General features: G+C 39.4%; 1 protein-coding gene and 1 long non-coding RNA gene across 3 annotated transcripts; one reads left to right on the forward strand and one right to left on the reverse strand.

Annotated features, from left to right (window-relative positions):
• Positions 1-16039: 16039 nt before the first annotated feature.
• On the reverse strand, positions 16040-115205 carry LOC126101082 (phenoloxidase 2-like). The gene is made up of 13 exons (XM_049911760.1): positions 115146-115205; positions 94845-95057; positions 89982-90177; positions 87232-87455; positions 73529-73731; positions 54574-54724; positions 53322-53423; positions 42580-42744; positions 41296-41424; positions 34857-35054; positions 27178-27313; positions 17179-17405; positions 16040-16745 (listed from the first exon to the last, which is right to left on the reverse strand). Exons 1-13 carry the CDS (start codon positions 115203-115205, stop codon positions 16497-16499), a joined length of 2253 nt encoding a protein of 750 aa, XP_049767717.1. The 3' UTR covers positions 16040-16496.
• LOC126101083 (uncharacterized) lies at positions 72444-95028 on the forward strand. Of its 2 annotated transcripts, none has more exons than XR_007522255.1 (3): positions 72444-72531; positions 88812-88979; positions 94895-95028. It is a non-coding gene; the product is annotated as an uncharacterized LOC126101083 (long non-coding RNA). The 2 variants fall into 2 exon arrangements; XR_007522254.1 differs by lacking the exon at positions 72444-72531 and adding an exon at positions 84843-84971.
• Positions 115206-144179: the final 28974 nt, after the last annotated feature.

The raw sequence follows: 144179 nt of genomic DNA on the forward strand, positions 1-144179 counted from the left end.
GGTTGTTTTGCCTGCCTGGATGATGTCCTCATCTATGCCGGCAATCTCACGGAGCACCGCTGTTGCCTTGTGAGAACTTTTACCACCTCCAAGAGGCAGGAGTTATCAACCTGGAGAAGTGCATTTTCAGTGTTTCAGAGATCGACTCCCTTGTACACAGGATATCATCCATCATCTCCTGCCTACTGAATGAGAACATCTGGGCCATTACTGAATTTCCACACCCCACAACTTCCAAAGAACTCCACGGGCTTCTCAGTAGGCCAAATTTTCTCCAGTGACACCTCAAAAACACTGCAAGCATGAGAGTATCACTCACCGCCTCCTCCAGAGCAAATGCATGAAATGCAGTAGGTCTGTTCCCTGGATGGCGCAAATGAGGGAGAGTTTTGAACAAACAAAATGCAACCTCTCCCATGCTGCACTGCTGGTACATCACCCGACTGCCCCCTTGTGAACAAAACAGACACTAGTCAGTCCACCCTAGGTGCTGTCCTTCAGCAACACATTGAAGGTTTCTGGCAGCCACTGGCATTCTTTTCAATGAAGCTCTCTGTGCTGCAGTGGAGTTGGACAACATATGACCATGAGCCCCTCACCATATGAGGTGGCCAAGTACTTCCTAAGTGTAAGGATGCTCCTTCACAGTCTTCATCAATCATTGCCCCCTTATGACAGATTTTAATTGAAAGGAAAGCACACACATTTCCTCTAGACAGTTTCATCAGCAGGAGTACGTAACACAGTTCACGAATTGCACACATCATGTCGCAGGCATTGAGAATATCATCAACGACTACCTCAGCTGCTCCTGCACCCTCTCCACCCTCCTAGACTACACTGCCCTGGCTGATGCTCAGGCAGCTGATCCCAAACTGTTATGACTGCACAGTGACCCAAACACTGACCGTAATCTCACAATACACTCGTTTCCCAGTATGGATTTAGAGGTCTGGTGCGACTCTCGCTTGAGTTCCGACCACACAGGTGCCTTTTCCCACCTCCAAGAGGTAGGAGTTATCAACCCGGAGAAGTGCATTTTCAGTGTTTCAGAGATCGACTCCCTTGTACACAGGATATCATCCAGCCAGCAGACCCAGCACTGCCAATACTGTGTTGCCACCCTGGGAGCATCCACCGTGCTCCTCAACCTACTCTCTCCTTCTCACAGGGGGAAGTGTGTTGCGGTGCACTAATGTGTTTGTGCCCACCACCCATCTGTCCTAGTAGATGATCAAGCATTACGGCAGACAACATGTCACGTGACAAAAACTCTGTCACGTGCTCTAAGCATCTTAGGAGAAGAACTGTTCAAGTTATTAATTTATCAGAACACAATGGCTTGCTGTAATGCAAAGAGATAAGAGCATGACCTATGAAGATTCAAAGCTGAGGCAGTTTTGTGTGCCTATTAAGTGAACAGCATTACAGGCTTCCCTTAATGCCTATGGAGAACTATGAGGCTAATCCGGAAAGCAAGGTTACATGAAATTTTTGAAGTACAAAAAATTAATTTATTTTAATAAAATTTACATGCATTGTAGTATAGGTATTGCATTATTTTTCCATATAATCACCATTTACCTCAACACATTTTGTCATCTGTGGGATGAGTTTTTTGATTAATGTGTTATAGATGTCTCCTGCTGCCTTTTTGAGCCAGTTCTTCACTTCGATTTTCACCTCTTTGTCATTGAAAAAGTGTTTTCCATGAAGGTGTTCTTTCAATTTAGTGAACAGATGATAGTCACTAGGTGTGAGGTCGGGGCTATCAGAGTGGTGGCTTAAAATATCCCAACCAAACAAAGTCAACAACTCTTGTATTGCATGAGCGGTGTGCAAATGATGTTGTCATGAAGGAGGCAGACTCCCACTGTCAGCATTTTGCAACGTTTGTTTCGTACGGGTCTGCAAAGTTTGTTCATGGTCTCACAATATCTTGCAGCATTTATTGTTTCTCCTCTTTCCAAAAAATTAATGAGCAAAACCCCTTTTCTGACCCAAAACACTGACACCATGATTTTGCTCACCATCTGCTGAGTTTAGCATTTTTTGGCTGAAGGAGAATGAATATGGTGCCATTGCATTGAACGTTGTTTGCCCACTAGAGGATGGTGATAGGCCCAAGTTTCATCTCCTGTCTCTACAGAGTCAGAAAAGCCTCGCCTTCAGTCTCAAAACAATCAAGAAATTCATGAGCGGCACTGACTCTGTTTATTTTGTGTACTTCGGTAAGCATCTTGGGCACCCACTGCACACACAAATTGCGATAATTTAGTTGATCAGGAGTGGCTGTGCGGTTTGAGGTGCCATGTCACGGATTTCGCGGCCCCTCCCGCTGGAGGTTCGAGTCCTGCCTCGGGCATGGGTGTGTGTGTTGTTCATAGTATAAGTTAGTTTAAGTAGTGTGTAAGTCTAGGGACCAAAGATCTCAGCAGTTTGGTCCCTTAGGAATTCACACACATTTGAACACATTTAATTGATCAGTTATGATTTCATGAACAACAGTTTGTGAAATGTTTGGACAAACTGCATGCAAGTTGTCAATTGATCGGAGAAAAGATTTTCTTCAATTTTCTGCACCACATCATAAGTCACAACAGATGGTCTTCCACTTCAACGTTCATCGTGACTTTCTGTCCTTCCAAAATTGAAATTCTGTAGTCATTTCATCACATGCTGCCCTGAAATTAAGTCCTCTCCGTAAACTGAAACAATTTTGAGCTGAATCACAGCAGCATTAAGGTAGTGAACTACAGTGCACACTTTGCATTTGGCGGGAGCCGGAATGAGAATCATCATTTCTAACAGTCACCATAACACTAATCAATGAGCTACTGATTGTTGGGAATGCTCGTTGCTTCCACTGGCTTCCTACCACATGACAGTTATACCAACTTCCCCCATGGACATTCTATGCTAAAGCAACATGCCTTTTAACTTTAGTTTCTGGATAACTCTCATAGTTATAGGACTGACATGATATTTTGAGGCATTAATGATTCAGCACCATCTCACTGTGGCCTTTCTGATTCACTACATTCTCAATTCACAAATATATACAATTCACAAATTGTGTATATTTTTGCCTTGTTCATTTTTGTTAGCTTAGATATGCTCATGTTACTCATGGGAGTCCAGTTATTTGTGTAATGCATTGTTCTTCAATTCCTGTATTAAATTAATTTTAACTTCAAATGGAACCAATTATTCATCAGACTGGAAAACAGTTCCTCAAGGAGTCCCACAAGGTTCGATATTGGGTCCCTATTTGTTTCTTTTTTACGTAAATGACCTACCACTTGCTATTGATGTTCATTCAGTCTTATTTGCTGATGATACATCAGTTCTAATTGAAAATGAGGCATCTGAAAATATTCCAGAAAAAGCCAAAAATACTTTAGAAAAACTTGAATCTTGGTTCTGTCAAAATGGACTAAAACTAAATGTAACTAAAACCAAAATGATGCAATTTGAAGCTAAATCAGTAGAAAGGAGTGAAATAAAGATAACTTGCAATGATCAGGATATAACAGAAGCAAACCACGTGAAGTTCTTAGGCCTAAATCTTGACAAAAATTTAAATTGGAAGGTACACATAGATTACTTAGCAAATAAACTGAACAACTTAGCATTTGCAATGTGTATTTTGTCAGGTGCCACAAACATGGATACCAGAAAGATAGTTTATCACTGCTACTTTGAGTCAGTTATTCGTTATGGCATAATCTTCTGGGGAAATTCAGCAAATGTCACTAGATTCAAGATTCAAGATTCTTTATTAGCCATTGATCATGCAAGATGAAATAGGCTTCGTCAGTACATAAAATAATATTAATATTCCAGACACTATATAATTAGCATATGAGTAACTTACAAATAACATAAACCTTAAGCAGGTGACTACAATGCTTAATACATATTCTTGTTTCAGATACATACAAAGGTACCAAAAATGAGTTACATTGTAGTAGCAAACACAGTAGTTACGTAACACATCATAACACTGGCAAATAAAGTAGTTACCTAACACAGTTGAAATACAAAGGTATTAAATATGAAATATTTTGTAACAGTATATATAGTAGTTAATTAAGTTAATTATGCAATTACAGGGTTATCTCTGTGCTACTCAGATCATAATATTCTTGCATAGAATAAAATGGATTGTCAGATAACCAATTGTACAAATTTTGTTTAAGAATTTTTGTGGGCATGTCCCGAGCAGATTGCGGTAGTTTGTTGAATATTTTTAAGGTATTCACTTTGTGTGAGTTACTACTTTTTGTTAGTCTGTGTCTTGGTATATCAAGATTCAAGATTCAAGATTCTTTATTAGCCATTGATCATGCAAGATGAAATAGGCTTCGTCAGTACATAAAATAATATTAATATTCCAGACACTATATATAAGGCATAGATATAATTAGCATATGAGTAACTTACAAATAACATAAACCTTAAGCAGGTGACTACAATGCTTAATACATATTCTTGTTTCAGATACATACAAAGGTACCAAAAATGAGTTACATTGTAGTAGCAAACACAGTAGTTACGTAACACATCATAACACTGGCAAATAAAGTAGTTACCTAACACAGTTGAAATACAAAGGTATTAAATATGAAATATTTTGTAACAGTATATATAGTAGTTAATTAAGTTAATTATGCAATTACAGGTTTATCTCTGTGCTACTCAGATCATAATATTCTTGCATAGAATAAAATGGATTGTCAGATAACCAATTGTACAAATTTTGTTTAAGAATTTTTGTGGGCATGTCCCGAGCAGATTGCGGTAGTTTGTTGAATATTTTTAAGGTATTCACTTTGTGTGAGTTACTACTTTTTGTTAGTCTGTGTCTTGGTATATCATAATCTGCCTTCCTTCTAGTGTTGTAGTTATGAATTTCTTCCCTGACAACACCTTCCATACCATTGTTTTTAATGTGTAACACACAGATATAAATATACAAGTTTACAATGGTCAACAGTCTTAGCCTTATAAAGAGAGGACGACAGTGCTCCGTGGGACCGACTTTACACATTATGCGCAGCATTCTTTTCTGCATCAACAAAATTTTGTTACTGTGAGAGCTGTGCCCCCATATGAGAAGGCCATATGTAATATGTGACTGGAAGAGTCCACAGTACATTGTTCTCAGAAAGTTCATGCTAATCATGTCCCTAAGTTTCCAAAGGAGATAGGAGACTCTTGAAAGCTTTTTGCAAACCTGATTTACGTGTTCTTCCCAGTTAAGTTTGGAATCAATATGCATTCCTAATAGTTTTACAGTTTTGTTTTCTATGGTTTTGGGTAACCCTAAGAGAAGCTGTTGTGTTTTCTCTGAGTTACACAGTAATTTATTGGATGTGAACCAGTGGATGGCTGATTTGAGTGATTCCTGTGTGTTATTGTCCAAAGCTGAGATGTTCTGATGTGAGGTGAGGAGGGTTGTGTCATCTGCATAGCATATGGTAGTACTATTTATGTGATGAGGTAGGTCATTGATGGCTATGATGAAGAAGAAGGGTCCCAGAACCGAGCCCTGTGGTACACCAGTACTAACTGCTGCTACAGGGGAGTAATTATTTTTAACTGAGACAAACTGTCTTCTATTATGAAGATATGACTCTATTACTGCTAATGCTGGGTTACATACACCATAAAATTCTAGTTTTGCAACCAGGGTGCCAAAGGGAATGCAGTCAAAAGCTTTGCTCAGATCACACAAGACAAGTGACACCATATTCCGGTCTTCAAAGGCTGTTAATGTCTGGTCAACAATTTCCAGGATGGCCGCAGTGGTATTTCTGCCCTGTCGGAATCCGAACTGACTATTGCTCAAAAGGTTGTGTGTCTCAAAATAGCTACTTAATTGAGTGTACATAAGTGACTCAAATACTTTAGAAAATATTGGCACAATTGAGATTGGGCGATAACTTTTAGGAAGATGTTTGTCACCCTTTTTAAACACTGGAATAACTTTGGAAATTTTGAGGGAGTCGGGAAACACTCCTGACTGTAAACATTTATTAAATATGAATGCCAATGGTTTAGCGATCGAGTCTACAGTTTTTTTTACTATGTAATTGGAGAGCCAGTAGCAGTCCATACTTTTAGAATTTGAAAATTTTGTGACTGTTCTTTTAATCTGAGCAGGTGTGATACTATACCAGTTAAAGACATGATCTACTGGTGGAAGGGCATTAAGTAAATCGCTTGCAGATGTATCTGTTTTTTCTATCTTACTTTCAATTTCTTTAATTGAGCTAATGAAGTAGTCATTTAGTTCCCTTGGAGTGAGCTGAGTTTCATGTGTGTGACGTGTGGGATTTTCTTGTGCTACAATCTGCCATGCTGCCTTGCACTTGTTTGTTGCACCTTCTATGTACCCTTCATAAGCAGCCTTTTTTGTCTGTATCAGCTTAAGTTTGTAGAATTTTTTACATTTTTGGTATGCTGCATAAAAGGTGCCCTCCTGCTCTGATCTTTGTTTACATGCATTTTTATATGCTGTGTATAGTACGAGCATGTTTTTTCTTATCTGGACCAGTTCGTCTGTGTACCATTCCAGCTTTTTATTTTTATATGTTCCAGAAGAGTTGGTTTTAATTAGTGGTGAGCATGAATACCATAATTCTGTATAATTTTTAAGGAAGTTTTCAAAGGTAGTTTCAACATCAGACTTCTCAGATGAACACTTATAGACAAAGTCCCAACTTGCATCCTTTAGTATACGAATAAATGACATAATGTGTTCTTCTTTTTGTTTTCTTACCCATGTTATATTGTGCACACTAGTGGAATTTGGTTGCTTACTAAAGAGATTGAGAAGCAATGGGTCGTGGTCTGCAAAGCACCCATTTGCAAGGCTAACAGTGTAGCTGCCACGGGGAAAATTCACAATAATATTGTCTATGCATGAATTTTTACGTGTTGGACACTGGATGGTACAGTACAGATTAAGGGACCTTAATAAATTAAGAAAAGTTCTTGAGGGCTCATTACTTGTGTTTACCATTTCTATATTAAGATCACCACTAGGCTCCTAGTATTACAAAAGAAAGTAATTAGAAACATGTGTGTTGCAAAAAAAACGGGAATCCTGTCGACCACTGTTAAAAAATTTAAAAGTACTATCTATCCCCTCACTTTACATATATGAGATGGTGGTGTTCCTATATAGAAATCAACATACACTAGACAATTTCCGTTTTGACCACAACTACAGCACTCGCCACAGAGATAACTTCAAACTTCCAACACACCGTTTAAAACTTTATGCCCAAACACCAGAGTATATGGGGTTAAAAATTTTCAATAAAATAAAAGGCAGTAATATATTTAAAATGGAGATTGGTTCACTGAAAAGATTGCTCTTTACTCTACTGGTGGAAAAGTGTTATTATTCTGTCGATGAATTCATTGAGGACAGCTTCACAATCTGAACACAGGGATTGTAATACATTTATTATTTTATGTACATGTGTAGCTGAAACTTAGAAATGTAAAATATAATGTAAACTTTTGTATTTCTCTTAAAAAAGTGAAAAAAGTTTCTTTTGTAAACCTTGACATGTCTCCTGTACATCAAATCAAATGATTTGAAAATTGTATGTAATGAGATGAATAAACCACATAACATAACATAACATAACAGTATTATGAAAAGGAAAGTTGCTGCTCATCAAATAGTGGAGAACTTGAGTCACAGATAGGCACAACAAAAAGACTGTTACAAATAAAGCTTTCAGCCAGTAAGGTCCTCATCGAAAACACACACACACACACACACACACACACACACACACACACACACACATGCAAGCATAACTCACACACATGACTGCAGTCTCAAACAACTGAAACCACACTGTGAGCAGCAGCACCATTGCATGATGGGAGTTGTGGGTGGGTGGTGGTAAGGAGGAGGCTGGGGCAAGGAGGGGGAGAAATAGTAGGGTACGGGTGGCGGACAGTGAAGGGCTGCAGGTTAAACGGAGGGCAGGGGAGATGTGGGGAGGATGGGGGCGGGGGGGTTAACGGAAAAGGAGAGAAGTAAAAAGACTGGGTGTCATGGTGGAATAAGGCTGTGCAGTGCTGAACTGGGAACAGAGAAGGGGCTGGATGGGTGAGGAGCGAGTAAAAAAGGTTGAGGGCAGGAGGGATATAGGAACGTAGGATGCATTGCAGGGGAAGTTCCCACCAGTGCAATTCTAAAAAGCTGGTGTTGGTGAGAAGGATCCATATGGCACAGCCTATGAAGCAGTCACTGAATTGAGGGAAGTCATGGTTGGCAGCATGCTCAGCAACTGGATAGTCCACTTGTTTCTTGGCCAGTTAGTCAGTGGCCATTCATGTGAACAGACAGCTTGTTGGTTGTCATGCACACACAGAACGCAGCACAGTGGTTGCAGCTTAGCTTGTAGATCACATGACTGGTTTCACAGGTAGTTTGTGCAGCTGATTGTGCTTTGTTAATGTTCCATGAATTATCTTTATGTTTTACTCTGCTTTCCTTGTAGCTTTACTGTATCTGCATGTCATATTTGGTGAGGAACAAATTTCCAAAGTCCTTTCATTTCCTCACCACCCAACCCAAACTTCATTTCCTCACCACCCAATCCAAACAAGATCACAGCTCAGCCAAGTCAGACAACAGCATCAGAAAACAAAAGTGGTTGTATGTATGTGAGTTTTGTGCTTCATTTAACTCTGAAAGAAGACTTTGTCAAAAGCTAAGCAACTATTTATCTTTTCTGTATGAATCCTCTGCTCATCATCTCCTCTATTTTGCAATTATTGAACCAATGTCAAATGATCTAATATACTGCTTGTGGAAATAATTTCCTCAGTCAGAATTAATGTATCCTGTTACAAGAGTAATGTTAACTGACTTGCAATTGTGAAGGGTTACTGCCTAATGACACTCGACGCAGATTTAATCTTAAACTGTGTATCTTAAATCTACACTTTAATTTATAAGACACTATTATGTTCATGATATGAGTATGACCTGGACAGTTTCTAATCCATTTATTGATGGTGTAATGTTTTTACCAAATACTATTTTCTGATTGTCACTATTAGATCCGAACATATAATGTATGTGAAAGCAAAGTACAGTGTTGGTTTTTTGAAAGTAGCATCATTTTTCACAGCATCTATAAGCACTCATTTCTCAGAATGGAATCTGTCAAGTATTAGCAAGCATTTGCCTTTAATAGTGCATGTCTCACCCTATATCACTGCAAATGGTCATGCAAGATTTTTGGGTTATATGAATGATTTTAGTGATTTGTCACTTACAATGACTGAAATTTTATGAAGATCTGTTTATGTTTAGATTTGTATGTCCATTTGGATTTGATTACCATTTTCTTGAGGTAGAGTTTGTAGTTATACATACAATTCCATGGAACTGAAGCATATCCCTACATTTTCTTACCAATGAATGATGCTCAAAACAAAAGTAATTTAAATACAAAATCCTGCATACTGTGCATACATGACCATTATGGTGGCACAATGAAGTTGAAATTCATGTCAGTTGTGAGCAAGACTTCAGGCACAAAGGTCATATATGTGTTTGCTGGTTCACATGGCTGTATCATGTGTAATTCAGTATTAAAATGGAAGCTGAAACAGGTAAGTGCGTCAGGTCAGATTACACACAGTGACCAGTGTTCCTACATAGAAATCGAATCCCTACATGGAAAGAACCCAACAGAAATTTACAATGTTTTGAGAGAAGTGTGTGGGAATAGTGTAGTGGATCGTAGCACAGTATCACAGTGGTCTGCTCATTTCTGTGAAGGTTCAGTAAGCACTGAGAACAACACAAGAAATGGAAGACCATTAATTACAACAGACTAAATCTCTCCAGTTATTGTTAAAGAAATTTGGGGAGAGGATTGAAAAAAAAAAAAGAAAAAGAAAACATGTGAGGAAATTGCACATGAGATTGTCTGTCACTTAAGTTTACAGAACTGTAACTGAAAAGTTAAAGATAAGAAAAGTTGCTGCCAGATGGGTTCCAAGTGATGTGAGCAAAGAGCAGAAAGCAGGTCACAAAAGAATTGTAGAAGAATTGCTTCAATGTTATTGAACAGAAAAAGAACAGTTTCTGAAAAGGACTGAAACCTGGATACAAGATTTTGAGCCAGAACTGAAGTCTCATTTGTTGCAGTGGGAAAGTTCTGAGCCTCCACACCTGAAAAAATTCTGCCATTAAGTCGAAGGTGAAACTGAGGAAGAGCTTTGTGTAAGGTATGAATGGAGTTACAACTACAAATAGAGTGCCCCAGGGGATGTATATAACAAGTTCATATGACAAACTACTTCTGGAAGATATTTTGTTCCCAAAAACTTGTCAAAGAAGGCCCAACAAACTTGCAGCTGGTATTGCATGATAATGCAAGTCTGCATATTACCCTATCAGTGAGAGAAACACTTGACAAATATAGATAGAAAATACTTCTCCACCCACCACACAATCCCAAAATGAGCCCACCAGACTTTGATTTGCTTTGCAAATTGAAGAAACAACTCCATGGAAAACAAATAATGGAAAATCCAGGTCTATTTTTGGCGAAGGCCATACTTGCCGAAAGCTTTATTTCTGACACACTTTTTGTTGTGCCTACCTGTGACTGCATCTGTGCTACACAGTGAGTAGCAACTTTCCTTTTCATGATATTGTTACATTCCATGGAAAATATTTTGGTACAACTGATGAAACTTCCATAAGGTGGCCTGAGTAATCATACAGGTCAACACTAGAGATTACTTTAAAAGTCTATGAAGATATTTTGTTAAACAAATAATTTTCTTCAATTCTTTCTTACAGTATGCAGAACTTTTGAAAAGACCCTCTTATTAAGAAAATGAAACCATAAAATAATATGTCTAACATAAATGTGCATATATTGTGCACTGGTTTTATTTTTATTGTGCACATGGTGAACCATATATAAGAGTGATGCACATCTGCAGCATGGGACGGTGGTCGTGGCAACTTAATAAGAAGAAATACCTTCTCAGATGTGGCAGTAAGTATTCTGTGGATTGCTATCCTGCTCTGCACATGTGCAGTCTTCCCAAGAACTGGTATACTCACAATAGGTAAATGTGAAAATGGAAGTTGGATGAACTTTTTAGATTGATACTGATCTTGTTTAGAGAAGATTTAACATATGTGATTAATATGAGCTGTCATTATATCTAAAGTATAGGAAAATATATTGCCTGTTTCAATTGGAGTGGAAAATTTATTTCTAAAATGTGGTGTTGAAAAGACAACATTTTCTGGATTTAAAGTAGTTGTTACAGCAGTGATGATAAAGTCTGGAAGACAATGTGGTGAAATAGATGCTCAAATTACTGTTATACAGAAGTAATAACAACCCCAAATTTAAAACAACAGCAACATTGCAAATTCCATGTTTATTTTATTTTATTTTATTTTTTTATTTTTTTTATTTTTTTAAATCCAGTGTAGTCACATCTCATACGGTAAAATTAGATATTAATAGTAGATATGTGTTGTCTAGAGTGTCTGTACTTTAATTTGGACATAAAATTAACCATTGTTATGTAAAGCACTCTACAAAGATTTTTATATCATGATTTTCCACTTATTTTAATAACAAATTCATTTACAAAATTAAAACTGTAGACCTAATAATTTAAGGAGTAAGGTTCATCTTCAGATGGCTGTTAATGTTTATATTACATTTGTTGTTGTTTACATTAGTTGCTGGAAAAAACTGTCAGCAACTATGTAATTTAAACATGAACTGCCTTCTGAACTTGCCAGTTCAAAACCATTAACATTGCTATTTCTGAAAATAAATAGCACTATAACAGTAACTAGTTTACTGTTTTCTTCTTTGCAAGAATCAACTTGTAAAAACTATCATATAGGCACTTAGAAACAGTCAGTTTCTTGGTGTGCCATTTAGAACGTTGTTAATAAAGTACTTATTTTCTAATTTGTCTATTTTTTGATTATTTTATTGATGAGTACAGTTTCTTACAAAAGCTACTGTTTAGTATTTTTAAGACAGGCAATAAAGGATGACACAAATCATGCCTCTTTATGTTACAGATAATTCTGATGGCTTGTTTTTCAGTTTTGTACACAGTTTGATTACCTGGTGCAGTACTTCATATGACTGCAGACTGGTATAATGAACAATATGTCTGTAGTACTATTTCTCTGTTAAACTTTGTGTTCAATACTTATAACATCTAGTAGACAGTTGACAGAGTACCTTTAAGAACTTGTATACACCTGTAACAATATTAGAGAAGGAAAGTTGCTACTCACCATATAGCGGGGATGCTGAGATGCAATAGGCACAAAAAAAAGATTCACACAATTACAGCTTTCGGCCATTGTGGCCTTTGTCAATGACACACAGACACACACACTCTCACACAAATGCAACTCGCACACACGTCTGAAGTCTCAGGCAACTGAAACCACACTGCGAGCAGCAGCACCAGTGCATGATGGGAGTGGCAACTGGGTGAGGGTAAGAAGGAGGCTGGAGTGGGGAGGATAGTATGGTGGAGGTGTTGGACAGTGAAATGCTGTAGTTTAAATGAAGGGCAGGACAGAAGGTGGGGAACGGAGGGGGAGGGGGGGGGGGGTGAAATCTGTCATGTGATTTACAAGCTAAGCTGCAACCACTGTGCAGCATTCTCTGCGGGCATGACAACCGACAAGCTGTCTGTCCACATGAATGGCCACTGACAAACTGTGGCCAAGAATCAAGTGGACCACCCTGTGGCTGAACACACTGCCAAACATGATATCCCTCATTTCAATGACTGCTTCACAGCCTGTGCCATAAGGATCCTTCCCACCAACACCAGCTTTTCTGAATTGCACAGGTGGGATCTTTCCCTGCAATACATCCTACGTTCTGTAACTCTCCTGCCCTCAACCTTCGTTAGTCACTGTCCTCACCCATCCAGCCCACTCCCTGTTCCTATTCCAGCACTACACAGCTGTCATTTCACCGCCACACCCAGTCTTTTAATTTCTTTTTATTTCCCTCCTTTCTGTTACTTCCCCCCGCCCCCCCACCTCCGGCCCCCCTGCCCACCCCACCCCCCACCCCCACCCCAACTTCTCTCCAGCCCTCCGTCTAAACTGCAGCACTTCACTGTTCACCACCCTCACCATACTATTCCTCCCCCTCCCTGCCCCAGCCTCCTCCTTACACCCACCCAGTTGCCACTCCAACTGGTGCTGCTGTTCACAGTGTGTTTTCAGTTGCCTGAGACTGTAGACGTGTGTGCGAGTCGCATTTGCATGAATGTGTGTGTGCGTGTGTGTCTGTTGTTGGCAAAGGCATTAATGGATGAAAGCTATAATTGTGTGAATCTTTTTGTTGTGCCTACCATGACTCAGCATCTCCGCTATATGGTGAGTAGAAACTTTCTTTCTCTAATATTGTTACATTCCATACTGGATTTCCCTTGTATATACATGTTCAGTTTGCAATAACACTACAGATATATACTTGGCAAATTTACAAAATTTTAATGGTTGGTAATTTTATCACAATTGACGGGATATATGAATCATTATTGTTATAATTATTTTCAGTGTGTATGTTCCTGTGTGAGCCCTATCAGTAGTGGGACTCCTGGGGAATGAAGAGCTTTTCTGTGTAACACTGTAACCAAGATGTTGGGCCCATTAAAAAAAATATACGTTGACTGATTTTGTCATTAAGATCACATCAAATAATTTAGTGTAGTGGTTAGCACACTGGATTTGCATCGGGAAGCTGATGGTTCAATTCCCATCTGGCCACAAAGTTTTAGGTTTCCTGTGATTTTCTAAATCTCACCAGGCAAATATCAGGTTGGTTCCTTTGAAATGACACGTCTGATTTCCTTCCCCAAACTTCTTTAATCCGAGCTTGTGCTCCATCTCTAATGACCTCATTATTGAGAAGGTGTTTAAACACTAATATTCTATTCCTCTTTAAAGCACTGAACCTGGAAAATGGTCTGATTGTATACTGTATGGCATACAGTTTTGCTGATGAATGTGATATTTCTAGGGGCTGTCTTATTTAAGTATAATCCTTTGCTGCTGATGAGGGGTGAGAGGATCACCTTGAAGATTGCAGCAATCCAATGTTTCAGAATTTGTAGCAACTAAAACACTGTCATAATCGTGGCTAAAAATTTTCAGCTAAAATTGTTATTTGCTACTTTTACGAAACTTTAGGAGACAAGTATATTATTTGTCAGATGCTTCTTAGGTCATGTGAATCAATGCTAGTACTTATACTGCTGCAACTTATCATAATGCTGTTACTCATAAATATGCATGTCCTTTCTTTTTTAGATCAATCTGATGTTGGGTGTAGTGATCAAAACCAGTAAGTTAACAAAATAAAGAAATGAATTCCTTGCTGCTCATTTGCAAGACAAATTCTATAAGTGATTCATTAAATAATTATGTGGCAACATACCATGGTAGGCCAACTCAAAAAAAAAAAAAAAAAAAAAAAAAAAAAAAAAAAAAAAAAAAAAAAAAAAATTAGAAGCCCTATTTGATTTTCTTCTATAATGTTTAGGATGATAACTAGAGTTGTATGTATGGATTCCATAAAGCTATACTGATAATTTGGTGGTAATTAGCTCTTGTTTATGAACCTCTTAGTGGGCTATTACAAAAGGCCTTCTCAATTTTCTCTGAGAAACCACCAATCTGTGCTCCAGGACTATAACTGGTGACATTTTTTTGTGGCCACAATCTTGTACAGGGGTTTCATCATGGCAAAGCTTAGAAGTTTGTTGGAAAATGCCTGTAGTAGAGATTTATAATAAACATCACAGGCTCTGTAATACAGTGTCCTCTTTCTTTCATGAAGGACACCACAGTGCCACAGCATGTCGTCCACTGATAAAGTGGCAGCCCATTGAGTATCATGTGGCAGTTAATTTTCAGCAGCAGTAGAGAAATGTTGCAGCTGAGAGTGGTCCATCTAGATAATGTATTTAGCTGTCTGGTACGTCTGCAATATTTCCACTGCTCCCATAAACAAATTACCTCATGATGCTCAATTTCACTGAGCTGAATTTTATTTGATCCTGCAGGATTACATGGTGTACAGTGAATGTACATGTAGTACAGGACATGTCAAAAATAGAAAACATTCATTATAACATACATCCTAACCATTTTTCTTACATTCTAACATCGTTGATTACAAGTAACAACATATACTAATTTAATGTGATAAGTACTTTTCAACACTGTAAAATTCCTTTTTCACCAGACAGTCTTTGAGGTTCTTTGAAAATTTAGTGACATGTACATTGTCACAAAGTTTTTATGCAGACTTCTTAGTAATTTGATACCTGGATACTGGGGACATTTTTTAAGAACAGTCAGTCGATGGATTATGCTTCTTATGCTGTTCTTCCTCCATGTGTTGTCGGTGTGTAAACTAGCATTTTTAGCCCACTCTGCAACATCTTTTGTTATGCTTATTATAGTTTTATATATGTACAAGAATGTAAAAGTTAAGATGCCTGTCAAAGGGCTGCATCAGTTTGTGGGCTTATAGTCAGTAGAAGTGTAGCTTCTGTGGTTTGTTTTAATTAGATTGCTTTTAGATATGAATTATTCGCCCCTGCGTTACACAAAACGAATCTTCACCATATTAACTGATTTGTTAGACTTATATTAATGCAAACACGAGATCCAACTTTATCTCAGAATCACTTCAGCATATTTTTCTTTTTTAAACATAGTAAGCTAATCTGTAGGAAGGTTAAAAAAGGTTCCCACAAATTATGTAGTGGGTTCTTTCTTTCATTTCAGGAGCCCAAAAATATAAGATATATCTTTATAATGTTTTCTTGATATCTATTTTTAATAAATTATTTCTTTCATAACAGATACAAAAGGAAGTCAAACAAACAAAATTCACCAAAACCATACATAACAATGAGTAATGAAACACTGTAAATGCAATGTCATGATTGTGTTGAGTTTCACATAACTTACAATGGAAATATGCAGTTATAATATATATCCAAGGATAAATCACTATGAATCTAGTAAAAGAGGCACAGAGTAGTTGACAACACTATCCTTCTCACCATTCCCAAAGTGGTATTCCTCTGTCAGACCAAACCAAGCAATGCCCCATATCCACCCCTATTCAACTCCTGCTCCCAAATCCAGACTAATGGGTCATGGGGTAATGTCAGTGTGTATGTATTTGGGGGGGGAGGGGGGGGGTATTTTAGCATTACAAAAAGGTTTTCTCTGGAAGTTTTACTAGTTATCACCCCTCTCCTTGAGCCTACCTCATAGTGATCCATTGACATATGTGTCTTAAGAGTATTATAATTTTCTGTGAAAACTAACTGTAGTACAATTCTGCAAAAACACCATGTCTCTCTGCAAGTTTAATACAGTAGTATGAGAGTAATGTTCATTTTCATCATCCAAAATTTGGGGGGATCCCAGGACGATTTCCAGGTTGAGGAGCGACAACAGTCTCAATGTGCCGTATCCTCACGTCAATTGTGGCCATGTTTGGTGTCAGGAATTCACGCAGAGTGTTTACACCATCACGTGGCAACCGGTCAAATGGATATCCCATGTTACGTCTATCTGGGTACAAACGATTGTGCAGACCACAGTAACTATGAGCCGCACGACAACCAACATCTGGATCAGGCTGCTCCACCTGTTGACAGATTTTCCAGACAAAAATTAAATTATATTATTCAGTAATGATATAAAATGTTCTCATGATTACCAAACATAATTTCATTTTCTCATTATGGACCATAAACAAACAGAAATTTTTTTGTTTGGCTGCTGCGAAACAGTAAGATTTTATAGAATAATAGTATGTTCAGATTTTGTGACTTAAATCTTACGTTTAACAACATAATTTCCAGGTGCTGATTGCATTTCTGTTCCTGTTTCTTATTCATTTAGTTTCTGTTCTGTTTCTATATGATGTAAGACTGTTTTTATTTTAACATGACTTATTTATTCCCAGTAATCTAATGTAAAGCAAAGAAGTTATTGTGTATAATTTGGAGTTTGCCTTGTAGTTTAAAGCAATTTTTCACATATATTGCAAACTGGAGTAAGAACTCAAGTGGACTTACCCTGTCCTGACTGCCATCTGATACCATAACAAAGAACTCAACAGGGAATCCTTCTGGCTGACCCTTGGGTATCAGCATGTGTTGTGGCCATCCACAACCACAATAGGTGTATTGCTGCTCTACTGGTGATGATCCTACTCCAGTAAGATTGCGGAATGTCCGCTCAAATGGTATTGTCACTGATGACTCATCAGAACGGCGTTGTATGACATTACGGCCACTATTCACTGCAACAGGAAAAAACTGCTACTAGGAGACAAACATACATGAATACATACCATGAAATATTATTTTTGCAGAACTGTTCACTGTCAGTTCACACAAGAGGAAGTTCCACTGTGCAAATTGCGCAGTGATCCAAGAAAGTCTGCAAGAATTCATACACAAAATGGCTACTGTCTTTTTTGAGTTCACACACTTTCATGTTTCTGTTCAGCCAGTGTCATGCTTTATCTATCTGTATGTGATAGCATTTTTTTTTTTTTTTGGTTTGAGGTATCTTTCATTATGATTTTCATTTTTAAAAGATGGATGTTTATACCATCCTCTGGTCTGAGCCAAGATCATTGCTCTTCAAGACACTCAAAACTCCAATAATATGCCCAGTAGTAATCACTGAAGCAGGCTTAGAATTTACAGTATAAGAGAAGTGGTAGCAGTTACCAGCTCCCAGCTCAGGAATCCCACATTTGCAGGACCTGCAACCAATCAGGACTGTTCAGCCCCCTAGATGACATGCAGACCATTGGGGTGCATGACTGTTGAGGCAAAACAGATGTCAGGCAATCCTTGCACTATCCACCCCAACCCACACGTATGCTGTGTAGGCCTCTGCCTGGATTGACTATTTCCCTTGTGTCTTATGGAATCAAAATCAAACCCACTAAATTTCACAAACACTCCCAGTGGATTGGGTGCTTGATTGAGCAGTCAGATCCAGCATACTAAGAGGGTCCATGTGACTCAATCATTCATAGTTAATGGAACACATCTACGAGGTGAAAATGTTCTTCAGATAAAGTGACATCAGAAAATTGTACTATCTTTCATACACAGAAACGAATTGAGAAAATTTGTGAACCACTTAAAGGATGTTAAATGGCTACATAATGGTAGGAAATCTTCACCTACACCTTAGGATGAGACTGTATAGCCCCAATTCCATATGCTGTTTCAAATGTGTATCAGAATGTTGGTTTAGCAGCTTGTTGTCAAATACATTTCCCAAGGACCATTCTTCCAGCTAGGCATGCAGGAGAATATGTAAAATGTCTAAGAGTATGGACAATTCACAGTAAAATTGAAGCTTTAAGTTGGGTGGGGGCATCCTTGGACACTCAGTTGATAGGGTGACTTATTAGGCCAATACATTTTACACTCCAAGGTAATTTATAATGTAATTTGACCTTCAGCACTTTCAATATGCACAGCTATGAATTATAGAGACAAAGTGCAGTGCAATACATTATTTACTGAGAGGTCAACAATTAACTGAAGCCTATTTTTCTTATTATTACCGTATTTTTAGTACCAGTTCTTCTATTTTTGTCACCTAAAAATGATCTATTGTCTATTTTACTGTCATATGTTACTTTCAAATGTAACTGAAGACAACAATTGAAAGAAATGCCAAATTTAGTCAACATGTATTGTTTACCTTATCTTACAGACTATAAGACACACATTTTTCTTCGAAAAATTGCCTCCAAAATTCAGGTGCACCCTAAGCTCGAAATTAATATGAAAATTTCCAGAGTCTGATTTAAAATTCCTGCCAGTCTTCAAAATGGCCACATATTTGATGCTTCAGTAAACCTATTTCTATCTGGCAACATTGAATTCAACTGGCAGCAGCAGTGCAGATGTAATGAACATTAGTTGTGGGAGAATCATAAGCTTGCTAACACTGTCTCTCTCAGGCCCTGCCATCACAAACCCAGAACACTGTCATGCCTATAATGTGTCACTGCACTTGACAGTGCCAGTCAACTTGAATTGAAAGTGATTTGTATAATCAGTAACAGTATCATAGTTTTATTAGCAGTGAGTTTCATAATGGAAGAAAATAATAGATATTCATATAATGTGGGCTATAAACTGAAAGTAACTGCATACCCAGAAGAACATGGAAACAGAACACCTGATCGGCATGTCGGGCCTGCACTAAAAGAAAAAACCATTTATGATTGGTTGGCTAGTACAGAAGAACTGAAAAAATTGAATGCAAAATGGCCAAAACTAGAAAGTTGCTACTCACCACATAGTGGAAATGCTGAGTTGCAGATAGGCACAGCAAAATGACTGTCAGAAAATGAGCTTTTGGCCAACAAGGACTTTGTCAGTGCTAGATCACACACACACACACACACACACACACACACACACACACACACACACACACACACTCAAGCAAATGCAACTCACACACACGACTGCAGTCTCTGGCTGCTGAGGCCACACTGCGAGCAGCAGCACATGTTGGGAGATGCAACTGGGTAGTGGGGGTAGGAAGGAGGCTGGGGTGGGAGGGGAAGGGATGCAGGGTAGGTGCAGGGGATGGTAAATGTGAAATGTGTGAATTGTGTTTTATTCATCTCATGACATGCATTTGCAATCCATTTGGTTTGCGTACAGGAGAAATGTCAAAAATTTATAAAACAGTTACAGTGATTTTTACATGAATAAATAATAGCAGTATAATAAATCTTAACACTATAAGGATATTTCTTGGAATGTGTAACACATTATATCCAGCTCAAATTTCCAGTTTGTCCTGCATGAATTCATCCACTGAGTACTAACACTTCAGTGTGCATCAACTTGTTCCCTTTTAATTTATTACACATTTTCATTCGCATGTACGAGGTCCCTGGGCATACAGTCTGAGGCGGTGGGTGGGGAGCATAAAATTTTCTTTGTTTCTAGTATCATGTGAAAGGACAAAATGGTTTCCCTCCGATAATTCACGTCTGGTGTACAAAAATATAATAATCTCATATATGTATAAGGATGACAGAGTTTTCTAAATAATGGTCAACATGGTTCTTTGTGATTTGCAGTGCACATATTTTGAATGATTTTTTTCTGTATTTTTATTATCTGCACTATGTTTGTCAAGTTACTCAAAAAAGGAATACCATAACTAATAATGGATTCGAAATAGCATGTATATGCTACTTTTCGTGTGTCCATGTCAGTTGCAGTTGATAATATTTGCACTGCAAATGCAAAGCCACTCAGTTTGTTTGCCAGGTATTCAATGTGTGCCTGCCAGTTCAAATTTTTATCTACATTTAAAGTGCTGCTTGTGGGAGCATACAGGGACGAGGTGGTGAGTAGCAACTATCCTTTTCATAATACTGTTATTTTCGATCCTGGATTTTCCATTGTAAAAACTAGAAAGTGACATACTGAAATGGATTCAAGGACACTATCAAAATGACACTGGAACTGACTCAAAAATGATTCAAATACATGCCTGTAAGCTAGCACTACAGTGGAACTTAACAAACAGTAAGTGTTGTTTTGGTTGGTGTTACAGGTTTATGAATTAGTTAGTTAGTTGGTTGCATGTTCGATTGATCAGTCGCATGGTACGGTAGCCGTTATGATGTGGAATGTGTCAAGTGCACAAGGAATGCACATATGAAACAAGATATTTCTATTATTTACCCCATTCCCTTAAATTATAGATTTATTTATTCCTATTCAGGAATTCATCTATGGTATAGAAAGAGTTGTCAAGGAGATATGATTTCAATTTATTTTTGAAGCTATTACTGCAGTCTGTCAGACATTTTATTTCATCTGGTAATTTGTCGAAAATTTTTATAGCAGCATATTTTACCCGTTTATGAGCCACAGATAGGTTGAGTAAAGGATAGTGTAAGTCCTTCTTTTTTCTGGTATTATAATCATGAATGTCACTGTTGTTTTTAAATTGGTCCATGTTGTTGAGAACAAATTTCATTTGTGAGTAAATGTAATGTGAGGGTGCTGTAAGAATTCCCAATCTTTTAAAAAGATGCCTACAAGATGTGCGACTATGAACCCCACATTATTCTAACCACTTTCTTTTGAGCAGTGAATACTTTGTCTAAATGTTGAGTTACCCCAAAACATTATTCTGTATGACATCAGAGAGTGAAAGTATGCAAAGTATGTTAGCTTACTAATTTCTATATCCTCAAAATTGGCAATTGCTCTGAAGATTCTCATCTAGCTGTACACCCAAAAACTTAGTATGCTCCCACACTGCTTACTGATTCTGTGGTTGTGTTATATTTATTGAAGGAACTGTACCTTTTGCAGCAGAAAATTGTATGTACTGTGTTTTTTTTCAAAGTTTAGGGCAAGCCCATTTGCAGAAAACCAATTAATGACTTTTCCAAAGGCGCTATTTGTAGCATTTTCAATTGGAGTTTCTTTTACTGGATTAATATAGATCCTTGTATCATCAGCAAACAGTGTCACTTCAGCTTCCTGTTTCAGAGAGGGAGGGAGGTCATTCACATATACAAGAACAGAAGGGGACCCATGATTGAACCCTGTGGAACACCTAATGTAATTTCACCCCAGTTAGATGAAGTGGAAAACTCATTTAAATCATTTGACTCATATAAGGAAACTTTTTGCTTCCTGTTCTGTAGGTATGACTTAAACTACTCATATGCTATTTCATTTATACCATAGAATTGTAATTTCTGTAACATAATGTCATGGTTCACACAATCAAATGCTTTGGACAAGTCACAGAAAATTTCTATTGGTGACATTTTACTATTTAAAGTCTCTATTATGTAGACAGTGAAATTGTATATTGCTGTCTCAGTGGAACAGCATTTTTGAAATCCGAACTCTGATTTACTAAGTATCCCATTACTGTTGAGATGGCTAACCACTTTTGAGTACATTATTTTCTCAAAGATTCTTGAAAATGCTATAAGCAAGGATACTGGCCGATAATTATTGACATCTGTGGTGTCCCCCTTTTTGTAGAGATGCCTGACAATGGCATATTTTAACCTGTCTGGGAAAATACCTTGAGTCAGTGATGCATTACATATGTGACTCAGAACATCAGCTGTAATTGCTCCACATTGTTTTAATATCTTAAGAGACGTCATCTACTCCAACAGAACATTTACTTTTCATAGATTTAATAATTTTATTTATTTCACAAGAGGTTATAAGGTGAAACTTAATCTTACTAAAGTTTTTCAAAACAGACTCTTCCATGCACTGCCTGGCTTTTTCTTTTAAACTGTTCTCACCAATTTTTTCTCCTGCACTTAATAAATGGTTGTTAAATACATTAGCTACTTGTGTACTGTTGGTTAAGATGGTCTTGTTCTCTTTAATAGTTATACTACCTACCCTAGCGGTTACTTTTTCTGTCTCCCTTCTAACAACATTCCATACTGATTTTGTTTTATTGCCAGTGTTGTTAATTTCTTCTCTAACCTACATATTTCTTGATTACCTTACAACTTTTCTCAGTATGTTACAATAATTTTTATAGTGTAAAACTACTTCTGGATCTTTACTAGTTCTTGCTGTCTCATACAGTTTTCTTTTTCTTTCTGAAGGCACTTTAATACCTTTAGTAATCCAAGGTTTCTTGAAAAGTGTGTGGTGTTACATTTACTAATTCTCTTTGGGAACCAATGTTCAAAGAGGGATATAAATGTATCAAGAAATATGTTTCATTTATCATTAGCATTTGGCTCATTATATACATCTCCCCAATTTCTTAAGCTTTCTCTGAAGTGCTCTATCGATACTGGGTTGAGTGACCTCACACTTTTACTTAAAGGTTTCTGAACTGTACACCCTGTTAGGTTTTGTAAGTTAATCAGTTATGCATCATGGTCTGACAATCCATTTCCCACAGGGAAAGCATATGTTTGTTCTACATCCTATTTCTGTACAAATACATTATCTGTTAACGTGCTACTGTCTTGAGCTATATGTGTAGGGAAATCGATCACTGATTCTAAGTTATATATTGTTAATAACACTTCTAGTTCACTTTTCCTATCAGGATTACTTAGAAAGTTTACATTGAAATCACCACAGATTAATAACTTCTCCTTTTTGTCTGAAAGACAGCACAATAGGGAGTCAAACTTTTTTATGAACAGCTCCCAGTCTCCTAATGGGGACATGTACACTGTTACTAATATCAGTACTACAATACCTAGCAGAAGTTCACATGCACAAACCTCAATGTGCTGATCAACACAAAATTTGCTTACTTCTAGAGTTTTGCATTTATACCCTTGTTTTATGAAAATGGCAACTCCTCCTTTATCGATCCAAGATCTACAAGTGTAAGATGTTAAATTATACCCACCTATACTGACACTATCCATGCCCACAGTTACTTGGTGTTCAGACAGAGTATATCAATCTCATTCTCATCTTTGAGATCATATAAACACACTAATAGCTCATCTGCTTTATTTTTTATTCCCCTGATATTTTGATGAAGTAAGTTGATACTGTCCTTAGCTTTACCCCTATTTATTGTACATGAAGTTTCTTTTATTCTATTTATCTTGATTGTCATCTGTCTGGACTTTGGCTTTAACCTAAAAAACCTGTCTGCCTGGACCCATTAACCACAGGGATCACCCCTTGTGTGACTGTGGATCCCCTTACAGTTTCTGCTAATAAAGAAGCTAACTTATTTTTCCCCGTCCTATTCAGGTGCAGGCCATGTGTAGTGTATCCCCACCTACCAATAGCATATACTGGAACAACACTTATGCGAGATTTTGCCAGTGTCTGGAGCATCCTGTTCTGCTCAGTGTTAACATGCCTTACGGCAGTGTTTACCCAGGGCTGATCATGGCGCTGAAAGACCTCCACAAACCTCACATTTATGTGCTCAGTTTCTGCTCATATTTTATCCAGGTCACTCCTAATACTGTATCTTGGATTCATAGCCAGGCTGTTTCCTGCTCCCCCAACTATAATTACCTGATCTTCCTTCTCAAAGTCGCTGCATAGCTGACCTAAGTTTTCTGTTACCTGGCTAAGGCTAGCACTTGGTTTCACAAAACTTGTGTTCTGGTACCCTGCACCTAATTTCTCCTGAAACAGCTAGCCCACACCCCTCCCATGACTGCTGCCTATAAGCAGAATTCTTATTTTCCTATTCTGGTTTGTTCCCAACCTGTCTTTTTTTCTTCAAGCTAATATTCTGCTTCAACCTACTTTCAACTACATCTGGATGAGGCCCTTCCTCCACTTCAAATAGCAAGCCAAACTGATTTACTAATTGAATTTCTGGAGTTTTTTCAAGTGTTTCCCTTTTTCGCCCTTTGTTTGCTGCCTTTTCCCAGTTCCCAGAATCTTTTTCCTCCCTTAACCTACATAATTCCAAGTTCACGTTTTCTAATTCAGCCTTAAGGGCACAAATTTTTGCCTCCTGTTCAGCGATTTTTCTGTCCTGTCTACATAATCTACATTGCCAAGGAAGAGCCTCATTTTCTACCCTCATTTCCTCACCACTACATCCGCCCCAATGAAACCATAACTTACAGTCTACACAGAACACCCCATCTTTCAAATTTGTCACAAATGGTTTGATAGGCAAACTTAACACAAAAGCAGAGAATAAGTTGGCAGAAGACCACAGCAGTTTCGTAGCCTACTAATCCGTAAATAAACACTAATATAAACAAATTTTAAACTTACTTCCAAAAGTTTTAACTACCTAAACTCTGTATGACCAAAGTGAATTAATTTGACTTTGAAGCAATAACGCTAGGCAAAACGAAAATCTACACTTGCGTGAAATTTACGCCTAAAAAACATAAACATAACTAGCAACTACCGGCCTTTTATAAAATACTTCCTTTTCAATCTAAATTTGTTCAGAAGAGCGAAACCTTCAATAGATAGCCTAGAGAAGAAGTATATACGCCTAGAGAAGACACTAGTCTAAAATGTAATATTAACTAAATTAGCTCTTATTTCAATATTAATTACTTAACTTAGCAAGAGATTCATACACATGTGTCTGCCGAGCTCCAGAGATAATGAAGCATCATGGAATTAGCATGCAAACCAAAACCAAAATTCTTCAGAAAATGCCACAAAAGTATGAAGAGAAAATATTATCTTTCCAGTGCTTTATTGTTCAACATCGAAAGAAAACCAGTTTGGAACTAAGCCCAATGGCAAATATGAACAGATCTCCTCTGTTATTTGCAGTGCCAAGTAACAGAACTGTTGCCATGAAAGACACTAAAACTGTAATTATAAAAACAAGTGGGTATGAAAAAATACAGTACACTATTGTCTTTACATGTTGTGCTGATGGTACTAAACTTAATACAGTCATAATTTTCAAGCACAAAACAATCCCAAACCCTTCTGAAATACTGCCAGGTGTTGTTGCTCAAGTACATGATAAGGGTTGGATGGACAAGGCTGGTATAAAATTATGGATTAACAGTGTGAGAGGTAATGAAAGGTGCTTTATTGAAGAAAAGATCTCTTCTTGTGCTAGATCAGCTTAGTAGTCATTTCAAAAATTCTGTGAAAGAGAAATTGAGACAGGGAAATACAGAGCTTACTGTTATTCTGGAAGGACTTACTTCACATTTGCTACCTCTCAGTAAATAAACCATTTAAAGAGTGCAGACGACAGGAATGGAACAAATAGACAGCAGATTAAACCCAACAGGAATTCATGCTGAAGAGAGCTTTAAAATGACCTACAATCAAATAAACGTATCAGTGGATAAAACAGTCATGATAAAGAGTGAGAGAAGACATTATTGTTAGATCTTTCATGCAGTGCGCCATAAGTAACGTTTTCCATGGCAGTGAAGACCATTTTATACAAGAACAGGACAATGATAAAGACAAAGAGGAAGAAGAAGCAAAAGAAAGTTCAGATGATGATTTCCAGAGATTTTAAAGATCAGTTTGGTTTTATAAACTATGAATTTCTTTTTAGTCTGACTTTGAAGTCTAATAATAAAAATGGTAAAAATGTTATTAAAAATGGTTAAAAGTTAAATTGTGTCTTGTAGTCCATTGCGTATTATCATCTATAAATTATGGTATACCTTTGCATATAACTTGATCTAATAAAGAGCAGTAACACAAAAAATATATATCAATATGAGTTGTTTGAGTACCTATGGGTTAATTTTGATTTAACCTTTCTATGTTTAATGTACATAAATTACATATATTGCAATAGCTTACTGCGTGTATATTAAGTACCGGTACTGTTTTCCTGTTATATGAATCTGACTTTCATATCTTTTACGTTCTATACCTATAATTTGTTTTCTTTGAATTCTCGCATCTTTTTTTAATCAATCATGCACACTACCCCAATTTACAGGTACTGATTTTTATTCTTTATTTATTTATGGTACTTGTTATTATTATTTGTCTCATCTGTCTGTCGGTTTGTCACGTACAATACTTTTATGTAATGCAGGTTGTACTGCCTTCAGTCTCTGTTTACACTAGCCTCATCTTTTGGTGTATTATGACTGAGGGTAAAGTGTTAACACTATTTAGACTAGAACCAGTAATATACAATGTTGTTTGGAATCTGAACTTTTGATCTGCTGAATAAAGTTATGTAGCAGGAATACTGCTGAACATGATTAATGAACTGAACATGATTAATGAACTGAACATGATTAATGGACTCTATTTAATCAAAGTTCTCATGGAGTATCTAGAGAAACAATAATAGCAGACTATACTTCATACCACTGTTAATTACTGACTGTTGACAGTTTAATGAGTGAGACATGAATTACTTCAGATCAGTCAACAATGTTGTCTTATTATTACTCACTGCTGTCTCTGCCCCAGTATTAATTTCAAAGAAATTTAGGTAAGGGGAAGATTTTGTATAGAAAAGTATAACCACAAAAAATAAATAATAGTATCAATAATGTTCAACAAATATGAAGCATATTCCATGAAAATTTCCATAAAAGTAGTAGAGAGACTTACACTGGACAAAGAATTTATCAATTTCAATGAAGAGAGTTCTTTGATCACGTAGCAACATTGGAAGTCCCCTCTCATCAAACTTTGGTGCCATGAAAATTCTCACTGTGCCTATTCTTGGACCACCAGTGTTATCAACCTAGAAACATTAATAAAATAAACTGAAGAAGAGTCATATGCAAATAATGAATTGTAATATAATTAGACATAATTTCTTGTGGATACTTACCTTAGGAGGTAAGATGTGTAGTGCTACTGATACCTTTAGAAGTAAAAGTTACACATTTCCATGAATTTAGATCTAATAGTTCTTTCCACAGGAAAGAGAGAGGGTTAGGTTGTGGAAGGTTAAAAAAAAAAGAGATGAACAAGAAGGGAGAGGATTACAAAAGATCATGTGATATGCTGGTGGAGGCTAAAGTTTAGAGGTGGTATGGCCACAGGGGTTGCAGGAATAAACAATAAGTTACAGTGTCTCCACCCACAAAAGTTCTAGAATGCACTGATCTGGCAGGCAATGGAATATTCGTTTAGAAGGAGCTGGGTAGTGCAGAGGTTTCTTATTCCAGAGGATTACAAAAGGTAGTAAAAGTCCTGGAGGAGAATGAGATTCTGTTGTTCCAGTCCCAAGTGATATAGACTGAGGAAGGTACCACCCTCAGTGGCCAGTCAGCACAAAGTGCAGGGAGTATTGGATGTGTGTAGAGATAGAACACAAGAGAACTGTTACTGGTCTTAGATGAAATGGTAGTTTCAATTTGTGAAGGCCTTGGCAAAACCTTCAGCATACTGGGAGAAGGGTTTTTTGACTCTCTTGATACAGTGCTCACGGGTGGGCAGGCACAGTGGGAGGGTGTTCTTGAAGCAAAACGATTGGTAACTGTTGAAGAAGGGAAGTGACTGGTAATTATTAAGTATGATGTGAACAAAGATGCTTGTGGAGCTTCGAGTGAGTCGAGGTCATCATTCAGGAAGGTGGCTTGTTGACCTGAGGAGAAGGAAAACGAATGAGAGAGAAGATTTTGAGGTTCTGGGGGAATAATAATAGGGATTTTCTGCCATGGGCTCAGATCATCAGGGAGTCTGAAGCACATGAATGTGTTAAAACTGTGTGTGGTTGCCGAAGATCCTAAAGATGGCCCATGAACAGAATTTCATAGAATGGTTCCCTCTAAGTGTTCACGGTAGTGATGTAGATCTCCTTGTGATATCTTCAAAGTAGGAATGGTAAAGGATGTAGTTGGTTATGGTTATCAGGAAGGAGTTGTGGGTTTAGTGTTTAATTGGGCTTTGGGAGAGGGCTTTGGGAGAGATGACAAGACCGTGGGCACTGGTGATCAGTGTGGTAACATGGGTGATTGTGTTCTGGATCTTAGGAAGCATATAATAAGAGCATGTCTGGGGATTGGAGGAGTGAGAAAGCAGATAAATTCCAGAGAGAAATTTTCTTCTTCTATCTCCTTTCTCTCCAGCCCCCCCCCCCCCTGCCCCCCCTTTTTCCCTAACATTACTACTTGACACAGTCGAGCTGCAACACTGGCAGACAACAATGTTGTGTGTGTGTGTGTGTGTGTTTGAGAAGTGAGTGGAGGTCATGCAATTCTGAAATAAGATCACTGCAACATGGCCTGTAAGTGGATTTACCTCAGCGGAGTGCCCCATCACTTACAGCCCTTACTGACAATGGTGGAGCCTTGGCTGCAGAAAAAGTGAGCAGGCCATGTTCTGTTTAGAAGTAATGTACAACAATTCTTTCTACAATTGTGAGGGTGGCCTTATTGGGAATAGATCTTGGGAAGAAACTGGGTTTAGAAACTGGAAAGTTATCTGCAGATAACTTGGTGTGGGGCAGGGATACAGTTGAATGTAGACATTAATTATGTCAGATGAAGTTCATCACTGACTTTAAGTTGATTCTATGCCATATGGCAGCAGTCAAAGAAGTCTTTTCATTGCATGGATGCAGCAAATGACAGAGGGTCCTCAAAAAGTCCAGCATGGTTTAATGGACCTGATTGACTTGTGCTTACTGTAGTGCATTGGAGGGGAGGATGGGGGGGGGGGGGGGTGTACATGTCATAGGTCAGAAAGACAACCTTCAGCTCAAACCAGTAAATATTTTATGAAAAAAATATAATAAAAGTAACCTTAATTGGTCAGCAAATGCCAGAAGCAAGCCATATGAAATTTTTAAGTCTCAAATGGAAAAAATTTGAAATTGGAAGCCACATATAGACTATCACAGTTACTTAAATTCAGTTATTTGATAAAGGATAATTGTCTGGAAACATTCATCTAACACCACAAGGCTGCTAAAGATGACCACAAGCATGTCTTGTCTAGCAAAGAGATTTATTATGACCAGCATTTAAAAATATCAATAATTCCTCCTGTGTACATTTAGAAGTTTATATTTTCTTGCTTAACAACTATTGCACACTGGAAAATGTTATTTCAAGCATAATTATAGCATGTGACTTTGAGGAGATGTTAAACTTCTCACAGACTATTTATTACAGGTTGCTGCTTTATTTGACACAGGCCTGCCAGAGCAACCAGGGACAGTGGTCATGTGCATGTGAGATGTGCTTGCTCGTGTGAATGTGTGCGTGTTTCCATTATGAAGAAGGCTTTGGTCAAAAACTCAATGTATAACAGTCTTTCTATTGAACCACTCTGCAGCTCAATGTGTCATCTTTACAGTGAGTAGCAATCTATTCTTTTCATAATTGTTGATACTCCAACCTGGACTCTCTAATGTTTAATTTAGACTATTTAAAACTTCATTTGCAGATAGGACAGTATATGGGATTAGACATTTATAGCAAACTGAAAGGCTGGAATACATTTAACTTGTAGCTTGATTCACTTGAAAAGAATACTCTATAACTTAATTAGTGAAAAAAGTGTTACTCTTTCTTCCCAACATACTGGAAAGGCCATTTTACAATCTGAATAATACAATTGTATCATATAAGTGAATTACATTGCAATAATGGGTGTAAAACTAATGTGAAGCAATTTCTTTTTTAATGAGCTCTCTTTTATTCATTTGGCCTGTGCCCTGCATAACAAACCGTTTTAATTATAAATGATTTTGAATTAATGTGCACAAAATAATATAAGAACTGTCATCCTTTTTCTTAAAAAATAAAAATAAAAAATAAACTTAACTATGTTCCACTTTAAACTTGGCTTTTCTTAAGTATAACAAATCAAACACTTTGAAAACTGAACATTGGCAGGCAAATAAATCCCATTTCACACATCATTTTCATGGGTGAACAAGAACTTAATGAAATACCAGAGAGCAACAGAATCAGCAACATCCTATTCTTACTTTTTATTTAAGGTTCAACATCACCCTCAAAGCATATTTATTGTTGTTTAACACAGCTCTCCACGCTAGTCTACCATGTGAGTCTATTCTCCTCAATTAGTTAAACACCTCTTCATCAGTTTCTGCACTTCAGGAAATCTGTCACGCTCAACTTGAAACTGATAGCTGGCTGAATCCTTAAGTACAAAGCTCTGAAATATTCAACAAGGGATGTAAAATACACTGAAAAGACAGGTTAGGCATCATAGAAGGAGGGAATGTTCATTGCAGTTGACAAAACTATTACATCTATTGAGGTCAAAATTGAGTCTGACCACAAAGTTGCATGGATGCAAGTGACCAGTCTAGGTGAACTCCAGTTAATCATCCGATGTTTTTTTAAGGACTGCCGATTCCACTGTAACAGCTGTAGAATAATTCAAAGAAACTCTACAGTTAGCAGTGTGAAAATACCCTGATCGTGCAGTGTTAGTTGGGGATGACTTTAACCTACCTAGTAAAGACTGTGATGTCTGTGGATTTGTTGCAGGTGGTACAGACACACAGACCTGTGAAACAGTTCTGAACACATTCCCTGTCTTGAGCGGGTAGTTCAAAAAACCACATGCAATGGAAATATTTTAAATCTTGTAACTATAAACAGGGCTGACCTTATTGACAGTTCAGTATCGAGACAGGGATTATTGATGATGATTCATCATAACAACATTGGTTACTAAAGTTAATAAGTCCATCAAGAAGGCTAGGGGATTTTCTAGGTTAGAAAGAGCAAATAAGTTGTTACAAACCCACTTAGACAATGAACAGACACTGTCGAGTGGTCAAAAAAAAAAAAAAAAAAAAAAAAAAAAAAAAAAAAAAAAAAAAAAAAAAAAAAAAATCTTGCTACCTTTTGGAGTTATCCTTTAACGAACTATATTCAAACACACACACACACACACAGACAGACACATGTCTATGCCCCCTGCATGGTGCTGGCTGGTCTACTCTAGTCTAGCTAGCACCATGCAGGGACATGGACCTGTGTATGCATGTGTGTCAGTGTTTGTGTAGTTTACTCTAGCTTGTCAAATGATAACTCTGAAAGCTGACAAGTTTTCTTTCTTTTGCGTGCACCTATCGACAACTCAACAGTTCTACTTTTTGGTGAGTGGTCTCCTTTAATCCTAAAGTATTAATATTTTGCAAGAATATTTGCATTCTACAATAACTTTCCTACAACATTTATAAAAACTTGATGCATGAAGCATACAACTTCCACCATCAAATTAGCAAAAAGCATGGCTTAGGATATAAGAAAATTCTGATCGTATACAAAATTACTAAGCAAATTGAAGGCTTATATTCAGACACTCGTCAACCAGTCTAGTATTGCAGTAGAAGACAGCAAAAGGAAATCTGAATTTTTAAATTTCAGTTTAAAAAATCATTCACATAGAAGGATCGTACATACATACTATCACTTGACCATCACACGGACTCCTGTACAGAGAACATAGAAATAAGGTTCCCTGATGTTGAGAAGCAAATGAAAGAGTTGAAAACAAATAGGTCACCAGGACCAGATGGAATATCAATCTCGTGTTGAGTCAAACGGGAACCCTGGAGGGAAGATGACGTTCTTTTTGTGAAACATTATTGAGGAAGTTTAGAGAACCAGCATTTGAGACTGACTGCAGAATGGTTCTACTGCCACCAGCGAATATCTCACATAAGGGCTTTGAAGAAAAGAGAAGATATATTAGAGCAATATGACCTTCACCATTCTTCTGTAGCACCACATTTTAAAATCTTCTGTTCTCTTCTTGACTGTACTACTTATTGCCCACATTTTGTTACCATAAGAAGCTACACTCCCCACGAACTTTCACAAAGGACTTCCTAACACTTAAACTTGTATCTGATAATAACATAATCATCCATTTCAGAAGAGCTTTTCTTGCTATTATCAGTCTGCATTTGATATCATCTTTATTTTGCCACTGTCAGTTATTTTTCCAAATTCGTATACTACATCTGGTACCTCAGTTACAATCTAATTCCCCCAGCATTACCTAATTTAATGTGACCACACCCTAACACTCTTGTTTTAGTTTTATTGAAGTTAATCTTAGAACCACTTCCAAGTCACTATCAATTCTGTTCAACTTATCCTCCAAGTCCTTTGCTTTCACTGGCAGAATTACAAAGTGATTAGCAAACCTCAGTTTATTTCGTCTCCTCTTATTTTCCTTTATTGTTTGCTGTGCGTACAAATTGGATATCATTTCAGATAGGCTATAACCCTATCTCGCTCAGTCCTACCTCCATTTCCTATCCTTTAACTCATATAAAGCAGTCTGATTTGTGTACAACTTTTGGATAATCTTTAGCTACCTCACAGATTTGTAACAAGGGAGTTTATGCCTCATTTTATAGAACAAAATAATGCAGGACTCCACATAAGGCACCACAGTTGTTTGTGAGGAATGATTCAAGAGCACTATAGAATTTCACATTGTTGAAAGCCAAACAAATGCTTGACCTATGTTTCTAATAAAATCTTAATTGTATTTCTTGTTACTGGCACCAAACATTTGAAAATGGTTTTAGCCTAGGAGCTGTTGCAGTGACCTCATATCCCCCTGAATGCACTTTAAGAAATGTGTGGTAAATATGCTAATGAATGCTGCCTCATGGCATTGCCTAGTTTGCATTAACATCTACATCTATGTCTATACTCTACAAACTTCCATGATGTGCATGGCAGAGAGCAAGACCTATTGTACCAGTCATTTTGGTTTCTTCCCATTCCATTCATGTATGGAGAGTGGGAAGAATGATTGTTTAAATGCCTCGGTATGTGCAGTAATTATTCTACTCTTATCCTCATGAGCCCTATGTGAGCAATACATACGGGACTGTAGTATATTCCAAGAGTCACCATTTAAAGGTGGTTCTTGAAACTTTTTTAACACACTTTCTTGGGATAGTTTGTCTATTTTCAAGATTTTTCCAGTTCAGTTCCTTCAGTACCTCTGTGCCACTCTGCCATGAATCAAACAAATCTGTGACCATTCATGCTGCCTTTCTCTGTATACATTCAACATCTCCCATTAGTCGTATTTGATGTGGCTCCCACACACTTGAGCAATATTCTAGAACCAGTCACACAAGTGATCTGTGAGCAATCTTCTTTGTAGACAGATTGAACTTCCCCAATATTCTACCAATAAACCAAAGTCTACCATTTGCTTTACCCATGCCTAAGCCTATGTGGTCCTCCCATTTGATAGCCCTACAAACGTTACACCCCGGTATTTGTATGAGTTGGCTGATTCTAATAGTGATTCACTGATACTATAGTCATAGGATATTACATTTTTCCATTTTGTAAAATGCACAATTTTACATTTCTGAACATTTAAAGCAAGTTGCAAATCTTTGCACCACTTTGAAATCTTATCAAGATGTAACTGAATATTTATGAAGCTTCTTTCAGACAGTACTTCATCATAGATAAATGCATCATCTGCAAAAAGTCTGAGGTTACTACTAATATTGTCTGCAAGATCATTGATAAACAAAGTGAACAGCAAGGGTCCCAACGCACTTCCTGAGGCACATATGAAGTTACTTATACATCTGATGATGGCTCTCCAGCCATAATAATATGCTGTGTCCTCCCTATCAAAAAGTCCTCAGTCCAGCCACAAATTTCACTTCATACCCAATATGAGCATACTTTTGACAATAAGCACAGGTGTGTTACTGAGTCAAATGCCTATCAGAATTCAAGAAATACTGCATCGACTTGGGTGCCTTGATCCAAAGCTTTCAGTATATCCTGCAAAAAAAAAAAAAAAAAAAAAAATGTGAGTTGGGTTTCACATGATCAATGTTTTCGGAATCCTGGGTTTTCCTTTGTAAAGGAACATTTGAAAATGCAGTTCAGCATTTCAGCTTTTCCTTTGCTACCCTCAGTTTCAGTTCTTGTCTCATTCACTAGGGACTGGACACTAACTTTGGTGCCACTAACAGCTTTCATATATGATGAGAATTTCTTTGGGTTTTGTGAAAGATCATATGACAATATTCTGCTATGGTAGTCACTGAAGGCATCACACATTGTTCTCTTGAGAGCCAGGTGTGTTTCATTCAGATCTCTCTTTTTAAACTATTCTGAAATACAGCATATTTTGCTATGAATAAGAAATAGGAGTAAATAACTTTTTTATAAATGATCAACCCCTGGGTATGTACTGATTTGCAGAATTAATGAATGAAGAAATGTCAGAATCAATATAAAATTTAATATATACAGCTTACAATCAACAAAGCATATGAGTAATAAAATACTCACCGTAATTCTAGTTACAAATGGTGCATGTTGCAAATGTGTAAATCGAACAAACACTGGGCCTCTTGGTGCAAAATCCAATCCTCTTGACAAATCGATATCATTTTGTTGCCAATATGTGACAAATTCATTACTTGGTATATTCGGTAGATTTTGTGTTGCAACCTCCACTCCAGTAACCCGAATTCCATCAAAACTGAGCTGTATATCATAAAAATTTTTAACTGTTACAATAGCTAAACTGTGCTTAAATATTTGTTTACTTTAATTTAGTTATATATGTGTTGTTGATTAGACAGTAAATGCTGCATTATGCTATGAGTCAAGTTTACGTAATAAAAGCACACTAATCCAAGCAAAGAGACATAGGAGGTTAATGTGATTGCACAATTATGAATAATGACACCAAGAGACTGCAAAAAATAATATATATTATAAAATTAACTGTATGAAAGATTACAGCGTAACATGTCAGACAGATACAATGCCATTCCAAACAGATCATGAGTGTACTATGCTCATACACTATTCTGTCACATTATCAGAGAAGGAAAGTTGCAACTCACCATAAAGCGGAGGTGCTGATTTGCAACAGGCACAACAAAAAGATTCACACAATTATAGCTTTCGGCCATTAATGCCATTGTCAACAACAGACACAGACACAGACACAGACACAGACACACACACACACACACACACACACACACACACACACACACACACACTCATACACTCACACAAATGCAACTCGCTCACACGTCTGCAGTCTCAGGCAACTGAAACCACACCTGCAAGCAGCAGCACCAGTGCATGATGGGAGTGGCAACTGGGTGGGTGTATGGAGGAGGCTGGGGTGGGGAGGGGGAGGGATAGTATGGTGGATGTGGTGGACAGAGATGTGATGCAGTTTAGACGAGGGGGGGGGGGGGGGAGTAGCAGAAAGGAGAGGGATAAAAAGAAATAAAAAGACTGGGTGTGGTGGTGAAACGACAGCTGTGTAGTGCTGGAATGGGAACAGTGAGGGCCTGGATGGGGAGGACAATGACTAATGAAGGTTGAGGCCAGGAGAGTTATGGGAACATATGACATATTGCAGGAAAAGCTCCCACCTTTGCAATTCAGAAATGCTGGTGTTGGTGGGAAGGATCATATGGCACAGGCTGTGAAGCAGTCATTGAAATGAAGGATATCATGTTTGGCAGCATGTTCAGCAACAGGGTGGTCCAATTGTTTCTTGGTCATAGTTTGTTGGTGGCCATTCATGCAGACAGACAGCTTGTTGGTTGTCATGCCTACACATAATGCAGCACAGCAGTTGCAGCTTAGCTTGTAAATCACATGACGGTCTTCACAGGTAGCCCTGCCATTGATGGGATAAGAGATGTTACTGACTGGACTGGAGTAGGTGGTGGTAGGAGGATGTATGGGAGAGATCTGGCATCTAGGTCTATTACAAGGGTATGAACCATGAGGTAAGGCATTAGGAGCAGGGGTTGTGTAAGGATGGACAAGTATATTGCGTAGGTTCAGTGGAAGGTGGACTACCACAGTAGGACCACTGCAGATGGGGGAAGGATAGTGGGTAGGACATTTCTCATTTCAGGGCACGATGAGAGGTAATCGAAACCCTGGCAGAGAATGTAATTCAGTTGCTCCAGTACTGGGTGGTACTGAGTTACGAGGGGATTGCTCCTCTGTGACCGAACTGTGGGACTTTGGGAGGTCGTAGGAGACTGGAAAGATAAGGCATAGCCAATATGTTTTTGTACAAGGTTGAGAGGATAATTACAGTGAGTGAAGGCTTCAGTGAGACCCTCGGTATATTCTGAGAGGGACTGCTCATCACTGCAGATGTGATGACCACAGGTGGCTAGGCTGTACGGAAGGGATTTCTTGGTAAGGAATGGGTGACAGGTGTCGAAGTGGAGATATAGCTGGTGGTGAGTAGGTTTGATATTGATGGAAGTACTGATGTAGCCATCTCTGAGGTGGAGGTCGACATTTAGGAAGATGGCTTGTTGGATTGAGTAAGACCAGGTGAAGCAAATGGGGGAGAAGTTTTTGAGGTTCTGGTGTAATGTGGATAGGGTGTCCTGACCTTTGCTCCAGACAGCAAAGATGTCATCAATGAATCTGAACCAGGTGAGGGGTTTAGGATTGTGGGTTTTTAGGAAGGATTCCTCCAGATGGCCCAGGAATAGGTTGTCCTAGGATGGTGTGATGCAGTTGCCCGTAGCCGTACCCCGGATTTGTTCTGGGATGGGCCTAAGGATCTGAGTAGTGACTGGAGATCCTGGTGGATTACTGGAATGGGGTCACTGTAGCAAGGTTTGTAGGTGGAAGTATCTGACAGCTGACCGAGTCCTTCCACCAGGTAATCCTTGCAGTTCAAGACAACAGTGTTAGGTAGGATTATAAGGTAAGGATCAGTTTTTAAATGATGGACTGCAGTTCTTTCTGTGGATGTAAGTTTAGTTTGCATGTTGAGGGATTTGGAGAAGAATGGTGAGGAAAGGTTCAAGGTTAAAAAAATCTGGAAACTTAACGGGGGGTGGTTTGGGGGCAGTGGTGGTGGATCACGGTTGGATGGATGAGTGAACTAAGTTAGGCAAGGTTCTATATTGATCTTAGGTTGAGTCTGACTGGTTGGGTTGGTGTCAAAAAGTGTTCCCATCCCAGAAGCTCTCTCCGGAGTACATCTCCCAACTCACCCCTACCACTCCCCACACTTCTACCTTCTATATGCTTCCTAAAGTCTATAAACCAAACCACACAGGATGCCCCATTGTGGCCGGTTACTGTGCCCCCACGGAGAGAATCTCTGCTCTTGTAGACCAACACCTTCAACCTTTTACCCAGAACCTACCCTTCTATATAAAAGATACCAACCATTTTCTCCACTGAATCTCCACACTTCCTGTCCCTTTACCACATGGTGTCCTGCTCGTCACTACTGATGCCACCTCCCTGTACACTAACATTCCTAATGCCCATGGCCTTCATGCTATTGAACGCCACCTTTCCAAACGCCCTATGGATTCCAAACCAACAACCTCTTTCCTAGTCGCCATGACCAACTATATCCTCACCCACTTACTTCTCTTTTGAAGGCATTACCTACAAACAAATCCGGGGTATGGCTATGGGCAACTGCATCGCTCCATCCTACGACAACCTATTCCCGGGCCATCTAGAGGAATCTTCCCTAAAAACCCAGAACCCTAAACCCCTCACCTGGTTCAGATTCATTGATGACGTCTTTGCTATCTGGAGCAAAGGTCAGGACATCCTATCCACATTACTCCAGAACCTCAAAAACGTCTCTCCCATTTGCTTCACCTGCTCTTACTCAATCCAACAAGCCACCTTCCTAGATGTTGACATCCACCTCAGAGATGGCTACATCAGTACCTCCATCTATATCAAACCTACTAACCACCAGCAATACCTCCACTTCGACAGCTGCCACCCATTCCATACCAAGAAGTCCCTTCCATACAGTCTAGCCAACTGTGGTTATCACATCTGCAGTGATGAGCAGTCCCTCCTGAAATATACCGAGGGCCTCACTGAAGCCTTCACTCACTGTAATTATCCTCCCAACCTTGTACAAAAACAAATTGGCCATGCCTTATCTTTCCAGTCACCCATCACCTCCCAAAGTCCCACATTCCAGCCACAGAGGAGCATTCCCATCATAACTCAGTACGACACAGGACTGGAGCAACTGAATTAAATTCTCTGCCACGGTTTCAATTACCTCTTGTTGTGCCCTGAAATGAGAAATATCCCGCTCACTATCTTTCCCACTTCTCCTACAGTGGCATTCTGCCATCCACCGAAACTACAAAATATACTCGTCCATCATTACACAAACCCCACACCCAATACCTTACCTCATGGCTCATACCCCTGTAACAGACCTCGATGCAAGACCTGTCCCATACATCCTCCTACCACCTCCTACTCCAGTCCAATCACTAACATCACTTATCCCATCAAAGGCAGAGCTAACTGTGAAACCAGTCACGTGATTTACAAGCTAAGCTGCAACCCCTGTGCTGCATTCTATGTAGACATGACAACCAACAAGCTGTCTGTCTGCATGAATGGCCACCAACAAACTGTAGCCAAGAAACAATTGGACCACCCTGTTTCTGAACATGCTGCCAAACATGATATCCTTCATTTCAATGACTGCTTCACAGCCTGTGCCAAATGGATCCTTCCTACCAACACCATCCTATCTGAATTGTGCAGGTGGAAACTTTCCCTGCAATACATCTTATGTTCCCGTAACTCTCCTGGTCTTAAACTTAGTCACTGTCCTCACACATCCAGCCCCCTCCCTATTCCCATTCCAATGTCACACAGCTGTCATTTCAGCACCACACCCAGTCTTTTTATTTCATTTTATCTCTCTCCTTTCCGCACCCCCCTCCCCCTTCTCCACCTCTCCGTGGCCTTCTGTTTAAACTGCAGCACTTCACTGTCCGCCACCCCCACCGTACTATCCCTCTCCCTCCCCACTCCAGCCTCATCCTTTCTCTCACCCAGTCGCCACTCCTATCATGCAGTGGTGCTGCTGCTTGCAGTATAGTTTCAGTTGTCTGAGACTGCAGTTGTGTGTGAGAGTTGCATTTGCGTGAGTGTGTGTGTGTGTGTGTGTGTGTGTGTGTGTGTGTGTGTGTGTGTTATTGTATATGTGTGTAATTGTGTGTGTGTGTGTGTGTGTGTTATTGTATATGTCTGTCATTTTTGACAAAGGCATTAATGGCCGAAAGCTATAATTGTGTGAATCTTTTTGCTGTGCCTATTGTGACTCAGCATCTCTGCTATATTGTGAGTAGCAGCATTCCTTCTCTAATATTGTTACATTCCATCCTGGACATTCCGTTGTTTGATTCTGTCACATTAATGGGACCACCTGCCAGAAGCCTGAATAACCATCTTTTGCAGCATGTATCAATGCAAGACATGTTCGAAGAGAGTCAATGAGGTTCTGGAAAGTATAGACAGGGATGTGGAGTCATGTTGACTCCAGTGCCCTGGCCACCTGCTCTAGATTTGTTGGTTGCAGATCCATGGCACAAACAGCCTGATCAAGGTGGTCCCATAGACTTGGGACTACGTTTAAATCCAGGGAGTTTGGTGGCCAGTGGAGTATGGGAAACTCATCCTGGTGCTCTTGAAACCATGCACGTACACTGCAAGCTGTTACATGCTGCATTGTCCTGCTGGTAGGTGTCACTGTACCGAGGATAAATAAACTGCGAGGATAGATGGATACTTGTTTTGATTTTTTGTGCCCTAGAAAATGTCACAAACGCATTTCCCAGACCGTAATGCTCCCAACTCATCTCTTCCAACGATTATTGCAGGGTGTTTGCTTTCAGTCCAGTGGAGCATATAATGTAATTTGTCTGAAAACACCACCACTCAGTGGAAGTCCAGTTCTGGTATTGGCGTGCAAATTCTAGCCTTTATTGATAAACAGCAGTCAGCATGGGTGCATAATCGTGAACCTGCTGCAGAGGCCAATACGTGGAGACATTCACTGAACAATCACTGAGGAGACATGGCTGGTAGCCCACTGGTTCATTTGGGTGGTCAGTTGGTCAACACTGTACATCTATTTGCCCATACACATCTATGCAGCCATAGCTCACATGTCATCTATGGCCCATGGTGCATCGTAGTTACCGTGGGTTCTGTTGTGGATAATACCATTTTGCCATGTACAGTACACTTTAACCAAGGTAGCACATGAACAGTTTACAAACTTAGTTGTTTCGAAAATGCTTCCACCTTTGTCCTGAATGCCAATGATCTGCCCTTTGGACGTCAGATAAATCACTCTGTTTCCATAATACGACAAAGACTGCACTTTTTTTAGCATCCCATAACATGCTTTATATGGCCTCCACTGCTAGTGCTTCCACCTGCCTCCTGTGATTGGTTATTGCACACTGATGTAGAAAATAGCTGGTGGTCACATTAATGTGAGTGGATCATGCATTAAGTTAAATATATAGCAAGTGAATAAATGACATACAAGAAGGTTTTGTCATTTCCTTCTTAAACAATGGCATTACATTTATGAACATTTTGATGTCTTATGGGAGGGAGTTGAAAAAGTTCATTCTGATATGTTGTAAACCTTTTTGCACAAGTCTGATGATTTTCAGATGTCCACAGTATTTTGGGTATTTTGTTGTAAATGACATTTGTTTCATAGAATGAACATTTCTCTTTGTTGTACACACTTACCAAGTTTTGTAGTAAGGTACCTGTGTTTCAATAATGAGCCCATCAAGTTTGAGAGAATTCAACTGTCAGAACTAATACTAACTGAATGTTGAAAGCAGATGCTACTATAAATTACTAACATATGGAAAAAAACTTTGAATATATGAATATTAAAGATGTTCAACAGTACCTGCTGGACACTGTATCTTGGCAGAACACTCTTATGTGCCTGGAAGACTCCATCTACAAAAGCATGCCATCGGTAGAAAATAGGATCCCTCATACTTGTTGCTGGATCAGCAACAACACCAAATGTTTCCTGCAACAAAAGTAAAATGATTTCAGGAAATAGTAACTTCTTAATAAGAAAAATATAAATTAGAAAATGAAAATGGGAAGTTATATTCAAAACCTCTGAGTACAAAACAATGACTGACAGAATACATTTCAATATTACTATTAACAACAAAGTGTTGCTATGCTATTATCTGATATTTTACAACTATTGGGGTATAAGTATAGTCACAAAATATTCAAATTCTTATGTTAAATAGTGCCATGAAGCATACAAACATGTTAATGCTGGTGTTCATAGTATCAATCAGACTGAAGGAGTAATTTTTCTAAACATAGCACTTCTATTAATAGAAAATGCATTTGCCTCCATATTGGCAGATATTAAAATTTTATGTTGGCAGTTGCAAAAATAATGGCAACATTTCTGTGAGAAAAAGCTCTTGTGGTTGATAGAGATATTTTATTAAATTGGAAAGCTTGCTTGTTACTAATTCATGTAATTGTAATTCAATAAATAAAAATGCTTTATACATTTGAAGATCACTCTGAAAGTTCTGAGAAAGTAGTAAAATTCCTTTCCGTGCTAAAAAGATAGTTTCAAAGCATGATGTAGTATTTGCCCCCAAGTTATCTCTGTCACTACATGCCTCATATTTTGTTATTGTTAAGTAACGTTTCACACTTTCAATAACTCAAAAAGCTGTTCACAGGTACTATCTCTCACTTTTGAGGAAAGACAGATATCATACGGACTCATTTTCCTCATTTCCATACTTCAATTAGACAAATTTGGAGATGAACTAAGTTTATTGGATTACCTTTATGTCAGATTAGCATAGTTATGTTTAATCACAGCTGACAGGATGTGCACTTGTCTATATGTCAGTAATTATTACTCTTCCTTTTTTAACTTATCTCGATACTGCCATTACAGGTGTCATCACTGCTACAGAATGTGTTTTAACTCTTGTTTCACTTTTCCACCCTAATACAGAACCCTATTTCTGCCAACTGAGCTCTACATGCACTACATGAACACTGTATAAAAATGTGAAGATGAAAGGTTCTGAGAAATTATAAATTAATTTTATTTTACTTTTAGTGCATACTGATTGACATTTGTTGTATGTTCTATTTCCATGTGTCACATTCCTTCAGCTACATTCATTACACTTACCAGATGTCTTGCATCAGGATCATGGCAGAAACCCATCATAACATGACCAAGGTTATGCAGATCACCGTACAAGTTAGCGTTTATGGACAGTGAGCTTGCCTCCATCATGTTACCAAGAATGTCAATTCCTTCTGTTTCCGTAAGATCAACAATTTCTTTCCTTACCTAAAAAGACAACAAAAATTATTTTTAAGAAAAAAGTGACAACTACAGATTAGTATTCACAGTAACAGTAACTGAAAGCAATTATGCTATTTTTATTAGGATCCAGGATAAATTTACATCCACTTTTTCTTAGAATCTGCCACTACCTTTGGAATCATACATAATATGTGATGGGGGCTGAAGAACACATCTGTTCATTGTCTATGTTAATGACTTCTTGAATTACATACCGTGTAAGAACATACTATATGCTGACGATATGACTTTAATAAGTGCAGGAGAGGACTTACAGAGTGTACGGGACAAAAATAGAGAAATGATGCAAATGGCTAATTACTGGTGTCAGGCTAACCATCTGTGCATAAATCAAACAAAAACAGAAGAAATAATAATTAATCTCAAAGTAACTAAAAATGAAAACAAAACAGTGAAATTACTTGGACTAATCATAGACCAAAAGCTCTTATGGGAAGGACACACCAATTTTCTATGTAGTAAACTAGCATGAGTACTTTTCTTATTGCATAAATTAAGAAACAGTGTGAGCAAGCAATTGCTACTCCACTCGTACTATGCTTTTTTTCATTCCCAACTGCAATATGGAATATTGCTTTGGGGTAACTCCCCAGGGGCTGAATGTATTTTCAGATGGCAGAAGAAAGCAATCAGTTGCATGGAAGAGTTAGCACCCAGAGAGTCCTGCAGAAATTATTTTAAATCTCTTGGCGTAATGACTGTGCCAAGCATGTACATATATAACAGTTTAATATATGCCAGAGAAAATCTGAAAAAATTGATCATGAGATGTGATGTGCATGCACACAGTACAAGAAACAGTCACCTGCTGGACTTGCCTTCCACAAGACTTGCTGTAGTCCATAATAACTATAAGTATTTAAGCATAAAATTTTTCAATAAGTTACAATGCTCAGCTCGTACAGTACCACTAAATAAATATAAGAATACATTGCAAACCTGGCTAAAAAACAATGAACTCTATACAACTGAAGAATTCTTAGAAACTAATCATCAAAATATATGTTTTACCTAAGTTATGAAGAAAATGTTTTGATATTATATAAGCTAGTTATTTACTGTGATTCTTTTCTTATGTGTGTATTTAATTACTGTATAAAACATTGTTTTACATAATGCTGAAGAAAAGGTCTTTAGTTCCTTTTCTCCCCTTTCTGTAACTACTTGAATATCATTCTGAAACTAAAACCCTCTGTAAACTTTGACAAAGTCAACTGTATGAAAAACACTGAAAGGCTAATAAAAATATTCTATTCTATTCTATTCTATTCTTAATTTAAAGACTGCATAGTATAATAATTTTTTAAAAAAGTACAAGAATTTGCTGCTTCCAATCATAAGACTGTAACCTTCATAACAAAACATTTTTATCTTCCCCAGGTAGCATCTTTACTGTTATATCATATATTAATGAAGTTAAATCCACATTTGCTCCTAGTTTTGAAATAAATAGAAAATACAACATGTGTATTATACAGTACTGAGCACTTTCCTAGTTTTAGTATCAATGAAATATACTGTTTCTGCTTTATCTTAAGTAATTTGCTCAGTTTTGCACTTATAGTAAATTTAGGCACCAATTTTTAATTGTTTGGAACCATTTAGAACAAATTTATTTTGCATTTTATTTGAAATTGGCAATTACAAAGGTGCAGCATACAAGGGGGACCAATTTGTCTCTAAATGTCTTATTTATTTAGCATCCGTGTCATCATACAAACAATATTGGACTTGTCATACATAGAAATTAACAATATAGCATATAAAAAATGAAATTGTCTACAATTGGAATTGTCATACACAGAAATTAAAATATAGAATGTTCAAAATGAAATTGTCTATAATAAATAACAGTAAACTTACAGTTTCTTCCCACATAAATGGTTTATAGTAATTTGTATCTCAGTAACAGCATATAACTAGTGCTATAGGTGGTAAAGTATAATAAAAGCTGAAACAAACGAAGATAGAAAATTTTGGAGGTTAGTTTGTAAAGTCATTTTCTTGGTTTTCAAGATATTCATTCATTGAGTAGCAACATTTATCAATTAAAAATTTTCTAAGTTCCAATTTAAAATTTGTATTGTCCTTTAAATCTTTAATGTACTGAGGTAGTGCATTATACAGCTTAATGCCCATGTGGCTTACATGCTTCTGAGTTCGTGTTCTCCTTACTTGTTCTATGTGGAGATCATTCTTGTTCCTTGCGTTATAGTTGTGATAGTCTGCATTTGTGTGGAGATTGCTTAGATTAGCTTTGGTTAAGAGTGCACATTTACATATATAGACTGATGGCAGAGTAAGTATTCCTAATTTTTTGAAAAGAGGTCTGCAGTGAGCTTGTGTCAGACTGTGGGTAATTGTTTCATAGCTTCATCTATATGCATTCCTAACACTTTTGCAAAGTGCACTCTCTCTATTAATCTGTCACCCAGTTCTAGATTAATGTCTTCATCCTGAATCATTTTACCAAACTGTATGTAATTTGTTTTCTTTGCATTGAGTGTAAGTTTATTTGCACTGAACCAAGTCTCAATACTTTTTAGGATTTTGTCAGTAGGTGACTATAACGAGTTTTTAAAGTCGCTCACTATCAGACTTGTGTCATCTGCATATAGTACAATTTTGGCTGTATCATATTGTAACTGTAAACCATTGACATATATGAGAAAGAGTAGTGGCCCTAAGATGCTGCCCTGGGGTACTCTTAAAGGAACTTCTTTTGCTTCTGAAACAAACCTTATTTTTTGATTTGAATTTACAGTGGTGAGCTCTACAATCTGAGATGTGTTTTTGAGATATGACTCAAACCACATTTTAACTCTTCCTCTAATACCTACTGCTTCCAGCTTATCAAGGAGGATTTCATGGCAGACTGCATCGAAGGCTTTAGATAGATCTAAATTGCTTCCTACTACACTTTTGTTTTTCTCCAAATGTGTAATTATTTCTTGGGTGCAGTCTATGACTGCAGTTTCTGTGCTTCATTTTGCACGAAAACCACGTTGTTTACTATTCCAAAGTTAATTATTGTCTAGGTAACTAGTGACTCTCAATTTCATCAGTTTCTCTAATATTTTGGAGGAAGGAGGAAGAAGTGATATGGGATGGTAGTTTCCTATTTTATGTCTGTCTCGATTTTTAAATAGTGGCCTCACTTTTGAGATCTTCAGTCGCTGAGGAAACACACCTTCACTAAAGGATAAATTTGCAATATGTGCTAAAGGTTTTGCAATCTGCACTGCAGTCCTTATTATGATTGAAACTGGTATTTCATCAACACCTGCTGCCATTTTTGGTTTTAAGCTTCTAATTTTTCTGAATCTACAAGAGAAAATGCTCAGTCAGCTACATGCATTGACAATATTTTAACAAATTACGTATTTGAAGATGGATATACTCATAAATTTTGTCTAGATCTAGGAATTTCTGATCATTCAGCATTATTCATTGAGCTACCCAGAGCAGGTAGAGAAGTCCCTTAAAAAAACGCTTATGTAAAAAGGATCTTCAACCAAGAAACTTTGACTCTATTCCATGATAAGCTGAAGGAGACAGAATGGCACTTTAATAAAATTATTTCATGCACAGCAAATTTTGAAGCATTTCTAAGGGATTTTTTAAGTGTTTTCAATGAAATGTTTCCACAAAAAGCTTATTTTAATAAAATGAGAAAATTAAAATGGATCACTAAAGGTATAAAAATCTCCAGTGTTAAGAAAAGGCAGCTACATAAGGAACTAAGACATAATAAAAAAATTGAATTTATTGAATATGTTAAACGATACAAAAGTACATTTAAGAAAGTTGTCAAAGCAGCAAGCAAATGACAAATAATAAATTCATCTTAAAACATGAGAATAAATCAAAGGCAGTGTGGTCAGTTGTAAAATACAAATCAGGTATCAAAGCCTCTAGACATGGAATTAATACAATTAAACTTGAAGATGAGATCATTGTAAATCCGGCTCAAATTTCAGAATGCTGCAATGAGTTCTTCATCAATGTAGTGAAACCAGAGGTTAATGTTGCAGCTTATGAGAACAATGTATGTCCCTTTGGACTACATCATAATTCTGAAGACCTCGCAAAATTCAAAACAGTTTCAACAATAGATGTAGAAAAAATTATATTAAAACTAAAAAACAAAAATTCTGCAGGTTGGGATGGAATACCAGCAAAAGTCCTTAAATTTGTGTGTAAAATAATAGGATACCCACTATCTAAAATAATAAACCAATCCTTTGAACAAGGAAGCTTCCCAGAGGTGCTGAAGTATGCAGAAGTAAAACTGTTGCTCAAAAAAGGGTCATGAGAGGATATGGGGAATTATTGTCCCATCTCCCTCCTTCCAGTCCTACCAAAAATCTTTGAAAATGCCGCTGCTATGCAGATTCGAAATTTTATGGAGAAATGTGATATTATTACGGGAAACCAATTTGGTTTCCAGCGTGGCAAAAGTACTATTGATGCAATTAACAAGTTTATCGACAAGATCATCTATAAGCCTGACAAGTATGGGATCAAGGGTAATGTTCTAAATTGGCTTACTTCATACTTATCAAATAGGAAACAAAGAGTGATTGTCTCATCAAATACAGCAAATTACTATTCAAAATGGAAAACAGTAGCCCAAGGTGTCTCTTAAGGCTCGATTCTAGGACCTATTTTGTTTTTGTTCTATGTTAATGATTTACAGAACAATATAAATGCTCCATCGATTTTATTTGCAGATGACACATCATACAATTGAAAACCAGGAGCCAGAAAACATCCCTCTCTACATAATAAACACAATGAACAAACTAGAAACATGGTTCCAACTGAATGTATTAAGATTGCACATCCTCAAAACCCACATGGTCCAATTCAGAACAAAACAGTCAAAGCCCCAAGAAATTAAAATAACTCATAAAAATCAGGATATAGAAGAAGTGGATTCTGTGAAGTTTTTAGGGTTAAACCTAGATAAAAATTTAAATTGGAATAAACATGTTGACTACCTGTTAAGCAAAGTTTGTAGCTTTGCATTTGCTATTCAAATATTATCTGGTGCAAAAGACATGAATACAAGGAAAATTGCATATCACAGCTACTTTTAATCAGTTGTAAGGTATGGTATTATTTTTGGGGGAAATTCAAGCAATATATTGCGCATACTAAAGTTACAGAAAAGAATAATATGGAACATGTGTACTGCCCATCCAAAGACATCATGTTGCCCACTATTTGAAAAACAACAGTTATTAACAGCTCCCTCCTTATACATCTATGATATTATCATCTTTCTACACAGCAATTTAGAGTTATTCGAGAAAAACTGTTTGAATCACACGTATAACACCAGAAACAAAGACAATTTTATGCTTCCCACTCATCGCATAAACCTATATGTGCAGTCTCCTCAGTATATGGCAATGAAAGTTCTAACAAGCTAAAAGGAAAGAATGTTCTGAGTATGAATGTAGAGACACTGAAAACAAAGCTATATGATATACTTGTCAAACGCTGCTACTACACTGTTGAGGAGTTCATGAAGGGTGAACTGAACATTTGAGCAGGATAAATTTACATATAGTCAATGTAGCTGTCTTTCACAAAAGGGAGGAAATAAAAATAAAAGTTCATATTAATGTTAAAATTCTTTGTACCAATTACACCTAAGTTGTGTTATCCATTTTTTTGACGTGTCTCCTGTACACTAATCATATGATTAGAAATTGTATGTTATGAGATGAATAAAACACTATTCACTGTTCACTCTAATTACTTCCTGTTCATTTGTTGAAGGAATATTCATGCTGCAGGCAACCCTTGGAGCATGTATTACTTTTTGTTTTATGAAGTTTAAGTTTAATGAATGTGGTACATTTAAAAAATATTTATTAATATAGTTTGCCATTTCCTTCTTTTCTATATTGCAATTTTCACTGCTTTTGAGTATTATTTCTTCCTCTTCTCCTAAGGTAGTAGTTTCATTCCTTACAATGTCCCATACAGTTTGTGGTTTGTTGTCTGAGTTACTGATTAAATTGTCATTATATAGCAACTTTGCCTTTGCTATTGCCTTTCAGTATATTTTTCTGCATGTTTTTACATATTCTACAAACTGTGGATCTGAGCAAGTTTTAATTTCTTGGTTCAGTCTTTTCATGGTTACACTGGAAGTCCTAATGCCTGTAGTTATCCAAGGTTTGTGTGCTTTTTAATAAACCAAGGTCAGTGTTATTTACCTCCACTTCACTGGAATCTATGTTTGAGAATATATTATCGACGAGGGTCTGTGATGTGTGTGCAACTCTTGCACTCTTTACATTTGTGGCTGCTGAAAGGAAAAATTCAGAAGTTAGGTCTGCTCAGTTTCAATGTCTTCCTGTGAAAAGCATTCCTAAATATGTGTTCTTTGAGTTTAAACAATGGAAAGTCCAGGATAGAATAACAATAATATTATGAAAAGGACAGACTGTTATTCACCCTATAGAGAAGATGTTGGGTTGCAGAGAGGTCTGCTATATATGTAAGCTTCCAGCCAAAAGGCTTTCTTCTGAAGTAGAAAACACACACACACATTTTCACATAAGCACAACTCACACACACATGACCACTGTCTCTGGCCATTGTGACCAGACATTGTTCTTTGAATTTAATGCAGCTACAGATAATCCTCTGAACAAAACTCTCCTGGGGTACCTGATACTCCTATTCACAAATCTCACTGTGAACTTTTTGCACTCTCTACTGACAAAAATTAGAATTCGAAGCGAATTCATGGAGACACTAAAAACAAAATCAGCAATCTGTTATGTCAAGCATATTCCAAAGATACATCCAAGCTTGCACTGGCAGGCGGAATTAATTTAGGTCTTTGAAACTGCTGTTATTGTCATTCTCATCTGACCAGCATAATGTATTTGAAAGGTTAAAAGGCTGTGACCGAAAGGGAGAAACTCATAAAAAGTACTGAGAAGAATTTACATTGCAGTCTTCCTGTATGGTGTAGAATGAGACTGTTTAACACCATGACACCCTATACCAGTGAAAAATACGAAATATGGTGATATGCTGACCATTTACATGATTATACTGTTTTTTTTCATACAGTTATTTATACTTATTTTCAATCCACAGTTGGTCCTAGAATTTTTTCTATAACTTGCACTTCTTTTACTTCCGACAATGAGTTGTTAATGTGAAGGTGAAACAAGGTTCAGAGTCCACCTGAAGCAGTGGCTCATCCTACAACTGCTATAACTGGATACATAAGTGAGATTATCAAATGTCACAGGAAGGTAAGGGCACTGTCGTGCTCAAATCAACCTTCAGGCTGATAATAGCAGTTGTTCACATATTTCTGTAATACACAAAGACTGACTAATGGATAGTGTGAATCATTTATTCTTCTTCTTATACTAATGAATGTAGCTGTTGTTTTCAACCTATGACTGATTGTTGGCATTAACTTGATAAGTGAGTAAATGTGCTGTGAGGCATTTACCGGTCTGCCTAACTGTTTAAAAATATGACTACAAGAGGCTCTGGAGTGTGCAGCACATATTATCCTTATTAATGCTTCTGATAGAAGCATGACTGAATAAAGTAGCAAGGATGTGTGGCAAAAACTGGTTGTTATGGCAAAGTCCTAGCTGGCAGGAATGCAATGCTGAAATCCAAGTATGGAACTTTGCACAAAAATCATTGATTTCCCACAACAACAAAGTGATGGCCAATGGGAGAATGTTCCTTAGAGACCAGCAACATTTAACTTAGACCAAGTAATCTAGAAGCACTCACTTTTCACATATCTGGGTAAATCCAATCATGGCTGGAGTGTGTCAGTTAGGAATAGTATGCAGAGTATTTGAAACATTAAGGCTTATAAGTAAAATATTAGCTACTTACCATAAAGAAGACATGTCAGCCTTCGTCAGTGAAACACACACACACACACACACACACACACACACACACATACACACACAAGCAAGCACACCTCGTATTGACAGAGGCTGTGGCCAAAACCTATATGTGAGTGTCTTTCAATTGTACCTCTCTGCAACTTGATGTGTCTTCTTTACAGTAAGTAGCACTCTTGTCTTTTCCTACATTGTTGATATTCCTACCTGGAGTTTCCATTGTTTGGTAAAATATTAGCTGTTCAAAATAAAGTAGCACAATTGCAGGTACAATATTGATTGTTTATGAAGCCACAGAAGTCATTATTTTTATTCAGCAATTGTGACTGGAAGCAAACAACAATGGCTTCAAAAATTGCTCTCAGAATCTGTTAAGTGTGTACTGTAATTTGATTTTTGTGTGCAAAAGGATTTACAGCTGCTCAAATTCATGTGATTAAGACAATGGGTGAAGTAAAGGATACACAGCTGTGTTGAAACTTTAAAAGTACTGATACAAATGTCTATGATGAAGATTGTGCAACAAATGGACCAAATACTGTGACCTGAGTAATGACTGATGATTGGTGCCAGGGCTGTAGAGACCATTTTTGTCATGTTGTCATTTCCTGGCAGAGAATGTCAATGCATAGTGGCTGAACAAGCTAGTGCAATGTTACAAAAACTGCTCAGAAGTTAACTGCAATTAAGAGGAGGCGTGAAGGAAATTAAAACAACTACAGTGAAATACACCAAGTTGTTTACATCCACCTGGCATGATGCCATTAGCATCACAGACATCAGCAGGATGTCCAGTAGCATGACTTTATGATGATGTATTCTGGCTGATTACAAGCCTGTTATCTGCTATACGAGATCACCAAATGGGCAGTTACGTCCATCGACTGTTCCTAATGAAAACAATCGAGGTTATCATCGAAAGTTAATTTGACAAGGTGTGAAGACAGGGACATTGTTCCAAGAAACAATGGCCCCATATCAGTTGTATATAATTCCCATGTTAATCTGCTTTTTTATGCATGTAAGAGACTACTGATTCAAAAATAATATAGTTATAATAAATATTTTATTTCTTGTTAGAGGCATTTGGTACATGGAACTTCTGCCATAAAAAAGGGATAGTTGAACAGAGTGGCCATGGCAGGCAAGGTGGCCATAGGGGGTCCTCACATCTGTAAGGCACTGGCATTGCATGGAGAAATTAGTTTGTTACACATTCACCTTGGATGATAGATTGAAATGATGTGGAACAGTTCTTCCAACTTTATTTTTTTTTTATTTTTTTACAGAAAGAAAAGAAGATATACAAATGTGAGTTAGTAATTTTTACCCACCACATTTTACAAATTACAGGAACAGAAATTCTTCTACAGAATAGAAGCAGTTGGCTTATTCTCCCTGGAGGGCCCAGTGACCTCGTGAAGTCTAACTTGTTCACTACAACATTCCTGAGAGTTATAATACCCTGATGTAAGGTAAGTTTTCAATTTGTGTTTTTATTGTGGAGAGGGAATGTGAATAATGTCTTTTTAATGAAACTATGTTGAAAGCCTAATATTTTGACTCCACAGTTCTACTTTAGTTACTGAAATTTCTGTCACACTATATAGCTTTTGTGCAATGGCATCAATTTGGGCAAAGTGGCCATCTCAGCAGTGACTTCTGGTCACTTTGTGTAGGGGCAAAACATAATAGCTGTGCCAAAAAGAAGAGCTCTGTGGCGATACTCACAGCATGTAATTAGGAGAGTGACCTACCAATGGAAAATAAGAAAGAGAAGAAAAAGAATGGAAAGCAGTCGAAGAGAAGAAAGGCAATAAATGAGAAGAGTGTGAAGAGCAGGAAACCCAATCCTAGAAGAGCTCTTTTTGATGTCTATGATGAAGACAGAGAGTGCAAGTACTGCAAAGAAAAATTTTCAAATTCAAGGCCAGAAGAACAGTGTTTTTAGGACCAACTGTGCTCCCTCTGGGTTCTTTGTTAAATTATTTTTTATTCCTTATTTTTGAGTTTAAAACTAAATTGCCACTTTGTGCACTCATGTCTGGTCAAGTGGCCATTTTGCCACTTTGTGAAAACAGAATTGTTTAAAGTACTTAATTCGACCCTACGGTAATTAAACTATTCAATATTATACTTCAATATTTGCAGACTATAACAATTACTATGCTTCTCTTTCTATCGCTACTCAGTTTAAATTATGAGACTACATTGCTTGACCACTTTGCCCAGCTCTCCCCTACTTCTTACTGAAAAAACCAGGATGGAATGTAACAATACCAGAGCTCTCTGAGACTGCAGACGTGTGTGCAAGTTGCATTTGCGTTTGAGTGTGTGTGTGTGTGTGTGTGTGTGTGTGTGTGTGTGTGTGTGTGTGTGTGTGCGTACGTGTGCGTGCACGGCGTGTGTGTATGTGTCTACTGCTGACAAAGGCCTTAATGGTCGAAAGCTATAATTGTGTGCATCTTTTTGTTGTGCCTATCGCGACTCAGCATCTTTGCTACTTCTTACTGATCAATACTTGGTATTTATTTATTCATGCCCAGAAATAAAGTTCACTGAAAAGCATTGTCTGTAATAAATAATAGTTATAACATACAATAACAGTCAAAATACTATCTTACTTACATTTACAACAGAACCACCATGAATGGCTTCATAGAATCGATCACGCCAGCGTTCCAAGTCCAGGATATCAAACTTAATTTGATCAAGTTCTCGGTTGACATCCTTTAGAAAGAAAACATTTTATATTGCTGTTCTGTCTGTACAAATTTAAGATACAAATTTAAGACAATATATAATGCAAAATTCATTAATTAAATTTCCTCTTAACTTCTGTCTCCAGTGTTATTGAATTTTGTATAATATAAATTAACCAATATAATTCAGTAACATCATAGTATCCTACCCAAGAAATTTCTTCAACAACTATGTGCTTCATTTGACAGTAATTCATTGTGTATGATTTATATCAGTCCTAATATTATATCCCATTCTAAATCTGACCCATTTACATATTGCAATACTTACCAGATGCAACTTCTCCTTCCACAAAGATCTCTAGATACCACCGAGCTACCTCCTTACCCAACCTAGTCCTACAGAGACAAATCGGCATCGTTTAGTCCCAAAGTCATGTCTCATTCCTCACCTTAAATTTCTACATGATACATCACAGGCTGAACCCCTGTGCTCTTTAACAACCAGAACAACAATCAGAACATCAGACTAAGAATCTGTCCAACTTATTGAATCCTTTCTTGAGTTCTCCCTTTAACAGAGAGACACAGTTGATAGTGCCACATGCTCTTTGTCTGTGAGACTCCATGGTGCAAATTGCAATTTAAATGAAGATATTGATACACAGTCCACTGACCAGGATATTTAGGACAACAGCTAGATTCTCCTTGTTAAACTAAATGCTGATGATGAAAATTTCCACTGCCTACATTTACACCAGTTAACTCAAATGCTGCCATACTACTGTGCATTTGTTACTTCATCTACAGAGACAGGTTATTTACAAATTACTGATTAGTAACTGAATAAACTCAGTGTCTGGAATCTTAGTGTGTGTGTGTGTGTGTGTGTGTGTGTGTGTGTGTGTGTGTGTGTGTGTGTGTGTGCGTGTCTACGTGCATCTGCTTATGTGTATGTACGACTGAGAAAGAGAAAACAATCAAACATTATTACATAAAATTAATGTACTATATTCTGCAGTTACATATCACAAAATTCTCAGCATGCAGCCACACATAATGTTTTATAAAATATGCAGTACTTCTACAAGTGAGGAATTTCATCTCATAACAAACATAAGTATCATCTGTAAAATATCTGCCTATACTCAGTAATAAATATAAGAACAAATTTCTACCCGTAAGTTGGCAAATGAGTGCCGTGGTGGCCAAACTCTGCTGGAGACAATATTGTCAAGTTTAGGGAAGTAACCCTCCTCCACTGGTTCACGCCAGTTCAGTAGACGCCTGACACGAGAAAGCTTGTTGCTGAGTCGTTCAAAGTTGTACCTGTAAGAAAGGAAATATATTTGTCTTAATGCAGTAAAAGCAACCTTTGTAGGTTTCTCAGTTACTGATGAATGATAAGTAAATAAATGGTTTATTTGTCCATAATAACTTTTACAGTCATGGACATAGTCTGTTTATAAACATTTGAACATTAATAAGAGTTTAGAAATAAAGGTGAATTATACCCAACATTCATTAAAAATCCTTGACGAAGTACAAACATTTAGCAATTAACAGTTGCTTTAATTTTGTCTTTAATATGTTTCCAGTTAACAGTTATAACGGCACAGCCTACCCGACGACTCATATGAAATGTCCGATACCACCTTTTTCATATGCATCCAGATAGTTATGAGACAATTCAGTGCTTCCTAAGGCCTTGTATGTGTGTCTTTATATATATCATTCTGTCCTATTTGATAAAAAACTTGATATTCATTGTGAAGGCATGTTTAATGTTCTGGAAGAACGTGCATTGTCATAATTATTGGTGGATTGTTGTCATTGATAACATTATGTACGTATACTAAATTAAGTAACTAATAAAGAAATTGAAGTAATAAGTCCTTAAAAATAAATAACTAGAAACTGCAGAGATGTTAGCATAAAAAATCAGTGCTTATAATTAGCAAAATTGTAATCTAAAAATCCAATAAGCTTAGATCTCACTATCATGAGAAACAGCTTAAAAGTTATTACCAAGCGATGTATTTTCATTTGTTATTTATTTTTATGTCTTCCTCTGTAATTAATATTCTCTGTAATTACATTTATAATTAACACTACAATTGTTTACATCTCACAGTTTTCCAATTTCCAGAATTTGAGGCCTTATTTGTACATTCTATGTATTTATTCGGATAAAGCACAAGCTCTGTACTACCATTACATGTTAGTAAGCAAACCTAAACTGTAATTAATTACATAACTAAAATAATATGAGAGACATTATTGTAATTAAAGTTAAGAGCGATTTTCTTATGGAAAACTAAAGATATTACTATAAAAGATTGTCACTGAATATTGTATTTTATACCTTATTCGGCTGTAACATTAGTTTGTTTACATTTTGTAAATTTTAAATGTAACATCAAAACTGTACAAAATTAATAATGCTTTATTTTGGAATTTATTGTTAAAATTCTAAATAAGGCGATGCAGTGAGGCTGCGAGTTAGTTCTTGAGTTGTTGTTTTGTCAGTCAGTTTTTGAAGTTACTTTTGGAAGTCAAAGAACTCAGTGAAGTCTGTCCGTGTTTTGTTTACATGATGAGTGTGCAGTTTGGATGTCAATTAATGTGAATAAATTTTGTGAAGCATGAAAATTTCCCATTCATTCATCAATGGACCAGGCAGAAGAAACTTAGGTTAAGTAACATTCAACATGAATCGTTACACAGCTTTATGTTATTTGGCAGCCTGTTATAAAAATGTCTTTCAGTAGAAAATGGACTGTGATCTGTTGCTCTTTTATTACTAAATTTTATGTGGTAATCCTCTCTTTTTCTTGTATTATAATTATGGACTTCACTATTGATTATACTATGTTCCATATTTTCCTTCACAAACAGTATAATCCTGAGAACATACAATGCGTACACTTTTGGATGTTATACATAATGAAGTATTCTCTACAGGACTGATATATACTAATATTGGCTATTATCCTAACTGCTCTTTTCTGGGCTCTGAAAACCCTATCCATGTATACCATTGGTGCTCCACTCCAAATCTCGATACCATATTGTAGGTTGGAGCGTATGATTCCAAAATTGATTTGTCTTAAGGCAGGTGGCGCTATTGTGCTAGAAAGGTGTTTTAGAAAGTAGGAGTTACAGGAGATTTTTTTTTTTTACACACATAGCTGACATGCACCTTCCATGTAAGATGTTCATCTACTATAATACACAGGAATTTATGTTTATCAGTTGTTTCAATTGAATATTCTGGCTCAGTATCCACTTGTCTTGATTTATAATTTAGCAGAAACTCCATGAGAATTGCCTTGCACATATTTAGTGCCAATTTGTTTTTGGTGAGATATTCTGTAGTGAGGCTAATGTTCTCTGTATACAAAACTGAACATGAAAAATGAGAAATTGGTAATGGAGATGTGATGGCAGTAGGGAACTGAGAATTTCATATTAAGAAACTTGAAACACTCAGTTCTGGGAGAGACCATATGAGTCGGTCTGTTCCAAAACTGGTCTTATCCAATTTTTTTTACGAAATGAGTGAAGCCTACTCCAATTTTCTTCAGTAGCTGGCGCATTGACTGATTAGTCTATATTCACTCAAAAGTTGTTCTTTACCATAGAAATCATTAGCTAAAAATCGGTCATCATTCCAAAACTTGCCTTTATTTGCTCCAAGTGTCATTCCAATAGTCGCCTTATCCTACCAGCCAATGAAATTCTTCATATTCCAGTCAAAGGAAACGCGCGATATTTTTCGCACATTTTTACAGCTGTCGTCAGTAAAGTCTGAAGACGTGTGCAGTTTTGTGACAAAATAGGATTACGGTGGAAGAAAGAATTAATCCAGCTCCAAAAGGCAAAGCAAGATGCCGTAAAAGTGATCCTGCTTTATGGAAGAAAACCAAGGAAAAATATAAAAGGTAAGAAAGACGTCAAATCTGTGCAGTGTGTTTACACGACTGGTTTAGGCTCTGGTGTCAATGATCAGTGAATGTATAAAGGTTAACAAAACGGTGGTGGTGGCTGCTGAAAATAAATTTTAGGTGTTCACAAATTTTTAGTAATACACTAGATTGTTTGCGCAGATAATTTTTTTTTATTTATGGTGATGAGCAGTTTCAAAACTCTCAGAGATTTATCATCTGTAGTAGATCACCCAAACATTTACTCCATACAAATTTTTTGATTCAGGTAAAGCTCAAAGTGTGAAATAGCATTTTCTGTAACAGTTATGATGACAGTCTGAACAAATTTATACAGCTACAACCACTGAGAATAATAATAGTAGTAATAATGGTAGTACAAATAATTATTGGCATATTTGAGGAGTGTGCTGTCATCTAGCGGGATTTATTTCGATCAAATGGGGACATACGTCTTGCAAACGTCTGTTGTAATGTGCTGCCACCTAGTGGCATTGACGTAAACTCTGTGTTACGTTTAACAGTATTCAAAGAATTTAATAACTACTACATCCACAAGGTGTCAAAACTTTGGGTGTTCACATGCTCTTGTGCTCTTACACAGTAGCTGCCACTGCAAAACGGGAATGTAACAACATTATATTCCTCTGATTTAATCAAACCCCATGTTGGGCTTTTATTATTAGTGTCCTGTTCATGTCCCATTTACATCAGGAGCTATTTTAAGGCCATTGTTTTTATTGTTACAGGCATGGGCCAATGGAACCGCCACAATACCCACAATGCAGTCATAGTGGACCAACGTACAAATGCAGGAAATTAAGGATGTTAGATGTTCAACAGTTCCATAAGAACTTCTACAGCTCTCCCAACAAAATTGAGCAAGACACTTTTATACTGAAATATCTGAGAGCAGAAAAGCCTAAAAGAGACAGACACGCAAAAGAAGGTAGCAGTAGGAAGAGTGTTGCTATTGAGTATTTTGTTAAACTTGCTAATACCGATAAATTTCAAGTAAAAATGTGCCAAAAAACATTTCTCAATATTTTACATGTCAGTAAAGATAGAATTCAGAGAATTGCCAGAAAGCACTACCAAACCAGTGAAATGCCTAAAGAGAAAAGAGATGGTGCTAGAGACAGGCCATAGTACGATGCAAAGAGACAATCTGTAAAGTCTTTTATTGAACGTTTTAAGTGCTGTGAAAGTCACTATTGCCAAGGAAAATCATTGCAAAGAACATACCTTCCTGGAAACTTAAGCATTGCAAAGTTACACAGCATGTATAATGCAGAGGTTTGTCATGATATGAGAGTGAAGCGATGGTTCTTTCGCAACATTTTCACAACAGGTTACAACATCGGTTTTGGTTCACCTGTAAAAGATGCATGTTCTACGTGCATTGAACTTAAGGGAAAAACTGAGCATGCAAAGGATACGTCAGAAAAGAATTCGATGATTATTCAGTTTAGGATTCATAAGTTAAAAGCGAAAGCTTTTTACGCAAAGCTGCAATAAAAAAGGGATGATATGCTCACAATGTCATTTGACTGTCAGAAAAATCTGGTTAATCCTAAAATACTGGATCAAATTGCCTACTACAGTCATCAGATATACACCTATAATTTTACAGTTGTGATGGGCCATTCACATACTGAACTGACAGTACAAAATGTTTTCACATATACGTGGATGGAACATGAATACAAAAAGGGATCAAATGAGATATCCTCTGTAATATTTGACAGACTTTCTAAATGTGAGTTATCGAACTACTCAAGTTTGCGACTTTGTGCTGATGGCTGCGGAGGACAGAATAGAAACTCTACAGTGATAATGATGTGCTGCTATTTTCTTTCAAAAGTGAATCCCCCAAATGCGAAGCGTATTGAACTGATATTTCCCATTCCAGGACACTCCTTTCTGCCATCGGACAGAGTATTTGGACAAATAGAGGACATTAGGACCAGGCCAGTAATTTGCAACCCAAAAGAGTATGAAGATATTTTCACATCGCATGCTCAGGTTTCTAAATTGGGTGTGGATTGCACAGTGAGAGACTGGAAGAAGGCTGCTTACAATATGATGAAAAAACCAAGTAGCTGGCATTTCAAATTTTCTTCAGCAAAGCGGTTCATCTTGTGTAAAACGTCTGAAGGAAATGTGACAGTACAAGGAGAACAGAATTACAATGTAGACTGTGGTTCAGGAAGGTCTGTGATGAAGAAAGGTAAACGTTTGATGAATATGGATGTTCCACAAGTTGTGTCCTCAGGAGTGCCCTTGAACCCAGCCAAGATTAAGGACATAGAGCATTTGCTACAAAAACATTTTGGATTGGAGTGGAAGTTGAATGAAGAAATGAAGAACTGGCTTTCTAAAAGAATTTGTTAGTGTCCAATACTGGAGAAACAAATTACTCCCCTGAAGAGACAATCAACGAATATTGTGAAACTCATGAGTATTTGACAGACTTAGTTATTTGAATGCTGCTCTATGAATAATTATGTAGAATCATTATTGTTTACTATGAACTGTGTTTTTTAAGATCTAATAAATGAGTATAAACTGAATGCATCAGCACTATCACAAATGCACAAAAAAAGTATATTCCTGAGTACATGAACTACGCACTTGCAGTGTGCTGCAACAAAACTTGTCTAATCCTGGATATAAAGCAACATAACCAACTTCTCATGGGAATAATTATATTCCCAATTAATCATGACTTTATTTATTAAAATTATGCATTCCTACCTGGAAAAGAGTTCAGTTTCTGTCGGCATTAAGAAGTTTTTAGTTTTTTGTGTCTCCTGTAAAATTTCTTATCATGGATAAGGCAAGTTTTGGAACAGACCGCCTCATATAAAAGAACTGTGGCCCATGTTCAGAAGAATAGGTGAGCTTGCACTTGATAGATATATATATACACCGTAACAAAATATTATCAAAAGATCTCTCAAAAACCTCAAAGAAGTTCAGATTATATGTAAGGGCTCTTAGGTGTACCAAAGTTAGATGGATGAGACAAACTGAAACCGAGGGCAGCAAAACAAAAACAGAAATACTGGACTTTGTTTTAAAATATTCCCTTACAAAGGAAAAACCAGGAGTATTGCCACAATGTAATTCTTGCAGCACTGCAAAGATCAGCAATTTAGATATTAGTGTTGGTAGCATTGATAAATAGGTGAAAAAGCAGAACCGAGGAAAGTTCCAGGTCCCAGTGGCTATCTGCAGCATATTCTTAGCTCAAATGTAATGAGGTATCTCAAACACAATGACTTCTTTCATGCCAATTAGCATGGATGCCTGAAACATCAACATGAACTATGTGAAACTCATTTCACACTTTTCTCACATTATATCCTGAAAGCCAAGGATTAAAGCAGTCAGGTAGATGCAGTATTTCTTGATTTTTAAAGATCACTTGACCCAGAACCACATCTACACCTAATACTGAAAATATGATCATATGGGGTATCAAGCAAAATCTTTGACTACATTGTGGATTTTTTGGTATGGAGAACATAGCATGTTATCTTAGATGGGCAGTCATCGACAGATGTAGAAGTAACTTCAGGTGTACCCCAGTACCTTTGCTGTAAACATTGTATATTTATGACCTTTCTGACAATATCACGAGTAGCCTCAGATGATGTGGTTATTTATAATGAATTACTGTCTGGAAAAAGCTGCACAAATGTTCAACTGACTATTGATAAGATTTCAAAGTGGTGTAAAGATAGCCAACTTGCTTCAAATGTTTGGAAATGTAAAACTGTTCACATCACAAAATGAAAAAAACCTATAACCTATGACAACAGAATCAATGAGCTCAGTCATATATAAAGCATACAGCAGATTTTGGCACACTAGTAGAATACTACAGAAATGCAATCAGTCTATGAAGAATATTGTTTACAAAACACCTCATGTGAACTATCTACATGAACATCTACATTCATTGTCTGCAAGCCACCATAAGGTGCATAGCAGAGGGTACCACATACCAATACTAGTCACTTCCTTTCCTGTTATTTTACATCAGCAATTAGCCAGATATCAGAGCATGCATCAGAACTCAGAAGAGAGACACCTGAAGCTGCAAGGTGGAAGGACCACCAGTGGAAGAGAACATGACACCAAGCAGTGGTGGAGCTAAAACGGCTGACTGATGGTGGACAGGATGCAGACAAGGACAAGGCCAAAGCAACCTATGTAAATAATGAAGTGCAAAGTGGAAACCTTCACCACGGAGATGTCAAAAGGTCAAGAGCAAAGAGACACATGATCCCAATTGTGACCAGAGAGAAAGAAGAAGTGCAAAGTGAGGTTTTTATCCAGTAGCACATAGTACAGTGATGGCAGTAACCAACAATATCAGATGCGAATGCAGAACTGACTGACTGTTTGCTGGGTGCCCTTATTCATATTTGCAGTGAGGAACACTAGTGACCAGCATATTCACATGGCGAGATGACTAGTGTTCTCACACTGTGAGCAGGACACTACAGCGAGACTGTTCATCTAATAGCCTTTTAGGTTCAATACCTCTGGTGGGTATTCAACTTCTGTGGAGCCAGATACCAGATGTTTTGCTCACAAATAGAATGAGGGAAAATGACTGTCTAAAAACCTCCACACAAGTCCCAATTCCCCACATCTTATATTCATGGTCCTGATGTGAAACATAGATTATCAGTAGTAGAATCATTCTGCAGTCAGCCTCAGATGCCTGTTCAGTAAATTTATGCAACAACGCCTTGCAAAAAGAGCATTGCCTTCCCTTCACGGATTCCCTTTTGAGCTCACAAAACACGTCTGTAATACATGCACACTGATCAAATCTAGCAGCATGTCTCTGAATTACTGTGATGTCTTCCTTTAATCCGACCTGGTGGGGATCCCAAACATTTGAACAGCTCTCAGTGCTCAAGCATGTGGAACCCATATCAAACAGCACTAAAAAGAAATACTGAATGTATGCAAAAAGGGCAACACAAGTGGTCACAGGTTTGTTTGACCCATGGGAGACAGTCACAGAGATGATGAAGAAGCTCAACTGGTAGGCACTTGAAGAGAAATGCAAACCACCATAGAAATCCTACCACCAAATTTTCTAAAACCAGCTTGAAACAATGAATGTAGAAATATGTTACAATCCTTTATGTACTGCTCTGGAGTGGATAGTGAGGAGAAGATTAGGTTAATTACAGTGGACACAGAGTTGTTTAAAAAGTCATTCTTCCTGCATTTCATACAACAATGGAATGAGAAGAAGCCCTAATAACTGGTATAATGGTTAATATCTGTGCCACACCCTTCACAGTGGTTTGAAGAGTATGGATGTAGATATACATACATCTGTGATGCTCTGGACACCTAAGTCTTCTGGTTAGTGCAGTCATTCATTCATCCAAAATGTTCTACAGATGCCATCTCAAACTAGAACCTTCAGGGATGTGGAACACATCAAAGAACTTATTAACAAAGAGAAGGAGTTGTAAGAAATAATCCTGTTCACTCCGATGATAACTGACAATCCTAATCCACTTTATACTATTTACAGTTACACAGTCTCAAAATATTATAAACTTGGCAGGAATATTATTACTGTAAGAAAAAAATGCAGCTTTCTCAGTTGAACGAAGTAACGTTAGTTTGTTTTTCTTACTTGTGGTTTAATATTTAAATGGCAACACAGATAATTATCAGATAATAGCAGCATTTAGACACCTGATGTAAGAATGTGGGGCTGTTTTCAATAAACCTGTTATAGTGTTGCAAGTTGTCGACATCTATCTACTGTAAAGTTAATGCTGAAAATAGAAGTGATTGTTTATCCTATGGTAGGGACACATGTGTTGGACTCAGATAATTGAGGAAATCTTCAGAATATGGAAAATTCCATGAAACCAACACTGAAGTTCAGTAGTTAAGTATTGTCTGTCTTGAACACAAGCAATTATTCAAGAAATACACAGGTGATGCAGAGGAACAAAAATTCAAATCCTATGAGAGGTATAGTACTGTCAGTGCTAACTGTGGTGGGAATGAGACAGGAAAATGCAAAGATCTACTTCTCTGGTCAGAAATCTACCATCACAGGGTTGGAACACCTACGAATGACATCAAAGGACCAAAGGATATTTCTACACTTTTTTAAAGAGGGGTGGGGTTTCATTATAGGCTAGGAACACTCTGCTCCACCTTCCCCTCATGTGGGGTCAAGTGGATTTCTGAGAAAATCATAGAACTATCTGAAATGTGCTTGTCTGCCATTGTGTGCTGCTGTGTGGGAAATTTCCTTACTTTTTTGGTATGTTTCTTTCTACGAATCAGCGTCTCTGGTTTAAGGTGAATCGCAAATATCCTTTTCATTATATTGTAATGTTAACAATCGCCACCTGTATGGCACTTGGTGTGAGTGGAGCTGACTTTTGTTACTTCTCTTTTCTGAAGAGGGGACCCCCTGCTTGAATGCCTTTTTTCAGCATTCCTAAGCCTAGAAGAGTTATGGATTCTCAGTTAGCAAGACTAGAAACTAAAAATCACATGCATGCAACAGGCCTGATATACAGGGGTAGGCAAAATAATCTGAACAGTGGTAGTAATGGGATGATGTGTTTGACAGTCAACAATGGGGGTAAGCCACGTATCGTGCTGGACTGTGCATATTCAGTACAGACTAGGCATCAGTGCAGGTTGTTTATGAGTAGTGCACACTTCGTATTTGCATTCAGAGGCCTTGGTCGATGTTGAATGAAAGACCTAACAGAGTTCCAAAGAGGGCAGGTTGTAGGGGCCCAATTAGCTGAGCATCGGTAACCAAGACTGCCAATTTATTGAATGTTTCAAGAGCAACTGTTTCATCAGTCATGACAGCCTACACAAAACATAGCAATACATCATTGTGTAAATGTAACATCATGCACAAATCAAAATAGATGACAGAGATCATCATACACTAACACAAATTGTGTCAAAACAATACAAAACTATGGCACCTAAAGTGACTGAAGAGCTCAATAGCCACCTTCGAGATCCTGTATCTATCAAGACTGTCTGCTGAGAACATAAAATGAACATTCATGGATGAGCTACTATATCGAAACCATTAGTGACAACAACCAACACAAAGAAGTGTAAAACATGTTGTCATGAGCATAAATCCTGGATGGCTGATCAATAGAAACACATCATATGGTCCGACGAGTCAACGTTAACATTATTTCCAACACTGGGCTGCGTTTACGTCTGCAGAATGCCAAAGGAAGCCTACAATCCTGACTGCTTGATTCAAACAATTAAGCATGGAGGTGGAAGTGCGATGGTGTGGGCAAACATATCATGGTATTCTGCTGGTTCCATCATTACTCTCAAAGACTGTGTTACAGCCAAAGAATATGTGAACAATAGGTGATCAGGTGCACCCCATGATTCAGATGTTGTTCGCCAACAATGATGCCATAGTTCACGAAGATAATGCACCCATTCACACAGCCAGGGCAGTACAGTTGTGGTATGAGGAACATGCAACTGAAATGCTGTTTCTTCCCTGGCCAGCACAGTCCTTGGACTTGAACATTATCGAACCCTTGTGGGCGGTATTGGTGTGCAGACTCCGGAGCAGATTTCCGCCTACCTTGTCACTACAGGAGTTAGAAGGGACTCTGATCAAAAAGTGGCATAACATTCCACTGGATACTATACAATCATTATGGGCCAGTATTCCAAGAAAAATCGCAGCTGTATTATGATCAAATGGGGGTCCAACCCTTGTCAATAAACCATTTCGAAGAAAGTACAGGTGTTCACATTATTTTGCCTATCTCCTGTAACAGTGTCCTTGGAAACCTCAACATGACCCACAGAGGTCCATCATTATGATATTAGCTGTCTTCAGCTACTCCAGTCTGGTGAGGATGTTCCAGCTGTAATCACAGGTCACAAAACTGTTAACTCTGCTCCTAAAACCAAATAGTCAGGTAATTGACAGAAGAATTGCCTAAAATATGGATTTTAATGTTCTTTTGAATCTGCAGAGAGCATTGCAGAACAAAAAACTCCACTCTCTACCTTAGACAAGAAAGCAAAGCCAACATGGAAATTTTCCCATGCATTCATCTACCATATCATATTCCAGTTACACCAGTACGATACTCTATTCCATCAGAGACTAGGGCATTGCAACAGTAGCCATGCAATCTATAAATATATACTGTGAAAGTGAATGCAGTCTGATGGTGGTACGGGTACATGAAAAGACAAGAAAGTACAGGGTGGTTATGATTACAGTGCAGCATCTCAGAGAAGTCCAGTGTGAGCTGTAATTATCATATGGCAGTGAAACTTGGTTTATATTCTAATGTGTTAATGAGGAACTGATTTATGTTTGAAAAAAATCTGTTCCAATTTTGACCACCAGGTGCAAATCTGGCACTATGAATGCGATAAAGACTTACAGAAGGGTTTCAGTGTGTAATGGATTTGTAACAGAGTGTGGGCAGAAAAGGTCAAACATGTGAGAAGGCATAATCTTCATGTTATTATTAACCGCTTCTTCATTGCTTACACAATTTGTTCAATATGAGCACCAGAGACATTGATGAGATGCTGTACAACACTGGATTTGCACCTGGTGGCCAAAAATGGAACTAATTTTTTCCAGTTTAAATCAGTTCTGCATTAACCCATTAAAATACACTGCCATACAGTAGTTACAGACCACACTGGACCTCTGTAAATAACTGCACTTTAATTGTAACAACCTGGTATATAAGTCGAGCAGTGACGGATGGTGAATCATTCTAGTAATCATAAGGGCCACAAATGGGATAATCCAATAACATACATGAATTCCACAAAAGGTAGATATCTAGAGTCCACTGCCTGAATTCCACAAAAGGTGGATTGCTATGGTCCACTGCCCGGGAACAAACACCTCAGAAATGGTGAAGCTGGTTGGCTGTTTGTGTGGTACTGTCATGAGTATCTACAGAAGGTGGTTTTGAAGCATGATGAAAACACAAGTAGGCAACAAGATGTTGGATGTCCATGTGTCATCAAAGAATGTGGAGGGTGAGGGCTTGCCTGCTCTGTAAAGCAGGATAAACTGTGATCGGCAGCAGATCTGATGACAGAGTACAATTCTGATGCAGGCAGAGGTGTTTCAAAGCATATCGTTCAGTGTACATTATCAAGCATGGGGCTCCACAGCAGAGGACCCCTGAGGGATCCCACGTCATTGACAACTGCTGTGAGCACTGTGCCACTGACATTGGACTGCGTATCAATGGCAACATTTTGTCTGATAAAATGGATCACATTTCTTATTACATCAGATTGATGTTCATGTTCAGATATGCTGCCGCTCAGTTAAATAGCTGTTCAATCCATGCACCACATCACAGATGTAGGTGAGTAGTGGCAATACTGTGCTGTGGGGGGAAATTTGCCTAAATTAAAAAAAAAATTCAGTCTGGTGATTATAGTAGGGCAGAGGAAACAGGACAGTGTAGAAAAGATCTGGCAATCTTTTTTGATACAGTAAGACACCAAATAAATGAAGTTTGACCTAAAGTATGCAGAGCTATTAGTGGTAAATGTTGTGACTCACTGATTATTCAAAGTGCCGCCGCGCAATTACGCACATCCTTTACGTGCGGCGCTGTCTGCCAGCCATGCAGCAGCTGCGCCACCTAAGCGGCCAGCCGAGCAGTGGCCGTTACACTGAGACTTAGTGTTTAATCGAATGCCGACTTGTACACAGGTCAACTTACTCAGTGACTTATATGTGTTGTTGTGTTGTCCGAAATATCTGTTAAATTTGAAGATTTAACAATTGGCGACGAGGTAGTGGATTTTTCCTTTTCACCGTTGACTCACAGGGTTCCATGGCTACTGTCGAGCAGCTCTTGCAAAATCTCCTTGACCAGCAAACACTTCTAACAGCGGCGATTCGCGATTTCGTCGCGGCATCAAATGTGGGGCGTTTCTCGTCGTTGGCTGTACCTCCTTTTCCACCTTACGACGAGATGGCGGAAGACTGGTCTGATTATGAAAAACGTCTTCGACAGCACTTCTTGGCATTTCATGTCACGGACGAACAACCATGTAAGTCTCTGTTCCTTTCCTGGATTTCACCTCAAATGTATCGGTTGTTGTCGCAATTGGCTCCTTTGAAGGATCCTGCGTCTTTGTCCTTTGCTGAAATGTACTCCCTTCTGTCTGTCTATTTTCAAAAGCAAACGCATGTGGTAGCCTCTCGTGTCGCCTTTTATCATTGTCAAAAACAACCTAATCAGTCCTATCGTGCTTGGGCTGCTGAACTTCACGGCCTCAGTCGAAAGTGTCAATTTGTTACTGACGTTCACAAAGAATCCTATGCCGATTCCATTGTACGGGATGCTATTATCCGGTCGGCGCCCGACAAAGAAGTTCGGCAACGTGCCCTTCAGTTGTCGAATCCGACTCTAGATGAAGTTCTCTCCATTGCGCAGTCTTTTGTAATTTCTCGTGCCGCTGGGGCGCAAATAGAAGCGTGGGGTGACGTCGGGGAAATACAACCTCTGTGCGCTGTTGACGACGCGTGCGGCGCGTCCCCACCGGCCGACGTGGCCGCAGTACGCTCCCACGCGCAGCCTCGGCCTAGCCGTAAACAACCCACTAAGAAACTGCAGCAAAATCCCCGGCAACTTCCTTCATGTCCGTGGTGTTTTATGAAACATTCACGCGAGGATTGTCCCCAACGTTGGGCTGTGTGTCACAATTGCAAAAAGAAAGGTCATGTGTCTTCCGTTTGTAAATCCGACTGCATACATGATGTTCATGAACATGACGCTGATTCTGATTCTGTGTTGTCTGTCAATTGCACTTCTTCCCTTTCAGGGAAGTTATTCCTCACTGTCCAAATCCTTGGTCGAGATGTTCGCATGCAAGTGGATACCGGTTCTGCTGCCACTATAATTAATTCTCAGACGTATCTTCAGCTGGGTTCTCCACTCCTGTCCCCTGTCACTCGGCAATTACGGACGTACAATAAACAGAAGATTTCTCTCTTGGGACAGTTTAATGCTGAGGTATCTTACAAATCCGTCATTCGCACTGTTCCCATATTTGTGGTCGACCAGAGCAACACAGAAAATCTTTTTGGTTTTGATGCCTTTCGCGTTTTTGGGTTCTCCATAGATGACTCTGTCAATATTGTCTCTGACGCTATTCCTTATGCTCAACTGGATTCCTTGTCGACGACATTTTCGTCCCTTTTTTCTCCTGGGTTAGGCCGTGCAAACGACTTTGAAGCTCATATCACGCTCAAACCCACTGCTCGGCCTAAGTTTTTTCGGGCTCAGCCCATTCCTGTGGCCCTTCGTGATCGGGTAAAACGGGAGTTGGATCGTCTCACTGCTTCAGGGGTCTTGCTTCCTGTCACTTCCAGTGAGTGGTCCTCTCCTGTCATTGTAGTTGCTAAGCCCAATGGTGATATTCGTCTCTGTGGCGATTTCAAAGCCACTGTAAATGCTCAATGCCTCATCGACACTTACCCTATGCCCCGTCCTGAAGAACTGTTCACTAAACTCGCTGGGGGACAGTATTTTTCTAAAATTGACCTGTCAGAAGCTTATCATCAACTTCCTCTCGACGCTGCTTCCCGGCAGTTTCTGGTCCTTAACACGCCTTTCGGCCTCTATCAATACCAACGCTTGCCATTCGGGGTTGCTAGCGCCCCTGCTCTCTTTCAGCGATTCTTGGAACAATTATTGCTCCCTGTCCCGGGGTGTATCAATAACATGGACAACATTGTTGTCACTGGCTCCACCACTGAAGAACATCTTCAAAATCTCCGCACACTTTTTAATGTCTTACAGACTGCCGGTCTTAAGTGTAATCTTCAGAAATCACAATTTTTTCAGGCATCTATCACGTACTTGGGGTTTCAACTCTCTCGGGATGGTATTCGTCCGCTTCCATACACTGTTGCTGCGATCGATGCCCTTCCTTGCCCTACATCTGTTAAGGAACTGCAGGCCTTCTTGGGAAAAATAGCATACTATCACAAGTTTTTACCATCTGCGGCGTCAGTGGCTCAGCCTTTGCATCGCCTGTTGCATAAAAACGTGCCTTTTCACTGGTCCGCATCATGTGACGCGGCTTTCCGGAAATTAAAGACTATGCTGAAACAGGCCCTGTGCCTGGCTACTTATCGACCTGGCCAACATCTTGTTCTTGCCACAGACGCCTCTCAATACGGGGCCGGTGCAGTCCTTGCGCACTGTTTTTCTGACAGTTCAGAACAACCCATCGCTTATGCCTCCAAAACGCTCACGGATGCCCAACAGAAGTATTCTCAAATTGAGAAAGAAGCTTTGGCCATCATTTATGCTCTTCATAAGTTTGGTGTTTTTCTCTATGGCTCAAAATTTCATCTTGTTACGGATCACAAACCACTTGTTTCCTTGTTTCATCCATCAACGTCACTTCCCGACAAGGCTGCACACCGCCTCCAGCGTTGGGCTCTTTACTTGTCCAGTTCCAATTATGAGATTCATTTCCGGCCAATGGCTCAACATGCGAATGCTGATGCTTTGTCTCGCCTTCCCATGGGTCCTGATCAGGCATTCGATAGGGACGAACTAATGTGTTTCCACCTGGATGTTGCCGAGCAGCGGGTTGTGGACGGGTTCCCCATCACCGGGGACAGGCTGGCGGCTGCTATGGGTTCTGACCCTACCCTCTCCTGGGTTTTACGCTGTATTCAGAAGGGTTGGCCAGATCGCCCGTCCACTAAGACTTCTGATTGTTGCGGAACTACTACACTTTGCACTACCGCCTCACGGTTAGGGATGGTGTTATCCTCCTCTCCACTGACAATGCTTCGCCGCATGTTGTGGTACCTGCATCTTTGCGTGCTTCAGTCTTGCGCCTCCTTCACCAGGGGCACTGGGGTGTGTCTCGCACAAAATCTCTGGCGCACCGTCATGTGTACTGGCCTGGCATCAACTCTGAAATTGCACACATGGTCACTGCCTGCGGCCCTTGTGCGTCACAGGCCGCTGCCCCGAAGTCATCTTTGTCACCGTGGCCTTTGCCTGAGAAGCCCTGGGAGCGCATTCATGCTGACTTTGCGGGACGCTTTTTAGGTACTTATTGGCTCCTCGTAATTGACGCCTATTCTAACTTTCCTTTCATTGTCCGTTGCACATCACCTACCACCGCGGCAACCACCAGTGCTCTCGCCCGCATTTTTTATTTGGAAGGCCTCCCCTCTACTCTTGTTACTGATAATGGTCCGCAATTTGCCTCTTCCGACTTTGCGGATTTTTGTGCTCGTCACGGCGTTACGCATGTCACGGCCCACCCGTTCCATCCACAATCCAATGGTGAGGCTGAATGACTGGTCCGCACATTTAAGGCTCAGATGCGGAAACTTTTGACTTCTTCTGCTGCTGATGATGCGCTTCTCCAGTTCCTGGTGTCTTACCATTTCACCCCCATGGGCGATCACAGCCCGGCTGAGCTCTTACATGGCCGACAGCCCGGCACACTACTTCATCTTCTGCGGCCTTCCACCTCACGGCCGCGGATGCCTTCACTTGGCCGGTTCACCGCCGACGACCTCGTCTGGGTACGGGGATATGGCAGGCGGCCAAAATGGAGCCCGGGCCGTATCTTACAACACCGTGGCAGACGCCTGTATGAAATCCAGACGGACACGGGTGTTGCAGTGCGTCATTCAGACCAGCTTCGGCCTCGGGTGCCAGCAACGCCTGTTCCGAATGCCACCACACCACCCTTGGCTCTACCTGATGCTCGGGATCTTGGCATCTCTCAATACTCACAACGCAGCCCTCTCACTGTCATCGCGATGCCAGCACCAGAACGGCCGCCACCAGGAGACGTGCCCATGCAGGAACCGGAGGACCATCCTCTGTCAGAGTACATCTACTCACCTCCTCCTCCAACAGATGCCGACACATCGCCCATGTCTCCTGTCATATCAACTGGACTTGCCGCAATGGGCACATTGGTGCATGGGGCCCCAGCAGATTCGACCCCTACGTCTCCTGTCATCTCGACCCGTTATCATCCGGGACACTTCCGTCCGTACGGGAAGCCTCCTCCTCGAGACTTTACGGCGAGTCAAACAACGCCTATGGACGTTAGCCATCTCCAGGACACCTCCATCAAGACCAGTGCAACAATTTCAAAGGGGGGAAAAGTGTTGTGACTCGCCGATTATTCAAATATCAGCAGAAAGATAAAGGACAGGTCAGTCATGAGGCTTACAGGTGCAGGAAGAAAGTATACAGTAGGATGACAAGAGAAGTGAAGACTACCCACTAAATTCCAGAACTGCAAACTCCTTCTGAAATCACTAAAACAGTCTGAAAGTAAATATCTGTGAATAGGAAAAAGTCACATGTCTTAAAAATGCAAATATATCCACAGCACACGTGTAATAGTTACAATCAGCACTATACAACTGTAATGGAGGAACTTCTGAAACAAAACACAGCAGCACCAAAGAGAATAGAAAACTCCAAAGGTGTGCCTGCAAGTTTATACCTTCTCCCTACAGGTGAATTTAAAAAAAAAAAAAAAAAATTAAAAAATGAAGCAGAAAAAAATAAAAATGCAGAGAGTTTGAATGGCATAGTAGCAAAAATGGTAAAAAACTGTACTGTGTATCTTGCAAAACCATTTCACATTCTAGATAAATTTAGTAATGCAAGAAGGGAGTATACCCAAAATGCTTAAAAAGGGATAATGTTTTATTTATTTATTTATTGTACAGCATATGGCAGCAGCACATATACATATCTATATACTAACAATAAAACTGTAGAACTGTCATGTATCTGTTTGAACACATTAATATCCAAAACTACTACACAAATTTTAAGGGGTTTTCACAGGTAACTTGAGCGTCACTTGGGGCAATGTATGGGCTTCATTTAATTAAAATTGGATCATGGGAAAAGAGCTACTGTGGTTTAAAGTTTTATCTAAAACTGTTATGTCTGCCTGTTTGTCTGTCTGAAAATGATAATTTCCAAGACTAAATCAAACAATGGATAATCCACGATGGAATAGTGACAATATTGTGAAAAGGATAGATTGCTGCTAACCACACAGTGGATATGTTGAGTCGGGGACAGGAACAACAAGCAGACTGCTAAACAAGTAAGCTTTCAGTCAAAAGGCCATCTTCTAAAGTAGGCAAAACACATACACACACACACATTCACACAAGCACAACTCACATGCATATGACCATTGTCTCTGGCCACTGTCTCAGTCCGGGCTTGGCAGCCAGAGCCAGTGGTCATGTGTGCATGAACTGTGCTTGCATGAATGTGCGTGTGTGTGTGTGTGTGTGTGTGTGTGTGTGAGAGAGAGAGAGAGAGAAGGGGGGGGGGGGGGGGTATGCCTCAGGTAAATGCAGTTGCTACGGTATTTTTGTAAAATATTCTTTCCATCATTGAATTCTACACCAGTCAACCTCAATTCAAATGATTCACTCATTCATTCATTCATTTACTGTATTCCACAGACTCATTTAGAAGGAGAACTTTCAGGATTGTGGAATGATTCAAAGTATACATTAACAAAAGACATGCAAAAGACTTAATTTGTACAATAAACTATCCCTATATTGCTTAATGCTATTCTGATTATACTAGCTAAATTTAATAAAGGAGCAAAGTTGATATTTCAAAATAAGTACCAAGACACCTCACCATTTTTGTCTGTTTAGTTTTTGGAGAATTATGGTTTGCATACAGCTGTATTATAACTTTATTAAAAAACCAGTGTCGGTCAGAAATGGACCACTGTCAGGTACAATGTGACTCCACAATCAGATGCATGACAAATCATAACTATTAACAAGCATCATGCCATAAAGCAACATGTGAATTGAAGTATGTGTTTCTGACTCAAGCTTGTTGTTTAATGAAGTGACAATACAGCTTTATGGAAACCATGATTTTCCAAAAATTCATAGGTGCTGTAAATCATGGCCTCTTCAAAGTGATGTAAAATTTTACTTTCCTCAAATAAACTGAGCTTTCTTTGGCTAATAAATTTGTGGGAAATTATAACAGTAATAGATTACACTGCAAATAATTAAAATGTATTTTTTATTTCTAATGTTATGTGTTAAGCAAATGATACCAACCTTGCAGTAATCTGCTGATGCAAATAGTAGAATAGCTCACCACGTCGATTCTTATTGACAAGAGCTGGTAAGCCAGAGAATGGATAGTACAGATGCCACTGCCAGTGGAATAAATTAACCCCAATATCTTCTCGGAAATATGCAACACGGTGCTCTGGTTCAAGATCAGACGCTGTGTAGTCACGTGGAATTACTATTGGTAACTAAATGTGAACAAAAGATTAAAAAAATACATCATTTTACGTCAAAGTAACTGACAATAGAAAATTTAATTTCCCTAGATGAAATTCAATTATTACTATGTTACACTCCAGGCAAGTTACTGTACATAATCTGGTTACACATTTCAGTATGATTTCTTAAACTCAAATGTTTGAAAAAAGTAATAACTAGTCTATTTAAGAGCTCCATACTAAATGAGTACATATTCTATTTTAAGCAATTAGAAGATGCAGAATAAGACAAAACCTCATTGAATATGATTTGTTAAAATATCCTCAACAGTTACCACACACAGAAAAAACAGGAAATTTAAAAAAAACTAACAGAATGTTATGACCACCATTAAGCAGCAATGATGGCCTGTGCTAGAATTAAATGTAAAATGAAAGAAAGCATAGTGAACAACTATTCAGTAACAGTTTACTATAATATTATATGGTAAAATATTCTTTACATAAACATGAAACTTTGATTGCAACTGTATTTGTTCAGTCGCTCAGTTAGTGTTCCTCAAGAAGGTCCCAATACATGGACCTTAATTTTGAGGTGCAGAACTGTGCAGTCTAACAGCTTAGAAGATTTTAGATTGTGTAATTATAATTCTTTGAGTTGTGAATAGCAATGGAATTACGAGAGAACAAGTTAGTTTCTCAGCACACTATTAGCACAACACACTTAGTTTTCTAGATCTGTGTTACACAAATTACATTTCTGTACTAAATATTTGTTAGTTTATTCAGTTTTCTCTTGGACCAAAAGTTCAGGGGCATTACTAAGTGCACATTCATGACTGTCTTCAACTGAATATTGGAGAACCATTTTCTGGTACAAGTAACTAAGTCTGCCAATGTACATTTGTTTGATGGCCCTTGACTTCGAATCCTAGTATGGGACAAAATTTTCAACATAACAATTCTCAACAATTAGGTGGTGGCACAGCACCAAACTATACATGCTCTCCAAAGGTAATGACCTTCAACAAAGATGCAGGTATTCATTAGATTACTTACAGTTTTGTATTCTGGAGTAGTGTAGATAGCCTTTCAGTTTCTTACAAAAGTTGTGGTCATTAGCAAAGTAGTTCAAATACTATTTATCTTTAAACTGCTTCTCAGTCTATTAGTTACAGATATTTTCATGTATCATGGTTACGATCACAATTTGTTAAAATAACTTGCTTCTCTTTGTTGATCATAAGATAAAAAGCTGAACAGTACAAAATGGTTCATGTATAGTCATCAAAGGTAGTATTTCAATGTTTATTATTTAATTTATGAGTTTTATATACTGACAATTTAGCATACAAGCTTGCAGTGCACGACTTGATCCATGGCAAAAGGTGTTGCGCTACCTGATACAGGGGCTAATTCATGTCTTGAAGTGCTCAAAACAAAGTCTAAGACATTATAATGTGGATCTTAATAATAACACAAAACTAAACCCCAATAAAGCCCATAAAATAATAATGAGATTCTAATAATCTGCCAGATTACAATATGGAGCATAAATTACTTGCCACATTGTCATTATTGTCGCCAGTGATTTTTATCATGATGTGATATGGCTTCTTCCATTCAAGTGTTGAAGTATGCTACTAGCAGTCTTCTTCAGGTCGGGTCTTCCTGGGCCATTCTTTGTTAGGCCATGTTCTTGTCCTAGAAATTGGGTAGACTTTCTTGTGACTTTCGCTGGTCCTTGTTCTTCATTCACTCTTAGTTTTAACTCTCATTTTATCTTTTTAGAAGGTGGAAAAATGATTTTTACAAGGCCACTTACTTGTATAATATACAAAGAATAGCCAATATTCAGGGATATGACAGGAACAATCATTCTAAACAAAAAATCTAGTAAACAGGAGCTCTATAATGCAACCATTGAGAGCTGTGAGCACTTCTTCACCTTTCATATTGTGAAACAAATCTCTTCTACTGCATGCTCTTTGGTTTCCATATTTTGGGAGGAGGTAGTATGGACCAAAACAAGAAAAAATTGTCTAGTAAACACAGGCTACACAATACATACCTAAGAGCTATGAGCACTTGTTCATCTTCACTACTGTGAAACACTTCTTCTGAACAAGTTAAGGTACACACTTTACAGTCCATATTTACTGGACAATTTTTTCTTGTCTTTATTCATACTGCCACCTCTCAAAACATGTAACATAAAGAACTTGTAGTAGAAGAGATTTGTCTCATACTATCCAAGATGAAAGAGTGCTCATAGCTCTTAAGTATGTATTATAGAGCAGATGTTTACTAGTTTTTTCCCCCTTCAGATGATCATTCTGTCACATCCTAGAATATTGACCATTTCTCCTGGGACACACTGTATAAGCAACTAGCCCTCACCCTATATTTTCTACACTTGTATCTTTCCACAGATGATTATGCTATTTGCTTTTATACTAGTTTGTTTCAGGGGGAAGTGGATTGTGTTCAAGAAATTGTAAAATTTTTATCTAATGTGTCAGTAATGATCTGTCATGTTTTCTCAGTTTGCTTGAGTCATTATGAGCTTCCAGATGTTCTGTCACATTGTTTCCATTTTATGCACACTATTTTGATGACTGCTGCTGTTTTTGAATTTTGCTGTTCTCAAAACTTGCATGGTATAACTATTTATTTATTTATTTATCCATCTGTAGACAATCAGGATTTTATGGATGTTTACTACATAAGTATATACAATAGGTACACAAATTTATAATTGTCAATATCAGAATTCATGAATATTGTAACATAAAAATACATTGTTAATCCACTTAATAACACAGTTGATAATTTTTTACATATAACTATATATTTACATCATTCCAAATAATCCTTAACGGTACAAAAACACTTTTCCAAGAGATAGTTTTTTTAGTGATTTCCTGAAGTTATCTATTTTGATTATGTCTTTGATCCCTTACGGAAGATTCTTGTACAATTTAATTCCATTATATAACATGTGATTTTGAGATTTTTATTTGTTTTTCCTATAGAGATGTAAGTGTTGTCTGTGTCTGGTTTCATGTGCATGTATGGAACTGTTTATCGGGAACTGGTCAATGTGTTTTTTTATGTATCTTACTGTCTGTAAAATGTATTCACACAGACCTGTCAATACACCCAAAAATTTGAATAACTCCGTGCAATGGGATCTATTGCTACTTATCGTTATGATTCGTACAGCCCTGTTTTGCAACTTAAATATTGTCTGTCTGTTCTGCTCTGTTGATCCCTAGAAGGATATGCCATAACTAATTATAGAGCAGACATACACAAAATATGCACTTCTAGTACATGAGCTACTACACACTGAATTTATTAACCTAAGTGCATAGCATGCTGAAGTACCACAGTGTACTTGGTCCAATTTAGTTGAGAGTTGACATGCATGCCTAAAAATTTTGTTGATGCTACACGTTCTATGTGCTCATTATTAACTTTTAACTTGGTACTGTTCAGTTTTCTGTTTAAGTGTAAACTAATACTTTTTTTAAGGGTTAATTTATTAGTCTCTATCCACCATCATAGATGCTTAAGTGTTTCCTCAGCTTTTCCATTGAGTACACTTGGTGACTCAGCTTTGATTAAGACATTACTGTCATCAGCAAACAGTGCTGATTCACCATGTTTGGCACTTTGCGGAAAATCATTGATGTATATTAAAAAGAGGATTGGGCCCAGCACACTTCCTTGGGGGACTCTTATATTGATGTACTCTGGGTTTGAAAGATATGAAAAGGTACGATTGGAGTTAGTTTGAGTGATCTCCACCTGTTGGACAACTGTTTTGCAGGTATGAATGAAACCACATGTTTGTTACTCCTCTTACTCCTAGTGCATTTAATTTGTTTAGCAAAATTGTGTGGTCTACTGTGTCAAATGTTTTGGTCAAATCAAGGAAGATCCCTGTTATGTGGTCTCCTTTGTCTAGTGCTTTGAGGATAACATTTGAGAAATGAGCTACAGCTGAATTTGTGCTTTCACCAGCCAGGAAACCAAATTGCTCTTTACTCAAAAGATTGAACTTTCTCAAGTACCCCATGAGCCTGTTTTTGATTATGGTCTCTATGACTTTTGAAAAGGATGATAGTAACGAGACTGGTCTGTAATTTTCTATGATTTCTGGGTCACCTTTCTTATATATAGGTAGGATTTTTGCATGCTTTAGTATGTCTGGGTAGCAACCTGTGGAGAAGGATTCAATGACGATGTGCACTCAAGGGATTTTTATGTTGTCTATGTAGTCCTTCAGTAAGCACACAGGTACTTCATCTATGCCTGCTGAATTTTTACATTTTAGGTTACTCACAAGATTGCATACTTCTGCTGTGGTTGGTCATAGCATCATTGTGTGTGGTATTCTGTTCAGCATTTGTAAATGCTTTGTTTTATTTAACTTCTGTTGCAGTTTGGTTGCAATGTTGCTGAAATACAGATTGGTAAAGTTTGCTAGTCTTTTGGGGTCATTTATTTTGGTATCATTGTGCTGATACTGCATGTTTATTGGCTTTAGTTTTTTCCGAGTAAAATGCAATGGTTATACACCATTTTCTTCAAATATACTAGCATCTCATGTATGAAGACTGTTGAATGTTTCCGATGTATTCTATTCAATTTACTCTTTGAGAAACTAAGGAAGGAAAATCATATGATAGAAGGAAAATCAAAGGATAATTTTACACAACTCAAACAGAAACAAAATCTCAGGATAGCCTCAATGGTACAAGTCATCAGAAATACTACAATGCTTTCAACAGGACAAATTATCAGAAATACTGATGACAGCAGTTAAGCAGTTACATCAGATCATAGCATACTTCTGTTATGTCTTCTGAGAGCCTCATAAAGCCAATATTACAACAAAATATCCTTTATATTATAAAGATCTGACATGGCAACCTTTAATTTCCATTATAACCAGGGGATGATTTCCGTACAGAAAGGTTCAGTTATAGTATGATTGTGTTAAATTTCATGTTATTAATAAGGGAAGCTACGTTTAAAATATTGGTAACTGTTCTGCTGCATAAGACTTTCCAATGGAAAATTCAGAATATAAAGTATTGGAATAAAATTTAAACACCTCTAAATATGTGACACAGAAACATCATTTATGCATGGAGGGTTGGTGTAGCACATATCCTAAGACTATAATATCAATGAGTCACTGTTTAAATTGACCGGCTCATACAAATAGCTGGGTGTAACACTATGTAGGGATATGAAATGGAAGGATCGTGTAGGCTCAGTTGTGGGTAAAGCAGGTGGTAGATTTCAGTTTACTGGTAGAATACTGGGAAAGTGCAATCTCTCTACAAGGAGATTGCTTACAAATCACTCGTGTGACTAGTTCTAGAATACTGCTCAAGTGTGTGGGACCCATACCAAGTAGGACTAACAGGGAATATTGAAAATATATGGAGAAGGGCAGCACAAATGGTTATAGGTTTGTCTGATCCTTGGCAGAGTGCACAGAGATACTGAAGGAACTGAACTGCAAGATTCTTGAAGACAGACATAAACTATCCTGAGAAACTTCCTGGCAGATTAAAACTGTGTGCCCGACCGAGACTCGAACTCGGAACCTTTGCCTTTCGCGGGCAAGCGCTCTACCAACTGAGCTACCGAAGCACGACTCACGCCCGGTCTCACAGCCTTACTTCTGCCAGTTTGGAAGGTAGGAAATGAGATACTGGCAGAAGTAAGGCTGTGAGACCGGGCGTGAGTCGTGCTTCAGTAGCTCAGTTGGTAGAGCGCTTGCCCGCGAAAGGCAAAGGTCCCGAGTTCGAGTCTCGGTCGGGCACACAGTTTTAATCTGCCAGGAAGTTTCATATCAGCGCACACTCCGCTGCAGAGTGAAAATCTCATTCTATCCCGAGAAAGTATATTAACAAAGTTTCAGGAACCAGCTTTAAATGATGACTCTAGGAATATACGAGTACTGCAACCCTCCATATATCGCTCCCGTAGGCATCACGAGGACACGATCAGAATAATTATTGCACACACAGAGGCATTCAAACAATCATTCTTCTCATGCTCCGTATGTGAATGGAACAGGAGGAAAACCTAATAACTGGTAAAATGGGACATACCCTCTGCTGTGCATCTCACAATGGTATGCAGATGTAGATGTAGAAATACAATGGCCGAAAGAGCCATGTTGTGGAGAAATTATATCCTGAGTATGAAATGCTGAGTCCATAACAACTGTATTTGGCTAGATGATATAGTGGTCTGATATTTCAATAACAATATTGATTTGTTAAACTTAGTAAAGATAGCAGGATGGTATAAATGACCACACTATACGCAGTTTTCTCAGTTTCATACAAGTTCTGTTATGGGCTTGCAAGGGTCTAAATCTACATGTATACTGCACATAACAACTTTGAAGGGCACAGCAGAGAGTACATCCCACCATATCTTAGGGTTCTTTAGGAGATCTTTTTGTACACAAAATGCCCAACATGTTGAATATAAAGTGTCAGATGGCTGTGGATGTTGCCAGAGGCGGGCCAAGAGATGTGCACAAGCTTGTTGTCCTATTTGCAGACAGTAGCATGAACTGATGCATGGGTGAATTGCCATCTGCCATTGTAAACTGCACAAAAGCTGTAACACATATTAGGACCAATGTTGTACACAGAATGTCATCTTGGAGCCTCAGGAAGTGTCTGGTGGAAGACAAGCTGTGAAATATGACGCTACTCACTGGGCTCCCTCTCAGGTGTAACCTCCAAGTGTCCAAGTCCTGAGGTGTAGTGAGAGTTCGTACTCAAAGGCTGAATGGCACCAATTAATTATTAGTGATGAAAAAAGATTTTGCCTTGGTATCAGTAATAGCAGTTTGTGAACATGGTATTGATAAGGAGAGCAAAAACTATTAGAGTGTAGCAGACAGAAACAGGCAGAAATAGGTACAGGCATTGTGGCAGGGGTGCCGGAGCCACTGTCTACAAGTACATACTAAATCTGGTGTCGACCAAACAATGAAAAGTGCAGAATGTGTGTAGAATGTCAGTGAGTTCACCCTGCTCATAACTCTATGATTCTGGTAGATGCTCTCTTCCACAGCTTGTGTAATCCACATCTTAGCTGAGTGGTCGATATGTCTGACTGCTATGCAGCAGTGGGTCCGGGTTCAATTCCCAGTCGGGTCAGAGATTTTCTCTGCTTGGGGACTGGGTATTGTGTGTTCCTCACCATCATTTTGTCATCACCAACACACAAGTTGCCCAATGTGGCATCAACTAAAAGGACTTGCAACTCACTGGCCAAACTTCCCCAAGGGATTCCCACTTATCAATGTCATACTATTAATTAATTTTTTTCCACTGCTTGCCTACACATTTTGAGGATTATGCAACATTTGCCCCAACCTTTGTGTTCATTAATTAATTGTGTTCTGTAGATCCCATCACAAAGGAGAACCTTCATGGATGTGGAAGGACTCTAGATATAGATTAACAAAAGACTGGCAAATCAGAGAAACTTAATCCCTATAGTGCATTAACAATAAACTATTACTACAGTGCTAAATACTATCCATGCTATTCCATCTGCTGGTTATTTAATATCAGCAACTTAATATTTCCTTGACTCACAGTGGCATTCTCCAAAGAAAATAGTTACCTTCACCTGTAAATACTGATCACTGTTTACAGTACATCAATAAAATTTCTGTAAAGATTGCTAATTCCAATGTAGCTCAAAATACTGTTTTGCTTGCTCCCTAGAAAGTAAGATGTTTTTAGAAGGAGTGGCTAACGAGGTACATTTTTAATTTTTCAAAACAACAACATCCACCCCCCACCCCCCCGACCATTATTAACGTTTTTTTATTTACGACCCCAATTTCAGCTGTTGTATGGAGGACATAGTAACAGGCATCCCTGGCACAGAGAAGCAACTGAGCCAGATGGAATCCATATTTAGTTTTACAAAGAGTACCCAATAGCATTAGCCCCTTCCTTAGCTTACAATCTCTCACCAAGTGCAAAGTCTCAAGCAATAAGAAAAAAGTGCAGGTGACTCCCATATATAACAAGGGTAAAAGAACAGACTTGCAAAATTATAGACAAATATCCTTAACATTGGTTTGCTGCAGAATTCTTGTACATATTCTGAGTTCCTTCAAACAGAAAAGCTTCTGTCCACAGATTTAGAAAGCATCAATTGTGACACAGCAAGATTGTTATACCCCATCTGCTATATTTGTGATCCCTGATATTAACTTTTTTCCCTATTCTAATTTTCTCTTCCTCTCCAAATGCGTAATTAAGCTTTTCCCTATTTAAATTTATTGTTTGGACATATGTTAAGGCTAGGCTAATTTCAGGAATACCATCAGTATGGCTATAAAGTATGTTAGTTAAAAGTTACAGTTAATTAAAGTTAGCACTGTAGTTTGATATGTGAAAAACTTTGTTAGTCAGCATAATTCCATATAATGATCCATGCCAACAGAAAGCTAAGCATTGCCACCTTCCTGCAAAGTACTTTAAATTATTGGAAACTAACTGACTGAAGAAATAATCAGCATTCCAATTCATAAGCAGCCCCAATTTCCATGAAAGATTTTGTCATAGCCACTGTTACATGCAACACTTTGACTACATGTTTTTGATACCTTAATTTTTCTGTACAAAATTACATACATCAGTTAATTAATTGCCTAATTAATAATTCCATGTAATTTACCCTAATTTGTAATATGGTGCTCATACATGTAAACAAGGAAATTCACAGTGTGTAAGGAGAAGAGCACCCATGTATTTCTCTAAATTTCTGATTAGCAACATTTCCTATCCATCCAAACAATTCCATATTCCCAGATTTTCAGTGCTATACCTAAATATTTAATCATATATCTAAAAAGAAAGATGATGAGACTTACCAAACAAAAGCGCTGGCAGGTCGATAGACACACAAAAAAACACAAACATACACACAAAATTCTAGCTTTCGCAACCAACGGTTGCCTCATCAGGAAAGAGGGAAGGAGAGGGAAAGACAAAAGGATTTGGGTTTTAAGGGAGAGGGTAAGGAGTCATTCCAATCCCGGGAGGGGAAAGACTTACCTTAGGGGGAAAAAAGGAAAGGTATACACTCGCACACACACACATATCCATCCGCATATACACAGACACAAGCAGACATTTGTAAAGGCAAAGAGTTTGGGCCAATATTTATTCAATATTTAATCAATGTGATTATCTCAAGCAGCACACTATTAATGCAGTATTTGAGCAGTACAGGGTTGTTTCTCCTATTCATCTGCATTAATGTACATTTTCCCACATTTAGAACAAGCTGCCATTCATCACACCAACTAGAAATTCTGTCTAAGACATCTGGTATCCTCCTACAGTCACTCAATGATGACATCTTCCCACACACGATGGCATCATCAGTAAAAAGTCACAGACTGCTGCTCATCCTGTCCCTCGGATTGTTCATATATATGGAGAATGAAAGTGGTTCTATCACATGACCGTGGCACGTTCTTGATGATATTGTAGTCTCTGATGAACACTTGCCATCGAGGATAATGTTATCCTCGACGACAAGTGTTTCTCAGAGACAATAGAATCTTCAGGAATGCCCCACTTTTATTCTCCATATACATAAATGATATGACAGACAGGGTGAGTAGCTGTCTGTGACTTTTTGCGTGTGACACTGTGGTGTATGGGAAGATGTCAATGTTGAGTGACTGTGGGAGAATACAGATGTCTTAGACAGAACTTCTAGTTGGCGTGATGAATGGCAGCTTGTTCTACATGTGAAAAAATGTACGTTAATGCAGATGAATAGGAAAAACAATCCTGTAATGTTCAAATACAGCACTAATAGTGTGCTCCTTGACACAATCATGTCAATAAAAATATCTAGGTGTAGCGTTCAAAAGTGGTATGAAAAATAACGGACACATAAAGATGGCAGTCGGGATGCGAACAGTCAACTTCTGTTTATTGGGAGAATTTTGGGAAGCGCAGCTCATCTATTAAGAAAACATGACCCATTCTTGAGTACTGCTTGAATGTCTGGGAACCCTACCACATCAGATTAAAAGGGAGACATTGAAGGAATTCAGATGTTGCTAGATTTGTTACCAGTAGGTTCAATAAACATGCAAGTATTATGGAGATGCTTCATGAATTCAAATGGGAATTCCTAGGTGGAAGATAATGTTCGTTTCACCAAATACCATTGAGAAAATTTAGAGACCCAGCATTTGAGATTGATTGCAGAAATTCTATTGCCACCAATACATTTCACAATAGGACTACAAAATAAGATAAGAGAAATTAGGGATCATGTGGAGGCATAAAGACAGTCATTTTTCCCTTGCTCCATTTGTGAGAGGAGCAGGAAAGAAAAAGACTAGTACTGGTACAAGGTACTATCATCTATGCACTATTTGGTGGCTTGCAAAACATCATGTACATATATGTTGATGTATATTCTCAAGCAGCAGCTCACTATGCAGAGCATCAGTGTGTAATCAGTCTTAAGAGAACATTGTCCTCATGTCAAATGTCACATTTGGTGCACGTGTATTCTGCAGTACTGATAAGAATTCTAAATGAATTATTATTTAAGATCCTATGTTCTTTTATACATATTATGATTTATGGCATGAAATGTGTAAATGTGTTTGACATGAGGACAATGTTCCCTTAACAGGAGTGAATATGTATTGTATGGATGCATGGTGTCTGTTCTTCTGCAGGAATCTCAATGTAGGGAGCATGGAGGACATAAACAATCACTGCAGATAGTTGGCACTAGGTGAGAATGTGGGTTGGCTGAGAGGTTTGCCAAAATAGTCCATGCAATCCTGATAAATTCTGAGTCTGGATAGTGCAGTGATTAATGCAACTGGCTAATAAGCAGTCCGGCACATATTTTCACTCATCACCGTTGATTCTGCATAAAGTCCTGATGCAATTGACATCAATAGATCCTTCACATTCCTTTCCTTTCTCCCCCTCCACCTTCAAATTACATAATAAGTGTCACAGCTGCAGATTCCACACGGTTTTTTCCTCTTTCGGTCATGTCCAAAAGAACAGACACCATGTGTTAATACAGTTGATTCATCTTGATGGGCAATGAATCCACCACCTTCAGTGCGAATACACAACGGCTGCCCTCCAGTGGAAATTTCAAAGCAGCAAGCACGGAGGCCGTGGATGGGGACTGCGGATAGTTGATGCTAGGTGAGACTGTAAGTCAGCCGAGAGGTGTGCCGAGATAGTCCACACAATTGCGATAAACGCTGTGTCCCAATGGTGCAGTGGTTAATGCAATTGCCAGATAAGCAGGAGATCCATGGTTACAATACTGGTCCGCCCGTCACCGCTGCTTGGCTTAAAATCTTGACGCAAGTGAAATTGATAGCTCCTTCTCTTCTTTTCCTTTCTTCTCCCTCCACTTTCAATTTACAGAATATGTACTGATGCACTTCACAGTGATTTATTAACTGAGAAATTGTGATCGTAAATAAATCACTTTATTAAGAGTCCAGTTAGAAAATGCCGTCACTTCTAAAATGCTGCAGGACTGTGGATGTCAGTAAACAGAAATACACTCCTGGAAATGGAAAAAAGAACACATTGACACCGGTGTGTCAGACCCACCATACTTGCTCCGGACACTGCGAGAGGGCTGTACAAGCAATGATCACACGCACGGCACAGCGGACACACCAGGAACCGCGGTGTTGGCCGTCGAATGGCGCTAGCTGCGCATCATTTGTGCACCGCCGTCGTCAGTGTCAGCCAGTTTGCCGTGGCATACGGAGCTCCATCGCAGTCTTTAACACTGGTAGCATGCCGCGACAGCGTGGACGTGAACCGTATGTGCAGTTGACGGACTTTGAGCGAGGGCGTATAGTGGGCATGTGGGAGGCCGGGTGGACGTACCGCCGAATTGCTCAACACGTGGGGCGTGAGGTCTCCACAGTACATCGATGTTGTCGCCAGTGGTCGGCGGAAGGTGCACGTGCCCGTCGACCTGGGACCGGACCGCAGCGACGCACGGATGCACGCCAAGACCGTAGGATCCTACGCAGTGCCGTAGGGGACCGCACCGCCACTTCCCAGCAAATTAGGCACACTGTTGCTCCTGGGGTATCGGCGAGGACCATTCGCAACCGTCTCCATGAAGCTGGGCTACGGTCCCACACACCGTTAGGCCGTCTTCCGCTCACGCCCCAACATCGTGCAGCCCGCCTCCAGTGGTGTCGCGACAGGCGTGAATGGAGGGACGAATGGAGACATGTCATCTTCAGCGATGAGAGTCACTTCTGCCTTGGTGCCAATGATGGTCGTATGCGTGTTTGGCGCCGTGCAGGTGAGCGCCACAATCAGGACTGCATACGACCGAGGCACACAGGGCCAACACCCGGAATCATGGTGTGGGGAGCGATCTCCTACACTGGCCGTACACCACTGGTGATCATCGAGGGGACACTGAATAGTGCACGGTACATCCAAACCGTCATCGAACCCATCGTTCTACCATTCCTAGACCGGCAAGGGAACTTGCTGTTCCAACAGGACAATGCACGTCCGCGTGTATCCCGTGCCACCCAACGTGCTCTAGAAGGAGTAAGTCAACTACCCTGGCCAGCAAGATCTCCGGATCTGTCCCCCATTGAGCATGTTTGGGACTGGATGAAGCGTCGTCTCACGCGGTCTGCACGTCCAGCACGAACGCTGGTCCAACTGAGGCGCCAGGTGGAAATGGCATGGCAAGCCGTTCCACAGGACTACATCCAGCATCTCTACGATCGTCTCCATGGGAGAATAGCAGCCTGCATTGCTGCGAAAGGTGGATATACACTGTACTAGTGCCGATATTGTGCATGCTCTGTTGCCTGTGTCTATGTGCCTGTGGTTCTGTCAGTGTGATCATGTGATGTATCTGACCCCAGGAATGTGTCAATAAAGTTTCCCCTTCCTGGGACAATGAATTCACGGTGTTCTTATTTCAATTTCCAGGAGTGTATATATATTTCTTTTTTTTCTTCAAATTTCTTGCTTTATGTTAGATGGGAGCTTTGCACCAGAGTTCATAACTACACAATGAGCCACAGATAAGGAGGCAAAGTCTACATGAAAATCATTTACCCTGGTCAGTATGATCAGTGACCTGATCCCAATTTAACATGTGGATAAAACATTCAAGACAATTTTGACAACCGGAGGATTCAACATACAACACTGTCTCCCAAAGCGATGTCTGGTACCTCTACCCTCATGATAGCAGGAATGAATTGTATCTAGAGGAGACTATAAAAGATGCTGAAACTGTTGTCCAACACAATCTGCTCACATACGCATGATCCTGTGTATATGGCCATATAGTGTACAGTGTGTATAATACACACACAATATTCATGACTTGTACAAACACTACTATGTAATATTAATCTTCCATTAAAGTATACTGTGCTACAAAATGTGCATGGCTTACCCTGTTCCCTTCACCAACAACATTTGCTTCCTGACGAGCTTGTCCAAAGATAGAGCTGTCCATAAACTTATCTGGAAAGACTTCACTTAGAGGAGGCAGCGGTATATTTCGTGTGTCTGGTCGATGAATGATGGCAATTGACAGTGCGTAAGCATACATGTATGGGTTTATGCGGTCACGGCAGTAGATTGACAAGGACAAAAAATCTTCATATGTGCGCATTCCTGAAAAAAGGTAAAATAGTTTGTGAGATGGATGCTATAATTTTAATGTAAACATATTCAGCTTAAAGTGGTGTCTCATTTCTGCAATTGATTTTCGTGTTCAGAGTTACAAGAACTTTTACTTCTAAATTACTGGTACCCTCCATATCCTCAGTATTCCCCTCCACAATATGAGAACTTCCATTTCTCTTCAGTGCAGAAAATGCCTTCAGTCTTATACTTGTATGTAAACAAAACAGTAACAGTTTGGGAAATGTTATTCTTTACCAGCATCTACGAATGGGATCATTTGCCCTCCCCCATTTTCTACCAAAACAAATAAATAAAAAGAAAAGTCACAACAATACAGCCCTTGCTGGAGCATTGTAGCTGTGTGTGTGTGTGTGTGTGTGTGTGTGTGTGAGAGAGAGAGAGAGAGAGAGAGAGAGAGAGAGAGAGTGTGTGTGTGTGTGTGTGTGTGTGTGTGTGTGTGTGTGTGTGTGTGTGTGTGTGTGCACGCACGCACAACTCTGAGAGGGCCATAAATTTGTAAGCTGTGATACTACATTAAAATTCGTTTTTATGTACCTCTCACTGTGTGGGATAGCCATGTGGTCTGAGACACCTTGCCACAGTTCGCGTGGCTCCCCCTGTCAGAGGTCCAAGCCCTCCTTCAGACATAGGTGTGTGTGTTATCCTTAGCATAAGTTAGTTTAAGTTAGATTAAGCAGTGTGTAAGCCTAGGGACCAATAACCTCAGCAGTTTGGTCCCATAGGAACTCACCACAAATTTCCAAAATATGTACCTCTCTACCACTCAACTGGATTTCTGAGTACTTATCATTCACTACTCCACTGTTGACTTCACAATTTGATTGACAATCTATGAGTTCAGCTGGCAGGTATTTTAGAAGGGATGTTCTTATTAACATCCATGCTGTTTACAGTTATTTTTTTTCATGTCCCATGGATCATTTTGCATGATAAATTGTAATGATGTGGAACAATTCATTTCACATTCACATCAAAAATTAATTCCATAAATATGGGTACATGCTGAACATATAACAGTTTGAAAAAATTCAGATAATACAGATGTGGGTTGTTAGTAGTTCCTACACACCACCTTTTGCACATTACAAAAACAGAAATTCTTCTACAGAATAGAATTAGCTCCCAAGGATAAACTTTTTCAGTTTGTTTTCAAATTTTACTTTGCTGTCTGTCAGATATTTTATATTATTTGGTTAAGTGACCAAAAGTTTTAGTTGCAGCACTGTGCATGTCTTTTTGTGATACAGAAAAATTTAATGTGGAGCAATATATGTCATTTTTCCTTGTGATATTGTAATTATGTTCATCATTGTTCCTTTTCAGCTGTAGTGAATTATTTAGAATGAACTTCATGAGGGAATAAATATACTGTGCAGCAGCAGTCAGAACGGCCAAGTCCTTAAACAAATGTCTACTAGATGATCATGAGTGAGCGCCACATATTATTCTTACAGCACGTTTTTGAGCAATAAAGACTTTTGTTTCTTAAAGGTGAGTTACCTCAGAACATTATACCATATGACATTATTGAATGAAAATATGCAAAATATGTCAACTTACTGATTTGTCTCTTCTCAAAATTTGCAAAGATTCTAAGTGCAAATGTGGCTGAACTACATTGTTTTGGGAGTTCCAAAACGTGCTTTTTCCAGTTTAAATTCTCATCAGTATGGACACCTAAGGATTTTGAAGTTTCCAACCAGTTTATTATGTCCTCACCATGTGTTACACTTATCACTGGCATAGTACCCCTAGACACGCAGAACTGAATAAATTGTTGCCTTTTTAAAATGTAGTGTGAGACCATTTTCAGAAAACCAGTCAATGATACTTCTTCTAAGAACAATGTTTACTGTTTCTTCTGTTTCTGTATGTATGCTGGGGCTGGTCACAGTACTAGTGACATCTGCAAAAAGAACTAATTCTGTTTGTTGTGTATTAGGCAGAAGGTTGTTTACATACATGAGAAGCAATAGTGGACCTAAACTGAGCCATGGAGAACCCCATATGTGATTCCTTCACACTCAGAATTATATCCACAGATTATATAGGTTGATCGTCAGTTCCCACTCTCTGGACGTGCTGTTTCTTTATAATGTTCTATTTCTCAGACCCTCATTTGTTTTAGTGTTCTGAGAATTGTTGCATTAATTACATTGATGAAACAGATAATTTCTTGAGCTTCTAAGTAGTGACAAGCAAATTAAACTGATAAAACAGAAAATTTTCTGGCCTACAGAAAATAAACTACAAGCCAAACTGTGGAAAATTCATGGCATCTTACATTTAGTTTGAGAAATAGTTACAAACAAGCAGTTACACATCATAAAAAACTACATTTCTCATTTTAAACAGCTGAAAATGTCCTTTGTAAGAGCTGTATGCTTATGTGTACTGGTTCAAAAAATTATTTATCAGTCTCATTAAAATAAGAAAATACATTAAGAATATATTTGTATGATGACCATTTAACTTCTCTTCTACACTACTCACCCATAAATGTTTCTACAAGTCTTCCTGCCATTCTTCGATGATGTGGTATAAATGGAGAGAAGTTCTCTTTACGGCCAAGGCTCATGGGAAATGACAGATCAGGCAGTGTGATGGACCGCACATCTATTTCTATTTTATTTGAAGGTCCACCCCATCTGTCTGCTAAATCTGAAGCTATTGGCTGATAGCGTGATGGCTGAAAATAAAATGATAAAATAGATAACAGTGACGTGACATTTAAAACTGGGAAACATCCTAGATTTTCTGAGCCTTTTCTCCTAATTCATCGAGGCTGCGTGGTATTGAGAGTTCTCTAACAGAATAAGAAAATATGAGGAAATTGCTACTACATTCCTAACAATGAAAGAACATGAGCCCATTATGACTATTTCTTGCTTGTTATCTATGAGGTGTGTTTAGGAAGTATTGAAACTCTGGTTGGCAGAAGTATATTAGTTGATTTGGAGATACAGAACCCTAACCCTCTTCAAAGTAGTCTCCTTGGCAATACACCCAATTCCATTGCTCATGCCACTGTTGAAAACACTTCTGGAGAGTGTCTTTATCAATGGGGTCATTGCATTCTGCGTGATGTTTTCTCTTGATTCAAATAATGTTCATTTCATGGCCAATTTCAATTTGGAAAACAGCCCAAAATAACATGGAGCCATGTTGGTGGATAGCCTGACTAACGATAGGAATTTTGTGGTTGGTGAGGAATGTCTGAATTAGGTGTGCAGAAAGTGCAGGTGTATTATTGCTGCCCACAGATCTGGTCATTTGTGCTACACAGCATGAAGAATGTGACAAAGTATCTCCTGTTAGTATTCCAGTATTCCTTTGGGATGGTTTGACCTTAGGGTGCATATTCATGATGCACTATCCACTGTGAGCCAAAGAAAATAGTCAACATGACCTTGACATTGTTGTGGACAGCCATGTTCCCCCCCCCCCCTTGGGGTGTCACAAGTTTCTAATGAGATGACTGCATCTTGGTTTCTGGGTTGTACACGTAAAACCACATTTCACCACCTATGATCACAGTGTTGCAGAAAGACCTGCGATCACAATATTCCAGAAAATTGGATTTACTGTTTGCTTTGTCCAGCATGTCCTGTGCAATATGCAGATGGGATAGCTTATGCTCCTTTTTCAGCAGTTTAGGTATAAGTGATATTCTCCTCATGCACAATCTGTTGGTCAAAATTGAATGTATCATTGTTTGGCATGTTAAGTGTCTACCTGAACATGGTTCACTGTCCACTGATGTGCTTGTCATCTTTGAAGAGGTTATACCACTCCTTTATCTATACCTTGTTCACTGTATCGTTCCCAGAAGTCTGTCAAGTCTTGTGAATGCTTTTCACTTGGGTACTGCCAAGCTTTTGGCAAAATTTTGTGTGATATCACTGCTAAATATATCCCATCATTTTACAACTTACTGCAAACCAATTCTCTCATAGACTCCGTTGCTAGCAGCTGATGCTTTCTGTTGGTGGTAAGAAATTCACAGCTGTGCGTAAATGCCTGCAACCACATCTCCACGGAAGAAAGTATCCTATGCTTCATTGGTTTACACAACAAAGGTCTGGAACTTTTTCAACACAACTTGCATAGTTTTATCAGTGACTCCCTACCCTAATTACATACACTAACAACTTTTTAAACTTCCAATACATAAAAGCAATGGAAAGTTCTGGTTGGAATCTCAACAGTTATGGAACGGACAGATTGCTATTCACTGTAAAGATGACACATCGAGTTGCAGACAGGCACAATGAAAATACTGTTACACAATGAGCTTTCAGCCAAAGCATTCTCCAGAAAACAAAGGAAAACACACACACACATTCACTCAAGCAGCCACACCTCACACATACACACATGACCATGGCTGGAGATAGCAGTCATGTTCATGTAAGGTGTGGCTGCTCGAGTAAATGTATGTGTGTGCATTTTTTCCTTTCTTTTCTGAAGAAGACTTATGCCGATAGATTATCCTTTTCATAATTTTTGATATTCCAATACATACACATTTTCTTCAACATGCACTGATAAGCCAAAACATTATGACCATGCCTACCATGATGTTATTTGACACCTGGTGGCATTGCAGGCATGTGACGTGGTAACAAAAGTATGTAAGCAGAGCAGACATGGACAGGGGATCACCCTAGCAAAGATATGGGCTGCAAATAGGAAAATCCATTGGGATAAGTGAGTTTGACAAAGGGCAGATTATTATTATACAGAGTCTGTGAACAAGTATCTTGAAAACAGTGAAGATGGTCAAATTTTCACATGCTAGTGTTGTGAGCATCTACGGAAAGAGGTAGAAGGGCAGTGAAACTGCCACTAGATGCTAAATGGTTGAATATCTATGATTCTTCACACAACATGGAGTCCAGAGGTTTGTCTGCTCAGTAAAATAGGATACATGGTGATCTGTGGCATCTCTGATGAAAGAGCATAATGCTCGTGCATGCACAAGTGTTTTGGAGCACACTGTTAATTGTACAGTGTTGAATGTGGAGCTCCACAGTAGATCACCCCATGTGTTCACATCTTGACCCAACGACATCATCAATTATGACTGCAGTGGGGATAGGACCAACAGGATTCTACCATCAAACAATGGAAACATGTCAGCTCTTCATGTGAATCACATTTTTTTTACACTACATCAGTGGTCATCTCCACAAATGCCATCACTGAGGTAAACAGTACTTCGAAATGTGCAGCATGCCATGGACACAGGCTGATGGGAGCAGCATTATGCTATGGGTGACATTCTCCTGCTCTTGCACAGGACCTGTGGTAGTAATTGAAGACACGCTGACAGCTGTGAACAACATACATCCCTTCACGCTTGACTTCTTCCCCAACGGCAGAGTCATTTTTCAAAAAACATAACTGTCCATGTTTTGGACATGTGACGGTGCTACACTGGTTTGTGGCACATTATAGTGAACTCACATTGATGTCTTGGCAACCAAACTCACCAGACGTAAATCCTATGGAACCCATCTGGGTTGCTATTGGGCATCATCACCGCATATGCAAATTAGTGGCCTGTTATTTACGCAAATTACATGACATGTACATAGAAATCTAATGCCACATACGTCCACAAACCTACCAACAAACTGTTGGATCTCTGATATGCAGAATCATTAATGTATTTTGTTCCAAAGATGAACAAACAAGCTATTAAGCAGGTGGTCACAATGTTTTGGCTCATCACTGTAAACTTGTAGCCAAATTAAAGAACTTTACATTATCAGTTTCAGTCTATACAACCATCTTTAGATGTATGGATGCATATATGACATAAATGTTCAATAGTAGATACAATTTCTATACAAAAAATGTAAAAGTACCCTGAGAAGATTTGTGGTAAAACACGAAATCTGAAATTCGTATTTGTGTCAATGGTGCTGGTTACAAGCCTGTGACCAAGATATACTAATGACACCAAATATGAATCTCAATGTTTGTATTTTATCATGAAACTTTTTAGAGTAATTTTATAATTTTTTGTAAAGTTTTACATCTACTGTTGAATAATTTTTGTATATACTCATGAACCTGAAGATAGCCTCATAGGCTGAAACTGGTAATGAATAAATTTGCTTAATTCAGCAGCTGAAAGTGTTAGTCACAATAACAAATTTCTCGATAGTAAAGCAAATACTAATTTCAAAACCTTTGGGAAGCCTTTAAAGTCATATTTACAACTATGCCACTTTTACATTATCGAAGAATAATTCTGCATATTAATCTTTATCTATGTTTAAAAGTATGAATCATATTATCTGTAAAGTCAAATATGTATGCATAGAAATCCCTTTTACCTGCATGCATATAAACTGACTCATTCAATGTCTTATGCATAATGCGCTTTTGTAGCCAAGAGGACTGATAAAAATGAAAAATAGTACATGTCATTTCTACAATACCTGTAATTGTTATTAAGAGACTGCACTGATTTATTTCATAGAGAAGTCTAAAGCAACAGTGTGTTCCACATTCATCTTGTTACTAGTAAGCAGTCTTACATCCTTTTTCAGTTTGAAACCAAAGTCATGATGATTTCTGAATGAACAAATGCTAAAGAGAGGATACAATAAAATGGAAATGTGGAGCATGTATTGTGTGGATCAGTTGTACAAACATATTATTTCAGCCCATTATTTCTATGTTTGATTGCATTACTATGCTTTGTTGCTGTTGTTATTTTCATTTCTTAATTATTTAAAATTATGAAAACTGCAATGTTTAAGATGTATTCTTTGAAAGTTCTACTTGACCTCGCTTGTATTGTTATGCGATAAAACTACACGAGGAAGAATTTTGTTGACTGTGGTAATACTGTGTGTGTGTTTTCTGGAATGTCTTTTTGTATGGTATATTTGTGAGTGGATGGGGTGTGGGTATTCACAATTTTTGCAATGGCACTTGCTTAAAACGTACTATAATTCATGTGGGCTACTACAAGCACAGTATGTGCCATTACTGGAAGCTATAAAACTAAAGAAGGACAAGTCTGAGAAGAAATTGGAATGCTACAGACCTTAAACAAAACCAATACTAAACATTTGCAGAATTTCATGAATAATACTAATAATAATAATAGAAATAAAATAATAACTAATGGAGGAGCAATGTTATTATCACTCTTAAAAATGACAGGCGTGTATTAACAGGGTATTAGTGTCTGCATACTGCAGTTTCCATAGAGAATGCAAGTGCCCATTAAAAAAAATCATTAAACTGAGGATTGCCTTATACATGATACACATATAGATATAATTAGACACACTCTAAAGTATGGCCTCAGTCATTAATTCACAATAAACTCACCAGATACTCAGTTGGGAGATTAAACACAATTCTGTTTTCTATTCCTTTAGGAACAAACAATGGCTCTGCAATGCGGTCAAACATAAGAAGAATGTTTTGAGGATCACTGAATGATAAGGAACTTGATTGTGACTGCGAGAGGCTGAGCCGACCTCTAGCGGTGTTTAGTGATAATGTCTGCGACTGCGACTGTGCTTGTGATGCCTGCTGTGCCTGAAACAAACAAAAAGAAATAGGTTTTCTATTATATGAGTGATACATTGTTTGGAAACATTATCAAGTGTGACTTTCAATCATCGTCAACATCATCTGGGTATCCTACCAGTGAGCAGGTCTTCTTTCCATGTATTATCATTTCCATGTAAAGTCTGGAGGTTGTAGTCTCTTACGTCCTTTCCACTAGCTGATACCATGACTTTCCTTCATTAATTCAAATTATGAGTATGTTTTCAGGTTGACTCTGAACAGTGCCATTTGAATAGGAAGCTATATTAGTAGATAATAAATTGAAGGAAAGTGGAAACTAGGAGACAGCTTCAAATCTGATGAACTCCTTGAATGAACATAGGAGAGAAAAATGGCACAAAGAAACCAGGGACATAGACACCACACATGCCAGTAGAAAAATTTAGACACTGATTTTCAAGCTCGGAGAAGATCCTTCCCACAATACAAAGAAGTCAACAGTCTCAAGTGACACAATCACCAGGCACTTAGAGAGAGTTTCAAGGGTTCTGGCAGGTAAATTAAATGCTCAGAAAGAAAAGAACAGCTTACTGAAATCAAGAAATCTCTGCAATCTAATCCGTAATTCTCTTCTCTACTTAAGGTCACTGAACTGGAGACAACCCTTAACCATACAAAATGTAAAAAAACTGCAGATTTGCTATACCATGAACTTTTGGTGCACAGTGGTCCTACAATGCGAACATGAGTAGTTCACTTTTTAGGAAAATTCTGAACACAGGAACATTATCAGCAAAATTTACATTGCTGTCAGGCAACCAGGGGAAGAATGAACAGCTGCAGAGCACTTTTGCTCAGTTTCTCTACTTAACTGTGCTTACAAACTCTCAGAAACAACGATCTTAGACTGAATACAATACCAAATTAATTCTGTGGTACCACCTGAACAAGCTGGATTTACACCTCATAGAAGATCTGGTGAGCAAGTGCTCTCCTTGACTGCTCACATGGAAACTGGCTACCAGAAGAAACTCAAGACCAGGACAGTTTTCGTTGACCTGTCAGCAGTTTATGACATGGTGTGACATGAGAGTCTCATGTGATCCCATAGATGTTCCCAGTGCCTTATATGATTATGCTCTTCACGGGTATGCTGCTGGATATGATCATCTTTTATAAAATTCCCTGTCATTGTGGAAAGGCCTATATTGGACAGACTATTCGCACTGTTCATGACCGATGTGTGGAACATCAGTGTCACATACATTTGCTCCAGCCTGAAAAATCTGCCGTCACCAAACATTGTCTCAATTAAGGGCATAACATGTCATTTAAAGAGATGCAAATTGTTGCCCCGGCTTCTCGTTACTGGGATTGTGTACTCAAGGAATCCATCAAAATATGATTATCCGATGACATTATTAATAGAGACAGAGGTTTTCCTTTAAGCAAGATATGGAACCCTATTTTATCTGATATAAAACAACAATGATCTGGTTTTTGACCCGCTACATTTTAATTTGCGATTTATCACTTTTGCCAGTTTCTACTGCCGGTGGCGCTGCAATTCTTCACTTTAGAGGGGGAAGCTCTTCTGCTTCTCATGCAGGCGCAGTGGCCTGGACCCAGAGTATAAAGGAACTGCGGTTTCTGATGTTCATTAAGTTCCAGCGTGATTGTGTCTTGACGATTGCACCTGAAGATGGCAGCCAGATGGATCACTGAAATATCGGTACTGAATTAATTCTGTGGTACCACCTGAACAAGCTGGATTTACACCTCATAGAAGATCTGGTGAGCAAGTGCTCTCCTTGACTGCTCACATGGAAACTGGCTACCAGAAGAAACTCAAGACCAGGACAGTTTTCGTTGACCTGTCAGCAGTTTATGACATGGTGTGACATGAGAGTCTCATGTGATCCCATAGATGTTCCCAGTGCCTTATATGATTATGCTCTTCACGGGTATGCTGCTGGATATGATCATCTTTTATAAAATTCCCTGTCATTGTGGAAAGGCCTATATTGGACAGACTATTCGCACTGTTCATGACCGATGTGTGGAACATCAGTGTCACATACATTTGCTCCAGCCTGAAAAATCTGCCGTCACCAAACATTGTCTCAATTAAGGGCATAACATGTCATTTAAAGAGATGCAAATTGTTGCCCCGGCTTCTCGTTACTGGGATTGTGTACTCAAGGAATCCATCAAAATATGATTATCCGATGACATTATTAATAGAGACAGAGGTTTTCCTTTAAGCAAGATATGGAACCCTATTTTATCTGATATAAAACAACAATGATCTGGTTTTTGACCCGCTACATTTTAATTTGCGATTTATCACTTTTGCCAGTTTCTACTGCCGGTGGCGCTGCAATTCTTCACTTTAGAGGGGGAAGCTCTTCTGCTTCTCATGCAGGCGCAGTGGCCTGGACCCAGAGTATAAAGGAACTGCGGTTTCTGATGTTCATTAAGTTCCAGCGTGATTGTGTCTTGACGATTGCACCTGAAGATGGCAGCCAGATGGATCACTGAAATATCGGTACTGAAGACGATCATATCTGGCAGCATACCCATGAAGAGCTTAATGAGGGTCTCATATTGAAATTTATGAAAACAATATCTTGTAAGACTCTAAGTAGCCTCTTTTGCAACATGTTGAGCAATTGGTGGTTTAAATTAGGCCAAGGTGAAAAGACAAGAAGATAGAATGTAATCAAAGACAGCTTACCTGAAATCTCTGTTCTTACTCTGGTGTCATTCAATCTCTACACAGCAGACCTACCCAACTCGACCTGCCAGAAATTCCAGTATGCAGGTAACCTTTCAATTTCATATCAGAGTGAAGATCTTTTGGAACATGAAGACCACCTAACAAACAGCCTCACTAAACTTTATGATTATTATCAGACACGGAGACTTAAATCTAATGTTTCTGAAACAAAGGTATGTCTTTCCCACCTCTCTAATCATCTAGCAGCAGCAAAGATCAGCCCACACTTAAGTCCTCTTGACACAGTCAAGTACAACGATAAGCCAAAATAGCTGGGTGTCATGCTGATTCACCATAAACAGACACAAGACAACTGACACTGAGGCCAGTACAGCAAAAGCTAAAATGCTTAACTCCATTTTCAAGTGTTCTTTACAAAGAAAAACCTGGGATAATTGCCCAAATTTAATCCTCGCACCACTGAAAAGATGAATTAAATAAGTTTGAGTGTCAGCAGTATTGAGAAACAGCTGAAATTGTCAAAACTGAACAAATCTCCAGGGCCCAATGGAATCCCTGTCAAGTTCTGTACTGAACTTGCAGCTGAGTTAGCCCCTCTTCTACCTATAATCTATCGTAGATCCCTCATACAAAAAGCCTTGCCCAGCTCTTGGAAAAAAGCACAGGTCACAACCATCTTGAAGAGGGGTGGCAGAAGTGATTCACAAAACTACTGTCCAATATACTTGACATTGATTAGTTGTAGAAACTTATAGCATATTCTCAGCTCAAATATAATGAGATATATTGAATAGAATGACCTCCTCAGTGGCAAGCAGCATGGATTCTGGAAACATGTCACATGAAATCCAACTCGCACTTTTCTTACAACATACTGAAAGCTCTGGATCAAGGCAGTCAGGTAGATGCAGTATTTCTTGATTTCTGATAAGCATCTGACTCAGTACCACACCTAAATATATTGTGAAAAGTATGATCATACAGGTATCAAGTGAAATTTGTAACTGGACTGCGGACTTTTTGGTAGGAAGGAAGCAGCAACTTATCTTACATGGACAGTAACCAACAGATGTAGAAGTAATTTCATGTGTGCCCCAAGGAAGTGTGTTGGGAGCCTTACTGTCCAAAAGACCTAGCAGACAATATTAATAGTAACATCAAACTTTTTGCAGAGATGCAGTAATCTATAGTGAATTACTATCTGAAACAAGCTGTGTAAATATTCAGTCAGATCTTGATAAGATTTCAAAGTGCTGCAAGGATTGACAACTTACTTTAAATGTTCAGAAATGTAAAATTGTACACTTCATAAAATGAAAAAACATAGTATCCTAAGACTATAATATCAATGACTATAATATCAATGAGGCACTGTTGGGATCAGCCAACTCATACAAATGCCGTGGTGTAAATCTTCGTAGAGATATGAAATGGAATGATCACACAGGCTCAGTTATGGGTAAAGCAAACTGTAGACTTCAGTTTATTGCTAGAATAATGGGGAAGTGCAATCAGACTGCTTAGAAATCACTCATTGACCAGTTCCAGAATATTGCTCAAGTATGTGAGACCCACACCAAACAGGACTAACAGGAGACATTGAGCATTTACAGAGAGGAGCAGCACAAATGGTCACAGGTTTGTTTAATCTGTTGGAGAATGTCACATAGATATTGAAGGAACTGAACTGGAAAACTCTTGAACATAGATGTAAACCATACCGGAAAGTCTATTAACAAAGTGGCACGAACTGGTTCTAAATGATGACTTAAGAAATATATTACAACCCCCTATGTGTCACTCACACAGGGATCATGAGGAGAAGATTACAATAAAACATTCAAAGGATCCTACTTCCTGTGCTACAGATAGGAATGGAACAGGAAGTAATCCTAATAACTGGTACAGTGGGATGTATCCTCTGCCATGCACATCATGGTCGTTTGCAGAGTATAGATGTAGATGTAGAAGTAAATCTGGTGAGGAAACTGGCAGGTAGTACATGGGGTAACTACTCGTATATTAGTTGTCCGTGGAGCATCCCTTGCCTTGGTATTCTCTGCAGCAGAACATTGCACACCAGTCTGGTTCAGAAGTGCTCATGTGAAGGAAGCTGACATTCATATGAACGTACCTACGAGAGCCATTGGTGGCACAGTGACAGATCTGCACCTACGTGCTGGCTACTGATATTACTGAACATCTGTCCAAATCACCTTCACTGAAAAATGACTCTTTACAATCAATGTCAATGTGTTTCTAAAAATGAATCAATCCCTCTTCATGAAGATTTACTCTCACTGCCTAGGCCAGGGGTTCCCAACAAAATTTTCTCAAGGACCCCCCCCCCCCCCCCCTCATTGAGCATGATTGGTATCTTGTCATATCACAGTATCAAATACCTAAAAAAGCCAAATTAAGAGTCTTTTTATATGTTTTCTATTTTTGGTACTTAGAAAAAACATTGACATATTCATTATTGAAAAAATATTGAGCGGCCATAACGGAAAAATCTCTTATCATACGAAATATATTTAATACATTTTTTATTCTAATAGCATCTTGTGGACCTTTCTGGCACAGCTCGCGGAGCTCTGGGGGTCCACAGGCCACCTGTTGGGAACCACTGGCCTAGGCAATAACTCAAATCCAGAAGACCAGCATATGGAGCCACAAAAACTCAGAACAACACACTAACTGATAACCAAACTGTTAAAGTTCTGCGCTTTCTTCATACAAGAGAGGTGTGAGTACAGCTCAATAGATTCCAGAGTGCAGAAGGTATGTGCAAATACCACACGCACAATTGGGGCTTTTGCACTGTAGAGTGAGTTAGGCAATATACAGCCCACATTTTAAATGAGCATCCAATGAGGCACTCGACTAGAGTGAGTCTTCCAAGATTCATGCATAGTTTGAATGAGCACATGTTGGCACTAGTTGTATATATCCATCTTTTTGGTTAAATACGTAAAACAAGTTTATTGTTGTAAGTGATGCATGCAATAATAATAATTATTATTATTTTTATTAAACCAAACATCCTACTGTGGGAAAGCATCTTCAGTTAAGTGGAACATTGTATGTAGCCGTTATGTAACTTAACTGATTTCAGAGAACATTATAAGCTGTCTATACACTGTACACTAAAAAAGATAAGAACAGTTTACTATGAACATTAGTGATGACCAGAATTTATATCCCTGAATCCAAATATTTTGATAAGTCACAGAAGGTATGGCTAATAAGATACACCTTTACTTTAGACTATGTACATCTGGAGTTTCCGATTTCCTTCCTGGAGTCTGCTGGTAACATGTTAAAGACTTTTCAGCCAGAACATAAAATCCCTTTGTGTGCCCTTCTCATGGATTCATAATCTGTATAGATATTGCTTTATTTTCAAGTAATAGTAAAGTCCCAATATTCCAAGTATTGGAATTACATGTTTCCTATAAGTTCAAGCTTCATCGATCCATTTCCCTCACCCACTCATAGCACAACACCTGTTGAACAACTCACTCCTCTCAGTTGTGTTGGTGTCAATGGCCCCACGTATTTGCTTCTCCAGGTTTTTAATTGTTTGCACAAGCAAACCTTTGTTGAAAGTGGTTTTCTCTATCATTGTCAGCACAGTACATATTTTGGAAATACACATGTCTAGATAACATATTTAAGTGATTAACATTACACAATCACAGGTTAACATAAGCGCAAGATAAGTCATTGCAAATGTGAAATGCTGGTACATTAATAACTGGTGTAACTGTCCGAATGTTGAATGCAAGCATGCAGACATGCATGCATTGTGTTGTACGTGTGCTGGATGTCAATTAGTGGATGGAATTCCTCGCTTGTTGCACTTGGTTGGTCAATCTTGGGATGGTTAATACTGTTTGTGGATGATGCTGTAGTTGTCATCTGCTGATGTCCGATATGTGCTCAACTGGAGACATATTTGGTGACCGAGCAGGCCAAGGAAACTTATCAACACTCTGTAGAGCATGTTGGGTTACAACAGTGGTATGTGAGTGATTGTTATCCTACTGGAAAATACCCCCTGGGATGCTGTTCATGAATGGCAGCAGATCAGGTCGAATCATCAGACTCATGTACAAATTTGCTGTCAGGGTCTGTCGGATAACCACGAGAGTGCTTCTGCTATCATACGAAACTGCACCCCAGACCATAACTCCCGGTGTAGACTCAGTGTGTCCACCATGCAGACAGGTTGGTTGCAGGCCCTCAACTGACCTTCTCCTAAACAACACGTGGCCATCACTGGCTTCGAGGCACAATGAGCTCTCATTAGAAAACACAACAGACCTCCACGCTGCCCTCCAACAAGCTCTTGCTTGACACCACTAAATTCTCAAATGGCAGTGGTTTGAGGTGAGTGGAATACACACTGTGGGATGTCTGACTCAGAGCTGGCCTTGAAGAAACGGACTTTTAGCAGTTTGTTGTGTCACTGTGGTGCCAACTGCTGCTCAAATTGCTGCTGCACATGCAATATGATGCACCAAAGCCCCATGCCGAACACAATGATCTTCTTGCAGACATACCGTATTTACTCGAATCTAAGCCGCACTTTTTTTTCCGGTTTTTGTAATCCAAAAAAACGCCTGCGGCTTAGAATCGAGTGCAAAGCAAGCGGAAGTTCTGAAAAATGTTGGTAGGTGCCGCCACAACTAACTTCTGCCATCAAATATATGTAGCGCTACACAGGCATGCTTTGTAGGCACAAAGATAAATACTGGCGCCAAAACCTCTGCGTCAGTTAAAAAAAAAAAAAAAAAGTGGAAGACGAGCTTTTTTTTTCTCCGCCCCTAGTGTAGACCACTGCATTCTCATACATTATCCAACGAAGTAAATACAAATTCCGTATTGTTCATCTCCGAATGTAGTAGAATTTCAATGTACCACGAAAATCCGACTGGCAAGACTGGGATGTTTTTCAATATGGCCAACTCTACGTTCTGAATTTTTTCCTAACTGTGAGAAGAAATGGTTGCTAATAGTAACCTGATGAAATGTGAATCACAAGCAGTATTCTCTTCACCATTCACCATAAGAATAATACGAATATAAACATTTTGCCATGTATTCTTTCGTGTTTGTTGCTATCTCATTTAAATCCTGTCTGCCTAATAAACTACGAAACTAGAATGAGACAACAGCAAACGCGGAAGAATATACGTATCGTGTCATGTTTATATTCGTATTATTCTTATGCCTAATAGTGATACAGTCAGAAATGAAGCACGGCAACTGACTAGATTTTTAAATCTAAGATGACTCTAATTTCTGTGCAGAATTTGATGTACTAAAGAAGCGCCTGCAAAGATATTCAAACAGAGAAAAATTTTCGCCTAACTCTCGTTCAGAACGTGTTCTATCATACGCAGCCTATTATTTGGTTCTTGTTGATCATTCTCAAAGAAAGCAGCAGTGTAAGTAACAACTTGACATTGCTTCGCTAATGAGACGATTCGCCTCTTTTTAGTTGTAAGCGCAAAAGCAAGCGCAAAAGCAAGCACAAAAGCAAGCCATGCCACGAGCGGCGACAGGCCGTAAACACGCACTATCAGAATGCGACAAACAATGCATGACACAGTACAGTGATGCATTTTCAACTTAGAGTGACGTAAACACCTATAACAGAGAAAACGGCACTTATCAGATCAAAGCAAAATAAGCAATCGATTCAAACCAGACGAAGCACGTGAAAAAGGAAGGGTACCCGTATAAATACGGACGGAGCACCTGACGCATAGCAATGACTACCTGGTAAAGCTTAACTGATAAGCTTACGACTTGAACCAAACTACTGTAGCTGTATCGTCATTCATTCGACCTAAATTGTATCTCATATTACAATGTACCAACTTTGTTTCGATTTGGAGGTGCGACCTAAAACTTTTCTCTCCCATTGAATTTCGAGTCTCAAATTTCAGGTGCGGCTTAGATTCGGGAAAATTTTTTTTCTTGATTTCAAGTCTCATTTTTCAGGTGCGGCTTAGATTCGAGTGCAGCTTAGATTCAAGTAAATATGGTACATTCTCATGACTACCACTGCCAGCAGTCATGTACAGTGGCAACATTCCTGCCACATCTTTCTGCAGTACTGCAGAAGGAATATTAAGCTACTCATAGCCCTATTACATGACCTCATTTAATCTCATGAAGTGTTGTTAACAGTGTCTTGCTTGACATAAAGGCATTCTTGACTAATATCAACTCATCACATACAATCTCAAAGGCAACTAACACTCACGGCCATTACAGCATGTTTTTAAAGCAAACCAGATTAGCCTGCTCATAGTGGCGCTACTAGTGTCACTCTTATGTGACTCTCGCAAAATATTAATAGACATCATCGTTCAGTTGTAGAAACACACCTACCAAGTTTCATTTGCATCGTACAAGTCCTTTTTGGTGCTGCATTTTTTTCCCCATCAGTGTATTTTAGATTGTGTAACTACAAGCACGCTTGAGCTTATCAAAAGTCTCAGCACAGAGAAAGGAAACAGTGATCATGATGTCATCATAGCAACAATGGTTACTGACGTAAGTAAATCCATCAAGGAGGCTAGGAAAGTACTTATGCTGGAGGGAGCAGATAAGTGATTGTAAGCATCCTAATTTGACAATGAATGGACATAATTTAGTTTCAATTTTATGGACACAGAGGAATTATGGGGAAAATGTTAACTGACTGTAAATTGCTTTCTTGAGAAGTATGTGCTGAGTACATGAATTAAGTATGGAGAGGGCCCATTGTGGTCCAACAAAAAAATTCAGAAAATGCTAAAGAAGCAGATATCGTTGCACTCTTAGTTAAAAAGGAATGCAGAAATGTTGACAGGCAACAGTCAGTAAAAAATCAAGTGATCATAAAAAGACTGATGCATACAAAAACTTCCAGTTCACACCTTAGTGAAAGATCTTGCCAAGAACCCATCGATGGGATAGAAACCACCAACCTGGTAAAATCACTAACCAGGTTGAAGGCTTCTATCCAGTCGCTTGTCAACCAGACTATGTGGCAACAGAAGACAGCAAAAAGAAAAGTGTAGTCTTAAATTTCATGTTAACAATTCGTTCAGCAGGAGGGTTATACAGACATATGTTCATTTGACCATTGCACAGGCTCCCATACGGAGGACATAACACTGAGTGGTTACAGTTAAAATAGTTAATATGTCAGTGTTCTGAGTGCTACTGTGCAGGCTGCAAACATCACAGGATGTTGAAACATCATAGGTATTTTCATTAATCAGTGGGCTCATAGAGTATGCTGAAAAAATATCATTGTTCCACTTTGTGCCTCCCAGTGAAAATATTGCACTGTAAGAAATCAGAATGTGGTGTGTGTGCAGGAAAAGGGGTGTGTGTGCAGGAAAAGGGAGGAATGATTAAACACTTGGTAATGGTAGTTCTGGCATGTTTATTAGGTTATGGTCACAAGTTAAAACATATGTTCATTGTGATCTCCAGGCTTTTCAACATGCTGCATCCATAACACGGCACTGTCGGCAGTTGCTCACAGCATATATATTGTAATTAGAGTGATATATTGTGCTGTCACACAGATCAGGAAGAGTCCAGATACATCCCTGATAGACACAGCCTTTCAGATACCCCATAACCAGAAGTCACATGGATTTAGGTTGGGGATCTGGAAAGCATCTTGAAATTGCCTAGAGATGGTGTGGTTGTTAGCCAAAGGTTTCTCAAAGTGAATCCTCCACCTGGCAAGTGACATGTGGTGTCACCCCACCTTGCACGAAAACAGTGGTGTAGATACTGTTTTGTTCTTACAACACTGGAATCATGTGTTGCACAAGGAGATCCTTATAACATACAGATGTTACTGTACAACTAACAAGCCCATAAGGTGTCACAACCTTGAAAAAATGGACCGAGTATGAAGGAGCTTGTGAAACCACACCACACAGTAACATAAGTTGAGTACAGTGGATGTTCCTGAGCAACATGTGGTGGAGTCTGTGCATCCATGGCACTGTGCTGAGTAAAATGTGCTTCATCTGTCCATGGACTATTCCCCGGCCACATATCATCCATTTCTGTGCACGCCAAAAATTGAAGGGCAATGTCATGATGTTGAAGCCTATCTTTGGGCTTCATTTAGTGCACATTCTGAATATTGAAGTGAAACCACACTAAAACGCGTCACAAAATCTTTTGAATTATTGACCAGGGGATGGACAATTCCCGTGATGCAGCTCGAACACTAGCTTTAGAATTTAAGGCATGTGCTGCAAGGTTGGCTATAGCTGCAGCAACTTCACCAGCAACTGCCATGGGAATGGGCTGCCTCCTTCTCCCTGCTGCACCATCTAATTCACTTGTTTTTCAAATCTCTTGACCATATTCTTTAGCCCACTTGTTGACTTGGGGCATCACTGCAGCTGTTTCTGTTGCAAATATTCCCACAATGCAGTGCTTCTATTGAAGCCATTCTGATCAAACAACTTTTCCAGTAGCGCACATTCTTCTTCTCAACAGCAATTGCATTTTGTACAGAAAAGTTCAACCTCCTTAACCCTCTACACCAAGCGTCACTTGACAAAAGAAATCAACATGCGTTGCCAAGTGACAGGCAACATACTGAAGTCAAAACAGGAAACATTTCGCATTCTGACTGCTTACAGTGTTACATTTTCACCTGGTGGGAGGAAGTGAAACTATTATTTTTTTCAGCATCCTCTGTGAGCACATCGATTAATAGCTTCTCAGCATCCTGTGATGTATATATCCCAGAATGCAGTACTCGGAACACTGTTAGTGTAATTACAACCACTTTGTACTGCACCTCTTGCCTAGAGAAGCAACTGAAAGAGATGAAATCCCAATTTGGTTTTACAGAGACTACTCTATGGCATTGACCCCGTACTTAGTTTGCACTTATCGCAAATCTCTTGCCCAGTTCAAAGTCCCAAGTGACTGTAAAAAAAGTACAGGTGACTTCTACATTAGAAGGCAAAAGAATAGGTCTGCAAAATTACAGACCAATATCCTTAACATGGATCTGCTGCAGAATTCTTGAACCTACTCTAAGTTTGAATATAATACATTTTGTTGTGACAGAAAAGCTTCTGTCTGCAAATCAGCAGATGTTTAGGAAGTATCGCTTGAGTGCATCTCAGTTTCCCATTTTCTCACATGATATCCTGTGAACCATGGATGAAGGATAACAGGCAGCTCCATATTCTTAAATTTCCAGAAAGCATTTGGCATGGAGTGCCACTGCAGACTGTTAATGAAGGTCTGAGCATACAGAATCGGTTCCCAGATACATGAGATTTCTTAAGTAACAGATCCCAGTACACTGTCTTCAACAGCAAGTGCTCATCAGAGACAAGGATATCCTCAGGAGAGCCCCAGGAAAGTGTGATAAGACAGTTCTTGTTCTCCACACACATAAATGATCTGACAGATAGGATAAGCACCAATCTGTGAAAGTTTGCTGAAGACACTGTAGTTACGGGAAAGCACTGTCCCTGAGTGACCACAGATGGATACAGGACAACTTAGACATACTTTCTATTTGGTGTGATGAATGGCAGCTTGCTTTAAATGTAGAAAAATGTAAGTTAACACAAATAAGTAGGAATAACAATCTTGTACTTTATAAACATGGTATTAGTGGTTTGTTGCCTAACACAGTAATGCTGATTAAGTATCTAAGTGTAATGACACAAAGCAATATCAAATGGAACGAGCACATAAGAATGAAAGCAGGGAAGCCTTTGATTTAGCAGGCAGACTTTGATGTATTGGGAGAATACTAGGAAAGTGTAGCTTATCTATAATGTAGACCATGTAGAAAACACCAGTGTGACCCTGTCTTGAGTACTCCTTGAGAATTTGGGATCACTTCCATGTCAGGTTAAAGAAAGACACTGAAATAATTCAGAGGCATGTTCTTAGATCAAACAACTTAAATTGGAAGGAACACATAGAAAATGTTGTGGGGAAGGCTAACCAAAGACTGTTTTATTGGCAGGACACATAGAAAATGTAACAGATCTACTAAGGAGACTGCCTACACTACACTTGACCATCCTCTTTTAGAATACTGCTTCACAGTGTGGGATCCTTACCAGATAGGACTGATGGAGTACATCAAAAAAGTTCAAAGAAGGGCAGCATGTTTTGTATTATCGCGAAATATGGGCGAGAATGTCACTGAAATGATACAGGATTTGGGCTGGACGTCATTAAAAGAAGGTGTTTTTTGTTGCAGTGGAATCTTCTTACGAAACTCAAAATCACCAACTTTCACCTCTGAATGCAAAAATATTTTGTTGACTCTGACCTACATAGGGAGAAATTATCACCATGATAAAATGAGGGAAATCAGAGCTCGTACGGAAAGATATAGGTGTTCGTTCTTTCCGCACAATATACGAGTTTGGAATAATACAGAATTGTGAAGGTGATTCGATAAACCCTCTGCCAGGCACTTAAATGTGATTTGCAGAGTATCCATGTAGATGTAGATGTAACCACAAATGACTGACGTTTGATTTCTGAGAGAAACACATACACATGATTTATATACATTATCTAGTTAATGAAATATCAGGATAGTAAATATTTTACAATAAATGTTATTGATTACTGTACACAGTTTAGTAACTGCCACTACAACTGAGATTGGGATTAGGTTAAGTTGCATTACGAAGTATGAAAGCAATGGAAACTTTGAAGTAAAATAAAGTAACAGTCAGTGATTCTGTCTCTTCCAAATGGACAAAAATTCATTATTACAAAAATTCATTATTCATTGCAGGCCTGCCTGTGTGTGTATATGTGTGGACAGATATGTGTGTGTGTGTGTGTGTGTGAGTGTATACCTGTCCTTTTTTCCCCCTAAGGTAAGTCTTTCCACTCCCAGGATTGGAATGACTTCTTACCCTCTCCCTTAAAACCCACATCCTTTCGTCTTTCCATCTCCTTCCCTCTTTCCTGACGAAGCAACCTTGGGTTGTGAAAGCTTGAAATTTGTGTGTATGTTTGTGTGTTTTTTATTTTTTTTAATGTCTCTATCAACATACCACACTTTCGTTTGGTAAGTTACAGCTTCTTTATTTTTAGATATATTTTTCCCACGTGGAATGTTTCCCTCTATTATATTCAAATCAAATACTATGTTGCACATAAATTACAAATTGCATAAATTTAAAAAAAAAAACTGAAAGTAAAACAATACATAGATTTTATCTGATCTTCATAAATTATTATTACTCCTCCCTTGGCAAAAATTGAAAGCCTTTGTTCAAATAGCATATCTGTTTCAGCATGTACTCGCTGACCTTTAAGATCCTACAGTTCCACAGTGAAGTAGCATTAACAGCTCCATGCTGAACATGAGTGAGCTGTGTAGGAGGTAATTGTGTGAATCAGTCACATAAACTACATCAGAAATAGAAGTCTGTCCAGTAGCAATAATATCTTTATTGTGCTACTTGGATGAAATGACTGACAACAGTGTCAGTCACTGGGAAAGGTGTGCGATGACCTCACCATTTGGTCCTCTCCCCCAAATCAGCCATCCACGAGAAAAGCATCTTTTCATAGAGATATAGAAAAATTTGCATATCTTCCTCGATAATTCTTAAATGATGTTTCTTGATTTTATCTTTATTTTTGGACAGTTTTTGTGCCCTCTCTTTGTCTACACTCCTGGCAGTGGCCTATATCATCATGCACTTGGTATACCCCTGAATACATACATGATCACACTGATACTCCCAATTTACAATGAGCTTCGCTCCTTGTCATGCAGTTCCAAGGAATCTTCAATCCTTGGATCTAGATGAGTAGATAAGCTGTAGATGGAGTGGTTGGTGAAATACGCTTTTATTTTCTATTAAATTTACAGGGATTTTCAATTTATGTCAGGAAGGGAGTTTTTAAAGATCTTTGCACATGAACCCTAATCTGAAACCTAGACAAACATTCATAGTTAACATGGAAATTATGCTTTTGTCTTGTGTTGTGACTGCATGATTCAAAACTCAACCAAATAACATTTTAAAACATGCCATTAAGGAATACATGTTTTGGGAAATTAATATATCACCCTTTGATGATAGGGTGGAGGATTTCAGAATATTTGTGATAATTGAGTTTTAAACTTTGATTGCATTTGTCCACTAAACTAAGTAGAATTCTCTTTTCTTGGCACAAAATATTTTAATTTCATGTGTTATCAACTGCTTGTCTTTGCTTCTATGTACCTTTTTTACTAGTTTCTTTCAAGGGAAAGTGGGACTAAAAAAGCTGGAAGACTGCGTTTAATAAAGCCTATAATTTTTACCCATTGGTCAGTTTTTAATCTCTTCTCAGAGTTCTCTCCTTAAGTACACTTTTAAACATTGTGTATGTATGGGGGCCTCATTCAAGATGTTGAGGAGACTATTCCAGCAGCCATTGAGAGAACAGGGGGAACCAACTGCAGACTGTGGCATACACTGAAAAAATGATGCCTGTCATCTGGGTTACGAGGTCATTCCAGTGACTGGCAGAGAAGGTTGAGAAGACAGCCTTGCATGTGGAGTTTCAACAAAGGTCACAATTTGGAGCATTGTCCCCAGAACTGATTGTGTCCCTTTGGTTCTGAGTTGAGTGAGAAGACTGAACCAGAGACTTTGAAGGTTCAGTGGCATGCTAGACTGTGACTTCCTGGATTTTCCTTCTAAATAGGTCAGGTGTGCACTACACGTCAGAGGCTCCTAGTCAGGTAGGTGACTGTGGGTGGGGAGTGCACAAGGTTTTTTTTTAGATGAGGCAATTATCTATTTTTTTTAGATGAGGCAATTATCTATCCAACCCAGATAATGATAACTGTAGGAAACCCAGAAGTATCAGTGTAAGATCAAAACAAATGCCTCCCAAAGGTGAGACTATAAAAATCCTAATGGTAAACTGCTGAAGCATTCACAGTCAAGTGCCAGAGTTTGAAATGCTCATGAAAAGTGGTGAAGCTCACATAATACTAGGAACTGAAAGCTGGTTGAAACCTGAATTTGATAGCAGTGAGATTTTTGGGGAAAATTTAAGTGTATATCAAAAGGACAGGCAAATTGGAAATGGAAGTGGTGTATTTGTAGACAAAAAATTCAAATCCACGAAGATAGAAACTGAAGCTGCATGTGAGATTGTTTGCGCAAGACTCAGTATCGGAGGTGGGCATAAAATAATAATTGGACCCTTCTATCGCCCACCAGACGCATCTTCTGACATAACCAAAAACTTTAGAGAAAACCTCAGTTCACTTGAAGCTAAGTTCCCCATTCATACCATAATAATCATGGAGACTAATAATCCAACAATTAATTGGAAAAATTACAGTTTTGATAGTGGTGGAAGTGTAAGACATCCAAGGTAACTTTACTTAACACCTTCTCTGAAAATTTACCTAGAACAGATCATGATGGAAATATATTTGATCTAATGGCAAGTTTCAGATCAAGGCAACCAGGTAGATGCAGTCTCTTGATTTATGAAAATCAAGGGCAGTGGCAAGCCCCCATAGCCCCCCCCCCTTCCCTCCCAATGGCGTATCATATTACATGGGATAAAATGACTTCAGAAATCAGCAAACATATTACTTCAACAGATTCAGAAGAGGAGAGCTGAAACTACAGAAGAAAAAGTGGGTTGATGAAAGTAAAAGATCTGAAACAGCAACTGAAGATTTAAAGAACTGTCACAAGCAGTTTTTCCCAAATTTATATGTTTTACTTCAAATATTTGGGACTATTCCTGTCACTGCAAGCACTCCTGAATGAAGCTTCTCTACTTCAAGATGAATAAAGACTTATTTGCGTAACACAATATGGCAGGATTGGCTCTTGCAAATATCCATAAAGAAAGAGATACGGACATTGAAAATATCATTGACATATTCAGTAAGAAGAAACAGAGATCAATGAGCATGACAAATTGGGCAGAAGATGGAAATAACCAGTGGATTTTGTTACAGATTTTTTTTTTTTTTATTCATGTCCAGTTCAAGTTTCTACATTCATGTCACCATCTGTATCCAGAAAATTAATGAAAACTTATTTGTTGTAAGTTGACCTTTTTTATGGATTATGTAATTTATAAAATCTCCCATGTTAAAATAAGTTTTTTTTTTACTCCAAACTCCAAAACAGTTACCAAAAATTACTTTAAGCATCACCAAATTTTACCAATTTGTCAGTGGAGGTAAGCGATTTTCCATTCCCCCAAACCGCCTCCCCCCCCCCCCCCCCCCCCCCAATAGCACCCCCCTTGACTGACTTCTAGAATCGACTCTGATGAAAAGCATTTGACTCAATACTGCACCTACATTTATTGTCAATAGTACAATCATATGGGGTACCAAGTAAAATTTGTTACTGGATAGAGGACTCTTTGGTATGGAGGATACAGCATACTTCTCAGATGTAGAAGTAACTTCAGGTGTGTCCCAGGGAAGCGTATAGGGACTGTTGCTGCTTATGTTGTATATTAATGATCTTGCAGACAATACTGATAGTAAAATCAGGCTTTTTGCAGATGATGCAGTTATCTGTAATCAAGTATATATGAGAGAAGCTGCATAAATATTCAGTCAGATCTTGATAATATTTAAAGGTGGTGCAGAGACTATACTACCATTCACAATATGGGAAATTATCAGACCTGTATAAATACTTAATATACAGGTATCCAGTAGGCTGCTCAATGAAACAAGTAAGCTATATTTTGATAAAGATCGCAAACACATTCACACCAGAAGCAGCCAGGAGAAAATGGAGCAGGCCCACAACTGTTTCACATCAAACAGTTTAGCTCTTATAAAAATGACTTACAGGTTCTGAAAGTAGAGATCAATGGGAACAGTTTCCAGAAGTAGAGAATGGGAAGAGGCTGGATGACACCACATGTGTTAAGTTTCTGGTCAACAAAATAAACTGGGGTGGCTCCAACATATGGATAACTTAACCAAAAAGTTCAGGGTTGCCCACTTTGCACTCAGAAATATCTCTCATTGGACTGACTTGCAGAAAGGATTGCTAGCATACTGTGTTGTATAGAAGTGTGGCACAAGAATATTACGTAAAATTGAAAATCAAACATCTTGTGGAAGCTTCTTCAGAGACTTTGGGCTTCCTAAACTTATATGGCACTACACTTTATATTTATTAATGGTGTTTGCAGTTGATAACAAAATTGAATTTAGGATGGACTCTGTAATGTACAAACACTTTACTAAAAGTAAAAGTAATTTCTTCCTCATAGAAAATGCTTACCTATCTAGGGTTGTGAATGAAATTTTATATTCTGGCACAATAATCTATAACATTTTACAGACATATGTCATGCAGGGTTTTCAGGAACAAAAGTAAAACAACATGGTACCTCATTACACACTCCTGCAACATATCAGAACATTTGGAATTTGACTGATTGATTGATTTTTATTGGTCTGTTTTCTCAAACACCACAAATTGTAGAACTGAGGCCACATGCATGTAAATTCTGTACAACTCTAATGTTTGTAGTTCTTCACAAATAAAAATGACTTGGTTCCGGAAGTAGAGATCAATGGGAACAGATTCCAGAAGTAGACATTAGGGGGAACAGGCTGGATCTTAACATTGTCAGTATATGGATATCTGATCACAGTTAATAAAAAGTAAATTCTGTGTTTGAAGTATGAGCTAATAACAACATCTGAGTAGTATCAGAGAATAGGTAGTGGTTTGTTTAAAAATGCTGTTTTTCTCCTAATATACATATACAGTACACAGAAATCTAGAAGCAGTTCTCATACAACTAAACCAATAACACAACAAGTATACAAGTGGTTTGCAGGAAATAATCCATCATAAAATCTATCAAAAACAAATTTAATGCCGTCTCAGACAGCAAATAACAACCTTCAAGCCCTTGAAAGTTGTCAATGGTCAGAAAATAAATTAATCTTTACATATAAGATTTCCAGGAGCACAAATGGATAATAATTTTAAATGGAATGAACATATTGATTATCTGCACAGGAAATTAACATCAAAACATTTTGCACTAAGAGCTGTTTTGCCCTTTGTTGACAGGGAAATAATAATTTTTTTATATTTTGCACATTTCCACTCTCTGATCTCTTACGCCATAATATTGTGGGAAAAGGCAGTAAAAGTGGAAAAAGTTTTCAAAATACAAAAACGGGCTGTGAGGCTGATGTGTGCTGTTTTACATCAGACATCCTGCAGGCACCTGTTCAAGACACTTGGGATACTGGCATTCACAAGTCAGCACCTCTACTCATTGACGATATTTGTAATAACAATAAACATCTTTTCCAAAGTAACTGTGATATTCACAGTCAAAACACATGCTTTTGAAAGATCTGTCAGAGAATATCTACAGTACCACTGTTTCTACTCAGTAAAGGAATACTTGGACCAGAATAACTGTTAAGAACTAAAGCTACTGTAATTTGTAACATTGTATCATTGTAAGAACTACAACTATTGAAATTGGTAGCATGTTGAAAAATGATTATTTAAATATGTATCATTTTGAACTTAGTAATAAGCCCAATATCATCCTGTACACTGTACTACATATGATCAAAGGACTCAATAAATAAAATAAAATAAAGGCAAAAGCAAAACCTCATAAAGACTCAGCTACTCTCAATATAATACAAAAAGGAGTTATCCAGACTGGAATAAGAATTTACAATAAGCTCCCACTGAATATAAAAAAGGACATTGACAACCCTCATGTATTAAAATGAGGAAACTGAAACAGTCCCTCATAAACCACACTGTATAAAATTTAAATGAATTTCTAGAACTATAAGATTTTTATACATGTATTACATTATAAATGATGTAATTTGTACGCCGATGTATGTGATATTGTATACCTTTTAAGTATATTGCTTGCAGTACCGGTACTGTTGTTTTTTTTTTAATCTTGTGTATTATACTGTATGTCTTGTACTCAAATTGTTTACAGTATTGTTTGTTTTTCTTCTATTTTTGCCCATATAATATTGTATTCATTGACTTGTCCTATTTTTACAGTACAATCTTTGTACAAAATGTAATTTTACAGAACCAAATAAAAATCAATCAATCAATAATTATCTGTGTAAGAAGATTGGAAATGGACATAATTTCTTGCTAGTACACTTAGAAGTAGCCTGCAGTGGCTGCTCTTGATTGTTAATGTACAACTTAAATTCTTCCACCTCCATGAAGGCTTCCATTCATGACAGAATTCACAGAATACAATGTGTGAATAAATAAATAGTTCAGCTTAAGAGAAGCATGTAACTTTACTATGTCACAGCATCTTACCTGCACATAGTGGCCAAACAGCCACAGCAGTGAGAAGCCCAGCAGCAGCCTGGCTTCCATGTTGGTGTTTACCCTGCTGCAGTACTGGCCTGCAGTTTATATGCTGCCTCGCAAGAGCAAACATGGGAGAAGAGCCAAGGTTCATCTTGAGCAAGACCAGGAACTTGTACTGCTTCACCATGTAGTGTTGCAATGTGTTAAACACACAGATTAAAAGTGTATCAGTAGGACTGCATTCTGAAGCAACATTTACTGTACTGGAATTCATTTATGAACACCAAAGCTGTGTTATACATACTAGCATAGTATAATCTTATTGAATCCCAGGAACTTCACATGCCTTTTTCACAAAGATAATTAACTGCAACAATAGGATTTTTGCACATCCATAACCCTCACTTCTGGCAGTTCTTTGAGAACATGGAGTTCTTTATACAAAAATGCAAATTAAATTTGAGAATATGATTTCCTTTCAATATTTTTTCAAGATTATAGAGGCTAGTCTGCAGAGTAATTTTTCATGCTTCATAGATATGTGTATATCCAAATGATATCTTATTTCACTTCAAGTGATTCCTGTGCACTGCATATTTAATTATCCTTTAATTTGTTTATTGATGAAATAAAAAATTTTGCATTTCTCTGGCTTATAGTTCAGTCTTGGGCTTGTGCCACAGACTTTTTCTTTCATATGTATGTATGATTCTATGGACGAGTCATTGTGGGCAATACTTGACTGACAGCAAATTAGGATGATCTGTGCGGGAAGGAAAGCAGGTGGGTGTAGTAAAGTTCAAATCCTTAAATAAACAAATGCCAATTTACTATCTAATAGGAAAAGAAATCTTCCTTGGTGATATATGTGGCTCCATACACTTTTTCACTGTCTGGAAATGAAATATTGATTTAAATACTACAATACAGCCTTTGGTTCATTATGAGGATGCTAGAACCAATGCTGAATAAATACCTACCAGTACGAAAAGTACATAAGAGTGTTGAGAATATTGCACATATATCCCACGAAAAATTTTGTAAGTATTTCACCGAACTCGTACCACTATGTTGCTGCCATATCCTTTTATAACAGTAGATCGTTGTGCAAAAACTCTTAAAATTACGTCACTAAGGACAGAAATGTATTTAGAATTTCTACAAAAAAAAAAAAAAAAAAAAAAAAAAAATTCTGCTTGACATTAGGGTGAAGTTAGACAATGATACGGTGAGCTACCGTGCGATAATTAGACTCGTACGGTTTTCGCTCAGCCGTCGGTTGTATGCCGGATTTCGCGAGCCCTTTGCGTTACGCGAATGCGCAGATTTTACGTAAGATTTTTATAGAGCTACCAGCTCCGCGTGTTAACTGGCGTTTATATCATTTTAATTTTTTCGTATCAACTGTCGATGCAATTGAGAAATTATAATGAAGTGTTACGTACTTCGTACTACCCGAGCGAATTAAATAGTTTAGAAAAGTAATTAAACAATACGGGAAACTACAACAAAAACTGTTACTCTGAGAAATTCGAGGCGAACGTGGAAAGTCATTCTTTTCCGAAAACCCAAATAATGTAAGGGTCGAACCGTAAAGTAAGCGTTAGATGCCGCTATTAAGATGTGGCATTAATACAAACTGTCATTCGTTATTGTTACAACAATGGCAGCTCAGGAATTGGTCAAGTATCGTATAGTTTTTTCACAGTGGGTGTTTAGAGAAACAATGGATCGCAGAAAATGGAGAGGCAAAGGACCTGCTAATATAGCAGATAACTGATGATGATGTTTAGAGAAACAGTGTTGTAAAAAATGAAAATTTTTCGGGGTTAACAATGTAATCACATCCTTCAACTTTGGTAAATAAAGTTACCTTCATACGAGGTCGACAGACGATACTCACTTTCGAGCTCGAGATTTCCCTATTCGCCACAGAGATCGATGCCATGGGGTTTATCGAGTGTTGCTCGAACAACCACGTAACATTTGACTCAAAACAAGACGCGCCAGCGAGCGATATGGGGAAACTAAAAAGTTGCCGAAACTACAAGCTGTGTTTTTGGTCTGCTTGAACTTTTGAGTTCCGTGAAACACGGGTGGAAATGGTAATAAATCCTACCACCGTACAAACTAATTTACAAAAAGACTTCTCATACACTATTTATGGATACCATAAATAGAAATTTATAGTTATTTTTCATGTGTAGCTAACAAGAGCGCTACTACGGTCGCAGGTTCGAATCCTGCCTGGGGCATGGATGTGTGTGCTGTCCTTAGGTTAGTTAGGTTTAAGTAGTTCTAAGTTCTAGGGGACTGATGACCACAGATGTTAAGTCCCATAGTGCTCAGAGCCCTTTGAACCATTTTAAGAAGAGCGAAAGCATTGTCCTTCAAAAACATGATTCGACATTAAACACAATACAATGTTTTATCTGGTTATTAGAGGCTATAATAATTTACCTAGCGCAATGCAAATGAGCATGTCGACCACTGTTCACATATTAAAATAACGTACGGCACAAAACTATACTAGTTTTTAATCATCATTAAAACAATAGGACAACAATTAGCTGACACAAGGAAGAAAATTTATTGGGAACTGAATATCCAGTAAACGAAATAAATCCTATTAAACAGATGCAATTGTGATCGCCAGAACAAATATACGTGGCAAGACCTGTTGTGGAGGTAAAGCTCGAAAATTAGACGGAATAGTGATGGTGATTATTAAGCACACCACAGACGAGCGACGGACCGATCGCTTCGCAGATCGCACATGTGTGGCATATCGAAGCGATCAGTCATTGATCGCACGGAAATTCCGGGTTATCTAATGGATCGCGTGCGGCTCTTGCTTGCAGTAAGGCAGCTTGACTGCTTAGCAGCGAATTGTGGTAATGTGGCTGCGAGTCATTTCCGTAGTTTAAGCGCGGGTGTGAAGGTTTGTTTTGTCTCGCTTTGGCCACATTGAATAAGAGATTAACGTTACAATTTGTAGCTACCCGGGAACCGCGAACTACTTCGAGAAGTGGAGTTCGGTGATGCCATTTATATTATCAAGGGAAATTCCCCATCGCACCCCCCTCAGATTTAGTTATAAGTTGGTACAGTGGATAGGCCTTGAAAAATTGAACACAGATCAATCGAGAAAACAGAAAGAAGTTGTGTGGAACTATGAAAAAAATTAGTAAAATATACAAACTGAGTAGTCCAGATAGGCAACATCAAGGATAGTGTGGCCTCAGGATCGCCGTGGTCGCGTGGTTAGCGTGAGTAACTGCGGAATGAGAGGTCCTTGGTTTAAGACTTCCCTCGACTGAAAATTTTACTTTCTTTATTTTCGCAAAGTTGTGATCTGTCCGTTCGTTCATTGACGTCTCTATTCACTGTAATAAGTTTAGTGTCTGTGTTTTGCGACCGCACCGCAAAACCGTGCAATTAGTAAACGAAAGGACGTGCCTCTCCAATGGGAACCGAAAACATTTGATCGCAAGGTCATAGATCAACCGATTCCTCCACACGAAAACAGATCTGATATATTCTATACGACACTGGTGACGGCATGTGCGTCACATGACAGGAATATGTTGTCGACCCACCTAACTTGTACAACTGGCGAATGGGTAAAAAGATTCTTCTACCTTGCCCGATTTAGGTTTTCTTGTGGATGTGATAATTACTCCCAAAAAAGTGATGAAAACATAAGAGTTTGTCGCATAAACTGAAAATAAAAAATTAAACTTTTCACTCGAGGGAAGACTTGAACCTAGGACCTCTCGTTCCGTAGTTGCTCTCGCTAACCACGTTTTTTTTCTCTCTCCATATTTTTTTATTAGTCGTAACATTCCACAGTAGTACATAATTTTCAACTGACATTTAAAAGTAATAAAACAAACTAAAATTAATTACAGGTTCCTAGGCATTTTAGAAAAAAATCCAAGTCTAAACCAGATAGTGATGTTCGTCACTTGATCGTATTTGTTTTTCAAAGATCAAATTGTCTCTCGTTTCTTCATGTTCTGAATCGCATCATCGAAAATGGAGTTCACATGACTGTTCTTCTGAGGAACTTGGCGTATGTATCATTTTATTTATTTATTTAGCGTATGGCTCATAACATCACAGTAAAAATTACAGAAACAACACGATAAAAAAAATCACATATGTATAAACAGAGCAATAAATAACAGTTTGTATATAAGGACACCGCAAATTGTAAATTTACACTCACAGAAGAGCAATCACAAGCAGACGTCCAGCTTAGATAGTAAATAGTCGATTGCCTCTTGGGTCGCCATTAGGAAATCCTGTGGGTCACCCTCGTATGCCCTTAGTGGGCATTCCTGCACGATGTGTTTGACCGTCTGTCTCTCAGCGCCACAGTCGCAAGCGGCCGAAGGAAGTTTACCCCATCTGTGTAAGGAGTCGGCGCATCTCCCACAGTTGGTTCTGATGCGATTAAGAGTTGACCAAACGTTGCGAGGGCAATCAAATCCTTTTGGTTTACTAAAGATGCATGACATACTGTGGCAGTTTACTGCTGTTCTGCTCTCCCATAATAATTATTCATGCGTAGTAGCTTGTAAGGCTGGTCGGAAATGTACGTCCAAAAATCTCCTTCGCTCCTTTCTTTACTGGACAGCAGGTAAAATACCGCGTGTCCCTTCAACCAGTTGACGGCATTTGTTTCCAGGTGGGGTATAGCTCTTCTTCTGGGTATAAAAGGCACGCTGGCGTTATCAAATACGGCGGTTTTCTCTGCATAGTTGCTAATTTTTTCTGATTGACAACCATATATTATTCGCATTTCCACAGACAAATTGATGTTCATCTGTATCAATCAGGTTGCAAGTGGTACACAAAGGGGAATCAGTCAGGTGAATGGAATGTAGTCTGGAGTTCGTTGGAAATTTCCTATTCACAAAGTAGTACCACAATGGCCGCACTTTTGTTGGTAAATACGGGTGGTGTATGTTCCTGCAGATATCATGCCAAGAGTGACCGACGTATTTTTGTTCTATGATGTTCTTGGTCTGAAAGTTCATTAAGTTTTGGTATATTTTCTTGACTTTGATGACATCTTTCTCGGGTGTTCCCAGTCTAATGTAGCTATATTCTACGAAGAAATGTTTTAGGTGGTAAAGTTCATTTGGGATGTGGTGAACGTCTATTGGGGCGTCCTGGCTGGCCGGCGCTATTTCATTTAACGAGAATGCGGCGACACTGTTGACTGACCGCTTCCACAGTTTATATGTTTTACAGACGTACAATGCTCGTGCTTTATTGTACACGTCTGTGAGATTCAATCCACCGTTCCCAGTCGGTAGAGTCAATGTTTGGTACTTGACTTTGAAGATGTGGCCGCGGCTGACGAAGTGGCCAAAAGCAGCCAAAATCCTGTTCGCCACTTCCCTCGGCGTTGGCAGGGCTTGCGCCACGTAATTTAATTTAGAGGACAAATAGATGTTGACGAGAGCCACTCTTTGTATCTCATCGAGAGTACGGAGATTGTGCTGACGTATACAGGCACGGATGGTGTTGAGGATTCTTCTGCAATTAACTGCGATGGTCTGCCGAATATTCCTTGTATACTCCGCCCCAAGACATGTCATGGTGACAATTTCCTTTATTGGCCCATGAATGGGAACTCATAATCCGCTTCCAATATTCATTATGCCACACTTATTTCTATTCAGTTTCGCACCAGATACTTGTTCATATTTGTTTATTATGTCGAGTGCTTTTTCTATCTCGTCGTTGTCTTTGACAATAAATGCAACGTCATCGGCATATGCCCTGCAGGCAATCCTACGGCCGCGTGTAGTGAATCTTTGTAGGTTGTGGCTCAGGCGAAAAAGTAATGGCTCGATTGCTGTTGCAAAGAGTGACACAGACATCGGGCACCTTTGTCGCACCGAACTTTTCATTACAATGGGCCTACTGGGCTGACCGTTTACCATAACTGTCGATGTTGACTTCTGCAGAAGATTTGTAATAATGTTGATAAAACCTTGCGGAAAGTTCATGGCACGCATGCTGTGAAAAAGGTAAGCATGATCGACTCTATCGAACGCTTTCTCAAAGTCCAATGATACGAAACCACGGGACCACGGCGCTCCTGTAGTCCCATTGTCCTTCGATGTTGCCTATCTTCGCATAGACTACTCAGTTTGTATATTTTACTAATTTTTTTCATAGTTCCACACAATTTCTTCCTGTTTTCTCGATTGATCTGTGTTCAGTTTTTCAAGGCCTATCCACTGTGCCAACTTATAACTAAATCTGAGGGGGGTGCGATGGGGAGGTTCCCTTGTAAGAAGTTATACAAAATACACCCTCTTGATTTTTCAGTGAGTAGCATTTTAAAGCTTATGGTGTAGAATTTGAGAAGTCCATAGTAACCACAATACACTGGACTCACATTGGATGACTGAGTTATTTATGAAACAGTTACATGCATTGTTGAAGTATTTAACTTGAACTGAGTGATGTACCGTAATATTAACTATACGTTTTAAAGTAAATGATAGGGTACGTCTCTATTAGACAGCTGTACTCAAGTCCGTTGTCTCTTCATATATTGTAGCTCTCCCTTATACTATTTATAACAAGAGTTATGGTAACCAGCAGTGCTACTATTGACATTTCTCGAGACTGCAAAACAAACTGTGTAAATACTTGAAATTTAAACTATAAAGCTATTGAATGAAAAAGGAATTGAGCACTAATAAACGAAAAATGCACTGTTTTAGCACACTGGAAAGACACACACAATCCACTTGGCGTAGGTAAAAAATGTAATAGCTATATATCCTGTAATGCAACATAAAGCTCCTAAAAATGCGTTTCTAAGGAAGTAATAATTTACAATTCACTTTTTTTAAATTTCGTCGGGATCCGCAGAGCAAATGTGACTGCTGCTAAACATAGTTAATTTTCAATAGCAGAAATTTTCGTGACATTGGCGTTCGTAGTGCTGGTTGGAATTGCTTGTGTGTGTGAGGATGAGGCAAGCGACCGATTGCAGCGATATCGCATTCGACGGATCGCTGTGATCCGTTTCTCGTGTATGAATTCCTTTAGTGGCTGCTTTTCCATATTACAAGCGCCCTGTAGGATACATGATTTTTATTGTAAAAGCAATAATATATTACTAACGCTATGACGCATCATGGAGGTATGATTAGATCTACTGAAAGTCAAACCATCATGCGGTGATCGAAAGCTCGAGCAAAGCCAGAGATTTCTCGAGCTGTGACGTCAACTGCTCGACCAGTTCAATCGTGTTCAAGCACAGGCAATTTACAATTAGTATGCAGAAGACTTTGAGGTTCGCCGATGACATTGTAATTCTGTCAGAGACAGCAAAGGACCTGGAAAAGCAAATGTACGGAATGGGCAGTGTCTTGAAAGGAGGGTATAAGATGAACATCAACAAAAGCAAAACGAACATAATGGAACGTAGACGAATTAAATCGGGTGATGCTGCGGGAATTAGATTAGGAAATGAGACGCTTAAAGTAGTAAAGGAGTTTTGCTATTTGGGGAGCAAAATAACTGATGATGGTCGAAGTAGAGAGGATATAAAATGTAGACTGGCAATGGCAAGGAAAGCGTTTCTGAAGAAGAGAAATTTGTTAACATCGAGTATAGATGTAAGTGTCAGGAAGTCGTTTCTGAAAGTACTCTCCTGGAAATGGAAAAAAGAACACATTGACACCGGTGTGTCAGACCCACCATACTTGCTCCGGACACTGCGAGAGGGCTGTACAAGCAATGATCACACGCACGGCACAGCGGACACACCAGGAACCGCGGTGTTGGCCGTCGAATGGCGCTAGCTGCGCAGCATTTGTGCACCGCCGCCGTCAGTGTCAGCCAGTTTGCCGTGGCATACGGAGCTCCATCGCAGTCTTTAACACTGGTAGCATGCCGCGACAGCGTGGACGTGAACCGTATGTGTAGTTGACGGACTTTGAGCGAGGGCGTATAGTGGGCATGCGGGAGGCCGGGTGGACGTACCGCTGAATTGCTCAACACGTGGGGCGTGAGGTCTCCACAGTACATCGATGTTGTCGCCAGTGGTCGGCGGAAGGTGCACATGCCCGTCGACCTGGGACTGGACCGCAGCGACGCACGGATGCACGCCAAGACCGTAGGATCCTACGCAGTGCCGTAGGGGACCGCACCGCCACTTCCCAGCAAATTAGGGACACTGTTGCTCCTGGAGTATCGGCGAGGACCATTCGCAACCGTCTCCATGAAGCTGGGCTACGGTCCCGCACACCGTTAGGCCGTCTTCCGCTCACGCCCCAACATCGTGCAGCCCGCCTCCAGTGGTGTCGCGACAGGCGTGAATGGAGGGACGAATGGAGACGTGTCGTCTTCAGCGATGAGAGTCGCTTCTGCGTTGGTGCCAATGATGGTCGTATGCGTGTTTGGCGCCGTGCAGGTGAGCGCCACAATCAGGACTGCGTACGACCGAGGCACACAGGGCCAACACCCGGCATCATGGTGTGGGGAGCGATCTCCTACACTGGCCGTACACCACTGGTGATTGTCGAGGGGACACTGAATAGTGCACGGTACATCCAAACCGTCATCGAACCCATCGTTCTACCATTCCTAGACCGGCAAGGGAACTTGCTGTTCCAACAGGACAATGCACGTCCGCATGTATCCCGTGCCACCCAACGTGCTCTAGAAGGTGTAAGTCAACTACCCTGGCCAGCAAGATCTCCGGATCTGTCCCCCATTGAGCATGTTTGGGACTGGATGAAGCGTCGTCTCACGCGGTCTGCACGTCCAGCACGAACGCTGGTCCAACTGAGGCGCCAGGTGGAAATGGCATGGCAAGCCGTTCCACAGGACTACATCCAGCATCTCTACGATCGTCTCCATGGGAGAATAGCAGCCTGCATTGCTGCGAAAGGTGGATATACACTGTACTAGTGCCAGCATTGTGCATGCTCTGTTGCCTGTGTCTATGTGCCTGTGGTTCTGTCAGTGTGATCATGTGATGTATCTGACCCCAGGAATGTGTCAATAAAGTTTCCCCTTCCTGGGACAATGAATTCACGGTGTTGTTATTTCAATTTCCAGGATTGTATATGTATGGAGTGTAGCCATGTATGGAATTGAAACGTGGACAATAAATAGTTTAGACAAGAAGAGACTAGAAGCTTTAGAAATGTGGTGCTACAGATCAGATGAATAGATCACATAACTAATGAGGAGGTATTGAACAGAATTGGGGAGAAGAGAAATTTGTGGCACAACTTGACTAGAAGAAGGCATCGGTTGGTAGGACATATTCTGAGGCATCAAGGGATCACCAATTTAGTATTGGAGGGCAGCGTGGACGGTAAAAATCGTAGAGGGAGACCAAGAGATGAATACACTAAACAGATTCAGAAGGATGTATGTTGCAGTAGGTACTGGGAGATAAGAAGCTTGCACAGGATAGAGTAGCATGGTGAGCTGCATCAAACCAGTCTCTGGACTGAAGACCACAACAACAACAACAATGCAGAAGATCGTCGTGGTTGTGCTTCCGCCAGTGATGAATTTTGTAATGGTCGATCAAAATCAGTTGTTACAAAAACTTCGAAGCTGTATGTAAAAGCGATTGGATAGGCTCGACATGCCATATACCGCGAGACAAGGGCGTCGTTACACCACTCCCTAGACTAGGACAGCGGAGTGATACTGTGCAAACTTTGTGTTAGATCTCACCAGACACTGCAACGAGTGGGGTGCGTTGGACTGAAATCGATCGATTAAATAAGGCACGAACGTCAACAGATGTTCTTGTGACATGGTACGGCCCTTACCTAGCCAACTCATTTGTATAGAAAGAAAGACGATTTTAGAGTAACCAACCACAGCCGCCCACCATGGATAAATATGTGCAGGCAACCATGATGGAATCTGTAATAAGAAAAGAAGACACTGAGTATAGAAATGCAGTATGTTCTAAAGAGTCTGAACTACTTTGTTCACGAAGTTATAGCCCCTGCTCGTTGCTCAAAATCGGCACATTTCTCGTGTAGCCGGTAATTTTCGTGCCATTGTTGCTGCCAAAGCTTGCGATCTCCCAATCTGTAGCGCAGACATAGGCAGTAAGCAGTAAATAATGTGTGTGTGTTGTCAGCACTGATCCAGAGACAAAAATCCTTCTCCCCCACACTCTTCACGCACAACACTTCGCGCTCAGACTGGCTCACTCTAATTTCTTTCGTGGGCTGGAATGAAACCAATCGCAGGCCAGATGCGGCTCGCAGCCGCTCGTTGCCCATCCGTGTGTCTACAGCGGCCGTCCTCAAATTGGGGGGGGGGGGGGGGGCTGCAGAGAGTAATAGTAGAGGAAAAGGGGGACGGCTTCTATTGGAATATTTATATTTCATATTATGTGAAAAAAGACTTCCGGTGAACAAATACTGCTAACAGCAGATTCTAATTTTCATGAACCAAGGAAGCTCCTCCATCGTTTATTTTCACTAGAACGGACCCAGTAGGTCCTGCCAGCAGAAATGCCGAGAAAAGTGGGGAGTAATATTTCGTCACACAGACCGCGTCATCGATTGCCCCAGTGTTAGCTACTTAAAAACTAAACTAAACACCGCCCGAACAGGCCTTGGAAGGGCCAACGGTACCGACCGGCCGCCGTGTCATCCTCAGCCCACAGACGTCACTGAATGCGGATACGGAGGGGCATGTGGTTAGCACACCGCTCTCCCGGCCGTATGTCACGAGACCGGAGCCGCTATTTCTCAATCAAGTAGCTCCTCAGTTTGCCTCACAAGGGCTGAGTGCACCCTGCTTGCCAACAGCACCCGCAGACCGGATGGTCACCCATTGAAGTGCTAGCCCAGCCCGACAGTGCTTAACTTCGGTGGCCTGTCGGAAACCGTTGTTACCACTGTGGCTACGCCATTGGGTTAGCTACTTACCAAACATTTAACAACCACTAATGACAATAGGGCGCTTGACAATGTGACCGCCACTTCGTTGCAAGACTGACTACAAGAATAGATCCATCCTGGATTTTCCATTGTTTGAGTTTACAAGAATAGATTGCTAATCGCAGCCATTGTGACTCTCCACTCCATTCCTACCAAGCTTCCGGACTCAGTTCACGGGTAGTGAGTAAGCTAGAAGTTGAATTCTAGTGCGTGTTCAGTGGAAGTAGTTAACCAGATTTAAAAGAGAGTGATACAAGTGCCACCATTCCCATGGTTAGTGGCTGATTCGCAGTGGTAACAAGAGATCCCACGGAAGTGATTCACCTAATGTCTCTTTTCCTGCGAAAGTATGCAGTTCTAATAAGCAAACAAATTAATCAAAATATATCCTTCTTTCGCATCTTCCTTGTCCCAATCAGCAACGTTAGTTCTAAACGCAAAACCGAATTGCGTACATATCAGGTTGAATGACGTTAGGCTTTGTCAGCATTCTTTTGAAAAATGAGGAACGATAAGCAATGTTTTGTTCGTTTGGAGAGGTGACTTTTCTGTAACGTATACTACGAGGTGTGGTCTCTGAGACCCCTATCTGTAAACCAAGATTTAAGCTGTAAATCACATGAAAATTTAATTTATGTTATATAACATTTATGGTTACAACTATATAAGTGTTGTTTAAATACTCCTTGTTGATTTTATTGCACTAAATAAAGCCAACAGTATTCTTTTTGTATCAAGCAAAAATCATATATTTTTGTAAAGATTTTTCAATAGTACACAATACAAAATGTTGGAGAACTGAATTTTGCCGGCTGCGGTGGTCTAGCGGTTCTAGACGCTCAGTCCGGAACCGCGCCCCTGCTACGCTCGCAGGTTCGAATCCTGCCTCGGGCATGGATGTGTGTGATGTCCTTAGGTTAGTTAGGTTTAAGTAGTTCTAAGTTCTAGGGGACTGATGACCACAGATGTTAAGTCCCATAGTGCTCAGAGCCACTTTTTTAGAACTGAATTTTACGTTCTGAAAAATTGTGCTATCTCTGTAAAAAACAAATTTTCGCATAAAACTAATTTCTTGGGTTTAAACTTGCACATAAAAACTGAACTCGATAGCCAGAAATAGAAAGGCTGCAAAATTAATATTCAGTACTGAGATCTACATCTTTCTTTACCACCAATCAGAACACACTTCATTTTAACTAACACTAAGTATTCTTTGGAGAAACAGAAAGGTCCTCATCACCATTGTCCTGAAGTTCTTCCTCTGAATGGTCCTCTTGTTCGCTAGCAGAATTGTGATCACTAGCTATTGAAAAATCGTTGTCTTCTTCGTCTACTTCTTGTTCTATATCATTGATATGATTTTCCATCCACTGACTAAAAATTTCATCGAACTTACAGTGTGTAAAATTGTCACATTCTTGCTAACACATTTTGTGCTGAACAGATGAAAGCAGTTTGTAGTTCATTTGGCGCGGTCTAGGAGACTCCATCACATGTCAGCAACACATGTCAACAACAACCAAACAAAGCGATAACGCAAGTGACAATACTAATTTGTAAGATTGGTAATTAAAAAGGATAGGTGGTGTATAAAAACGTTTTGCCATAATTGACCTATGAGAACGACTTGGGAAGTTCTAGTGCGGTCTGAGAGACCACACCTCGTGAGTTAAGGGTTAAACCTGTAAAACTAAAGATTCACCTGCAGACAAAACATCCAGAGCATGTAAGTAAACCCATATTTTCTAAATGTCATCAGCGGAAAACGAATGAAATCATGCATGGAGAAAGTTTCGGCGAGAGTCTTAAGCCTAGTTTACACGACGACATTGGGTTGCGCCACTGGCTGCGTGGAATGAGTTGCACGCAAATAGTTTCATGTCCGACTGTAGACACGGCGAAACCAGTATATACTTCAGTTTCGTCGTTTTGTGGGTTCCTGAGTTGTGCCTGAAATGAAAGTTTCGGCAGATGCACGTCGCAGGAGTTGTGATGGTGTTGAAGCTTGTTGCGTGGAATCGCTGCACAAGATAAATAAAAATAAGATACGTGTTTCGATTCGTGGCTGGATGAAGAAAAGACGTCAACTCGGTTGCTCAGCATCTTTGCTGATATAATTTGTCATTTCTTCTAAATATAGTTAATTATGGGATAAGGAATAAAGATATTGTAATGCATGAAACATTGTTGCCAGAACTGAAATTACATATCACATTGCATGCATTACAATCGGGAACACTCAGCATGTTATAAGACGCAGTTTCAGTTGGTGATGGCGCTTTATCATTAACACCAGTAATTATTAACAATATTAATTATTAACATTAACTGCAGTAAATATTTTAAGCAGGTAGCATTTAAGAAGAGAATGGTTTGCAAACTACTCTCTTGAAGATGGCAATGCTTCAAAATTCAATCATATGTGAATGCGGAGCACTGCTGCGATGTTTTAAATAGATGAATATTGAATAAAGAATGTAGCTTCTTGATTTGCGTAGCCTTCCCTCCTGTCAACAATAGTCCTTAAAAAAAAGAGTGGGCCAACTCAGACGATGGGATTTTAGTCTTGTAGACAAGAGCATTTCTACAGCTAGAATTACATTTGCTTGTATTTTTCTTAATCAGTTATATATGTGCTCCTAATTCAATAAATTTTCCCTGCAGCTCAGATATTGTCAAATTATCTATGTTCTGATCGCACATGACGGTCTCACAAGCAGCAATATGTTGCTTATTTTTGTAATCAGCACCACTGAAATCCCACAAAGACCTATGCAAAGCATATATATACAAAAAGCGAACATTATTCTCCGTTCCCAACATCATATTTCAGTTTGTCTACATTCTAGGAACACACATAACCTCAAAATTCATGCAGTTGGTGTCGCCAAACTTGGAACACGACGAAACTGTTTAGTTTCACCAACGAGTTGCGCAAACGCGTGACGTGCATGCGCAGTGGCCGGTAGCGCAGTTGCTTGCAACCTAGTGTCGTGTAAACTAGGCTTTAGTCGATACGACTCTCAGCTAATGAAAAGCCAATTGCTAACATGTCTTCACGATAGCCGAAAATTCGTCCTGCAACCTGCTGACCGTAGTGATATCGCAAATCTCATCCAGCTTCATGTTTTTGTACGCTACTGTTTTGAAAATTAAATGCACGAGGACAGTCTATTTCCTGAATCTCTGGAAGGGAGACATGTAGGCGAAAATAGTTTCTTTCTTGTGAATTGGTTTTTGTTGATAACAATCTGTCGTGGAAAAATTGTGTTGGTATTTGTAACGATGGGGCGGCAGCATTTACTGGAACTAAAAGGGGTTTCATGGCAAGAGTGTGCGCTGTTTCTCCTTCTGAAAAATTCACACATTGCATGATACAGAGGGAGGCATTGGCTTCTAAAGTAGTGCAACCGTAAATTAATAAAGTGCTGAATGCTGCAGTCAGTGTTGAGAATTTTGTGAAAACATAAGACTATTTTGCATTGTTTGCGATGAGGTGGATTCTACTGATGATTCGCTTCTATTGCACAAGGAGGTACAGTCCGTGCAGAATTTGTGGCTGGTAGATGTACGGAAGGGCATGCATGGTGAGAGGGGTAAGTGGTGAGGGTTACGGGCAGGCGTTGTGGAGCGCTGGAAGGGAAATGCCATCGTAAGTTGAAGCCTGCACTCACATTTTTTGTTAATATTAAGTGGGACCTCTCCACAGCCACTCTTGCATGGTGATCATTCAAAAAGTATCTAAAAAGAATTCCACCGAAAACACAGTGATTTATTTTAGCCTGGGTGTTAACCATTCGTAACTTTCAGAGAAGTGTCATCAGTGGCGAGTTTGAAGTAAAACCTGCACATTTCTCTGTTTGCCATGTTAAAATTTGCTTCTTTTGCCAAAACAGCGGAGTTTACACAGTCACACCTCACTAACATGTTGTGCAGACAATTGCGAGAGATGTCTGATGCAGTGGTTTATTAAGTGAGGAACTGAGGCACAGAAATGCAGAGCACTGGGGGGGGGGGGGGGGGGAAGAGCCGTTCTAAACTGACAACTACGTTCATATTTTTTCTAAATATTCCAAAAGCGTGATGTGTATAGGATTCCTTGTCGAGCACCATATATAGCCCAGACAAGTCGCACGGTACATTTATTATTTAGCGTATGGCTAATACAGACATATCATGAAATTAAATTACATATACATATGTACATATTGACACACAAGAAACTTAAGTTTGTCTTTACAACTGAATATCCAGTCCTTCAATCCAGCGCACTGCATCTGGAGTTGCTAGCAGGAAGTCCTCTTTGGCGCCGTGATAGGCTCGAATCCTGCATTCAGTGACAATGTGGTGAACAGTCTGGTACAGAGCCCCGCAGTCACAGGCTGGATCAGGCAGCTTCTTCCACTTAAAGAGAACATCCCTGCATCGGCCATGGCCAGTACGGATTCTGTTGAGAGTAATCCGGGTCTTGCGTGGTAGGTCGAATCCACTTGGAAGTTTAGCACCTGAGAAGATGTTATGCAGGTGCACATCTGTCACTGCTTCCCACCGACCTTTCCATTCTTCGAGAGGTTTGAAATCCTTAGCAACCATGTCAGCAGTATCGCACAGAGTTGGATGGCGTGATTTCGGTCTCTTACGATTTAAAAGTGGCAGGTCGCTATGTACCGGTAGGTTAGAATTCCTGGGGATCTTGTGGAATTCTCTCATAAGGGCAGTACATCTGCGTAGATCAGGAGGCATTATACCGGTTAACAGTGGAAGCCAATAAATTGGAGTAGATCTGATTGCGCCAGATATTGTGCGCATTGTCGTATTCAGCTGGGTATCAAGAAGCCTTGTATGATGACTGTTCGTCCAAACAGGTGCACAATACTCTGCACTTGAGTACACCAAGCCCAGAGCTTGAAAGGTGGCTACACTGAGCCACAGCGCCAGAGATCGCGCCAGAGAGTATTGTTCCACCGCCTCCACTGGCAGTGATTATTGAGACGTAGCGGCAAGCAGTTCTTGCCGAGAAGTTGTGGTGGACACTGCTTGTCGTGAAGTCGGAGTGGATATGTGGTAGTGGAGAGTGTTGTTCCATGTTTATGCAGTTATTTGATGGGAGAGATAGCAGATGTTATTCCAATGGAGATATTGTAATGATCTGAGTGCTTTTCGTCAATATATATGAAGGTAATACAACACTATGTTCTTTTATTCTTCCAGTGTCCTGAATAATGTGTCATTACAGGTTCAGTCAACAAAGCATCTGGCTTGTGTTCTTGTATTAGAGTGTAATTTTGGTTTTCTTGCACAATTATAGTATTTCTAATTTTCTTTTATCACGTCAGTATAATTGGTATTTAAAAATTCTTGTCTTGTTGAAGAAGAACCGTGCCAGATGTGCGTTGAGTCATACTACCACATACAAAACAGCTACACTTGTGCTTTGTTGGTTTCGTAGGTTTTATAGTTGCTGGGGACTTAATTAATTAATTGTATTAACTGAAATTTTCATTTCATTCTTTGTTGTTGTTTCATGCAGTCAGATTGCGTAATAATACTAGTCAGGGCCAGCCGTTTACGAGACTTGCGTAATCGGACACACAGCTACTAAAAAAAATATTTGCATTTTCATTTTTTATTTAATTAAGCCCCCATGCAAGCTGAAGATTGCAAGGTGGTTGCTGAAGATCCCCAGGCAGTTCCGCATAGCTTATGGAGGATGTTGTTTCGAGTCCTCAGCCTTTGAGCTAAGTTAAGAAGGTGTTGTTTGAAGCATAGTGTATGATCCAGGATGACACCAAGATATTTTGGGTTCCAATTATGACAAAGAATTCTGCCTCTGAAACTTACTTCCAGTTTTACGTTCGCCAACCAGTTATTCAGGTGGAAGCAACACACTTCTGTTTTACTCACACTGGATTGGAGTTTCCAGATTTTGAAGTACTCGTAATTATCTAATGCAGACAGGTCATTAGCTAGCATCTCTTCTGTTGCCTTCATTTCCTTATGTTTTACGGCTAGAGCCAGGTCATCGGCATAGCAGTATTTTCTGGACGAAGTGTCAGGTAGATCAGATAGATAAAGGTTGAACAGTAAGGGTGACAGAACTGATCCCTGAGGTACAAGAACACTGTGATGAACATCAGCGTCATACCCGCCTAGGCCAATAGAGAAATCGGCAACTGCAGAACACTGTCTGAATACCCCTGCATCATCTTCCTGAGAATGCGTCATTAAGGAAGCAATACATATCCGTGTAGCTGATAATTTCATCAACAGGGATCTGGGATTTCAATGAGTACAGCCTGGAACCCTGCTTTGGATGGTATTAAATCACGACGAGAAAAATCAAGATCCTTCGATAACAGACCCGTCATAACAGTGGTCTATTATGTTTTTTAAGTGAGTAATATCTGGCTGCACTGTTAGTCGCACAGCGGACGCGCAGGAGGGCCGCTCTGCGAATTTCGGCAGAAGGCGTTTGACTATGGAGCCATCACTGAAAGACCTGAGTCGAAACAAGGCCCCGGGAATATACAACATTCCATTAGAACTACTGACGGCCTTGGGAGAGCCAGTCCTGACAAAACTCTACCATCTGGTGAGCAAGATGTACGAGACAGGCGAAATACCCTGAGACTTCAAGAGGAATGTAATAATTCCAATGGCCGTGCGGTTCTGGGCGCTACAGTCTGGAGCCGAGCGACCGCTACGGTCGCAGGTTCGAATCCTGCCTCGAGCATGGATGTGTGTGATGTCCTTAGGTTAGTTAGGTTTAATTAGTTCTAAGTTCTAGACGACTGATGACCTCAGAAGTTAAGTCGCATAGTGCTCAGAGCCATTGGAACCAATAATTCCAATCCCAAAGAAAGCAGGTGTTGACAGATGTGAAAATTACCGAACTATCAGTTTAATAAGTCACAGCTGCAAAATACTAACGCGAATTATTTACAGACGAATGGAAAAACCGGTAGAAGCGACCTCGGGGAAGATCATTTTGGATTCCGTAGAAATGTTGGAACACGTGAGGCAATACTGACCTTACGACTTATCTTACAAGAAAGATTAAGGAAAAGCAAACCTACGTTTCTAGCTTTTGTAGATTTAGAGAAAGCTTTTGACAATGTTGACTGGAATACTCTCTTTCAAATTCTAAAGGGTGCAGGGGTAAAATACAGGGAGTGAAAGGCTATTTACAATTTGTACAGAAACCAGATGGCAGTTATAAGAGTCGAGGGACATAAAAGGGAAGCAGTGGTTGGGAAGAGAGTGAGACAGGGTTGTAGCCTCTTCCCGATGTTATTCAATCTGTATATTGAGCAAGCAGTAAAGGAAACAAAAGAAAAGTTCGGAGTTGGTATTAAAATCCATGTAGAAGAAATAAAAACTTTGAGGTTTGCCGATGACATTGTAAATCTGTCAGAGACAGCAAAGGACTTGGAAAAGCAATTGAACGGAATGCACAGTGTCTTGAAAGGAGGTCAACAAAAGCAAAACGAGGAAAATGGATTGTAGTCGAATTAAGTCGAGTGATGCTGAGGGAATTAGATTAGGAAATGAGACAATTAAAGTAGTAAAGGAGTTTTGCTATTTGGGGAGCAAAATAGCTGATGACGGTCGAGGTAGAGAGGATATAAAATGTAGACTAGCAATGGTAAGGAAAGCGTTTCTGAAGAAGAGAAATTTGTTAACATCGATTATAGATTTAAGTGTCAGGAAGTCGTTTCTGAAAGTATATGTATGGAGTGTAGCCATGTATGGAAGTGAAACATGGACGATAAATAGTTTGGACAAGAAGAGAATAGAAGCTTTCGAAATATGGTGATACAGAAGAATGTTGAAGATTAAGTGGGTAGATCACGTAAGTAATGACGAGGTATTGAACAGAATTGGGGAGAAGAGGAGTTTGTGGCACAACTTGACTAGAAGAAGGGATCGGTTGGTAGGACATGTTCTGAGGCATCAAGGGATCACCAATTTAGTATTGCAGGGCAGTCTGGAGGGTAAAAATCGTAGAGGGAGACCAAGAGATGATTACAGTAAGCAGATTCAGAAGGATGTAGGTTGCAGTAGGTACTGGGAGATGAAGGAGCTTGCACAGGATAGAGTAACATGGAGAGCTACATCAAACCAGTCTCAGGACTGAAGACCACAACAACATCTGCAAATCATTGGGCATGCTTGATTTCCGTGCCTGCGCATTCTACATGCGCGTTTGCTATATACAGAGTCGTCGACGTGCGCATACCGACAGTCGCACTTCGCTACCAGCAAGGTTCAACCACCTGAAGATTTCGGACAGTTGCTCCGAGAAAATATTGTGGAATTTGCACAACGCCATCCGGCAGCAAACTCGAGAAGACTGTTTACAACGACGAAGCCTATTCGGAAAGTAAGGAACGATAGGTCGGGAAATGGTAACCACAGTGAAAATCAAAACTCTTTTGTTTACAACAGTTAGCTAAACCTTCCAGCTACTTCCCTACACAGTCGCCGCTCAGACTTAGACATCTGTCGTAGCGTTGCACCAACTTTTCAATTGCCTCGTTATAGAAGACAGCCGCCAGTGCTTTTCGACAGTTTTCTACTCTGGACTGCAGCGCGTTGTCTGTGTCAAAATATTGTCTTCATAACCAGAGGTTCATGTGAGCAGAGATGAACCTCAGTGGTAGCCAATTACAGGCTGTATTGTGGGCGATCAAACACTTCCCATCGAAAACAGCAGCATATTCATTGCCCCTTCAGAGTGCGGCCGAGAATTGTCACGAAGAACGAACCGCATGATAGTTATGTTATGTGGATTGCATAACTTCAGGTGAAATCTTTCGCCAGGCCCTCATACACTCCTGGAAATTGAAATAAGAACACCGTGAATTCATTGTCCCAGGAAGGGGAAACTTTATTGACACATTCCTGGGGTCAGATACATCACATGATCACACTGACAGAACCACAGGCACATAGACACAGGCAACAGAGCATGCACAATGTCGGCACTAGTACAGTGTATATCCACCTTTCGCAGCAATGCAGGCTGCTATTCTCCCATGGAGACGATCGTAGAGGTGCTGGATGTAGTCCTGTGGAACGGCTTGCCATGCCATTTCCACCTGGCGCCTCAGTTGGACCAGCGTTCGTGCTGGACGTGCAGACCGCGTGAGACGACGCTTCATCCAGTCCCAAACATGCTCAATGGGGGACAGATCCGGAGATCTTGCTGGCCAGGGTAGTTGACTTACACCTTCTAGAGCACGTTGGGTGGCACGGGATACATGCGGACGTGCATTGTCCTGTTGGAACAGCAAGTTCCCTTGCCGGTCTAGGAATGGTAGAACGATGGGTTCGATGACGGTTTGGATGTACCGAGCACTATTCAGTGTCCCCTCGACGATCACCAGTGGTGTACGGCCAGTGTAGGAGATCGCTCCCCACACCATGATGCCGGGTGTTGGCCCTGTGTGCCTCGGTCGTATGCAGTCCTGATTGTGGCGCTCACCTGCACGGCGCCAAACACGCATACGACCATCATTGGCACCAAGGCAGAAGCGACTCTCATCGCTGAAGACGACACGTCTCCATTCGTCCCTCCATTCACGCCTGTCGCGACATCACTGGAGGCGGGCTGCACGATGTTGGGGCGTGAGCGGAAGACGGCCTAACGGTGTGCGGGACCGTAGCCCAGCTTCATGGAGAATGGTCCTCGCCGATACCCCAGGAGCAAAAGTGTCCCTAATTTGCTGGGAAGTGGCGGTGCGGTCCCCTACGGCACTGCGTAGGATCCTACGGCCTTGGCGTGCATCCGTGCGACGCTGCGGTCCGGTCCCAGGTCGACGGGCACGTGCACCTTCCGCCGACCACTGGCGACAACTTCGATGTACTGTGGAGACCTCACGCCCCACGTGTTGAGCAATTCGGCGGTACGTCCACCCGGCCTCCCGCATGCCCACTATACGCCCTCGCTAAAAGTCCGTCAACTGCACATACGGTTCACGTCCACGCTGTCGCGGCATGCTACCAGTGTTAAAGACTGCGATGGAGCTCCGTATGCCGCGGCAAACTGGCTGACACTGACGGCGGCGGTGCACAAATGCTGCGCAGCTAGCGCCATTCGACGGCCAACACCGCGGTTCCTGGTGTGTCCGCTGTGCCGTGCGTGTGATCATTGCTTGTACAGCCCTCTCGCAGTGTCCGGAGCAAGTATGGTGGGTCTGACACACCGGTGTCAATGTGTTCTTTTTTCCATTTCCAGGAGTGTAGTTGGCGGGAGACGCTAATTTGTAGCTATCTTTACGGTCTCACTATGAGCTCAGAATTGAAAAGAGCGACATGATGCGATCGATGGGCGTACTAGACATAGTGCCCAACGCATCTGTGCAAAGCTTCATCAGATTTTGACTGTATTTTTCATTTCGCGACCGATCGTTCCTTACTGTCCGAATAACCCTCGTACAATACCAAGAATTTAACACTGTCAACTTCTTCTGTTCTCTTATCGTCATAATTTACGAATATAGTGGCTGGAAACCTAGAAGTTCTAAACTGCATTTAGTGCTTTTTTCTAACTTTGGTGATTATTGTACTCGTTTTATTTAATACGCCACAAAATGTGGAAAACCCCTAAATGCTTCCAATAATTCTAAAATGAACGTGCATTCCGCCGTTTAACAATCAGAGCAGAGCAGCGATCTTGTCGAACAAGTTTACCGATTTTTTTCAATGTTTGCATCAGTTTTTGCTGACAATGGTCTGCCAGTGCGAGTGTCATCACTGGTGTCTTCGCGGCCATCTTTAAATCGTTTAAACCACTCAAACACTTGTGTTCACGATAAACAATCATCGCCGTACACTTGTTGTAACATTACAAACGTTTCACTTGCAGATTTTCCTAGTTTGAAACAAAATTTGATGTTAACACGCTGTTCTTTCTGTACACTCAACATTTTCCGACGCACAGACAAAACGTCAACCACTTAAAACAGACGCCACGGGCAGACTGAGTGCAGGAGGCAGATGAAACTCGAGCAGTAGGCGGAGCAAGAGTCACGTGACAGGCCACGCGACTTTCAGCCTTATTGCATTCGTTTTATTGTTTCACCAGTACTAGTCCGGTTTTTTTCTAGCCACACCTCGTATTTGCTGCCCTCTGGTGCTAGAGGGCTCCGAACTGAAGCGTCTAACATGGCGTTGTGTAATGTAACTGTGCCAGTGCGTGAAAAACATCGTGGTACAGTCGAGTTTCAAATTCGGAAGGGTCGTCCACACATGGAGATCACTCTTCTTCAGCAAGACAATACCACACTACACACGGCCGAGCGGGGTAGACGTGTGGTCTCAGGCGCCTTGTCACGGCCCGCGCGAGATTCGAGTCCTCCTTCGGGCATGAGGGTGTGTGTTGTCCATACTGTAAGTTAGATTGGGTAGTGCGTAACCTTAGGGACCGATGACCTCAGCAGTTAGGTCCCGTAAGACCTTACCACAAATTTCAATTTTTTGCACTACACACGAACGCTGCGACACCTGCAACAATCCAAGGGCTTGGGTTCACAGTCATCGATCATCCTCCAAACAGTCTCGACTTAACCCCATACGGTTTTCATCTGTTTCCAAACCTTGAGGAACACCTTCAAGGACTTCACTTTGGTACTGATGATGTGGTGCAAGCAGAGCTGAGGTTGTGGCTCTGACAACAGTGAGATATTCTACAGTGATGGCATCAACAAACTGTTCTCTCGTTAGAAACACGCGTTCGTCGCCAGGGTGACTCTGTTGAGAAATAAATATGTAGATGTGAAGACTAAAGATGTAGAATTTTAATAACGTTTGTTTTATTTAAAAAGCTTTAAGAGTTTTCACATAAAAAAGTCGGAGGTATTACTTTTCAAGGCGCCCTCATACAATATTAGCTAGAGACTATACAAGCTAAGAAGTTGCACAAAAACAATCTAATTTCAGCAGATTCGTCGTCATATTGTACAATATATTTCACAACCACCAATTTTACCCACGGATGGTCAATAATATTGCACATATGGAGTACTGCACAATATTACTGACAGTCTAGGACCCACGGAGGTATTGAATAGAATTGGGGAGGAGTTTGTGGCACAACTTGACAAGAAGAAGGGACCGGTTGGTAGGACATGTTCTGAGGCATCAGGGGATCACAAATTTAGCATTGGAGGGCAGTGTGGAGGGTAAAAATTGTAGAGGGAGATCAAGAAGTGAATACACTAAGCAGATTCAGAAGGATGCAGGTTGCAGTAAGTACTGGGAGATGAAGAAGCTTGTACAGGATAGTGTAGCATGGAGAGCTGCATCAAACCAGTCTCAGGACTGAAGACCACAACAACAACAACGACAGGACCCACGTAAGGGCTCCACACACAACTGACAGATCGCCAGCGATATCGTTTGCAATCGGTCGCTCTCTTCGACTCCACCACACTCGAGTGATTTTCCAAGCAGTTCCAGCCAGTATTATACACGCCACTGGGTCGTGAAGCTGTGCTATGGAAAATGAAGTGCTTTTTTTTTTTTTAGCAACAGTGTCACTTGGTTTCCTTGCATTCACTAATTCTGAAAAAAAATAAATTTTTAGGTATGTTTTGGAAGGTTTTCGTGAGCAGTGTGGGCTATATTACAGAAGACATTAAGTTTTTCATTAATATTAACTGGGCTAAGCACATCTTTCCAGTTTCTTTATACAATTCACTTTTCATTTATTAGTCCTTAATTCCGTGTCTATTTATTAGTCTTTTAGCTTAAATGCAAGTGTTTACACTATGGTTTTGCAATCTTGACGTGTTATAGAAAAGCTGTCGACAGCAGCACGCTGATGACCTCAAACTCTTGTAAGCTGCTTATGGAAAGTTGGTTTACATGAAATGGCAAGAGTCTTTAGCATAGTGTGGAATAATACACTTTAAACATTCAAATAAAAATGTTTTTCTTCGGTATTTTCTTGTGCCCTTGTCCACGTTTGCGAAGGGTCAGCACAGTTATAAAGGGAGTTGACCTCATTACTTTTAAGGGGTTACTGGATGCCCTTGCTGTCGCCAACTCATCTTCCCCCAGAACAGAATATATGTTATTCCGTGAAATTGAGTGAAAGTTTTCTAGATATTTGCGAATCGTGTAACTGAAAGGGTTTTGGACACCATCCCGATATTCATTTACTGGGATGTGGGAAACCGCCTAAAAACCACATCCAGGCTAGCCGGCATACATCTCATTGTTAATACACGAGGCAGATTCGAACCAGAACTGGTACACCTCTCCATCCCAGAGGCAGAGCACTTATCCAGACTGGTAAACATTCACATCAAAATGCCCATTTAATATTACATCATCCTGTTTAGAAGTTAAAAACTTTAATACTGCATGCAGTTGTTTCGTACACACCTTAAAAGTAGTATATTGTGACTATTACTGTGAAGTTTTCATGAATTTCTACTTTTGTAGCACAAGCAATTTGTATCACAAGCTTCGAAATGCTAATCACTACAAAGTCTGAGGGCGTCAGTGCTTTTGTGTTGGTATTACGTCTTAACATAAGCAGATCCGTATCAAGTTGAACCTGTGCCCCCTGGCAGAATTGCCAAAGTTCTCACTCCTCCCTCCCATACAACTTCATTTCTGTAATTTTACACACATATTTAGCAAATTATATGATTTTATAAGAAGGTTTAATAAAAATTAAGCATTACTGAAAAATGTTATTTAAACGGCCTACATTGATGACAAATATTGCACACAACAAAATCTACATCTTTTTGTTTATGGGAGCTATTGTACTGTATGATGCACAATAAAGAATAGATTACTTCTAAGAAACAATCTCGTATAGTATGTCACTGATGTGATGTTTAGCAGTCGTTCTATATTCTGTCAACAAGGTACCTAAATTTGACAGTTTGCTTTCTCGCATACTCGACCTTGAATAGCTTTTTTATCATCTTTAATTTCCTCAAACTGCGTTCACAAGATGTTATAGTCACTGGTATTATCGTATCATGGAAGCTATTGTGATGATTGGATAATCATCTCTTAGCCCATACTTTGAAAAAATATCAAATTAGAAGCGGTGTCAAAGCTCCACATCATCTGTTTCACCTCTTGTTAAGTAGCTCCACTATAACAATATCTCTGATGTATTTGGCGCCATTTTCAGTTCAATAACTATTACAGATAAGCCACAGATCTTTCATTCAAGGCGTTTTCTGACAAGAAATTGAAGTCTGTTGGAATGGTTTGATCTATATGTGATCTGTTTTCCATTTCAGTTATTAATCTGTCAAATACTTTGAAGCATTCCTACTCAAAGAGTCTCGGTTCAATCCAATAGGTGGCATTTGTTGGAACCAAACACACTTTTGCCACATAAACCACGGAAGTAAGAGACGTCTGTTTGGTAGTAGTCGTTTGCTTATGATGGTACTTGGACGAAATTACACTCTAGATGTGACACTGTATCATTATCATGCTTGCACAGTCGTGAATCGAGAGAGAGAGGTTTTTTCACCCATTCTGTGCCTATACCCTTGATGGGGATCTATGTCGGCACTCTCTCGGTACACTCTGAATATAATTGGCAACTTCGGTTTCGACTTCATCTTTAAGACTTATTCATACTCCCTAAATGTCTTAAAAATTCCAATGGTGGCTAGTGCATCATTTTACCCAGTGTTGTCTCTAGCCTATGTAGTATAATATTGGAAAATACATATAACTGGTTGCAAAAAGATTCCTATGTTGTTGTTAACATCCTGTTTATTGCCTTTCTTATGCAGTGGATGTACCAAGGCCACCTTCCACTCTCTTCATCAGTCAGATGAAATTAACGGAGCTTTTATAGTTCGTAATTTTTCTCTGCTGGATGTTACAGAATAATGATGATAGAATGTTTGGGTGATTGACGTGAATGGATCCTGAGGGACGCGGATCTGCTTCTATGCTGAGTCTTCCTAATTTTCCCAGCAAGAAACACCACTGTAGCTGTTCGTACTGTCATCGTGTTGTAGGACCAGGCTTCATTTGATGCTGACCTTACACATAGTACACGGATGGTGGATCTATGACAACATGTTCCCACTTCCTCCGAGTGGTCAAAACACGCTCCTATAGCATTAACTCGGCTCACTATGTTTCTACACAGGTTGCAGAATGTAGTGGATATTGCTCTCTCCGACTTCTGTGCTAAAATTGATCTCACTATCAACTGCGGTGTGTATTACAGTACATCGCTCCATATCAATAGCGTCTTTCCAATCCTGGCAGTCCACTGGGTACGCCATTGATTACTGCATAACTATTGACTGACACGACTCCATTGAGATGGAGGGAACCTTGATGGAACACTGGATATTTGCTACTTGTTGCTGTGGAACATAGGAGTAAATGGCAGTTGTTTGGAAGCATTCCTCATTGCTACAGACTAGATCTATTTCCATATGCTGCGATACCCTACACACGTTTTTATTTTAATTTTTTTATTTTTTTTTCACGAATAAGATAGGAGCACCTCTTTTTATTTGTGCTACCTTACGCATGTTCTGAACAGCACCTTCCGGCGACGGTCAACACTGGAACAGTAACCAGAACAGTACTCATGTACATGACTGCAGAATGAAGGAACAATGCTTTTCGAAATGGAGCACTGAGACATTCACTACCCTGTCGATGGGAATATGTGATTAACTGTACAGGTAATCACCTTAGAATAGGTATTGGAAGCACTCTACAATACCGCAAACTCATCCAGATTCCATATGTTGTGATATTTTCCACATTTTTGTCAATGAGAGACAGTGCGTCTGTGTTTTATTTCTACCAGCCTGTGTTGTAGTAGCTGTGGTGTCACCGCCAGACACCACACTTGCTAGGTGGTAGCCTTTAAATCGGCCGCGGTCCGTTAGTATAGGTCGGACCCGCGTGTCGTCACTATCAGTGATTGCAGACCAAGCGCCGCCACACGGCAGGTCTAGAGAGACTTCCTAGCACTCGCCCTAGTTGTACAGCCGACTTTGCTAGCGATGGTTTACTGACAAATTACGCTCTCATTTGCCGAGACGATAGTTAGCATAGCCTTCAGCTACGTCATTTGCTACGACCTAGCAAGGCGCCATTACCAGTTACTATTGATGCTGTAAAACATGTACCGTCAAGAGCGATGCTCACCAATTATGGATTAAAGTTAAGTATTCCAGCAGCTACGTACGTTTTTTGCTAGTATAATTACCTTGTCCTGTTCTAGACTTCACGCCAGCCTGCGTGAGATTAAACGCGTGCCTTTCGGCTTCCTCATAGTGGGTTGGCTGTCTTGCCAATCCACAACAGTAGATGTATAGTTTATGCCATGCGATGTTCAGTTTTCTGTGAGAGCCAGAGGATCGAAATGTGTTAATGTCGGTTTAGCAGCAGCTGACACGGATATCTAAATCATGGTATAAAAAACGAAGTGTATGGCGGTGTACACCGATTGGGTGTGTTACAACCGAAAAAATAAGTATTAAACTGCTTATGAAGGAACAATACAGGAACCCTCTTGTGAGATTGATAGTCTGTTGGATATGGTCATCCTACAGTACGGGTGATGAAACTTTACACCGGTCTGTGGAAGCGACTTCGATCGTGAACGACCTGCTCCAATGAACCAATACCTGTATATTTAATAGGATCGCCACATATGTTTGGGTGATAGACATGAATGCACCCTGAGGGACACAGATCTCCTTCGGACTAACTGTACGTAGTTTGGAGATGTGTCACAAAATCTTCATCCTTCCTCCATGCCAGGTATGATGTGTAGTCTTCCTAATTTTCTCAACAAGAAACACCACCATAACTGCTCGTACTCTCTTATACTACTTCGTGTTGTAGTCTTCCGGCCGGCCAGTGTGGCTGAGCGGTTCTAGGCGCTTCAGTCTGGAACTGCGTGACTGCTACGGTCGCAGGTTCGAATCCTGCCTCGGGCATGGATGTGTGTGATGTCCTTGGTTAGTTAGGTTTAAGTATTTCTAAGTTCTAGGGGACTGATGACCTTAAATGTTAAATCCCATAGTGCTCAGAGCCATTTGAACCATTGTAGTCTTCCTAATTTTCTCAACAAGAAACACCACCATAACTGCTCGTACTATCTCTTATAGTACTTCGCGTTGTAGCGGAAAGTTTCATTTGGCGCTGGCCTTACACACTGTACACAGTTGGCGGAGCCATGACACCATGTCCTCATTTCCACCAAGTGGTCAAAACACGCTCCTGTCGCATTAACTCAGCTCGTCCTGTTTCACCACAGGATGCACAAGGTCTTAGATATAGCACTCTCCGACTTTCGTAAGGGTCAGACTTCAATTGGGACGATCACATGGACTTAGCTGTAGGGAGGGCGAGACAGAGACTTAGGAGCAGTTACAAGATGCAGAGGGACTGTCTGAAAACAGCGCTGGAGTTCTTGGTGTATGGGATCCTTAGCAGATAGGTTCGAAAAAAAAAAAAGTAACTCATTTCGAGATATGAAAGTGACACGTATATTATTAACCAGTGGCTGTAACCATTAAAAGACGTTTATACAGGATCCAACGCAAATATGTGGTTGAATGGATAGATTTGATTCCAAATTGCAGACAATTTTTCGGACAACAGTTCTGCCTGAAAGCTTAACACTATCAGTGACCATGTGTGCCTGTTGACTCAAGACCTCTTTTTGGCTCTGAGCACTATGGGACTTAACTTCTGAGGTCGTCAGTCCCCTAGAACTTAGAACTACTTAAACCTAACTAACCTAAGGACATCACACACATCCATGCCCGAGGCAGGATTCGAACCTGCGACCGTAGCGGTCGCGCGGGTCCAGACTGTAGCACCTAGAACCGCTCGGCCGCCTCGCCAGCAGACCTCTTTTTATGCAAGGTGATGATAAAATAGGCCTTTTAATCGTTTTTTTAATAGCACGGTCCTTACACGAAATGTATGTTGTGGGTTGTAGAATCCCTATGTGGTCAGCTTCAGATGTCATTTCCTAACAGTGTTCCTTGAAAGGAACATTATGTTCCCGTCATGAATTCCCAGTTGTCCTACTTGGCGAGTG

This window comes from Schistocerca cancellata, chromosome 9 (genome assembly GCF_023864275.1).
Source record: "Schistocerca cancellata isolate TAMUIC-IGC-003103 chromosome 9, iqSchCanc2.1, whole genome shotgun sequence".
In the NCBI taxonomy this organism is placed as follows: domain Eukaryota; kingdom Metazoa; phylum Arthropoda; class Insecta; order Orthoptera; family Acrididae; genus Schistocerca; species Schistocerca cancellata.

Coding starts and splice junctions, on each gene's coding strand:
- LOC126101082 (XM_049911760.1), bottom strand. CDS start 115,205: ATGGAAGCCAGGCTGCTGCTGGGCTTCTCACTGCTGTGGCTGTTTGGC. Junction 27,314..34,856: donor CATTTGTAACTAGAATTACG/GTGAGTATTTTA, acceptor TAATGTTTCTAG/GTTGATAACACTGGTGGTCC. Junction 16,746..17,178: donor CAGATGGCAGTCAGGACAGG/GTAAGTCCACTT, acceptor ATCTGTCAACAG/GTGGAGCAGCCTGATCCAGA.